The 144,179-nt window shown below is 44.1% G+C and overlaps 4 protein-coding genes across 5 annotated transcripts in view; 1 reads left to right on the top strand and 3 right to left on the bottom strand.

Annotated features, from left to right (window-relative positions):
• The window catches only part of LOC129089723 (progesterone receptor-like), an 8,464-nt gene extending 1,264 nt beyond the window's left edge, over positions 1–7,200 (top strand). The window contains exons 2-9 of the mRNA XM_054597068.1: positions 703–839; positions 1,082–1,198; positions 1,632–1,760; positions 1,876–2,082; positions 2,774–2,918; positions 3,946–4,076; positions 4,243–4,394; positions 6,267–7,200. Of these exons, the coding sequence (XP_054453043.1) occupies positions 703–839; positions 1,082–1,198; positions 1,632–1,760; positions 1,876–2,082; positions 2,774–2,918; positions 3,946–4,076; positions 4,243–4,394; positions 6,267–6,431 (1,183 nt within the window). The 3' untranslated portion in view covers positions 6,432–7,200. The remainder of the gene's footprint in view (positions 1–702; positions 840–1,081; positions 1,199–1,631; positions 1,761–1,875; positions 2,083–2,773; positions 2,919–3,945; positions 4,077–4,242; positions 4,395–6,266) is intronic.
• A 35,628-nt stretch (positions 7,201–42,828) lies between these two features.
• Positions 42,829–102,675, bottom strand: efnb1 (ephrin-B1). Its single transcript, XM_054597775.1, has 5 exons — positions 101,450–102,675; positions 76,845–77,122; positions 52,589–52,681; positions 46,210–46,326; positions 42,829–43,464 (listed from the first exon to the last, which is right to left on the bottom strand). The coding sequence occupies exons 1-5, from the start codon at positions 101,563–101,565 to the stop codon at positions 43,073–43,075; spliced, it is 996 nt and encodes a 331-aa protein (XP_054453750.1). The 5' UTR covers positions 101,566–102,675; the 3' UTR covers positions 42,829–43,072.
• Positions 102,676–114,144: 11,469 nt separating this feature from the next.
• On the bottom strand, positions 114,145–136,871 carry stag2b (stromal antigen 2b). Of its 2 annotated transcripts, none has more exons than XM_054597077.1 (34): positions 136,658–136,871; positions 134,774–134,901; positions 134,604–134,685; positions 134,268–134,411; positions 134,033–134,129; positions 133,783–133,859; positions 133,380–133,584; positions 132,169–132,320; positions 130,709–130,782; positions 130,480–130,603; positions 129,821–129,919; positions 129,547–129,626; positions 129,261–129,368; positions 128,574–128,685; positions 128,334–128,451; positions 128,132–128,235; positions 126,751–126,843; positions 126,551–126,640; positions 126,221–126,424; positions 125,607–125,677; positions 125,382–125,469; positions 125,175–125,255; positions 124,964–125,056; positions 124,386–124,560; positions 124,086–124,225; positions 123,817–123,918; positions 123,557–123,705; positions 122,083–122,211; positions 121,632–121,858; positions 120,591–120,810; positions 119,622–119,729; positions 119,400–119,526; positions 117,167–117,244; positions 114,145–116,074 (listed from the first exon to the last, which is right to left on the bottom strand). In XM_054597077.1, exons 2-34 carry the CDS (start codon positions 134,815–134,817, stop codon positions 116,051–116,053), a joined length of 3,819 nt encoding a protein of 1,272 aa, XP_054453052.1. In that variant the 5' UTR covers positions 134,818–134,901; positions 136,658–136,871; the 3' UTR covers positions 114,145–116,050. The 2 variants fall into 2 exon arrangements, with proteins under 2 accessions (XP_054453052.1, XP_054453053.1); XM_054597078.1 differs by lacking the exon at positions 136,658–136,871 and adding an exon at positions 136,242–136,424.
• Positions 136,872–139,185: 2,314 nt separating this feature from the next.
• The window catches only part of xiap (X-linked inhibitor of apoptosis), a 5,120-nt gene continuing 126 nt past the window's right edge, over positions 139,186–144,179 (bottom strand). Inside the window, exons 1-8 of the mRNA XM_054597701.1 lie at positions 144,174–144,179; positions 142,509–142,797; positions 141,846–142,413; positions 141,632–141,734; positions 141,416–141,494; positions 140,566–140,605; positions 140,217–140,393; positions 139,186–140,077 (exon numbers count right to left, since the gene is read on the bottom strand). The exon at positions 144,174–144,179 is cut by the window's right edge and continues 126 nt beyond it. Coding sequence (XP_054453676.1) covers positions 139,884–140,077; positions 140,217–140,393; positions 140,566–140,605; positions 141,416–141,494; positions 141,632–141,734; positions 141,846–142,413; positions 142,509–142,748 — 1,401 coding nt within the window. The 5' untranslated portion in view covers positions 142,749–142,797; positions 144,174–144,179 and the 3' untranslated portion in view covers positions 139,186–139,883. The remainder of the gene's footprint in view (positions 140,078–140,216; positions 140,394–140,565; positions 140,606–141,415; positions 141,495–141,631; positions 141,735–141,845; positions 142,414–142,508; positions 142,798–144,173) is intronic.

A 144,179-nucleotide genomic window follows, 5' to 3' on the forward strand; every position in this document is an offset into this window, starting at 1 on the left:
ATTGTACGTGTTTCTTGATATTAATATAGAGGATTATTGCACAAGGCAAAAATAAATAAAATGCAGTAAACTTGATATTCTGTCTCATAATTTGCAATGCCAAAACCCAGTCCAGCTGCAGAGGCAGCTGTGTCTCAGCGTTAAACTATTCGTCAACCTAACAGCCCCATGTGCTTTCTGCGGCCTTGGCCAAGTTGTGTTTTAGCATCAAAGTTCACGCTATCCCCAACTTCCGCTAATACCACGTAATATATCAGCGTCACCATAAACAAGAGATAGTGCACCTGCTCTGTGCTTGGAATAGGAAGAGAAAAGTCCTGTTTCCACTTCTTGAAGTCTTTACTCTACAGTTCTTTAATCACATGTGTGTTTGTCTCTTAGGTCACCTCATTTGCTTTTGTATAGTCTGTCCTCTAACAGGGAAATCTCCTACTGTAATTGGATTGGATTTAGGGAATTAGTGCCCCACATGTCAAAACAGGCGGTCTGACTCCTTCTGAGGACAAAGTGACATATTGACCTGAATTTTCTTTGATTATTTCCTGTTGTTGCTGTCCGAGGTTAAACTGTATAACTGTGTAATATCTGTGCCCCTGTTTGGAATCCTTTAAAAACAGCCCCTTTATATATATATATATATATATATATATATATATATATATATATATATATATATATATTTGTGTCTGCGTGTGCGTCCAGGCATGAGGACTTGTTTCCAGGTGTGTACCTGTCAGACAGGAGAGTGTGCCAGGTGTGCGGAGATGATGCCTCCGGTTGTCACTATGGCGCCGTCACCTGTGGGAGCTGCAAAGTATTCTTTAAGAGGGCCGCTGCAGGTTGGTGACACACACAAACACAAACAAACGCGAGTGCACACACACACACACTCATACAATCACACACACAATTACTTATCAGCTGATTTAATTTCTTACGCCCACCTGTTCATGCAGGCAGGGCACAGTGACCTGACATTATATGAGCGAGTTACTCATTATCAGTAACTTGCCCACATGTCTTTGCTCTCTCATATCTCAACCCCACCCCCGGGTTTTTTTTTTGTTCTCGGTACCACCAGGTAAGCAGAACCATCTGTGCGCAAGCCGGAACGACTGCACCATCGACAAGTTGAGGAGGAAGAACTGCGCCTCGTGCCGTTTGAAGAGATGCTTCATGTCGGGAATGAGCCTTAAAGGTGAGGGACTGGCGATAAGATCGGAGTGAGAGGCCGAGAAAGGAAAGTATGTGTGGTGTGCATTTGGAAAAATGGGGTCAGGGCGGTTAGATACCTTACATGCATTGGATCAGAACATTCTAATCAAATGTTCTAGCTTAAATACAGTGTAACAAATCCATTTATGCAAAGGCCAAAAGAGCATTTTTTTGGGACATTGGCCACTGACGGGGACCTTTGCGATATGGTTATGATAAGGAACAGATCCACTGGCTGACAGTCATTTAAGTATTATCCCCATTGATATGATTAAGTTCCAGTTTCTTCCAGATTTTTTTTCCTTTATCTATTGTCTAATAAATCAGACTAAACCACTCTAAATGGATGCTTCTTATCTCCTTTTTTCGCCCCTCGTGTCTTCTACCCGTCTGTATCGTCTGCGGTGGGGTTCTAGGTCGCAGGATGAAGGGAGCTGGACAGATGAGGAGCGGAGAGGAGGAGCAAGGGCCCGGAGAGAGAGGCGAAAGGGCCGGGAAGAGGGACGTATTCTTGGATCCAGAAAGCGCAGCTGCCATGGCTCAAAGTGAGTATTGGTGTGCCATGAGTTCCAGTATCACGCTAACTCAATACTGCACATAGTCCGTAAAACATGTAATAATATTTTCTTTTTGTAATATTCCTCTGTGTATCTTGAGCAGCCTCCCAGGCCCTGGCTCAAGGCATCCCCCCGACCCTGCGCTCATGCCTCTCCCTGCTCAGCCTCCTGAAGGCCATCGAGCCGGCCGTGGTCAACGCGGGACACGACCACGCGCTGCCGGACAGCCCCGTGTCCTTACTCACCAGCCTCAATGAGCTGGGGGAGAGACAGCTGGTCACCGTGGTGCGTTGGGCCAAGGCGATACCAGGTAAACTAGTCTTGGGCCAAGGTGCGCGCCGCATGTAGGTGCCCAATTGTTTCAGGTTCAGGGTAACGCCAGACAAACCATGTGCACCGTGTTAGGCCGAGCAAAACACAACACGGTCAGACATTTCATTTTGAGCTAGGATAATCAGAATGTTGGCGGTTTGATCCCCGGCCCCTCCTGTCGGCACGTTGAAGCGTCCTTCAGCAAGACACTGAACCCCGAGTTGCTCCTCGGAGCGCTTCACATCAACCCACCGCTTCGAAATGCTTAGGATGGGTTGAATGCAGAAAGTCGAATTTCATTTATGTAACAACTGTGGTAAAGTTTTTAATGCAACTCAAAGTTCACAGTAATTTAGCAGAGCTCTAAGGCCACAAGGGACAGTCTAATGTTTGATCTAATATCTGTTGTCATTGTGCAAGGCCTCAACCTCTTGCTCCATAGATAACAGGCCATGCCAGGATTTTATGCGAGTTAAACTTCCCCAGTTTTAGCAGCCGTTCTGTTCTTATATTAACCACTAGAGGGGGATATGTTCACATTCAAACCAAGAGTAGTGGAACAATGTATCCAAAGCAGTTTGTTCTGTTGTTAGCCTGAAGTCTTCACAGCTATTTATCCCACTTGTGTTACTAAGTGTTATTTCACCCTGTTCAGGGGTGTGGTTAAAAAACAACAACATGTTTTTTAGGTTTCCGTGACATGCACGTAGACGACCAGATGTCAGTGATTCAGTTGTCATGGATGGGGGTGATGGTGTTCGCTTTAGGCTGGAGGTCCTACACTCTCACCAACAGCTCCTTGCTGTACTTCGCTCCAGACTTGGTCTTCAATGAGTAAGTCATCAAAAATACACACTTTACACATACAAGAGTGCCAATATTGAGTTTGAGTTTAACAAAGCGAAAAGAAGTTCACTGTTTCTCAAACAAAGAAAAGTCCAAAATAATCATGGTGACATCGGGTTTGTGTTGGAATATCATGAGATTTCACATGTCACCGTGTTCAGAAGGAAAGGCACAGTGGAATAGGAGCTTCAGAGGAAGATTTTTATTTTTTTTTTTAATCACACGATGAACGCTGTGTTTTTTGTTCGGCGAGACGGCAAACTAGTGTGTTCTGCTTGTACCGTTTCCTTTGTGTCTGACATACGTGGCCGCAGAGGGATCACCTCAGATCATTTATTCCGTTTCATCTTTCCATCATCACTCCCCAAGAACTGCTATGGTGTTCTTTTTCTTTCACTTTGACAAGTTTCGATTCACACCCCAACCTCCTCAAACCTCTTTAAAAAAAATGTTTCTGACACCTCACCTCATCTCTCACCTCATCAGTTCTTTAAAAAAAAAGTTTATGAAGCAAATTGGCCGCACTTGATAAACACAAATAACAATCCCACCTTATTATCAGTAAATTGTATTCAGTGTTGAAGGAGGGGTGTAGCTCTGAATGCTTAAGCCGGCGTCAGGCCTTCAGAGCAACTTTCACTCGGCTGGTGTTTCGCGCGACATTAGCAAAACACTCATTCCGTCTGCATTAGACCTCTGTCACTCTATTGGGCTGCCTCTGACCTGCACGGTAATGGATACGCCTGCCCTTGTTGCTGACCCTCATTTTTCTCTGCCTCTCTGTCATTCTCTTTTTCCATTATCCACCTCACTCATTTCTTCTCACCTCTGCTGCTTTTTCCTCTTTTTCACTCCTGTCCTGCCTCCATTAATTGTCTTGGTCCTTTCCGTATTTATCTCTCTGCCCGACCCCCTCATCCCTACGCACTCCTCCTTATGTCGCACCCGGTGCTCCTACTTCTCCCCTCAAGTTTTTTTTTTTTTTGTTTTTTTTGTCCCTTTCCTTCCTTCACAGCCAACGGATGCAAGTGTCCAGTATGTATGAACACTGTGTGAGGATGAAGCTGCTCTCCCAAAGGTTCTGCATGCTGAAGGTCACTCAGGAGGAGTTCCTCTGCATGAAGGCTCTGGTCCTCTTCAGCATCAGTGAGTCCTCTTGGGGGGGAAAAAAAACACATCTCAAATAATCAGTTGAATGTCAACTATGCAAGTGAAATACGACTATAAAAGAGTTCAGCCATACTTCAGAGAATTGATGGGATGGATAAAGTCAGGGAGAGTTATTGTTGTGTTCTGGCTTTTGTGCTCGCAGTGCCAGTGGAGGGCCTGAAGAACCAGCATTGTTTTGATGAACTGCGGACCTCCTACATCAAGGAGCTGGACCGCTTGGCCAGCCACTGCGGAGAGACCACCCGCACGCAGCGACTGTTCCAGCTCACACAGCTGCTGGACTCCCTCCAGTCGGTAATGGACACAATTTGCCTTTATTTTTGAAAAACGCTCCATGATGTGACTTTGTGAACTTTTATATAAATGGAATTTTAGTTAGCGTCACGGAACTTCTACTTCAGCAGGAAATAGTGCACACAAAAACTGAATTTGACTTAAAACAATACCGTGTTAACTCCTGAACTAACTAGGCCGCATCAAGATTTGTTTGTCATTTTATGGCTGGTTGACTCTAAATCGAGGCTATCAGTTATTACATAAAAAATGAAGCAGCGGCCTATTTCAGAACAGTTACAGAGGGACCTACACAAACTGTTATATCATCCTGACAACAGTAATTCCTTCTCAACCTGGGGTAAACCTCCCGTCTGGGCACAAATCCTCAGCCACACACCAGGGTCAAACGCATACCAAAGTGTCATGTGACTGCTTTAGCCTCACATGACACAAAAACGATGAGTCACCCTCTGAGAATAACTGTAGAGCCCCATAAATAAATTGACACACATTGTCCATGATGCACTGCAACATTAATCTGGTCACAGTCAATATTATTCAGTTGTGGTGGGCTGCATTCCCACACTAATCTACATGCTGTATATCACAACTGCAGATGCAAACATACTGATGTGCAACATGAAAGGACTAGGAAAGGAAATGCTGCTTTGAAAGTTATGCTTTAAACCTGCAAAATTTAAGGGTTAGGTCATCATTTTATTTCTCCAAATCAAAATCCAGATCTTACGAAATAAATTAAAGATTAACCAAGTTGTTTTAGAATGAGAGTAATAATAATTTACTCATCTGTTATTCATCTGTCTATCTCTGGGGACAATTTACATTTGTTAACAACTCATATGTCTGATGGTAAAGTGCTTTAACAAGCCTAAAGCTATGAAGAATTTCATGTAATATTTTGTTTATAGATATGTATGTTCACATGTGTACATATGACTAGTAAAAAACAATGTTAAAAATAATACATTTTTCTAAACTGCATTCAAAACTTAAATAAACCTGTTTTTAAATCTAAAAGCTCCCAGTCTATTTTATGTTGACTATATGTCTTCATATGTATTACCAAATAAACAAAGGGTCCAGAATGTTTTTTATCATCCATGTAAAGTATAATTATTAATTTTTTTGCACATCACCCTGCTTCATGCTCAGATGTAGCCAAGATAAACAAAGCATCATTTGAGACACATTTGTTTTTCCCAAAACAATGCTTACATGGATGTGAAATAATTTCTGAAATGCTGTTAATGGAGATATGAACGACATGATATGAATGACAATCCTTGGTAGGGATGCGACCACTAGAGGGTGTACTTGACTGCTTACCTCCTTATTGCTACTAGAACTTTTCATATTAATCGGTAAGAATAATAATAAAAGTGAAAAAAAAAACTTCAGTGACATCAGTGGTTGGGGCGTGGCCAGAGGAGCTGGAAAGTTTCTTCCCAAAGAGAGCCGAGCTGCATGAGTTTCAGCTGCACGTCTTTCACTGTGGATTTACTCTTAACGGCTCAGCTTTGTCAGTGTCCCACTCACATCTCAGATCTTTTAACGCCTTACGATCTGGAGGGCAGCCAGGGATCTGGCAGGGCCCTCTAGGCAGAAAACCAGAGTCGATCAAGACTTTACCTTTCGTCTTTACCCTGCCTGTGGGGCTTAGAGCGTCACAATGAGTGTCATCTTTTTAAATCGCCTCCTAAAGCTTGTGTCAAAAGACAGGCTTCAATGTCCTTTGCTGTTTCCTCTTTAATCCGAAGGCTTTGTTCTTTTTTATTTATTTTTTTATTTTTTACCCGAATGCTGCACAAACGTCATCGTTATATCTTTGTCGCTAATAACCTCTCTCTGTCCTTTTGCTTTTGTTCTCAGATCGTGAGGAAGTTGCACCAGTTCACCTACGATCTGTTCATCCAAGCTCAGTCCCTCCAGACGCGCGTCAACTTCCCGGAGATGATCTCCGAGATCGTCAGCGTCCATGTTCCCAAGATCCTCTCGGGCATGGTCAAGCCCATCCTTTTCCACAATACAGCCTAAAGCAGAGCTCCTGTGATTGTCCTATATGTCACTTGAGCTTTGGCATCTCTGGGAAACCTATAACTGCTTGAGAGCATTTTTATGATTTCACGAGGTCACCTTACAGGTGAACACACGAAGGGCATAAAGCACATTCTTCCAATCTATTTGCATCCACTCTGTTCTTCTTACTGCCTGCTATCTGTATCACACACACAACACATGTTTTCTGGAGCCGATTTTAAAACACTTCTTTTTTTTGCATGCATTCCTCCACACAGGCTCATGAAAAGCCGACCGCCTGGCATGTAGACGTCTTCATATTTAATTGACAACAGGCAATATTTTATTTCAGGAGGCAAGCCGGTAGTGAGAAAAAAACCATTTACCCACCTAGCTTGTGTGTCTGCAGTGGTATGACATTTGCACTAGCTTCTTAACAATGAATGTTATTGTGTGTACCTGAGATGAGCGAAGTTGATTGACAGTTAATAAAGGGTGGTGGCATGCATGCTAAGACGCGAAGCTGTCTCGCCTTTTCTTTTTTTTACTTTGCTTGTTTTTGAATGTCAAACATTATTCAAGTGGAATTTTTCAAAGATGGACATTTCATACTGTTGTAACTTTTCTACAGTTTCTTAAAAAGTGTTCCTTGCTAGAGCTTTGTTGTGTGTCATCATGCATTCATTGTAGCTTCTGACATTTTTGCTATAAGGAAAAAAAAGGTTCAGCCAAGAATCTGCTCATTTTGTTGCAACATGTAATGACTCATTGTGTAATAAAAAAACTGAGGCATGAGTGTGTATCCGTTTGTTAATAATGAGAGTCGATAGAAATGCACGCGGTCCAATTGCAGCACAAAGTGTGGTCTCTTTTGAGCTCATGCCTTCGTTGGTACAAATGTGTCTCTGCCTGATAGATTTATTTCGCTCTGCTATGCAGCCAAGTGGACAGAACATCGTTTAGAAAACATTAGACAGACAATTCTTGTCATTACGCACCCTAAGGATTATCCATACCCAAGACAAGTAATAGATCACAGCGGGGAATCTAGAACATGTCACAGTCAAACCAGGAGGCCTGGATTTATTTCATCCATGTATCCTGCAGGAAGCAGCCATGTCTGCAGACCTGACACCAGCAACTGCTGCCTGTGTTTTAATGCCATCTAGTGGCTGCTGTTGAATCTACATCAGTGGTAGAGTAGGACAACATCTGCTCGATCCATTGACATTTGCTTCGTAATGTAATTGGACACGGATTCACGCAATGTTTGAATGGGGTTACGGTTAAATGGTCAGAGTCACGAGAGGGTAGGTCATAGCAAAGGGGACAAGTCAATAAAGGGTGTGTTGTAATCTGAGGCATAATTAGATATTAAATATTGAAAATGTAATAGATAATTTGGAAGTAAAAAGTTCTAATTAAAATACAATTATAAAAAATCTATCAGATTTTTTTTTTAATTCATAGAAAAATAAAACCTCAGGAAAAAATATTTTCCTTATTTTCTTATTATTGTTTTTACAATATTTACAATGGGTGTACAGTAAGGCTAGAGAAAAAATGGCATATCTATGAGTGCTGGTTTATTTTTACATGGTGCATTTAAAAGCCCCAACGGTAAAATGCAGTCTGCCTGGGTAACCTCTGCCGCCATTTTAACTCCCATTTCCTGAACAACCTCTTTCAACAAGTATTTGTCCCTCTCATAAATGAATTGGAGCTGAACGAGGTTGGGCTTGAAGGACACACTGAAATATCACTTATTTCTAAATATATTCCCTGCTACACATGCCCCTGTGGCTTCTCCGTAAAAAGGAATGGCGTCTCGTAGGTTTGCAATGATCAAAAATGTATGTGTTGATGTCGACATTTGAACTTAGTTTGGATTCCATTTGATTTCTCTGTTTTCTCCGAGTCTGCTCTGCATCAATATTACATGCCTACTCTAGCAGAAGAGGGATTTTTTATTTATTTCTGTTGGGTAACGGCAACCGCAGAAAGCAAAAACACACTCGCCACAAACAACAAAAGTTGAAACTATTTCCTCATGTGGAGATTAAGCAAAGACTTAACAGGAGAGGTTCAACGTGACTCTGGATGTGCGAGAATGAAACAAAAAAGAAAAACAACTAAAATTTAAAAAAAAAAATGACGCCAAAGTAACTGAACACTTACAATATTCCCGCTCCCCTGGAAATGTGGTTGGCACAGGGCTCAATACGTCTTACAGGACCGTACATAAAACTCCAGTGATGATGTCTTTAACACCGGGTTAACGCAACTCACGGCTACAGTGACCGGAAAACAATTAGATCGCAAAGAGGTGGGTAAGATGACACCCCTGAATGGGTTGTTTCTGTGGCCTATCTAATGCAGGGCCATTCCTGCCCAAGCACCAGTCCATTAACAACCAATTAACTTCCTATTAATATTTTACCAGACAGGGCCTCTCTTCCTGACGTGTTTTTAAGGAGCTTTTCCCAGGAGTGTTTGAACATGAGCAGCTTTTAGCACAGCATAAAGAGGCCTGTGTAATGGGCTGGAGGAGGAGGAGAGGCAACCTGATAGCACTGAGAGCCGAGGAGGGGAGAGAGGAGAGGAGACAGACTCCTACAGCTGGCCAGCCCCAAGCCGAGCCCGAAGCAGGGACCCAAACACACACACACACACACACACACACACACACGCAGAGTTAGAATCCATGATTTTATGGCCACGACACGAGAACAGACATGAGTAACGACCTTGTGCAATTAGTCCAATTGTGGTTTCTTTGCCTTTATTTGAAAGATGACAGTAAAGGAATAGAGAGAGAGAGAGAGAGAGAGAGAGAGAGAGAGAGGGCTAAGACATGCAACAAAGGTCCAAAGGCAGTAATCGAACCCGGGACGTTGCAGTTATATTGCCTGACATGTAACCTTTTGGCTACTGAAACGCTCCAGGGTAAAATTGTGTTTTGATAGTTAAAGATTTTCCTGATTAGTTCTCTCTCGTTTGCTCAAAGTTGCAGCCGAGTAGCAGTTTTGCCTCCGGGTTCAATGTGAAATAAAGTCTTAAAACAGGAATATCCACCTTGCTCTTGATCTGCCCCGAGCTGTAGCTTTGTGCCGCATAAGGCTGTTTGGGTGGACATTTAGAACTAGTTTAGGGAAACTCCCTGCCTTGAGACAAAAAAGAATGCGAGAGAGAGGGAGAGGGGGAGGCAGAAAGAAAAAGAGAGAGAGGCCATTACGACTATAGCCTGAGGCTACTCCCAACGGATAAGGCATTTGTCTTCACTTGAAAGTATGATTTATTTTTCCACCAGTCAGAAGGGTTATGTTTGTCACCGCACACTGAAAGGACTTAAAAAAATATAGCAGCAGAGGCAGAAATGGAAAAAAAGAAGAAAGAAAAGGTCCACTGCTTTTCTAATGCACTCTGCCTGGTTTCAAAGACTTCTCCTTCTATGGTTACCTTGTTTGAGATCACTTTCAGCCTTCATTAACTTTAGTTAATCATACTGAACCTTGCGTCTAATTCATCAGCAGGAGGAGCATGTGTGTGTTGATGATTAAGAGAAAGAGGGAATGGTGGTGGGGGGGGAGATGTGGTTGTATCAGGTTCCCTCCACTGGGTGTAGATGTGGTCTTAGATTTCTCTCTGGGCTGCTGATTAAACCGTGTGTGTGTGTGTGTGTGTGTGTGTGTGTGTGTGTGTGTGTGTGTGTGTGTGTGTGTGTGTGTGTGTGTGTGTGTGTGTGTGTGCATGTGAGAGAGAGCTAGGAGAGCACTGAGGAGGAGAGGAACTTCAGCTTTAATTTCCCCCAGCTCCAGATATTACACCCCCGCGCTCCCTGTTTTTATTGGAACAGAGAGCAAAAAACACCAAGTGTTTATGAAGCATTAAAACAAGGTGGGGAACTCGAGTATGGAATTGTAAATCTATACATTTGGCTCCGTCTCTCCCAAGCAGGATTAATCCTCTTTATGGCGGATTTGCGTGTGTTTTATTTAATTTTTTTTAACCAAAGACTGGCGATTGTTGCGAGAAAATCATGTTTATCATCTGGAAAAAAATACTCCGTCGAAGGGGAGAAAAGAGTGAGAAATGGAGGCTGGACTTTGGAGAGAAAGGGGGCACATGCGAGGTAGGAGGAGTCATTTTTTTAAGGGTTGAAACACAGAAGGAAGGAATTATTCTGCATTACCCTAATGGCCATTTGAACAAACGGATGGGCGAGGAGACCGCATTACATTCTATTAACTCGGCTTTTGTTGTCAGTGAACTGTTAATGATGTACAAAGGGAGCTCGGCGCCGCTCTCCAGGACAATCCATGCTCTGTGCTTCTAATTATTCTCAGGGAAGTGCCGACGGACTTCATACCTGGAGACACATTAGCTGGCTCTAATTAGAGTAAATATTCTTCTGGTATAACACCGGCTCTGCTTCACCGATCCGACAGCGATTGGCCACCGTGTTTTTATTTTTTTTGCTTGCAGGGATGTTTCATGCATTCCTGGCCCTTCTCTGTATCTCATTCTCCTTCTGTTTTTTCCATCTTGATCATTGCCTTGCCTCTTCCTCACTCTTCCCTGCACTCAATTTACTCTCCTCTCCCTCATTCCTCTCCTATTTTTTTTTTGTGTGTGTGTCGCAGCAGTAGGACACCACTAGCTGTGACACAATCACAGTGTCTGCCCATGCTCCAGCCATCTCCCGAGTTCATTACATCTGCAAACAGTGTCCATGCCCTCCGCCCCTCGTAGCTCCCCGCGTCCCAGCCAAACGCGATGTGACAGCGCCGCCACAGCCCTCATTTACAGCCATCACAGGACAGATTTCCCCCCTTTTCCCGGGCTCCCGTCTGCGGCCTGATAGATGGCACCCCTGTTTTTCCCCGCGTGTGCACGTGGCAGTGTCCTCCATTCAGCTAAGCCTGTATGTGTCTGTGTGTCGGAGCAGGAGAAAGTTGCAACATTTGCTCTGTCAGTACTGATCCTTAAAACAATGTATTACAATACTACTTTGTTGTCTCCCTCTCACACACTGTGGTTTTATATTTGAATGCACTCTGCATACATCCCTCCGACACTCTGCTCCTACTTCCAGAGCGCTGCTCAGTTTTAAGTGCGTAGTTTGAGTAAGGCCTTCCATTTTTGTGGCCGCGCTTATTGGAGCACCCTTGGGGCACGCACATCTTCAGTTCGGGAAAAACTGCAGAGCACACACACACACACACACACACACACACACACACACACACACACACACACACACACACACACACACACACACACACACACACACACACACACACACACACACACACACACACATCTTTATGATATCTCGTCTCTTCTCTGCTCTCCTTTCGTCTAAATATTATACTTCAAGTTGTAGCCTCAGGCATCGGTTCCGTCTCATACTGGGAAGGTCAAAACACACACACACACACACACACATATATACCACACACACACACCCATAGATTTCAAATATCTCTATCTCTGAGGATCAGATTGTTTTACGGGGAAATCATGTCACGGGTCAAATGATTGAATTATTAATGTGAGCGGTGCAATAACAATCGGCTCTTGTCTATTGTGATTCCGACGTGATATTCACAGGCCCTCTCTCCACCTAACTTGATACTACCATGTTACGATCCAAATCCAATAATGCAGACTCGGCCAAAATAAAGCACCCCCCCCCTTCTATTGTTTCTTCAGTCGAAGAGAGTGTCTTCAGTCTGCAGCCTTTGCAGTGGAGAGTGTTACAGAGTCTGTAGAGCCATATCGACTGCTGTGCCACATTTCCAAGGACGAGGGATTACATTTTCATCAAACCAGTCATGGTAAAGTAACTAACAATCATAGGATTCCTTCACTATACACTGATCTATGAAAAGTGTGTGTGTATTTTGTGAATATATTCAGAATGTGTATGTGCATAATCTGGCATTCCTGACAAAAACTCTAATCTTTTGCTCCTTTTCACAGCGCCAAATATGGATTCTGAGCATAACTGCAAATCAACGGAGCAAATCTAAAGCGCATTCACGCCTCGCGTTATGGGAAATGAAAGCAGACAATTCCGTATTCCCACATCTGCATGTGTGAAGAGCCACACTCGGAGAGGTGCGAGTATTTTAACCGTGTTCAACACACGAGAGACTCGGTTGAAAGCGATGTGTTGCTTTGTGATGTTTGTCAGAGGAGTTCACCGCGACCAAAAGCAGTTCTCCTTCATTCCCTCGGGCCTGTTTTCTCACAGAGCCAGCGTGCAAATGCGTGTTGTTGTAAAGAAAAAAAATTATAACCCCGGTGATGGATTCTTGACCCGAGTATTTCGGGGTCTGTTTTGAGAATGACCGTAGAGCAGCAAGGGGGAGGGAAAGACACGTAAGGTCACCCCCCTTTTGGTGTTTTATCATCGGCCAGTGCCAGAAAACACAACTCTTTTTAGACATCCTGAACACAGCGCGCCGGACACATGGGCTGACAACTTCACTTAGGAGACCGAAATCAAACGGGCTTGTTAATGCAGCTGCTGAAAACAGCCCCATTAGGAGCAGTCACTCCTTTTTCTTTGTTTTTCCATCATTTGTACTTGCCTTTTTTCATCGGCCCTCCCTGTTGGGCCCGACTGGGGCAAAAAAAAAATGGGAAAAAAATGGAAAAAAAGAAATGAAACATGTTTGCTTAAACATTTAATGAAGACATTTCTCTTGCACTTAGCTTGGAATGGATATCATAGAGAATAAAAAGACGGGGGAAAAAAAGGTTGTAATAGGTTTTTCTGGGGGGGGTTCGTGTTCCTGAATGAAGGCGCTGCCATGTCTAGCTCCATCAAGCTTGTTTGCGTCATTATGCATTCTCATTACAGCTTAACAGAAGTTTCCCATCTGGAGAAGCAAAGTCCCTCTTAACAGTCCACTCTCCTCTCATTTCAAACCCCATAGACGTCCTCCGAGGCCTAAATGAGCTTGAAGACAAAAAGCGCCGTGTAGTATGCTTCGTTCTTTCTTTTTTTTTTTCAACTGCCTTTTCCCTCATTACGTTCCCCCCACTTTATGGGAAACAGAAAACAAAAGACGACATGTGTAATTACGGCATGACTAAAGCGTAAACATGCCTCATAGGACGAGGCTACGCTCTCGGCGGCGGGCTAATTGCAACTTTCCCCTACTCCTTTCAGTGCCTGAGTTATACGATAGCTCACAGTCAGACACGTGAACATGCATATGTGCTTACATGCAAGCAAACACCCACACACAGACGCATCCATGCTGCGTGTGCAGCCAGTTCAGTTTCACTTTCTGTCTCTCAGAAACGGGATGTTTCTTAATGCAGTTTATGGCCTTTTATTGAGAGAGATATGTGAAGTGATATTGCTGCTATTCTCTCAAGCATATCACTGCTATATAGTAATATACTCTGTACTTTGTTCAGGTAACAAAAAAAAAAAAGATTGACTCAAATCTTTATTTTTTTTCCAACAAACAGCTCCTTCGATTGCAGCAGGCTGTGTGTTAACACTACTGTAGGATACAGAACTTGCCAGCCACAGCCTTCAAGCCTCCTCCGGCAGTTAAAACCACAACACTGCAACCATGAATGGCATCCCGGCCTTGGTCTACACACACATCATTCCACACATTACTCCCCTTAGCTCTCCTTTTGATGTGTCAGAGAGAGAACTAGCCACTGTTCCACTGTTTTTTATTGCTCACACAGCAATGTGTGAGTATATATATATATATGTGTGTGAGTCTGTCTGTGTGTGTGTGTGTGTGTGTGTGTGTGTATGTGTGTGAGTGTCTGTGTGTGTGTGTGTGTGTGTGTGAGTGTAGGCCAGAGAGTGTTTGCTCTTCAAAGGCAGCAAAAGGGGGTGCACTACTTAAGGCCTATTAAACCTGGAGCTCTGTTCATTGTGGCCGGGAGAGCGAGCGCTGCGTGCTGAGGCAGACAAAACGGCGAAGGCATACCTTTGAACTGGAATCATGTGGGAGCTCACATTTTCACAAGTGCTGCAGAACTGAAAACAATGTTTTGGCGAGTCCCCTGATATATGTGTGTGTGTTTTTTTCTTTCTGCTAAGGGCCAGCTAACGGAGAATCTGTTCGGGCTTTGCCCTGACGGTGTGATATTACAAGCCCACAGTACATAATCCAACATACTGTGAGTTATTAAAATATGGCCATAGCAGCTCCCCGGGGCTATATAACTCACACATCTCTCTCTCTCTCTCTCTCTCTCACGCACACACACACTCTGGTGCGCATTCCTGTGGCACACACGCATGCACACTGTCCAATCCTCTCTCTCTCTCTCTCTGCCTCTCTAATGCAGGCGCCCAGACATGAACACGCAGTTTTATTTAAAGCTTGCAGCCAAGCTCATATCCCACAGTTGAAAAAGAGGTAAACTTCACCCACAAATCAATACTTTAATGGAGTTTTCAATCCTTCATTACACATCTCACACTGCAGTCGGTTGCACTGGAAGGTGAAGGGAAGCATGTCTCGGGGAAAAGACTTCCAGCGTCTACGTTACTCTATATCATCCGGGTACAGCGGATGAGCACAGCGGACGGCGTTTTCTCTCAGGTAGCAGGAAGGAAATGCGAAAAACAACGATCAATGCCACTGACTGCAGCTTATGTACGGGGTTGGGGTGGCTGAAAACAGAGAGGAATTATCATAACCTGCAGCGGTTGGTTTGTGCAAAGCAGAGTGCGCCTGGATTGATTTCCAAAATTCTCTCCAGATAAAAAGAAGCAAACTGAGTGCATGTCCTGTGGTAATGATGAATATGCCAGTATTGGATTCATTTATAGAGTGGGAGTGGAACACAATTGTTAGATCATCATTCAAACAACCTGCTTCTTTCAACTATGGTAGATGAGACTCCTAAGAGGATGCTGCTCTAGTCATCTGCATTATGTATGTGTGTGTGTTTGAACGCACAAGCGCCTTCTGCAGATTCACGCACGCTCACACAACTCTGGTGTTTTGTGCAGTCCCCGGGGCTCGGAGCAGGACAGGAGATTTATGTTCTCTGTCGTCCAGACACAGTTCTCCCGGCTAGCTCCAAGCTCATTAGGGCTCCTACATGGTCATACGTGCTACTCTAACAAGCTGTACCGAGCCCCCCTCTAAAGCCTGATGGATTCGGGAGTCGGAGTGCGTTCTCCCCCCCCCTGCCCTCCCCTCTTGCAAGAACCCGGAGGAGACGTCACAGCGCATGAAGCGTCGCAGGAACAACTTATCTCCAACGAGGCAGGAAGAGGACTACGGAGTCGCTCAGCCATCCATCATGGTTAGCTGCGTTTATTAGGCCTCGGTTTAATGATCCTCACACGGACGCGAAGACATTGAAATTGAAATGTTTGGTTTGTGCGGAAGTGAGGTGTGGGGAGCGCCGTTATCAGCGGGCGCGATGGCAACCCAAGCGAGAAAAGGGTATGTTTGCTAATCTCTCCGTTTACCTGATATGAGAATGGCTGTCGTTCTCCGTCGCTTACAGAGACTGGAGCAAATCCGAAGGCCGAATGAACAAACAGATGAGTCGTTTGTGAGCCGCTCTGCTTACAGGGTTTTTTATCAGTTATGCTCCTAATCCGCTTGATGATGCATCCGGAGTCTGTTTTCGCAACTCATGTCTGACTTATCGAGGCGTGCGCTTGTGTGTTTTTATGTGTTTACAGCTCTGTGCTTGTGCATGGAAAATGACAGCGATGAAAAAAAAAAGATTATTTGCTTTGTTAGACTACTACTCCTTGTGAAAGCTCGAGAAATGGTGATATCGCTGCCAATGAAGCTCATTTCATCGAAGTCTGCACCTTGGTATTTAATCATAAATATCCTGTAGCTGTTCCCTTACAACCCTCTCCACTCCTGAGGAATACATTATAATGATTTCTGTAATGAAGACATATTGCACATCGTCAGACTTAACCGTCAAGCCACTGATCAGAGGAATAACTGACCTAACCACAGCTAATGATCTACCATTGGCCTCGTTCGATACACTTCAGGGTGAAAGGCGACAGAGTTGCACACAGGTGAAGGTTGCAAAGAAGTTGCCAAACAGTGAGAAAAGAGAAGACGGGAGACTGGAGCACTGTAAGGCCAGACAGATGCTCCCGCGTTGCGCCACGCTGCCCATATCTCAAGCGTTGCCATCAAGAAGTGGCAAATAAAATGTCTGCAGTCAAATTTTACAGACCAGTAAAGTGTAACTTAATAAAGGCAGTGAAATGCCTTCTGTATTGACTGCTCGGGCAACAACAGATCCCAGAATGATGGAGGATGCCATTAACGGCATCATTAATGAGCCAGCCCGATGCCTTTGTGATCAAACGGTTTCCGTTTGGCGGTCTAACTTATCCCAGCTCACAGTGGGAAGTGAAAACAGTGGTGATAGCACCGGTACAGCCAGCAGCGCGCTCCTTCAAAAAGCCTCTCCTGATTAATAGCGCTGCAATTGTTCGCGCGCTAGGTCATCCACCTCAGCAGCTCTGGCAACAGCAAAGACTTTTGATGGTTCTTGGAAAGTGCCGTTTTATCATCGCACCAAGTACAAGCTTTTTAAAATGTAGGACAGGTCAATTCATTCAATCTAAAGCTGTTTGAGTTGGCATGCTGTATGGGTTTTTAAAAAGATATTTGGGGGCGATCTGGAGAGGGGTTTCACTTTTCTAACACAACATCCAAAGTAAACCGTTTCATTTCCAATGATACATAACCGGGCCGGCTGAGACAGAAAGCTCTGCCATTGTAAATTAATGAGCCTTGTGGAGGAGAAACAGAAAAAAGAAAAAAGAAAAAAGCATTCCTCACATTAGACAGAACCCCCAGCCCCAGCTTGACGCGGGCAAGCCCTGGCTGTGATATGGCCAGCCTCCATGCTTCATACAGGGCCAAGGCAAATGTAGGGCCGATACAGTTGGCCAGGTCTGTTGCAGTTCACCTCTTTGTTATCACGTGCCGCGGCCAATTGACTCCAATTTGTGCGTTGCTCATCACTGCAATGCACATACGAGGGGGGGTGAGAGCAGACGAGAGTATTTCATTTAGGGAAATAACAACAGAGTCAAGCTGTGTCTTTTGGTTTTCATCCCGACACATTTCCACTGCTGAGTCGGGGTTTGTGCCTTTTCCCCTCTGATCCGGGAACACAGTCGGTCCCAATCTGAGCTGCTCGGTCTGGGGGACACCAGACCGGCCTGGCTCGGCGGACCCCCTTTGTGGAGACAGTGCTGGGTTTAATTATCCCCAGCTGTGCTTCATCTCCCTCCCCAGCTGGGCTCTTTGTCCCAGTGTCCTCTGCTTTCACACTGAAGTCAAGGTGAGACACGCAGACCAGTTTGCACACACACATTCTCACACACACACACACACACACACACACGCACGCACACACACACGCACACACACACACACACACACACACAGAGGCTGACATGCAGCCTCACAGAGAGGGTGAGCATGCGTGGTTGAATACAGGCAGTGGACACAATAGTATGACCACCTGTGCAATACAGCAGTTTTATTTAATCATCATGCAAACAAACATTAACAATGTGAAGATGTTTATTATTTTTATGCTTTCCATTTTGGTGCTGTTGTACTGGATTGCATTTTAGTATATATATAAATATATATATATACATATAAATAAACACATAGGGGGAACAAAATACTATGAACACCTTCCAGGATATTTAACATTTGTAGCATCCAGACACAGCAGCATCTTTCCAAGAATGCCAAGTGGGGACAATTATCTCTTCCCATACCTAAAATAAAGTGCCTTGTTCAAAAACAATTTCTGTGTCATTTGTTTCAGTCATTTGTGTTGCATTATACCTATAAACAATAAAAACCTTGTAGCAAAATCCTGTTAAATGGTAAACTTGCATTTATGTAGCATCGTTCTAGTCTTCTAATCACTCATTTTCATTGCTTACCAGTTCACACACATTCATACACTGATGGCACAGCCTACGTGAGCAATTTGGGGTTCAGTTTCTAACCCAAGGACAATCTCGACATGCGGATTGGAGGAGCCAATGATCAAACTGCCAATCTTCCGGTTGGAAAACGACCCGCTCTACCCCTTAGCCACAGCCACCACAATCAGCTGGGCTGTAGCTGCCAATGGGGACGCTGAGGTGATGGTGATATTTGTTCTGCACATATTAGCATCCTGGTGAACATTTTTTTAAACTCTTGGATATTTTATTTTTGTAATTTCTTATCTTTATTTTTAAAAGGATTCATCATTTCCACTCTGTATTACTTGCAGTTTGGCAAACGCTTTCAAAAACATCTGGGTATTTGGGAAACTAATTTACAGATAATGTGATTGGATATTTGACTAAATAAGTAAAAAACACAAAAATATTTAAACAAAATAATAATTCGGCACGCTGGTAAACATTATTTTTGTTGACAACGATCTCTTTGAAAGGGGGCGGATACCTTTGACTCTTGAACCCAGTGCTGCTAACATCCTGGCTACGACCCTGCTCAACAGCTCAAATATGTCCTTTCTTTACAAATGGTTGTGCTTATTGCCGATATACATGCATAGTCACACACCCATTTACAGTTGCTTAAAAACAGATGTTGACTGTTGAGATAACTGACTACCACTACGCCCCATGCTGCTTTTCGGAACGAGACAAATGCTTATGAAAGCCGTCCCGGCGTGACGCTTTTTGCATGACCATCGCTCCGGCGGTTTTGATTGAATCCCAATCTGACTGGGTTTGACTCGGCCCATCTGTGCGACTGTCCTTGGCCTCGGTTTAGGGTCCGGGGCGGAGGGGGCCGCGGAGTTATCACACTGAGAGGCTGTTAGGGTCATTACAACCCTCTGCTCCGATATTTCCACTTTTTTGATGGGAGCCAAATGTTGTGCTGGAATCCCTGTGTCCGTCTGTCTTTGTTCCCGTCTCTCACCATCCTGTCCGGGCCTATGCCAGCACAGCTGTGAGCGGCAGCGTGTAATAAAAGTCTAATGCGAGCAGCTGCTGGGGGTTTAAACTGTAATGAGATGGTGTGTGAGATTACCACACTTCGCTAGTCGCTGAGAGAAAGCCTGGCACCCCGACAACACTGTCCCACCCACCCCCACCCTCCCCAACGGTACAATTACACTTTAGATATGGCTAATAGAATATCCACACAATGCCTGTAAGCAAGAAGCATAATGAGCTTTAGCTTTAGCGTCTTCCATCTCTCTTCCTCTGTCTTCCCCGTCTCCCTCTCGCATGCCCACAGCTGCACGGAGAGCGTCCACCCCCAAGGAGTTGCTGTAAACTGCGAGGAGCTGATGTAGGAAACAGAGACAGCGGTTTCTAAAATCAAAGGCACGCCTAGTCCCAAGATTCCCACAGAGGGGGACCGCTTCTTTTTCTCTTTTCGGGGGGGGCTGATCGCTGGAAACACAACAGTTTGCCTGCTTACATCAGCCCTGCAAATAATTCAGTCCTTGAGTCATGAATAGTTGAAAGCCCTGTGTCAACTTCATTAGTCATCATGGGGGAGTTGGTGGTACAGGATGTATACATACCCACATGGTGCCCATACGTTCAATAGCAGGGTTACAATGGAGAGGAGGCTTGGTATGGAGTTGCTCCAGGCCTGCTGTGGAGCCTTTGTTAAGCGCCACTTTATCATGCTAAATCTTTTCCTTTTCACCCCCTCCCCTTTCTCATTATCTTGCTTATTCTCCATTATCATCTCCTTTTGTGTTGGAGTTTCATTTGTTTTACTCCTTCTTCTACTTCTTTTCTCCCTTTCTTCGCTTTCTGTCCCGCACTATTATCGGAGCTCGGTGCATGATCGGACGGATGTAGGAGCACAAAAGTCCTTGTTATGATTGCGGCACCTCCTCGGAGGTGCTCAGTAATGAAAGTTCAGGGTCTTCAGGGTGTGAGGCGGCTGTACCTGTCATAGCGGCGCTGCGGTAATGGGCCCTAAGGTGCCACCGGGCTCGTCGCGGTGGAGGAGGAATTCTTCAGAATGCGTGCAGCTCTTCATTACCTCATGCGGAGGAGCTAAAACTCTAGATTCACAGCTCTGTGGAGCTGGATATTGTGAATGTGACCCCAGGGAGCAAAGCGGTGGAATTTCAATACGCCACCCGGGTCAGTATTATTCCTCACCTGAATGCAGAGAGCCTCGCAGACAATTAGAGGAGAATTATAGAAGGCAAGGCGATGGGTAATTTGGAGAGTCCGTCTCGCCTCAGCCCTAGCCTTGGCCTTGCCAGCCGGCAGGGATATTTCACATTCTCACAGCAGGGGGGGGGGGGGGTGGGGGTGGGAGGTGGGGGGGGGGTTTGTAATGCCACCGGCAGGGAGAAAAGAAAACGGATGCTCTCAGAGAACTTAAATGGGAGCAAACTCAATTTCTTCAGGTATTTAGGAGATGTCGAGTGAGGCAGCTCAGGCCATTCAATTTATAAAACGTTATTGCTAAGTGTCTCCGTGTCAGGCCCATGTCTGCCTCCAGTCGCCGGCGCTGCATTTGCAGTACGCCTGTGTTTCGGTGCAGGTACATTTTTTTGGGTCTTTCGCAAATGACCTGTCACTGTTACACAGTGTAGCTGTTTTATCAACGCCGCCGCAGACAAGCCCCATCGCATTACGAATGCAAAGGACGATCAAGTCATTAAAGTAATATTTGAGTTTGGACCGCAGCTCGGCAGCCTTATCAGCGTACTCCGCCATCCCTTTCATTAGCCCACCTCGTCTTGTTATCATCATCGGCGGCAGATAGAGTCTGCTGGAGATAACAGTTGTCATTTAACCACACCACAGCCCTTGATTAAAGTGCTCTATTAAGTGACACCCCGTTATTACTCTGCCGCAGATCCATCTCTCCATCGCCACAGAAGTTTGGCTGATTACCAGACGACATGAAAAGAAATGGAAACTTGAGCAGAATTTTTGATCGGCGGAGTTGACGACACTAAATTACATAACATCTAAACAAATGACTCTGTTAATGCATCAGTCAGCTCGCTCCTGTTCCCCTTGTCATCTGCTTGTCATGCGATGCCACGGCGCCGCGGCCCACCGCTCAACGTGGAATGCCTATTGCCACATGGGATATCTCGGTAGTATCCCAGCTCTCTCTCCCTCAGAAACGTGTGTTCCAGCTGTTACCACTCTATGGAGTTGTGAGGTTATAATGAGCATGGAAGCAGCTGCTTCCTCCTACAGTAGAGGCCCCAGCCCCTCTAATCCTGATCATTAAGAAAGGGAAGGGTGTGGGGAGCGGCGGTGCACAGACTTGTGGGCCTCAGCACCCCAGGACACGCCGCGGAGACTTGGGTTACCCGACCGTTTTATTAGTTGGACCAGCAGGTATGGAACCTTATTGATCTGCCTGAAGTGGTAAAAGGGATTAAGTTATGCAAGACAGCTGGAGCAGAGACTACAAAGAAGTGCAGCGGTTCCTTTTTTTAATCCGTCATTGTCCAAACTCGAGCTTGGACGTTCAGAAAGAAAAAGAAAAAAAAAAAGTGATTTTCCTTCCATCAAAGTGTGAACTTGCTTTGCATTCTATGAAGACACGGCGGCCATGGTATTTCTGTACTCTCGCAGCCTTAACGTCGCCATGCATAAACTCAATCTAACCTGGAAAATATCAGATTATTAAATATTTATGTTCTGACCTTTTCTCAGTAATGATTTCATGATTTAATTTTCCCCTTTACCTTAAAACGCTGGGAGAATACAGAGCAGAGCACGAGGGGGAAATAGATGATCTATGGAGACGATGACATTTGCATTCAGCTTGTAAATATCAACAACGCTCAGGCAGATTATTCATAGGTCTGGGCTCGCCCGTTCCACCACTGTCTCCCAATAAGCCCTCAGACGTTGGCACAGACACATCCCCCTGTCTTTCAATTTCACTCTTTAATACTTTGAGCCGAAACAGTTGAGTGAGTGAAGTTTAAAATGGACCGATATCCAATACAAAGAGCTGTAACTCACAGACCACGAAACGCAGCGTCATTTAAACAAAATATATGCACGCACATAGCATGGAATGTACCCGTGTAAAGTTAATAGCGTTACATTTAGAATAACAAGCCCACTCAACCTTGTCACGGTTTAGACGACGTGAAACTGCACCCAGAGCTGTGACTCTAACAAGACTATGTCTTTGGAGCAATTTTATGTAGATTAGTTATATGCTAATTTGAGGCATGACCTCACTGTTTGCGGGGTAAAAATCTGTCTCCTTTTTGATCTGCATATTAATGCCCAAAGAATAGATGGAAGTTGAGACATGAAAAGGTTTAATGAAATCAGCAGGTAAAAAAGGCAGACTCATAATTAACCCGGCAAAGAAGGAGCCTTCCACAGGCAATGGCCAAAACTTAAATTCATAATTGGGACCCTTTAATGATATTCTGCAGCCTCTCCAGTGCATCTCCTGAAACAGTGATTAATCTTCCACAGTAATAAAAAAAAGTTTAAAAAAAAGTGGTGAGACGTGTTTAACTTCCTCCTGTGTATCATCCACAAGTGGCTTAACCAATACCAGCCCAGAATTATCTCAGCCAAGGTGATACATACACAAACTAGCAAAATTGCTAACTAAACTCATTTTTCAACAAGAAACACAAACGTAGGTGCAGTTCAGGGGTACAGGCCGTGGCTTTATGTGTGATGGTATGTCATTGCGTTTGCTCTACCTAACCTCTCCTGACACCTGGAGTCAGGGACCCCCCCCTCTAAATGTGTAATATTCAATCTTCCTGACAGCTCTACTAATGACCAGGAGGAACCAAAACAGAGGTAATAGGTGAGCCTCAAAATTGCTTTCAAATTATCCCCGATAATGATTCCCTTCCAAGTAATAAACTCTGTGGTGTGAGAGTGTGTGTGTGTGTGTGTGTGTGTGTGTGTGTGTGTGTGTGTGTGTGTGTGTGTGTGTGTGTGTGTGTGTGTGTGTGTGTGTGAGAGAGTGAGTGGCAGTGTGTTTACGTCGGGTGAATGTAGAATGGCAGGGCTAATTATCAGCACTATTAAAGGTAAGTACATCCAGCTGCATCCCGCACAAGTCCTAATGAAGGACAGCAGACAGGCTGGACTCTTTCATCTGTCATCTTTTGTTGGTCAATATCCAGAGGTGGAAGGAGTACTAGAATAGTGCACTCAAGCAAACGTACTGCTACTTTAAAGACATTTTACTCAGTTGTAGTAAAAAAAAAAAAAAAAAAAAAAAAAAAATTTAAATTAAAAAAGGTCAGTTAAATTTAAAATGTACTCTGTGTAACTTGAATTTTAACCGACAAACGGGCACTCTGCAGTCTGTATAACTAATTATCAATAATAAATATACAACAGCATTCCTCAGTGCAGCTTCACAAGAAATAAACAAAAAAGAGACAAAACTCAGACAATTGAACATCAATTTACGACAATAAACAAAACAAACTGTGGACACAAAGGCGCCTGCAACTTTTATATATAAATATAAATAAACAGCAGAATAAAAACATCACCAAAGCAGACATCATGTAAACACCATCAACTCCACCAACACACATCACGTAGCGCGCACACGCAGCCGCGTTGCCAGGCGACGGAGTGGTCATCAGCAGAGTTCAGCAGCGTGTGGTTGTGCTCTTTGTCCCTGTCTGAACGCCCTTTGTCCCAGTATACCCAGTCTGGCCTCTTTGTCCCAGTATACCCAGTCCACTCGGCCTCTTTGTCCCAGTATACCCAGTCCATTTGGCCTCTTTGTCCCAGTATACCCAGTCCACTCGGCCTCTTTGTCCCAGTATACCCAGTCCACTTGGCCTCTTTGTCCCAGTATACCCAGTCCACTCGGCCTCTTTGTCCCAGTATACCCAGTCCATTTGGCCTCTTTGTCCCAGTATACCCAGTCCATTTGGCCTCTTTGTCCCAGTATACCCAGTCCATTTGGCCTCTTTGTCCCAGTATACCCAGTCCACTCGGCCTCTTTGTCCCAGTATACCCAGTCCACTTGGCCTCTTTGTCCCAGTATACCCAGTCCACACGAACTTAGTGGGTGTGTCACGTAGCCTGTTCCAGGTGATGCATTAAATCAGTCATTTATTAAGATGATTTGAGATAGTGTTCACTATGCTGAGGTACAGTCATTCTTATTATAGCCACAACCTCTACATGATCAGTAATGTGATTGTGCTTGAAGTCGCCCTGAACCCAAACATTTATAAGGTATCATTTCCGGGTTGTCACCTCTCTGGACATGAAGCTCCGCCCCCCCGCTTCATCAGACACACCTGCAGCTTCTCTTCTGTTGCAGCAGCTGATTTATCTCATTTCTACTGTTCCATTCTCACACAGTTTATCAGGACTTTTGTCTTTTTTATTTTACATTTGTACAACTTTTTACACAATATACAAATTGTACAAATAGTAGTTACTCAAGCAAAAGTCAAATTGCCGATTTAGAAATACAGTGGATATAAAAAGTCTACACACCCCTGTTAAAATGCCAGGTTTTTTGTGATGTAAAAAAACGAGACAAAGATAAATCATGTCCGAACTTTTTCCACCTTTAATGTGAACTATAACGTGAACAATTCAATTGAAAAACAAACTTCTTTTAGGGGGAAAAATAAAAAATAAAAAACTTACAATAACCTGGTTGCATAAATATGAACACCCTTCAACTAATACTTTGTTGAAGCACCTTTTGATTTTATTACAGCACTCAGTTTTTTTGGGTAGGAGTCTATTAGCATGGCACATCTTGACTTGGCAATATTTGCCCACTCTTCTTTGCAAAAGAGCTCCAAATCTGTCAGATTGCGAGGGCATCTCCTGTTCACAGCCCTCTTCAGATCACCCCACAGATGTTGAGTTGGATTCAGGTCTGGGCTCTGGCTGGGCCATTCCAAAACTTTAATCTTCTTCTGGTGAAGCCATGCTTTTGTTGATTTGGATGTATGCTTGGGGTCGTTGTCGTGCTGAAAGGTGAAATTCCTCTTCAACTTCAGCTTTCTAACGGAAGCCTGAAGGTTTTGTGCCAAAATTGACTGGTATTTGGAACTGTTCATAATTCCCTCCACCCTGACTAAGGCCCCGGTTCCAGCTGAAGAAAAGCAGCCCTGAAGCATGATGCTGCCACCACCATGCTTCACTGTGGGTATGGTGTTATTTGGGTGATGTGCAGTGATGTTTTTGCGCCAAACATACCTTTTGGAATTATGGCCAAAAAGTTCAACCTTGGTTTCATCAGACCATAGCACATTTTCCCATATGCTTTTGAGAGACTTCATGTAAGTTTTGGCAAAATTTAGCCGGGCTTGGATGTTTTTCTTGGTAAGAAAAGGCTTCCGTCTTGCCACCCTACCCCATAGCCCAAACATATGAAGAATACGGGAGATTGTTGTCAGATGTAGTACACAGCCAGTACTTGCCAGAAATTCCTGCAGCTCCTTTAATGTTGCTGTAGGCCTCTTGGAAGCCTCCCTGACCAGTTTTCTTCTCGTCTTTTCATCAATTTTGGAGGGACGTTCAGTTCTTGGTAATGTCACTGTTGTGCCATATTTTCTCCACTTGATGATGACTGTCTTCACTGTGTTCCATGGTATATCTAATGCCTTGGAAATTCTTTTGTACCCTTCTCCTGACTGATACCTTTCAACAATGAGGTACCTCTGATGCTTTGGAAGCTCTCTGCAGACCATGGCTTTTGCTGTAAGATGCAACTAAGAAAATGTCAGGAAAATCCTACGAGAACAGCTGAACTTTATTTGGGATTAATCAGAGTCACTTTAAATGATGGCAGGTGTGTACTGACTACTATTTAACATGAGTTTGAATGTGATTGGTTAATTCTGAACACATCCACATCCCCAGTTATAAGAGGGTGTGCACACTTATGCAACCACATTATTTTACTTTTTTATTTTTATTTTTTTCCCCTAAAAGATTTCAGTTTGTTTTTCAATTGAATTGTTCACGTTATAGGTCACATTAATGGTGGAAAAAGTTCTGACATGATTTAACTTGGTCTCAAAAACATGGCAGGGGTGTAGACTTTTTATATCCACTGTATACTCCAAAAAGTCAAAAACTTTTTTACAGTGACCAGAGTAAATGTAATTCGTTCTTTCCAACCATGTTAAAATCGACGCTCCGGGGTGGCTTCTCCGGAGGTGTGTTCTCACAGCAGGGTTGGTATTATTATTCAGGCACTGAGAGTAAACCAACCAAAACAGAATTCACCCACTTTTCCATTTGTGGGAACAAACTTCCCTCAGGCTGATATGAATCTTTATGATGAACTTTCACAGTGCAAAAATAACTTAAGTATGATTAAATCTTTATTATTTTTTTCATCCCCATGATGATTTATCTTGTCAAGCCCCATTTGCAGTGAATTATGAACATAACAATCTGATTTTCCGTCTTAATCTGTTTTAGTAATATATGCAGTCCACTGTTCAGCTGGAGCTGTCAAGGAAGACGTCTGAAAAAGTTTCTTGCATGGTTGTCACATTGATATCTAAAACATCTGTTACTGTAAGAGAAAACTAAATGGCTTTGCCTCATTTATCCCATTTAATCAACCTTTTTCAAATATGTACCCACATAAATCATACTCCTTAGGAAGCATGTAGGAATATCTCCTTTTAAAAAAATAAATGTAAAAGGTGTTCAATTGTACAATTGAATGTACAGTGACCCAAAATAACAATATATAACATACTAAATAAATATGGCAGAATGTAAATTTACAGCACACATACAGTATTGTGTTTTATAAAGTGATTTTTTGTAGTTTTTCAGCATTGTTGGTGTGTATTGTGCTGACGTTTGTGTGGTATTGACTTTTCAACATGTCCTTCAACCTAAATCAGGTCTTGATGAGTGTTCCCTGATCTAGTCTCCCCATCGTCATTGTGCGTCTGGGTCTTTCAGAATCATAACAAATGACTGTTACAAAAATTACCTGTACGAGTGTTCTCTGATTTGTCACCTCCACGGTTTAGATTTGCTTTGGTCGGCACACAAATGAGGTCATCGTAAAAGACAACGGCATTGACTGCTAGTAGGAGATGGGAAATGGCGTCTTTCATTGCAAAGTAAGGTCATTTTGAAAATAAATTGCATTTTTAACAACCAAAGCGGTAGTTTTTTTTAACTTTTTGTTCATCAAATGGAATCAGGACCGGAGAGACCACCAGTGTGCCATACCAAAGATAAGAGCTAGAGAAAAGCAAGGCATGGCATTTCAGGTTCATTCTTTGTGTAATATTTCAAGTAGTTTCAAAAAAACTTTCCCACTTTTATGTCCTATTGCAAATAGTTTTGTTTGAAATATGTCATATTTAGCGTGTAGAGGGAGAATTTGCACGAGGTCAGTGTTTAACACATAGCAGCAGTGTACCACTGCAGAAAAACTGCAGAAAACTCCCCTAAATCTTTTTATACAGTATGTTGAATGCCAAACACTGCAGACATTGGCTAGTTTAATAGAGGCCACACTCCTGGATTACAGTTCAATGTATTTCAACACTTCACTGCTCTGCGCTCTATGCCAACGTGCAATATATCAGCCTCTATTTCTCCTCTAATGCATGTAACACAGCAATTTGTACATTTCTAATCAGTGCTTCTTAAATACATCACTGTCACCGTGCAACACGCCACCGACTTCTTTCATCTCTCAAATTACAACCATTGTAAGTGCTCTTAATTTCCCGTGCTGGTGAATTATGAATGATATGAAATATTTAAAAACCGGCGTAGAGCAACAGCAGAGAGTGTTTCATAATCAAGCTAAGTACGTGGTGGTCCATACTTAACTAAATGAGCCCAGAGTTGTGCACTGCGTAACTGTTTGACCTCTACGCAGTGCATTCATTTTCAGAACATATGTTGGCTATTTCGGCAGCTCTGGACTGTGAAACTGAGACAGGAGTAGAGGGGTCTGTCGTGCATGTGAGCATGATCTAACTGGCTGTGAATATGGGGGGGGGGGGGGGGGGGGGAATCAGCGGTTAGCGGTTGGAGAGGAATGACATGTTTGTGTGATCTGATGCAGATTTTTCTGAGGCGCTCTGAAGGAATAAAAGGCCTTTGGGCTATGAACTCCAAATCATTTCCAAACTTGCGTTCTCACACAAACACACAAAGCCATAGGTTTTTATGCCACCAATCCCCACCAGCATAAACACTCGTAAGGTTCAGCTGTTTTAGTGTGTATGATGTGAAATGACAAGGTGACTTGGTGTCCTGTAGGCCACCTGAGAGGTAGACCTCCGCGCGGGGACACAGCAATCTATTCTCCTCAGATCAGAGAGGAACTTATTCAAGCAGAGCAGCAGTTATTTCCACGCTCTGCTCTGCTCTGCTCCCATTCCCTTCCCCGTTTGCCTCCAAGTCAGCACCAGTTTGTAGTTCCTTCTGCGTGTGCATGTGTGCCAGTGTGCCAGTGTGTGTGTCTGCGAGGAATGCACGCTAGGCTAATTTCCACTGCGATGCACTGCAGTGTGCTACGAGCGTTCTCCAGGATATTGATGTGCTGCACATTAGGCAGCAGAGTGAATCGGCTCTGTGTGCTGTAAATATTCCATTGTCACTTTTATGTGTCTGTCAATGGCTTTGTCCGGGGTAATTCCGTCCACTGGTGTTTCTGTCCCCCATAGCTTTCCCCAGCCAAGCGTCTCGATGCACATTTGCACACACTTCATGCACACACATGCAGATATGACAGTGAGGGAAACGGAGAAAATGAGGAGAGGGGAGAGAAAGATAGGGAGGACACACACACACACACACACACACACACACACACACACACACACACACACACACACACACACACACACACACACACACACACACACACACACTTTGCCTCTGGTTTCTCTTGCCGTCACAGATGATCAGGCCCAGTTTTGGCTTTAGCTCAGCTTCGACCAACCCCTGGTCCTGGAGCCAAACTGTTAAAAGACATTAAGTCAGCACAGAGACGCGCCACTGCCTCCTCTCTCTGCTAACCACAGGACACTAAAAGTGTGTGTGTGTGTGTGTGCGTGTGTGCGTGTGTGATGGAAACAAGGGTGACTGCGGGCTAAGATCTGCACACATGTGTATCCTAATGAGTCTTTGCGTGTACCAGCGCATGTGTAGCCTTCTCCTCGGTGAGGTCAGGTATTGAGAGGGGGCAGAGTATTCGGAGCAGCCTTTCCGGTCTCTCTGGGTGCACCACATGCCTGTCGCAGCTCAGTGAGCAGACTGTGAAAAGCTTATGTAAATGACGAGCCGCTCAGATGTGAAATCAGCCCTGTATTAAATTGTTTTGTTCCACTTGTCAGAGCTGATTAGTCCAAAAGCTCTCCAAAAGCTGCACAGGTATTGTGTTGATTGTATTCATATAGGGGGAAAAAAATAAACCATAGATCACCTCGGGGAAGAGCATCTGTGTAGGTAGCAGGGTGCAATTGCTTTCTGAGGTGTGATCATTAGTCGGTTATCCCATGAGAAGATTAGTCGGGATGTTTTTGAAGATGCTGGATGGCCCTTCACACACGCACACTGATTGCCGTCCTCCCCCCCTCCCCATATGTATGCAGAACCCCTCCACCTGTCTATTCAAAGGAGGCCGTTCTCGCTCCATCACAAAGGACCGATCACAGGTCCCATTAGTCTAACCTTAGTCCACTTTATGTCTGACTGTCATAGGCCAGGAACTGCATGCCTTCCATCCCTCTGCTCTCACACGCACGTACACCTCCGGGACGCAGCACAGGTGGCACAGTGTCTTCTGTGATGGGATAGTGAGAGGTGGGAGGGGGGATTTGAGAGACAGGGTGAGGGAGGAGGGTGAAAAAGAGAACGCGAGGAAGCAAGTTCGGGAGATGTGTGGGCAGGGAGGAAGAGAGAGAGAGAGTGGGAGAGAGAGGCAGAGAGGAGATTGCAGCACGACGGCTGGAGGGCTCCCAGCATAAAGCAGGTCTTTGAAAAGGGCAGACAAAGAGAAAAGGTCTCGGCCAAATACCTGAAAGAATGTTGAGAGGAAAGAGGAGCGCGGCCAGAGGGAGATAAGGCAGTTAGCCGCACACTGAGGCAGCTCCTGTGTCATTGGATCAGGTTACTTTTGCGTGCGTGCATGTGTGTGTGTGTGTGTGTGTGTGTGTGTGTGTGTGTTTGCATGCGCTCATCTGTGCCCCTCGTCCATTTGAGCGCCGAGGTCGATGCCGACATTCCGGAGTGGTCTGTCTGCATTCACGGTCCAGTGAGGTCGCTGACAAAGCCGTGATGGGGCGAGGCTGCGTGTGGCGCCTCCAGGGCGAGCCCAGGTCGGTGCGACAAGACCGAGACCGCAGACCTGAGCCACAGCATCAGGCCGGAGTACAGGATAAAAGAGTGATAACAAAGTCTCAATATTTCTGTTAGACTCAAGAGAATTTTGGTTCCCATGCGTGGCTTTTTCAAGCTCTTCTCCTTGGCTTCAAAGCATCTAAGAGAGGAAGGCTTTGAAAGTGATTTTCAAGTCTGGGCTTTATCTGTGTGTGGGAAATCACCCTCTAGCTATTTTGTAAGCTTAGCTACCTTTGAATGGAATAACAGAGCCTTAGGATAAAGGGATCTACTGAGCTACCGTAGCAACACACCAAAATGAGGCTCAATCCGGCTTCTCCCTGTTTCGGTGTGGAAACGACAACAACTCTGTCAGGATATTAGAAGTGGATAATATGAGTATCGAAAACAAATCTAAGCAGTTATTAGCTGTGATTGAGGTCTGATAGCAATTAGTCTCGCTCCGGCACACAGACCGACTCCTGTCTAATGATGTCATTGACCTTGTCACCCCCCCAGAGGTCAAAGTGTCCATGTTAAACCATGCGTAATGGTTCCGTGTTTAGACTACAAGGGCCTGTCCGGCTAAATGGTGATGGATCGCTTCTTTTTGCTGCCGGTGGTGTGTGTTGCATCAGATGATACGGGTCTCAACATGATACGCAGTTGATTAAATCAATACTCCAAGGAAATGTGCGGTGGGCTCCATTTCAATCCAATAACACAGAGGCTTAAGCCGTGCACAAGCGCCCATATACACACACAAGCATACCCTTGAGGAGCGATTGCACGGTACACAAAATAAAAGGACAAGGACAATGTGTTTGTTTGCAATATGCTTCTGAAATGAGTTCATCAACAGCAAATGCACGCCTTTAAAGAGGCATCATGATCATCTGACACACGTGAAAGCAGAAATCTCCCCCCTATTGGCGTTGACAGACTAGATGATGGTGGTCATTTACTGCCCCAGGTTCCTAAATCATAAGGGAGGGATGGAAAAAATGACAGGCCAGCGGGCTCTTGCAAAAACCGAGCGGCATTTTTCTATTTTCCCCGGCTTGTTTATTAGATTTGTTTGTCGAAAGGAGGCCAGCTGCTGCTGGTGGAGAGGCGGCGGCTCTGGATGTAGAATAGTGGATATGAAGGAATTTCCAGCCATATGGCCACTGCCGTACGCGTTATGTCAGGGATTGTTAGCAGGACAGGTGCTGCCCTAAGGCTGTTTCGCATTAACAAATGCATGCACGCTGTTCATCACACTGTTTCGCACACAAGCACAAACACAGCACAGCGACACAGAGCTCTGGACAGGGGGAATAATTTGTGCTATTTTACTGCCTATCTGCTTTCTCTCTTTCTCCCTGTTTTTCTCCCTGTTTTTTTCTTTCTGCCTCACCCCAACAGTGACCTGTAGCAACCCCCAGTCTAATGACCGCCCCAGTTTGACACTCATTAAAGGTGGTCAATTAACCAGAGGTTCCCGGAGTCACTTTCATTAGGCGACTTGTGAAGGTCTATTTTAGTCTGGCTTTAAACAAAAGTGGGGGAAGACGGGACGGGTGCTGGGTACCTGGGGGTGGTTGTAGTTGTAGATGCAGCAGAGGGGGGAGGTCTTAAAAAACCTGCGAGAGGAAGAAGAAAGAACCTCTTGAGAGTCATTTGTTTTGTTTGTTATTTGTTTTGTTGAACTGGATTCTGTTGGTGTTTTATGGAAACAAACTCAAATGGTGAAAAGCAGCGAAATTGCTGAACAGAGCACAGAAAATTAGATCTCATGAGAGGGAAGATAAAAAACAGAGCCATCTGCTCTGAGGGCTGACTCTCTAAAGACGATCTGGTCTCATTTCAGTCCTTTGTATCACTCCTTTACAGTAAATCAAGGGAGAGGTTTTTTTCTTCTTATAGTTTAAGCTTGTGTGTGTGTGTGTGTGTGTGTGTGTGTGTGTGTGTGTGTGTGTGTGTGTGTGTGTGTGTGTGTGTGTGTGTGTGTGTGTGTGTGTGTGTGTGTGTGTGTGTGTGTGTGTGTGTGTGTATGTGTATGTGTATATATATACTTAAGGCTGCATGTGTGCAAATATAGCTGCGAGCACACCGAGGGGAATGTTTTTCCCATTGGGCATGCTTCCTGCTGCAACATATCTTAGTAAGTGTGTATCTGGTTTTAGGCAGAAAGCGTCTCCCCCGGTCCCAGGACTCCAGAGTCATCGGCCTGTGAAGGTCAAGTCTGATTCAGAAAGAGACAAGGCAGATTGGCATGGAAATGGAATCTGCTGTCTCCGTGCCAAACGTCCAGACTGACTGACTGCCCCTCAGCTTCTCATCACATCCAAGTCTATCCTCTCATCGCACCGTCCACTCCTCCTCCTCCTCCTCCTCCCACTCCTCTCGCCACCGCCTCTGCATACCAATATCAGAATAACACAAGGGAGATACAGCACTGAAAGGGGCCTGTTTAATAATCTCGATGTCAAACAATGTCTGCATGAACGGGAAACACGAATCCAGCTGTTAGTTGCAGCTAGGAACCATCTGCTTAAAGCAGAGTTGTCTCTTCACATTGGTTTAAAAAAAATTATAATTTTTTGCATATGGCAGATGTAGCCTGAAGCCATTTTTAAGCAGTTATTTTATAACGAAACAAGAAATGCACTTATTGAGCTAGTGAATTCATAAGCAGCCGCTGCTAAGAGATATTGCTCAAATGTTTATTATATCTTTATGAGAGAAGTCAAGTTAGATGAGTTTTATGAGGCCTAATATGTGTGTGTGTGCGCGTGTGTGTGTGTGTGTGTGTTCCGCTGTTGTATGTAATGAGCATGCGCTTTTGATATGAATGAGTGCAGTGAGGCGTGAGATGAGTATGTGCCTGCTGGTATGGAACAAGTCCTTGCACTTATTGTGTGTGTATGATTTTGTGACTGGAGTGAGTTTGTGTGTGTGTGTGTGTGTGTGTGTGTGTGTGTGTGTGTGTGTGTGTGTGTGTGTGTGTGTGTGTGTGTGTGTGTGTGTGTGTGTGTGTGTGTGTGTGTGTGTGTGTGTGTGCGTGTGCGTGCGTGCTTGCATGTGAGTTAGAGCGAGAGAGAGGGAGGGAGTGTTCATTGGGCTGAAATGGGTCCCTGCCCTTCATGAATATTCAGTTACCCCCCGAGTTCCCCTGATGTCTCACTGATGTCAGCTTGCGTGTGGGAAAAGTAGTTGCCCCGGTTACCATACTCCCCCAAAGCTGTTCTTACTGCTGCAAAAAAAAAGAAAAGTAAAATGTGGGACTGCATAGTGTAGTTCATTCCCTAAATGCAAAGCATGCTGGTCTGGGGCCAGTAATAAAAATACAGCTGAGGGAAATCTTCTTGATCTCATGTGGCACCCTCAAAACTAGGGCAGCACTTAGGTCACATGTTTAGGTCAGTCACCCTTCACTGGGGGATTCTCTAATGCATCCTGTCAACCGCTGTGCAGCCGCAGCATCGCATGGAACACAAAGGCATGTCTCCGCCCGCTCATGATGCCTCCCGACTGCTCCTCTCAGTTTTAATTTCTCAGCTGGGTATTTGCCGTGAATTTGCCCGTTAAGCTGTAAAGCTCCGTTATAAAAGGTCTGTTTTGCTCTCTTCACGCCCAGTGACATTGAGAGATCCTTCAGTGCCGCACTGAATGAGAGATCTTATTATTCTGACACTGTCATTGTCAAACAGGCTTGCAGACAGACACACAGGCATGTGCACACACTCAAACACACACTCACACACTCACAAACTCTCTCTATCCGTAAGCATCTCTGCCCCCACAGATGTTGCCTAGTATTTAGGTCAGTTAGTTTGCAGATGGGTGGTCAGCAACGCTTGTATTAGCTTGGGTTTCCAGGAATTGATACAATAGACCAGTCAGCTCTAAGCGGCCACCCTGGAGAAGCCGGAAGTGCAGCTCTTTATAATCATAACGGACAGTGTTCGCTTACGGATAGCAACAGCATTAAAGTCTGACTAACGATGTAGATAAAGATTAAGACCCTACTGATGAATGCTTCCACTGTAGCTATGGAGCTAATATTTCTCATATGAATGTGGAGCAATAAGCCTGCTGTATGTTCCTACTACCACTGAGAACATTATGATCAAGCACATTAACATTAAATGTTTCTGCACATTGTGGTTCTATTTAGGCATCACTGTTCTTTGGGCTATACATGCATTCACCACCAGTAAGCTTTTTAATCAATACTTAAAGGGAACATATGCTCATTTTCAAGTTCATACATTAAACATGGATACATGTTTTAATGTTCAAAAAACACATTATATTTCTAATTCCACTTCCACCTGCATTCACTGTCTGTCTGAAATGTTCCGTTTTAGTGCTTGTCTCTTTAAGGCCCCCTTACGAAAAAGTCTGCCTTGACTGGCTTATTAGGGCTTTATTTCACATTTTGTGGGTCGGTAGGTACTCCAGATAACTAAATGTACCTGCACAAGCACTGAAAAACAGCATTTGCAGATACAAAAAAGTTACTGACTTTATCACAAACATAAGTTTGTAAAATGTCTCCTTTAGGTTATTGGCTCATTGACACTTAGTTGAGGCTAAAACTGTATTACAGTACAAAACAGAAAGAGCATTATGTTAACATTATGCATGGTATGTATATATTTAATTTTTCAGTCTCAACCTTTTACTTTATGTTTTAGGGTTTTTGTTCTGTTTTGTATTCTGATTGAATATTCTTTAGTATTAATTACATTTTCTTTTTTGATTTCCTTTTCTTTGGATATTTTCATAAAAGTTGTAATTCTATATCCTCAGGGTTATGTTCGATATTCAAGAGGCTTTCAATTTATATTCACAAGTTTCTATTCAATAACTTCAGGTTTCATCTCAAAACGATTTAATTATATAAAGTTTTCAAATTTTAATTAACAGTAATATTTTCATGTTCTCAGACAGTGTTCACAGGTTTTTTACTTAACTTTTGTCAGATTTTCAGTCGGTAATTCCATGTAATAGTCAGCCAGTGACTGAGAAAGTTCATTTTGTTGTATTTTGAAATTGATTTAAGACTTTTATTTACTCCTTGGGCTCTGCCACACATACCTCCATCATTTTTTTCGTCCTTCACCAACCAACCAATCAGTCAGCCAAGGACAGGACACACGTCCTTGATATACACCGTAGCTTAAAAACAGGTAGAAAATAAAGTTAAGTAAACACCAATAATGCACAAAGTGAGACCATTACTGTAAAGTACCCACGTGTTTGCATTTGCCGGGTCGACTCTTTTGTAGTGTTAAACATCAAGAGCAGTTTGAGTGAACAGGGGGAAATGAGAGAGACAGAAGGAACCAAAGCTTCAAGGCATAATACTGTAATTGGAAAATTGTGCAAATGCGTTTTGGAGTCATGTTATATAAATGGCCAAGAGAGATAATGCCTGAGATTCGAGGCATGGCCTAATTGAGAGTAGGAGATGGAGGAGGAGAGGGGTGGTGATGCTGAGGGGGCGAATGAAGTGTGGGTTTTAAATTGGGTGAAGGAAATGTGGATGGAAATGTGATGTTTTCAAAGACGTGGGAGGGAGGGAGGGAGGGAGGGAGGGAATGAGCTGTTTCTCTTTAAAGGGGAGGAGGGAAAGGAAGAAAAGGGAATAATTCCCACTTTCTTCCTCGGTCCCCACACCTGTGACCCGGCGGCCAGCCGCAACAGCTATTTCTCCCGTGAGCGTGTGTGCGTTTTCCATGTGTGTAAGTCTCTTAGGTTCTCTCGCTCTCTGTATGATTGATGAGTCTCGGTCAGACCTGGATCCCTGCCATAGCCCAGGTCCGATCAGGCATGTTCTGGTCATAACAATGCCATCAATATGTGGCTGACGGCTGGGCGTGTGTGCCCGGGTGTAATGAAACATAAAAATGAAGCATACCATAACCCAAGACAAAAAAGATTTTTCCGTGGAATTCCCATTTCCTGCCCCTCTGAGGGATAAAAGAGGAACGTTGTTTAGATATAGTTCCCCCTCAATTGATTGGAATTTGAATCACATTAATTAGTCCTTTCATGAACGATCCATATGTAACTCTTTGACTAATGAACTCTCCTTTCATGGGTTTTTTCTTCCCCCAGTTTCCGCCTCTTTGCGCCGTCTCAGGTTTCGTCCGTAGCTCTGCGACTGACCAGAAAAATCTGCTTGATATTTGATGAGCAGCATTTGATGAAAGGCATTAGTGGGCCTGCATTATTTATGACCGGCGAGTGATGCATTAACTCATTAAATATGTATATGTACATTACATGAGAAAGAACATGTCCCATAGCATGTCATATTGATTCTGGTGTAAGTTACGAGTCTCCTGCACGATCCATATGAAAAAACATTAGGAGAGATGGCACACCGAATCGTTTAAGAGCTATATTGACGGACTCTTCCCCACGGATGCATTGTCACAGCTGAGAAGTTCCAGGGTTTGAACTTGCTTGCTTCAACTGATCAAGGGTAGTGTCTGCACATGCAGCAGATTTAGTGTGGGAGCCGAGGGTGTGAAATGACGTGAGGGGAAAACTAAGATGTGGTGCCAACTTACACCGGTAAAGGACTGATTCCAGTGTTATTGAATTTTTTCCCTCATCTGGTTAGCTATCACTTCAGATCTCCCCCTGAAAACTTTATTTTCCATCCATGGCTTCTGTTGAAGTGAAAATGACTAGTAGCAAACCAAATGATAAGTAAACTATGCTAATGCACAACTGGATGGTGATCATCTAAGGCAAAGAAAAAACCCAACAGTGCAATCTTAAACAAATTACTCAGCTCAAAATAACATTAATCTCTGCTTCCACACCTAAAAAGACCCTGTGTTCGTTTAGTTTACATCAGTTTGATAGTAATTACTACGGAGGCCACACGCTATGAATTTATATTATGCAATTTTTGTCAGCCCAAGAAGAAAGTTCATTTCACACATAAAAAATGCAAGTTCGCTCCGCTTGTATGCCTCAGAGGTGATGCTATGATAATCTCCAGTGATTTACTTTTTTTCCACATTATAAACTGTTAGAAAAACCAAACTAGAAAAAAAAGATGTTCTTTTTCACAATTAGTATTCACGGTCATGGATGAAAACGAGTGTAAGTTAAATTGTTCCCAAGCCGCCTCAAAACTGCTGGCAGATGTTGCTTTCCCAGGTGACTTGTTTCATCTATAAAGACATGCGACTCACCATGTTACACAATCTAAAAAATATTAATAAAAGCTTTGTGGGGGATGACACATCACACATGAGGGTGTTTTAGCTACAGTTTAAAACCGCACTGGTGTTTAAATATGCAAATGAAGTGGAGTCTCACAGCACAAAAGGAAAAAAAATGACAGTTAATGAGACAACCATTGATAAAAGTTGTAAGCTGCTGAAGAGGATGCATCAATATATGTATATATGTATACATAGCCACTGGACAACTGAATATAAGGCCAATATTGAATTTAATAAGGATCTAGAGGATGCATTTCCCCCAGAAATGAAGAGTAAGAATGCTTCAGTGCATGCTGTAACAGTAATATTTCCTTTTTTTTTGTGATGTTGACTCAGTTGTAGAACAACAGAAGAGCCCTTTGGCAAATGCACACACAGAGACTGAGAGAGACATACACAGTAAAACATGCAGTCACACACAGTGGCTCAGTGGGGGGAAGGTTTTAATAAACCCACAGTAACGTGGATCTATGGGGGCGTCTCGGGACGGAGCCAGGAAACCAGATGAACGTACCTGCCCCGGGGCGCAGAGCGAAACAGCGAGGATGGGGGTGGGAGCCAGTGAAGCCACAGGCACATTATGTCTCTCATTGCCCTGACTTTCTCTCTCAGTCTCTTCAATCGCCCACTCCGTCTCCGCTCACATCATCCGCCACACGAAAAGCCATGCCCACAAACACTGATGTGTTTGTCAGAGAAAATGCCCAATCACTTTAATAGCATTTCATGCCATCTCTGCTTTCACAGAGGACCTGGGAGTTTGCGGGCTGTAATTTCAGACAAACACAATGGAAATGCCGAGTGCAGCCAATCAGATTTAATCATGTATGAAGAGATGTAATTTTGGAGGACACCAGGGCAGAGCGGGTTGATACGGGTATTAGTTACTATGCAAAAAGGCGTGTCCATACTCCCCCGAATATGAATTTATGAAGCCTGCTTGTGATTTCAATCTGACTAATGTATCAGAACAAACCCATCTGTGCAGCACTGACCCCTGAGGTGAGGGTTTTGGGGGTTGGGGGGGGGGAGAGGACTGGGAGGGAGGTGCAGTGAGCGTGGGCGGTTGGTTTATGCTCCCACTATGATCCAAGGTGGTCAGTGAGACGGCGAATGAAATCTTTTGTCCACTTTTGTAGAGGCTTGGAGGAAGAAAACAAACAAAAACAAAAGAGGAAGACAGAAAGAACAACTCTCAAGAACAAGTTCCATGGGAAAAATTTTATTTATCAATATGCGGTAGTTTCCAAACTGGTGGAACAACATTTCCATTGTAGCTGGTGCCAATAGGTTACGCTGAGAAGCGGCAAAAGAAGTGAATGGCAAAAAAAAAAGAAATAAAATAACTCAACTTGACAGTTATGATTCAAACAAAGGGGACACAAATTCAACAGGTTTTGCTTACACATGCACAATTGAAAAATAATACTGTGGCTTTGAACAATAGCAGAAATCAACCTACGGTGAGGCTCAGATCATGAGCAACCAACATCCTTGTGCTAAATTAGGGAAGGGAGGGAGAGAGCAACTTTAAAACAAAGACCGCCTCAGAGATAATGAGTGGTGTAAACCGGATGATTTATGGCGAGCGCAGAGCGGTCACACTCTCATTCGTGGCCCCCTTTTTCTCCTCCGTCTCCCCCCTCTCGCTCTACGTCTCTCTCCGTCTAGCCCGATAGTCTTATTAAAACTGAGATAAAAGATTAATCTTCCTGGACCAAAATGTTTTTGTTACATCTAATAATGGAGTGGAGGGTGTAGGTAACTCAAAGGCAGTGGAATTACACAGTCTTCATATGCAGAGTTAAGTGCCGTCTCCAACAGGGAAGAGGCCTTATCATTCATAGTTTCAATGAACTATCCTTTTCAAAACAGCTCGGTGACAAAGCTGCAGTCCTGAACAGTTTCACTGAGCAACTAGACTCCTGTTAAATGGTGATGCAAAAACTCTGATACCCCAGTTGTTGTTGTTGTTTTTGTTTTAACACGTGTGGTAACAAAGACTTTTTGACAATACTGGACGCTGCAAAAAAAAAGACAGCTCATGAGTCCGTTGCAATATTCAGTTTAACTCTAAAAGAAAAAAGAAAATAAAAACATATTGCAAACAGAGACGAAAAAAATGCAAGGATTCATACAAAACACACTTTAAAAAGACAGCTATTTACAAACATCCTCCATTACAAAAATCTAATCTTAAATTCTTCTTATGAGCAGTGTTTGGGTGAAATTACATCTTAAAATGGGCTCTATCCATATATTTACATTACTCTGTTATCTCCTTTTAATTTTCTTTTTTTTTTCTCTCCCCAAAAAATTTGAAAAAACATTTAAGTGGTCACGAGAATGAATAAAAATGAGATATGGTGTGCGGTAATTTGGTAATGACTCCCTTGGCTGCCGTAGGTGAATGGATGCGCACCGATCCGAAACAAAAATATTTGATTTAAATGTGTTTCACAGAGGGCCACTGAGGGCTGCATGCTGAGTTAAAACACAGGACCACAAAAAGCACAAGCAGCTGTTTAGGTCGTTAACTCTGAGGTTAACGACACGCAAACGCCACCGGAGTCATCCCCCGAGTCTCCAAGCTGGGGCTGCCTTTTAACTCAGCCCTGTGTGTGTCCGTGGATGGCAATAGTATGTGGCAGTGGATGATGGGTGTCTCTGCAGGTGAATAAACAATCAGCAGGCTGGCCTGACCCTTTTTTGACTGGAGATAAACCTGGACCCGTCAGTCTCGGTGAGTCTGTGCGCACATGTGCGTCAAACGTCAGCTCGTGTCTGCGTGCTGAGGAATAGCTGTCCTTATCTGCTCCCCCTCTCCTCTCACACATCATTAACTTGGTGACTGCGGCACTCTGTACTTTTGGCAGCCGCACTGTTTGGGAGCACCTAGTTCCAGTGCCTCAAAAAACAAGTCACCTGCCTAGACCTCAGACGCATTCATACACACATACACACGTGCAGGGGGAAAAAAAAAGAAAACTGCAAATATAAGCACAAATAAGCGCTCACACTTAGAAGCACCTGCATGTGCACAGAGAGAGCCCTCCTCTCCTCCCCACCGCCTCGCCTAAAAGCGAGCGTGAGTGTGCACGCGTGCACACATCCGGCTGCAGTAAATCCTGTCTTGGTGTGCCTGCTGCCCTGGGCTGTGTGATAGCTGAGCTGCAGTGTCCTCGCTGGCTGAACACCTTGACTGAGGAATATTCTGCACAGCATTTTTATTCATAGCACAACTGGCGAGAGGATGGGAAAAATAAATGCTAAACTACCGCCACCCCCACCTCACCCATCACCCGCCCTCTTCCCCCCGTCCGCGCCGCCATCTCCCTCTCAGGTTAAAGCCAAGTCACAGGAACATTTTCTCCCTCATCCGCCGCCTCTCTCTCTCTCTCTCCCTCCCTCTCTCTCTCCTCCCCGGCTGGCGAGTGTGGGCACTGAGATGGCACATAGATTAGTCACACGCTGGCGACACCACTGACTGCGCACTCCACTGACTCATCCACAGATGGCAGCCAATTGGCATCCGGCAATACTGTATACCAATGTTCAGCCGACTTATATATAGGGCATCCTACCTATGTAGGCCAGCCAATCGGTGCCGAGCACAGACCCCACGCCCACCTCGCCCAGGCAGCAGGCACCACAATAACTGTTTGATGCTTACACCGGAGCACCAGAAGCAAGAACAAACAAATATCAACCTGCCTGCTGTCTTTAAAAAAACACCCCCACCCCCCACCCCCGAAAAAGCTCATCAGAGACAATAAAACCTTCAGTTAGTGCCAACTGGAGCAATGAGAGGGTTTTATAAGATTATGGGCTTGTCTGTCTGTCCTTGCGTCAGTCAGTCTGTCAGTCTGTCAGTCTGTCTTGTTGTTGAACCTTACCATACAGTAACTTAGTGTTCTACCCCTAAGCTAGTAAGTCTGCCCAGGACATGCCCAGACACACGCACAGAGAGAGAGCACACACCCTCAAATACAGATAAGTAGGTCATAAATACCAGAGTAATGGTAAAGCTCATATCAGATCAGTGGATAAGGGAGTTTTCAAAGACAAACACACCCACACACCTCTACGTCAACAGTCCGGGGTCAAGGTACGTTCTCAGGAAAAAAAGAAAAAGGAAAAAAGTGAGCGCGATGGATGACATGGGTGGTGAGAAGAGGATGGAGTAATAATGATGATCTATTCAACTCTATACATTGTGCACTTGTAGGAAAAGTCTAACAAAATACAACTGCTTTGTGAACTGAATCAGGGTTCGAGGAAAATCCTCCATCAAAAATAGTAAGTAAGGCAAACATCAGAGGTGTGAAGGGAGAGGAACACGTTATTTCACACGCTGTGTCTGATACCTGAGCTACCTGGAGAGTTTCCTGGCCCAGCACGGAGCCCTGACTAACACACGCACACACATGCACGCAGAGACAGACACACAGACACACACACACACACACACACACACACACACACACACACACACACACACACACACACACACACACACACACACACACACACACATACACACGTTTAATGCTTGCACACAAGCTGCAGGCTGAGTGGCGTCCGGGGCCTGTGTCTGCCTGTTCCTGGCTTGTGTGCTGGGATGGTGTGTTTAATTGGGTGTAGCACAGACTGTACTTCAGGGAACTGAGATAAGTTATATCCTGCCCGTTAAAGGGGACAGCAAAACCAGGAAGCTGAAGTTCCATCTGTTGGTTCACTCCAGCCCCGCCTCCCTCCTGTCGGGACACAGTGGGGAGATGTAGCAGGTGGGGAGGTGAGGGGGTGGTGGTGGTGGGGGGGGGGTGGGGGGGGGGTGGGGCAGGTGGGGATTGTCAGACAACCCAAAACAAACAGAATAAACCTCTCTCATCAGTCAGCTCGTAACCCCGCTGGTCACTGGTCAGTGCTCGTCTCTCCAGATTTGTGCAGCAGGTGGTAGAAATAATACTGGGCTTGAAGACGCATCAAGTCCCCAAAAATGCGAAGGAAAGTGTTCTTCCCAAGGACATAAATCAAGCGCTCCTCTCTTTCCCTCTCCCGAACCGTGTCGCTGGCTGTGTGTGTGGAGCGCGTCAGACTTTGTAGTAGATGTTGGCAGGGCTCTGCGGGGGCATCTCCTGGACGATGTAGACGGGGTGGCCATAGTCGCCGCTCACCTTCTCATAGTGAGGGCAGTAGTTGTTCTCTGTCCGCAGCGGAATGATGATGTCGCTGGGCTCCGTGCCAGCCGTGCCCCCGGGCATCTTGGGATTGGACAGCGTGCTGAGGGACAGCGCCGAGGGGCGGGGCTGCGAGTGGCCGTTTTTCCTGGAGCGCTTGCGCATCTTGATGAGCAGGATGACGAGGAGGAGGATGAGCACGAGGAAGATGATGCAGCCGGCCCCGATGGCGGAGAACACGGCCACTTTGGAGCCCAGGATGCCGTCCGAGTTTCCCGAGGAGCCAGACTGGTCCTGATTCATGTCTACAGAGAGGAATAAAAAGAGAGGGCTTAGGGACTGTGCATAAATCATTGGGGGGTTGGAAGGGGGGCAGAAGAGACCAAATAGGCACATCAAAAAGATGGCTTCCATGTGAGCCATAAAGGTCCGTTTTGCCATATGCAGAGGATATGGGGTGGGTGGGTGGGTGGTGGGGGGGGATGATGCAGTGCACAAGCCCTTTGGCACAGAGCTGCCTGTTCCTGGCCCCAATGAACTTACAAATATGCAACTTAACTGAATACTTAACTGTGGACTTTTACTTCGAAGGAAAACATTGCAGTAATACCTTCATCTGGCAGCGTAATGTTACTGATTACGCTGCAGATTCAGATTTGGCTCACAAAATATAACAACGCAAACACATTATTATTCATTAAACTATCCAGCATCACATTAGAATTAAAAGCTCCAACTTGAACAGATGTCACATCTAGGTACATTGTGCTGATAAGGCCTCTTTCGCTCTTCACTTGAGGAGAACGCTTTTACTGTGCTGTATTCATATTTCTTCTATTAATAGTTAATAGTTTTACTTCAGTAAAAAAAAAAAAGTTAGAGAAAGGATGAAAACTAAAGCAAGCCAGCCTCCATGTGACATTAGCAGGCTTCGTCCGGCATCCAGCCGCAAAAGAACAGTCGTAAATGTAAGTCAGACCCGCTGGGGACAAAATGCCGGACCTAAGAAACCCAAATCTCGGCCTCCGCTGCTACACAGAGGGCTGTGTGCTTGTTTATTCAAAGTTTATTAATACTGAACGTGTCACGTGTCCAAGTTGCACCAAATTCGACACTGCACTCCTTTGGGTCAACAGGAAAAACGGCCGCCAAGAGGGAATAGATCGGATGAACGGTTGTCGAGATATCCAGACAGACAGAGATCCGTTGCTTTATAGTTAGATACATTATTTTGAGATTTCTTTCTTTCAAACAGAAGGGGAGGGTAAGAGTCGGCGCCTCTGCCCAACCAAATCATTTTCATTCAGTCCCTCCAGAGACTGCGGAACAATCGGAGGATAATATAATTTCCAGTAAACCACTCCTGTCATGTGCAGATCTTGCTGCTCCGTGCCTAAATCAACTGTGATCACATCCCCGTTTGTTGTCTGCCCTACACGACTAACAGCCCCACTGATGTGATTTAATTGAATTAGCTCATTCAAAATAGACTCCTAATGAAATCTGTAGACATCACTCCACATGACAAAGATTCCCGCTCTGATAAGGCCGGGACTTGGCAACTTGTGTGACAGGTCGGGGGCCATGTTTGTACGGTGAAGGCCAAGTGAGATATGGAAAAAAATAAAATAAAATAATGAGGAGCATATCTGAACATCTGATTTTATTTTGTCCCTTTGTCTCTGGGGTTCAGGACAGGGGGGGGGGAGGAAGGAGGGGGTGGGAATGGGGGGGGGGGGGTCTGTGACTGGCTCCTCTAGTGACTGAAATCTGAGAGGAACCAAATCTGTTTTCCATGTATGCATGCAGCTGCTGCCAAAGAGCAGCACTCACCTCCTCCCACCACCACCACCAGCACCGCCTCTTTACTGTCCATGACCCCGCCTCTCCCCTCCAACCCCTCCAACCCCCCCCCAACAGGCACACAAAAGCCCTGTAGCTCCGGAGACTGCCATCCCCGCTAATGACTGTGTCTCCGCACTCGGCTGACCACTCCGCACTTAACCATTTACCGAGGGAGGGGATAACTGCGCCTTACGCCTTATCACGGCTAAATGACATCACTGGAAGCTACCGATCTCGGGCTTATCGCTGAAATCAGAGGCGCGAGGAATTTCGTACATTCTGGGCGCTGGGAGGGAGCCGGAGAGGGGGCTGTCAGACATTTCATTCCTGAAATATCAGCCCCTCAAACCGCACTGACACGTCCTTCAATCCGCCCTCCACTCCTTCACTTGACATAATCACTGATCTAACAATGGTAGACAGGTAAAAGCCCCGGTGTGGGGAAAAGTGACATTAGGAAATCTTTTTATGGAGCAACTAATGTCAAATAAGCAATTATTAAATGAGGGCAGCTTATCACATTGGGACAAGCAGAGCGGTCTGTACTTTGGGGGGAAGTTAGTTGCATATAAAAGTTGTGGAGTAAGTCAAAAAGTTGAGCAGTGGTCCCTTCTGTGGGAAGGAAGTTATGAAAGGTTCCGGTGAAAACAGGTAAAGGAGGAGGGAACAGAGCCTCAGAGGGGGCTGGAGTGACTCCTTCAATTATCTTGGCTTTTAATCTTCATTTATCTGCAATTCTAATGAGGTTTAAATAGAAATATAATAAAGAGGAATGCCTTTGAGTCTCCTTGGGTACAGCTCAAACTTTGTGTACAGTATGAATAAGAAAGGGATTCTGGGTGAGCTGCATTTGTTTTGGGCGTGGTTACTTATTGTTTTATTGACGACTGAATTTTGGTGAGTTTAATCCTTTTTCCTTATAACATTTGGTTTTACATCTTTTTTTTGCACTTTGACCCCCCCAGATATCAAAGGAATGCCTGAGGCATGAAAAAGCCATATGAGAGAATACTTACTGTGGGAGACTCAACTATGATTTTTATTTTCTCTTTTCAGGCTAAATGTGATAAATTATTTGAGGAAGCCTTGAAGCTGTGAATATTCCCTTTTTTTTTACACTTCAAAAACCTTTATTTTACTAAAATATTTGCACTCTACAAAGAGTCTGAGGCTGCAGTTTTGGGGTTTAGTGTCAATCAACTCACCAGTGTTTCCTGGCATCTCGGGCCCAATCCGACCCTGGTTAGGCGGACTGGGACTGGACTCCGGTATGGCGTTGTTCTCTGTAGCGTCCGGAGCCACGGGGTTTGCTGCGTTCGGGACTGTGGGAAACACAAAACACACAGAAACTCAGCCTTGGAAAGCTGCATGCGCTGAATTACAACGACTGTTTCCCCCTGCGTCGGCAAAGGATTCTTTTTTATTATCTTCTGATACATCTTTTAGACACAGAGAAGGTTATCTTTGCATGTGTTGAAAGCGTCTAAGAAGTGAAGATGAAAGCAGAAAAAAAGAGGAAGGACAAGTCAGCGAACGTCTGTGAAACACGCCAGTATCCCTGTCCTGTCGTAAAAAATGAGCTCACATCTACATCAGCAGCTCCTTCAGCAAACACTCAGACAGGCATTCCCAACACTGACACATTCATGAGAGCGTAGGGGCATGCACACACAAACCCACACACACACACAAGCCCACACCTAGAATATACTTACAATACACTTAGGCATGGCAGAATGAGGGTAAAGTAGTTATATATTAACTTTTTATTGTTTTACATTATTCATCACGTTAAAAGGCCATAATATGTCTTATTTATTGCTCTGGATTTAACTCTGCCTGGAAGAAGCCACACTTCTGAAAAGGAGAAAATGGGAGGACGGGAGGAGAAGTGGGGGGAGACGGGGAGAGGAGGTTGTATAAGCTCTGAGGGGAATGCAAAGGAAACAGACGGTTTATCTGTCTGTCTGTTGTGGTTTCAGAACACGCACTTTGAAGTCTCTGCGCGGTAAACACACTGGTGGGTCAGCGGCAGCGGTGGCGTTTTACGAGGGCAGGGCCGGCAGACGGAGGATAGTTACAAACTATTACCGTAGCCGGTCTGATGGATTCCACAGAACACTATCAGATGCACTATCTGCAACAGCCCCGAAGGCCTGCTCAGAGGGGCGTGTGTGAGAAACAGAGAGGAGGGAGTGTGTGGGGAGGCAATTTACATACGAGTCCCTCATGGCAAGTTTGTGTGGCATGTGTGTGACAGTGCATATGTGTGTGTGTGTGTGTCTGAATAGGGCCTGACAGTTTAGCAGTCTATTCTCTATTTCCCCCTCAGTTTGGCTGAGCCTCGAGAAGGGAAATGACTCGGGTATGGGAAGTCTGGAAGATATAAACGATAGAAAAGAGAGACAGAGAAGAAAAAAAAAAGGGGGGGGGGGGGGGGGATATGGAAAGAGGAAAGACAAAGAGGGAGATAAAATCGTGGGCAATAATGTTTTTTCTTTTTTTGGCAAACATAACCTCACTATTAACAAATTGATCTCTTCTATCTCTTCCACGTCCAGACCACCGCATTGCTCCGCACCGACTGCAGCAGCGGTGAACCTAGCCGTGAGCTGTTGTGCTCCGTCAATAATTGATGAGAAAAGACAGGAGTGAGAAGTGGGGAACATTCATGTATGGCAGCCGATGCGAGGGGACACAGTGATCTGATTCTCTCGTATAGCCCCAACACTGTGTGTCTACCACTGAGCATGTGCGGGGTAGCGTTCTAATGTTCTGACCCATTTTTCTCTGTGTGTGTGTGTGTGTGTGTGTGTGTGTGTGTGTGTGTGTGTGTGTGTGTGTGTGTGTGTACTGCTGACATTTCCCTTAGCTATGCAGACAGCAACTACCTCAGAACTGCCAAACCCGCCAGAAGGAGGGGAGAAGGCGGGGAGGGGGAACGGGGGGGGGAGAGGAGGAGTGAGAGTGAGAGTGAGGGAGACAATGATCGAGAGACCGAGAGAGAGAGAGAGAGAGATGGGGGGGGAGAGAGAGGTGCGTGCTAGGTGGTGAGTCAACATATTTCTAATGAGCGCGGTGACATGATGTGGTGGAGGGGAAAGAGAGCGCTGAACAGAGATGAATGTATAAAATATGGGCTCCTCTTGTTTCTCCTGCAATCAATTGTGCTTCCTCTTCACTTCGCATTTTCTATAGAGACAAAAGGCGGAACACGAGGCATTTAAAGCACAATTACATATTGACGTGTCAGGGCGCATAATTTCCCACAAAAGCGATGATTCAACGTGATTAGGCATGGGAGTGTCTCCACAAGAAAATACATTACGGAAGAATGTGCACACTGGCATGAGTCACCGAGATGTATTCCACAGAGCAAAGTGCAAAAGGGCGCAAGTGGACATATGGGAAGATCTCGGGGACTTGGCTGCAGGAAGTGTTGGCATTCAGCTGCCGAGGAGAAGGAAACGTAGCTTTAACACAATAGCATGTGGGGTCAGAGCCAAGCTGAGGCCCGGATGTTTTGTGTTAATTGAATCAACATCCAGTGTGGATGCAGAGGGTAGAGTCGAGGGCTGCAAAATAATAATTGGTTCTTTATCTTCAAAAGACTGGGGTTGTTTGACCAACAGGCCAAAAGACAAATATATTCAATTTATGGTTAAAGGGAACAGAGAAAAAGTAGAACGTTTCCACATTTCAGCTACAACCAGCAATTGTTTTTGCTCGATAAATTCCTAAAATGCTTAATTGGTAATAAAGAAAAGTTTGTCAACTAATCAAAGCATCCTTTTCGCACCAATAGAGTCAGTCAAATATATCACTCTTTCAGCCATATTGCTTTTTATGGTAACTACAGCTGGAATGATTTGTTGGTTAATGAGGAACTGCTGAGATGCTTTTCTTTATCATATATGATTGTAAACAGAACATCATTAAATGGTCAGATGAAAGTGGTGGAGGAAGTTTTACCAAAGCAAAAGTATCAATACTTAATTGTGAAAATACTCCATTAAAAGTAAAATTCCTTGATTGAAAACACTGCATAGATAAAACTATACAAGTATTAAAAGTAAACCTCCTCAATGTAGGAACCTGGCCCCTGTGAGTTATTATGGTTATTATATCATTGTATTGTTATGACCGATGCATTAATGTATTGACGTAAGTAGCCTTTTATCTTTGTAGCTTTGTTCTGAAGAATAGTACCAGTAATTGTACATTCCGTCACTTTCACATTAAAACAGCAGTTTAAATACGTCATCTTGGGCTCGGCGGTATTACATTGCATTTGTTTGTATTTAAGTTCATCGATAAGTGAATAAAATAATCGTCAATATTGTAATTTTAACTGAAAATAATTGTTAGAGCAACCTTAGACTCGCAAAATACTATCTTATTAAGTATATGTGTCTATTAAATGACATTTCAGTGGGATATAGGAGCTTGTCTTTTTACAATGCATCTTGAATGTAATTTTAATTGAAAAATGACTACTTCTGAGGATTATTATGACAAACAACACTTCCTAAAACTTATAAAATATATCTAAAAATAAGTTTTTCCCAGCTAATTCTAAGTAGTTATTTATTTTGAATGGCCTAAATGTTACATCTTATTTCAATACATCTTTATCATCTCTTTATATAAGCAAAAACAAATCTTGTATTCATTTTTCATTTTTTTTACTTATTACTGAAGAGCCCTTTTTTTCCCCAGTGTAATGTTAACTTCCCTAGAAGTCATACACAGCAGCTAAATCAAAGTTTCAGTGGACGCTCTAATTTCTAATGGCCCTTCCCCTAATAGTTACTGGGTTGGATGGGCACATTATGCATCAAATATTCCGCTCACAGAAATAGATTCAAAAGTAGTAGCAGCTGGGCCAGTAGCATCCTTTCAAACAAGGTTTTTAGGGCACAAAGATTTTTGAGTGACAGCTCGCTTCTGACCGTTTTTTTTTTTTTTTTAAATGAGCGCACGGCTGTGGCGAAGTTGAGGAACAGCCGGCAGCCACGGAATCAGACTCGAGCTGAGAGGGAACTTTCTTGGAACTTTCCTCGAATAAGACATTTCCGTTCAACTTCCATTAACGTGAGCTCAGGGATTTGTTTTTTCTCTCCTAGTTAATGGTGTATTGTAAAAGCCTGTGCTGCCCTGCATTCATGCGGCGATGGTGTTGCAATCCCGGCCTGTCGGATGCTCAAATTGACCTATATGGAAAGATAATGCCATGCCTGTCTGTTCCCAGAGATTGTTGCGGGTATTTTTTCACTGTATCTGCTGAATTTGTTGCAACGTGGACCTTGCTAGCATCAGCAGCTTGTTAGCTTCTATTCTCCCACATACTGCCAGGATCCGCTGCTGCCATCACAGTGGCCAACATTCAAATATCTGCACACAGATTTGCACACACACACTCTACAGATTTTTCAGCAAGTCTCGGTTTATTCTTGACATGTTGAGAACGAGCTTTTAAGCCGCAATCAGCTCATCGTGATGGGCAGATGTTCCTCTCATACGGCGGTTAGTGTCTGTTTCGGTCAAAACAACCTCGCGGAGGATGGGGGGGGAATGTTTAGAGAGTAACACATCTGTGTACTGTGCACTGTCACATTCAGGATATAGACGTCCACATATTGAGCAAAAACTGCGTCTCAAAGTGAAAAGTATGATGCGAACCAAATGTTGTGTCCAAGGATATCTAAACAAAGCGGGCTTGTTTACTCCCAGCATTTTTAGATGACTTACCCCGGCCGTGCACTTACATATGGATTTCAAACACATTTTCATTCTGTGATTACTTTATGAGAATCTGGAATAACAGCTGAGGGATATCAGAGGCCTTCTCACATTTTTAAGCATGATCATTTCTTATTTCGTTGGTCTAGGGTTTCTCTCGCCATTTGCACACACTGTTTATAAGTATGAAAATAATTGGTCAAAACCACTGTTTATGACAAGTAGAAGATGGGGAAGTGTGAATAAAATCGTGTATCACAGCATATGTAATGTTACAGCATGATATTGATTTACTACATATTCAACTGATTGTAGAAACCAGGTGGCAGACGTATACCTAACTATATACCTAATCTAATCAGTGCACTTCATCACATTGACGCAGAAACCCTGTAAATCCAATACTGCAGTCCATAAAGCAGTCCTGCTTATTGATTTGCAACATTGCTTTCAATGGCCTGACACAACCAGAGATATTAAAGCAATGGTTACCTCCATATGATAGTATATGGCAGAATCTTTTCTTATGGTAAATATAAACAAATTACTTTGAAACTGACAAAATAAATAATGTTTCGAATGTAATTTAAAGCTGGAACACTTAGTAATAATTAATTTGACCACCTTTTTAGCATCAGTAAACAGTATAACATTAATACTAAATGGTTTGTATTAGATACAGTAAAACACGATGATGTATTTGTACACTTATAGTGTGATAATGTGTTTTTGATCAACTTAACTCCTGGTGTTTAGACAGATAATGAATGACTAACGATATAATAATAATATTAAAAAAATAGGTCCCTCTGTATCAAATGATTGTGATTTATATTCATTAATTAAATAAACTGAAGTAATATTGCATACATTTCTTTGAATGAAGTCCTTTATAAATACAACATATTTGTATTCATTTTATTCAACAACTTCAAACAAACTCCTTCCATGTAGGCCACGATATGTAGGGATGTGTTTGTGTGTGTAATCACATATTATTAAATATGAATATTCTATGTTATCAATCATACATTAAATATTCATAAACCAGTTATGGATGGTTTGTATGGGTAATTATAACTGTTGAAATAGACATTAACAAACCCTTTAAATGTCCTAATTCCTTACAACCACATTCTACCGTGATATAAACTATTTAGTAAGTATATCCATACTGCGTATTAATGCTACGAAGTGAAGTGTTAAGTATTGCTATTTAAATTTTTTTAGATAAAGAAGCAAATGATGACACTACTCATTTCTCAAGGTATTTATATTGTGTTATGACCTATTTGGCATGTGTTTAAATTTCACTACTATATTTTTAAATAGTTGTTAATTTTCTGTTTGGATATATCAATCGCAAATGTTTACAAAATCACAGCTCAACTTTATAAAACCGTTAAATATTAATAAATTATTTTAGATAAAAATAAACCGCTTTCCATTGTTATGCATTTAACAAAACTCTCCATAAGTAGCAAACAAATCTTATATTTTGCTTGGAATCATTATTTGGACACCTGAATTTTTCTATAATGATAGAATGATATGATCATATTATCAAGATGTGACACCACTGGAAGTCAATAAATGGTTGTATTGAACTACCACCAAACCCAAAGTAATGCCTTGAAAGACGTCGTACCAAAAAAATCTATCAAAACAAGTCAAAAATACATTAACACAGTTCTTTCGAGCATGTCCTGACGGAGGCCGGTGGCAGACAAAGTCACACTAGGAGCCCGTGGCGATAGATGAAAATGTCACACCAAAGTCAAACACGGCTTTAAGGCAGCGTCGCCGTATTGTGTTCTACATGCGAGGTGAGCGCACACATACCTTGCCCGACTTTCATGATGACTTTCATGGCTCTGCTCTTGCACACGCCTCCCTCCCGGTTCTCCAGGCCCTCGACGCTACCGTTGGAGGTTGCTGGAGGGGGAGAGAAAGGAGATGAGGTGTGAGGAGAAAGGGAGAGGAAGGGGTGAAGGACAAGGAGAGGTGGGGGAAGAAAAGAGAAGCAGGAGGAGAGGAGAGAAGATGACACACTGGTTAATGAGCACGTCCATAACGCACAGAACTAATCAATATTTACGACAAGCACTGATTAGCTGTTCCAGTGATTAGCCGTTCTCACCCTCAATCAACCGCCAGCTCCTCTCGACGGTATCTCTCATTAACACAATAAAGTGAAGTCAAATGAATGGAACAACATTAGAAGTCTACTGAGGGAGGACCGTGGTCAGACCTGTGTGTGTGTGTGTGAGTGTTTTCTGTCTGTGCATACTTGAACGGTGAGACATGCCAGCCAGAGTTCCAGCTGCTTGCCAAGTCCTTCGAGCTGCTTACTCCCTCTGAGCCACATGTGTCATTACTTGCTGGTAGCGCCGAGAGCTAAATGCCTCCCTTAATGTTTGTGTGTGTGTCCCTTTCTATATTAGTGTTTGTGTGTGGGTGTGTGTACGTGTGTTTGTGTCGGCCTCCCTCCATTTGTTTTAAAGTGCGCGATCTGCCCGGACTTGAGCGAGGTTGTTTATTCAATGTCACATTCACTTCAGACACTGTGACACAATTGGCTGTCTATTTCAGGGCCCATGATAATGACCTAGGGAGACAGAGTGTGACTCTGACCTTAACACTGAGCGGCCAGCGCAAGGCGGTTGTGTGTGCTTGCATGCACACGCGCGCGCACGTGTGTGTGTGTGTGTGGCCGTGCGCCTGTGTGGGCGCATGCGATGGCAGCTCTAATTTTGGAATTCCCCGAACAATCTCCATCTCCGCTTAGTCTGCTGTTTCAACTTACTCCCTTCCTCTGAAATGCTTTTGTTTCTCTTCCTCGCATTATCCGCCTTGGTCTCTTTCTCTCTCTCTCTCTCTCTCTCTCTCTAAACCCTCTCTGCTTTTTCACTCTCTTCATTTGGTTTTTTATCTGCACTATCTGACTCTACCCCTCCCTTGCACCCCCCTCTTAACTCAATGACCATCTCCCTGGGTGATTGCTTCAGATGGCACCCTCATTATGATGAGATAGTCTTGGAGAGGGTGCTTATCTAATGATGACACAAAGAGAGGCAGACTCAGCTACAGACAGGGTGGGGGGTGGGGGAAGCATGGAGGGTAAATACTTACCCTCCCTGGTATGGTATGTCAATGTCTCTACATGCATTTCCCTGCTATAAACTCCAGAGGTGCTGAAATACCGGCTCTGTTGCCATGGAAAACGATCATCAGGTTGATTCATGCCTTGTCATTCCGAAGTATTATTAATGTTGACATTTTGTCGCCCTGTGGGATTTCAGCTTTGTACTCCTGGCGCAATTGGAGAAAGCTAAATAATGAATTGCACTAATATTATGTTACATTATCAGATCATACTCGGGCTCCGGATTACGAGGGGGAACCACAACATTTTGTTAGTGTGGCCGGAGTACGTGATAATTTGCGAGGAATGATTGCGATAACATTGTGACAGGAGCTCTTTGGCAAATCCCCCCCAGCTGTAGACTCAACACGGCTTGAGTGAGCCGGACACTGAAATATATACGATGGGGGCCAGGCCCTGCCGAGAGCAGAGCAGGAACAAAAAGATTTTACAATTTACGCGGGACATTAATGTGAATGAACACTCAAGGCTAAGTGAGTCTTGTGATTTATGTAAAGCCTATGCAGGGAGCATGTCTCTTTCCAAAGGGAACATTCAAAGACAGTGAGGTGAACATGCCTGCTTCCAGTCTTGGAGGCGCACTGTCTCACAGCCCCGAATGGCCCCAGACGCTGCCCCCGATGGCTGACCTCACCCTGCTGTTTTACTGCCCGATATATTCTTTCAATTTTAAAAAATTTCCAGGGCAAGGTTATGCAAAAAAAATGAGCTCTTTGAAGATCAAGCTGAAAAAGGCACAGGAATAATCTGAGTAAGAGTGAGCGTAATGCTTTGAATTTAATATCCACTCAGGGGGAGCAAATCTTCTCAGTGTTAACTTACTTCTGTCATCTAAATTAGCTGTTCCTTCAGGCTGGCTGAACAGGCTCGGCAGCTGATGTGGCATAATGTTGGCCCTCCGAGGTTTGTGTTTGGACAAACAACTGAAAGAGAGCTGGGTTTTATGGAGGGATGATCACTTTAAATGTTGTTTGTGCTCAGGCCGTTTTAGAACGTCAAATGATTCAAGGCATTTACTGTACCGATGGAAAGTCATAATCCGATTAACCGGGACCGATTCTAAATACATTTCCTTATGTCCTTACATCTTTCAAGCACTATTCAAGATGGAAATTGACTCCAGAAACAACTGGTGAGTCCATTAACCAATGCGCAGTGAAAAAAAAGGAAATCTTGCAGCACACACTCCTGTGTTTGTCATTCTATCTTGTGTGATATCACTGTAGTTACATTTATCATGTCAGCGTTCATTCAAAAACAATAACTGCCAGACTCGTTTCTCAAACTCCCTAACCGTTCTCCACAACAAGGACACACTGCCAGCTCTTTTTTTAATCTGAAAGCTCCTCTCCCTCTACGCTACTGACGTTAATCCAAATCTGGATTCCCAGATATTAAAAGGCTGACGGTCATCATCGGTGTTTTGGAAAGAGGAAACTAGGGAATTGGGTCTTCCTGTGTGTCGCGGCGGAGATAAAAACACAAGGGGATAAAGCAAACCGTAGGATGAAGAACAAAGAAAAACTCCCCCCTCTGCTGCTAATGATTTAGTGGAACAAACCGGTTCAGCGCGAGGAGTCCAGAATACCGACCGAGCTGGTCATTGCATGAAGGAATGTTGCTCTTTTTTAATAAAGCGGTCAGGCTCCAAAGCTGTTTTTTTGTATGATTTAAGGCCCTCTTTGTGGGTGTGGATCACTGGCCGCAGAGTGACTAGTGGGAGAACAAAAGATCTACAGCTGCTGAAGTCATAAGAGAAACCAGGTGCCAAATGTTGATGTTGGGAAATATCTACAGCACAAAATGTGTCAGCCAAGAGAAAAGCCTAACTGGGGAAAGAGCTGGCCTGCAACAAAGGCTCCCGTTCCAATGCTACACATGCATACCACTGCCGCTAGCGCATTAACATGCATATGTGAATGCACACAGATTTTTTACAAGGACGTTCGGGATGCGGGAGCGGAAGGGCGGCTCCCAAAGGTGCAAAGAGTGGGAGACGTGTGCGAGATGCGGGCGCTGACCGGCCGAGGCGACGCGAGCCGAGGCTAAAGTGTGACGTGAAGGTCTATATTTATTCTCAGGTCTGCTAAATGAGGTCACTCAGGTGGTCCTGCTGAATACACCCCCCACACACACACCCATTTCCATCATGAATCATCTGGCTGCTTATTATTCCTGTCCTGCCTAGGAGGGGCTGCTGGCTTACATACAGTGTGTACGTATATATGTGTGTGTGTGTGTGTGTGCGCGCATGCTCTCGTGCGCAACATCTGCCCCAAAGCACCGTACGAAGGGGGATAGATACAGCCCATGTGACAGACAGAGAGCAGGTTGTTTAATGAGAAAGTGGATGAGAGGTGACATTCATTGGCTACCTTTCGCACACCGCACCCCCCCTCCCCTCATTCTCCACAGCATTCAGACTTCCACTTAGACGAGCCGAGCCGAGCAGAGCAGGGGCCCGGGTAGTCACAGTAACCGCCGGCAGTAATAATGCCTACATTTTCAAATATAAAAAAAAAGGAAAAAAAAAAAAAAAAAAAAAGGAAAACTAAAAAAAGAAGAAAGGAGCTCAACACATAAACAGACACGACCACGATTCCGATCACTCACACTTAGCATCAAGAAAAAACAAGCAAACAGAGCCGGTCTCCTGTATCAAACAACAGTGTCACAGCAGAACCGGGGCTATTTTCTCAGACCTGCCAAATTCCAATCTCGGTATTTGTTTACATTAGCGCACCGGAGTCGAAGTGGGGAGAAGTAGCCTATTTGAACGAAATATTTCACTCCTGAATGAGCACAGAGAGGGTTAGATTAGGTTTATGGGCCTGATTCCAGAGATAACCCTCCCCAGCAGATCTGGCACGCATGCGAGCACGCCTCGTGCAAGCACACACACACACACACACACACACACACACACACACACACACACACACACACACACACACACACACACACACACACACACACACACACACACACACACACACACACACACTAACACACATGCAGAGTGAGGTTGGCAGACTGGAATAATACTGGGGGATCTAGATGTTTGCACTTTGAACCTTTTCTAATCCTCAGTATTAGGCCATGGCTAAAGCCTGATTACGGCAGAATGAAATGGATCTAAATAGATGTCCTCGCCCATCAGCCCTCCGTTTCTTTGTCCTAGGAATAGAAATGGAAATCAGTCATCAACCTCCAACCTCTGGCTCGCCGTCTCTCTCGTAGCCTCCTGCACGGGTTTGGCAAAGAAAACTCATGACTTTTCATATCATCTCAGACGAATCTGGGGCTTGGCTCGGCCAATGGTTGCTCCTCGTCATCTTTTCAATAATAAAACCTGGCAGACAATATAAAATAGTCACATCTTCGACTCCGGCGCTGCACATTTTTACAGGCTATTTTTTGCAAATCCAATATTAAATTTAGGTCAATGGCGCGCAGCTGATTTTCTCATCTACATGTTCAACAGAGTTGTTTTTTTCCCGCTTTTTCGGGTTTTTGCTAAGCATCGCCATGTAGCAGCTCTGAGATCAGCGCGTGCTGCCTGTTCCCGGGAGCTGCTTTCCTACGCGTACCATTAGCAGGTAGCAGTATTAGTGTCAAGGTTTGCGGTGGTTAGCGGCCCAGTGCACACAACTGTTGCTCAGCTCACTGCTTCAGTATACAGCCAGAGGGGGAGCTCCTCTCCTGCGTCCTGATTAGACTGCTCTCTCTCTCTCTCACACACACACACACACGAATACACGCACGGCCGCACACACATAAATACAACCCCAGTTTGAAAATGGTTGCAAAAAAATATATAGACATGTAAGCACTTGGCCCAACGGAAGCAAACACACACTGAAACACACACATGACACACATGACATGTGCAGGCACACACACAAATAGATATTCACACACACACACACACACACACACACACACACACACACACACACACACACACACACACACACACACACACACACACACACACACACACACACACACACACACACACACACACACACACACACACACACACACACACACATTGGCTGCCTGTGTAGCCAGAAGATCAGGCAGGACTTAAGAGCTCCTCCGGCACCAAAATTACAGGGTACCTCTAAATCCTTCCAGCAGAGAGCACTATGGAATAGCGGGGTGGGGGTGGGGTGGGGTGGGGGGCCTTGGGGAGGAGCGGTGGTACTGTGGAGGGGTGAGGGAGGAAGGTGAAGTGGAGAGAGAGAGGTGTGAGTGTGTGTGCGTGGGGGTTAGGTGTTTGGAGAGGGGATGGAAAGAGGAGTGAGGGGTGAGGGGTGAGGAGGGGCAGGAGAGGAAGCGGGAGATTCCTTTTTGAAGACAAGGGAGCGTACGATCCGGGGAGGGGGTGAGACCTGATCTGTCTGAAGTGTGCTTGCGTGCGAGTGTGTGTGTGTGTGAGTGTGCGCCGGTGCATGCGTGCATATGTCGGCGAGGGAATAGGCAAGGAGGTGATGAAGTGAGGAGTTGAGAGGAGGAGGAGGAGGAAAGCTCAGTTTGGAGAGAAGAAGAAGTGGGAGGTGATCTCTCTCTGTGAAGCGGAGGAAGCATATGCAAGTGTTGGATTGCGTGCGTCTATGTGTGTGTGTGTGTGTGTGTGTGTGTGTGTGTGTGTGTGTGTGTGTGTGTGTGTGTGTGTGTGTGTGTGTGTGTGTGTGTGGTGTGTGTCTGCCAGCCTGCTTCTCTCTTACTCACACTCACCATTACTTACACGCTCCCCTGACTCCCTCGATTTGTGTGTGTTTTGGCCCCTGTGCATCTGTGTACATTTGAGTATGTATGTGTGTGCGTGTGTCTACATTTATCTGTTTCATAGTGTGCGTGCATGCTTAGACAGATATGTGCATGAGCGTGACTTTGTATTCCCGCATGTATATTTACAAATGTTTGGAATTGTTTGAATGTTCCTTGGTGATTTTGTTGATTTTTCTTACTTGTGTGTGTGTGTGTGTGTGTGTGTGTGTGTGTGTGTGTGTGTGTGTGTGTGTGTGTGTGTGTGTGTATATGTGGTCCTTGTACATCAGTCAGTACAGTCCCAGATTACCGGGCCAAAGGTCAGGCATTACATACTTCCATGGCCGGCACCACGGGGCTCGTGCTTCAAGACTACTTATGACAGCTTTTAACCTCTGCAGAGGACCTGTCAGCAGCTCCCAAAGTGTCTCTGTATAAGTATGTGTGTGTATCCGAGAGTGTGTGTGTCTCTACAAGACTCACAGCCCGCAGACACAGAGAGCCTCTGCATCATTTAGATGAGGGTGTCTGTGTGTCACTTCTCCGGTGAATCCGGCGGACAGCATGGCTTTTACACCGTTGCACTTTCCCGTTCTCCATTTCCTAACCTTGCAAACCCAGTGCGCCCTTACGCGACATTGAAACTTCTCCCTAGTATCTGCCCACGCAAAGACAGAGGACAACACTGTTGTCCGTGCACACAAGAAAAAGCACACATACGCCCGCGCAAAAACAAAGAAAGGTGCACACACGGTGCAGGCCGTCTGTCGGATCAGTAGGAGATAAAGGACGCAGAATAACAGGAGGACCTTGGGGAGCGGAGCAAGTCATCTGTCTCAAACACGAACAGACTGAGCACACTCAGACATGACAGATGCAGGCACACTCATCTTAGAGTACATCACATCCTGAACCTCTCTCTCCTGCACTCCTGCCCCCCCCACCCCCACACTCGCCTCTTCCCTTCACACACAAACACGCACATCCGCACGAAATAAAGGCCTGCTCACGATGTGCACACACGCTTCTGAGCTGAAACCCCATAATCTGACAGGTGGGCACCGCAGGGAGTTCAGATCATAGAAGTTTTGAATGCGGTCGATTGGCACAATAAAGCAGCGTAACCTGAGGGATGGGGATTTACAGCGTATAATGCTATGAGCCGTTGCATATAGCATTAAAGTTATGAGAGGCAACGACAGCGGTGTCCAATATTAATTTTATAACCACGCTGGCTGCAGAAATCCAGCCCACCAGTACTCTGTTGTTGCTAATGTGGAACATTTTTAGATATTAGCTATTTCAACTTTAGCAGCTATTTCAGCTCTAATGTATTCTGTTGTGCGGAGAAGTTGCCAGAAGCCCACACAACCCTCCCTAATGACAGAGTAGCTAATTGGCTGTAATGGCTCTTTTCACCGATATCATCGAGCTGCAGCCGCAGAAAACCTCAGCAGTTTTAAACAAATCATGTGCAGGGGGAAAAACAGGAGGGAAAACAGCCTGGAGAAGTGGCCCGAAGCAGCTCTTTCCGCTTCAGATGACGGGCAGTTGTGTACATCTGAAAGCCCGGACTCGGCCATAAAAGGAAAAAAAACAAAACATTTCAGAGTAATGTGACCGTTAGTGTGCTTTGTTTGCAGTGAATATCACTGATCATTTATAAGATTATTACTGTTTTTAAACTGGCACAGCCCTTCAGGGCACACACACATTAACACCCTTGAATACACAATAACTAACAGGTGAACAAACATGCCCTCAGAGCGACACACAAAACACACAAACCACACAAACAGCCAGCGCGAGCCCACACACACACACACACACACACACACACACACACACACACACACACACACACACACACACACACACACACACACACACACTTGCCTCTGCCGTCTCAGACAGTGCATCATTTCACTAATAGCAGCTGAAATGTTGCGTGTTCAGAGAAATAAGCAGAGGGAAAACTGGGTCAGAGAGAAAAAAATGCCATTGCACCTTCCTATTGGTCAGAGCGAAAGGTTAGGAGAGATGTAACACATACACACACAAAGACACACGCACACACACACACGCTCAAGAGCTAAAGGTTAATATTGTTCATGTGGGAGTTGCAAGTTACTCTTTATCTCGTGCTTAGCTAATGTGTGTGTGTGTGTGTGTGCGCATGGGGCTTTATTGTGCGGCCGTGTGTGTAGCTAGCAATGAGTACACAGAGTTTATTCCTTTGTAAAGACAGGGAAGTACCGCGTTAGTGTTTCATTAATCCCATCATGGGCCCCGGTGTTTCCCTTACCACAGGAATATGATGGGCTCTGTTCTCAACCTACTCTTCCACTAATGGATTCATGTTCTTGATTTAATCTATAGCAGCGACTTGTCTAATCCGCCATCGTTTGCCACGTTATCTGAGCTTCTGTCAAGCTGACGTACAGCTTCCTGCTGCTATTTCAAATTAAAAGCCTTCGGTCATGTCCGGGGGTTCAGACCATTACAGGAAGTCAAACACAAAGAAATGGAGCATATTATTCAATTTTCACTCTCCATTAACCGTCCATTATACTGGGGAGTTTGGGGTGGGGTGGGGGGTGGGGGGAGAATGCCATGACAAATGGTGGAGAGAAAAAAACGAGACAAGTGTCAACATTAAGAGTAACTGCCCTGAAATGAACTGCTAAGAAGTGGCTGCATGAAATATGTCCAAACATTTCTAAATAAGAGAGACATAATGAGTACATTGGATGTTTGGGTTGGATAGCATATATATAATAAAAGCCAAAAATAAATTATTGAATTATCTATAGAAGCCAGAAAACATCTAATGCAGGGGGTGTCAAACTCATTTGAGTTCATGACCCAATTTGATCTCAAGTGGGGCGGACCAGTAAAACCATTGCATAACAACTTATATAGTCAGTCTGCATGTGCATAACAACTTATATAGTCAGTCTACATGTGCATAACAACTTATATAGTCAGTCTACATGTGCATAACAACTTATATAGTCAGTCTACATGTGCATAACAACTTATATAGTCAGTCTACATGTGCATAACAACTTATATAGTCAGTCTACATGTGCATAACAACTTATATAGTCAGTCTACATGTGCATAACAACTTATATAGTCAGTCTACATGTGCATAATAACTTATATAGTCAGTCTACATGTGCATAACAACTTATATAGTCAGTCTACATGTGCATAACAACTTATATAGTCATTACATGTCCATTACAATTTACAGATTACAATGAATCTATAAGCACTGATCCTTTAGTCACATTGATTTTGGAAATGCACAACAATGTAGTATTTCACTTCTAGACATTCTTTTAATTTTCATTTATTAGCACCTCTGTGTAGAAAGGCTAACATCACCACACCAACTGAAGTGGAAGCAGGTTAAGGTTTCCACTGATATTGTTTTTAAGATAGAAGTCTGATATGGATTTATTTGTACTGCTGATATTTTACACAATGTTGAATATCGTTAAATATGAACACAATAAGTATTCATTGTTGTTTTCAGATAATGGTCTTCGGGTCAGGATGGAAAAGACCCTTCTTAGCCTTTTGGCATCAATGTTAGGTGTATAGGAATAGCATTCAATTTAAAAATAGGCATCAAGGACTTCTCTGCGAGTTCCACACTTTGCAAAGTCATCCAATAGGTTCAATAGGTCATCCTCACAGGTTTGTTAGGTTACTTAAAGGTCTTAGGTCTTAAATGTTTACATTTGGCTTGATGATAGGGATAATATCCATAACATCTTAATACCCCATTATTGTGTCCATTACAATGCCCTTGCATTGATCCTACAGCCTATTATAAATCCCAGCAGGTATTTCCTCTAAACAGTAACATCCACATTAGTGGGTGGTATTGCTATTGTCAGGTTACACGTGTGTAATCAGCTGACAGATGCACACACAAGGTCTTAGTGAGCTTGTCCCTCAGCAGGAGGCTCATTGAAGTTTTGGTCTTGCTTCATTTGCACTGATAATCACACGAGGTGAACCATGGTTCACTCGCTAAATCCCAGCAGATGATAAAACTGATCCACCCCGGGTTCTCTCTGGCCTTTGTGGTCGCCTACAAAGGTCGTGTGGGACTGTGGACTCCGGTAGAGGAGTCGCCCTCAATGATCCAAAAAAGCCCCACGGGCCACAAATCAGCCCGGCACTGCCTGATAAAAGAAGCGCTGGGATGGATCGGAATGTGGCGGGTGATAGCGTTGGCATGTCAAAGGCCATGAGACTCCAAAGATCCAGACTGACTAAAGAGCTAATCTGTGAGCAAACTCCCCTCTGAGGGAAACCAGAGGCGGCAAAGCCCTGGAACAAGTTAACGAACACCAAAGGAAGGAGGACGAAACGTCCTCAGAGAATCGGCCGCTCGTGCTGGTGCATGTTAATAAAAATGGGCTCGCAGGGGCCGCGTGTGCGCTTCTGTCTGCATGCAAATGCGTGGAGATGTCTAAGTGCGTCTACAGGTGTGTACGGCTTCGTCTATGTGTGTGTGTGTGTGTGTGTGTGTGTGCATGTGTGTGTGGAGCTCCTACACTGTGTCCATTCATCCTTTTGTGGGGAGAGGAGCTTCGATTCACTGACCTTTTCAATCTGGCCTCCAGAAGAGAGTTATGACAGCTGAAGCAGCCTTGTGTTCCTTGGCACAATAACTCTCATCAAAGATGGGGCACAAACAAACAAACAATAACTCTTACCACAGGCTCAGAGGCTTCCAGATCGCAAATAGGCAATGCGAGACAAAGCCCAATGAGGTATTCTAAGTAAGAGGGAAAGGCACAGCGATGCAGTGTGCCAGGAGGGACAACAGTGCTGTGGCTCAGGTGAGAAAACTGGCCTCAGGGTAATGAAGCTGTCCAGGAGACGAGCAGGTTAGAGGAACACAAAAAGAGTTGGGAATACAACTAATGATGCTCGCCATGTACAATTTAAAAAAAAAAATTTATGGGTTCATTATTTAGGCCGTCACGTTGCCGCAGTGGGAAATGGCTAACACAATCACAAGGCGATGCTTCCAAATAGGTTGTTTTGTCCGAGTGACGCTCTCAAGCCTAAAGATATTCAATTTTTGCTTGATAACCGAGTGAATCGTGTAACTGATGAATGCACGGCAAGAGAGAGAGAGAGAGAGAGAGAGAGAGAGAGAGAGAGAGAGATGTCAGAGACAGAGAGTGTACTTGTTATTTAGGAGAGCGTCGATGTCAGCCCATCTGTTGTCCGCAAAAACAAAATCTGCAAGCGGCAGAACAAAGACAGAGATGGAGAGCGAGAGGAGAGAGGACAGCGCATGTGTGTGTGGGCGAGCGTGTGTCCCTGCGAGCGTGCACGCGTGTTTGTGCGTGTTTGTGTGTGTGTGTGTGTGTGTGTGTGTGAGCCTGTAGCCCGGAGGGTTTGTAATCTCCTGTACCTGCTAACATAGAGGTGACTGAGCAAAGCTGACTGCTGCCAACATGGGACCCGAATCAGGGGCGTCTGTGATGCACGAAGACGCTCACACGCACACACGTGAGACATTTGGATGCACGAAGTGGCAGGCAGACAGACGGATATATAATAGATAGAGGGGCTGATGTAGCTGGTGTGTAAAGAGCCAGAGCTGCGAGCGCGGCTCCAAACCACAGCGAGGCTCCTCCAGCTCTGAGGGCCAGGCTGCAACACAAGACGCAGGAAAAGAAACACACTCTTCCCTCCCTTTCCCCTGCTATTCGCCAAAACCCCAATCAGAGAGCACAGCAGACCACAGAGAAAACGCTGCTGATTACATCCTAATACACACAGAGCCGGCAGCTGACGCACATATACAAACACATACAAACACACTCACACACACACACACACACACACACACACACACACACACACACACACACACACACACACACACACACACACACACACACACACACACACACACACACACATACTGATTACATCCTCTCTGGTGCTCCTCTCTCCTCATCCCCCGGTATCAGTTACACGGTAAAGCCACGCTGATCGAGGATCAGTATTTTTTGGCCCAGGCCGGTGGAAGAGTTCGGAGGCTTAACCTCCAGTCCGAGAGCAGTGGGGGAGAAACCGAGGCTCCTGAGGCCCCACGGTGCCCCCAGCACAAATAAACAGCTACAATACCAAAAAAAAAAAAGAAGAAATGTCTGGCAGACTCGAAACAATTTCCTGAAGAATCTGTCACTGTGCAGGAGGGATGGGGAGAGGAGGAAGGGGGGGTGGGTGGTGGTGGTGGTGGTGGTGGGGGGAGGGGGTGAGATCTAAGGAGGAGAGAAAATAGGTGGAATGGCACAGGCGGAGGGAGAGACAGATTAAGTTGCAGAAGCAAAAGGGAGAGAGAGGAACGGAAAGAGAAAAATAAATTGAACCTGTGGGTTTGGAATGGGGTGTGGGGGTGGGGGTAAAGAAAAAAATTGTTCCACTGCCGTCTGCGAAATCATCAGCTCGCCGAGAGAGGCGGCGCGGCCCGAACGCAAACACATCACGTATTTATTTGAAGACATGGAGCTTTCTTTTTTTTTTTTTTCGTCGTCTCATCCATCCATCGCGATACACAGGCACAAACTCTGACAACACACGCCTTTCTCACCCGTGGGACGGCCGCCCGGGGAATATCTTTCGCTCAGCTAAGCTAAATTCTTTTGAATGTGCATTAACAAATGCACAACGCATACAGCAGCTTCTATGACGCAAGCAATTCTGTGCCAAGAGAGAATTATAGATTTTTTTGGTGTGAGCATCTATTTGCATGCTATAGCGAGCTTATGAGTGTATATATATATATATATATATATATATATATATATATATATTTATATATGTATATATAAATATACATATATAAACACACACACACACACACACACACACACACACACACACACACACACACACACACACACACACACACACACACAGTGTCTTTGAATTTGCTTATGTGGCTTTGTGCTTATTTATGCCTATGTTGTGTGTGCGCACACACGCCTCCTGTGTGTTTGTCTGCTCCCGTTACTGTGTTTGTGGGCCTGTGGTCGTGCTGGAATGGAACACGGACATTTTGCCACCGAGCTGAATTCACAGAAACGGGCTTGGTCCCGGCCTACAGAGCAGTATTTAGACTCTGTATTTATGCGTCTGACGACCACAGCAAACTCTATCACCGCCACGTGATTCATGTTTTGTTTGCTTTGCTCGGCACTGATTCCATTCCATCAAGAAGCTCTTTTTTTTTCTCCTTCTTTTTTATTCTCCCCTCTCCGCAGAAATGTTCACGCCATCCCCAGTCAGAGTTTCATCAGCCGCCCCTCATCGTAGCTGACCAAGCATGCAGTGGTTTCCACAGCGAGGATGCGACATTAAAACTAACAGCCTCTATAATTATACATCCATATTTCTCCGATGAGTTTGTGTAAACAGGCCCGGGCTCCAGCTCGGAGGAGGCGGACTTCTTGGCAGGCCCCGGCTGAGGGTGCCAACTGAATGGCTGTCGGAAAACAAAGCCATTTCAGAGTGCGCCTTGGAAAAGAGAAACCACTGTTCTGGGGATGGTGGAGAGGGAGATCGAGCTCCATCTGACAGACAGAGAGCTGTGATTTGAGCTTAGCTATTGGCCGGAGAAGAAAGACGCCGAGAATATGTGTTGTTGGCAAAGCAGAGGGCAAGCAACCTCAGACATCTCTGACAGAGAGGCAAATATGCAATTGCAGAGTGTTTTAGATTACAGGCTGTCATTGTTTTATCCTGCTCTTATGTTTTTTTTGAAAAGCGATACACCATCGTCCAATTCAATTATGCCTTTTCGGACAATGACGCTCATGTTCTCGCGTCCTATGTTCACTTCTCCCAATCACCACGGGCTCCCAACATGCATCTTTCCAGCAGTCTTAAGATGTCTCCTCTCCCTTTGCCTATAGCTATTTCAGGGTTGCAAAAACCACAGAGATGTTTTTCTGCGTTGCGGACGGAATTAAAGAAAACAAGGAAGCTACTTTCAACAGCTGAAAGACGTTCACAAGAAGAAAAAGAGTAATTCTGCAAATGAGTTTGTGTCGAGCTGAGGGGATGGAGAAGGAAGAAATCAACAGTGTTGTTGTTTCGCAGAGTTAGCTCTGCGGTCTCTTGTGGTCTGTGTTGTTGAGAGGAGATCTGAGCTATCAGTTAACAAAAATGACTTCAACACAGACTTCCCACAGCACCTACACACACACACACACACACACACACAACTTCCGTACATGAGGGCAGGATAATGGAAGGCCAGCAGGATGGAGCGAGGGAGGACGTAGTGGGAGAGAGAGAGTGGGAGAGAGAGAGAGAGAGAGAGAGAGAGAGAGAGAGAGGGAGAACTCACACGCAGGATAAAATATTCTAATAAGATAAGCATGGAGCACAGCCGAGGAGGGATGAGTGTCTGCATTTGAAGATGCACGGAGCGGACTAATTGAGATGAATACATGAATATATCAGCTTCATCTGGCAGCGACGGGGTTCAGGCGTAACCAATGGTAACCATTCACTTGTACGGCCACGTGAGCAGCCCTCCCCTCTCAAAGAAAGTCCTCGTGTGTCCCCCACCACCACCACCACCACTACCCAAACCCACCCTCCGTCTCCCAACAACAACCCACCCCCCCCCCATCCCTCTAAACAAACTCCTCTGTAATAAACGAAAGGCAATAACCAGCGACAATAACGCTGTGCCTGCTAACCCTCTCTGAATGAAATATCCAAAGGAGAGGTAGCAGAGGCAGCCTGGATAGATTTGCAAAGCAAGCAGAAAGTCATATATTACACTGGCACTCCAATAAACACTGGGTTATATTCACTCACAGGAGAGGGGGGGGGGGGGGCTAAATCTCCTTATCCCAGGCCGTGCTGCTTCACCAATGCTAACCCGACCTGTTAGCAGGGTTTACCTTGAAAATGAAATCCGTTAAGTCTTACTGATCAGCTGCTTAAAACTCTAATCGCCGACATCAATGACAGCTACTCCAAAGTCGAGTCCACAACCCAAACAAAAAGTCTTGCTGCGCCACGATAATTTACTTATTGAAAAACAAGACAAAAACAGGAACTAGATGATCGCCAACACCGCACATGCACAATTTAACAGTATGAATGAGGTGTCACATTTTTTTTTTTTTTTTTTTTAACAGTATGATCTATAAAAATGCTAAAACTGATTATTTTCAACCAGTTTTTCGAGCTGTATAAACCATCACATTTAAAATAGGACTGATAGAAATGTTTGCCAAATACGCAAATTGTTATTTTAAGTTCTGGGAGCGAAGCTGCTAAATATGCAACAAAACAATAAGTCCTTTGTTCTGACTCCAGCATCGACGCAAAAGGAAAATCCTGCACTGTGTCTCTTGCTTGTAATTAAAATATTTCAGTGTCATTTTACGGAGGGAGGTTACCAGATGTTAACAGTTATTGCTTCACAGCAAAATGAAAATTATTTGACTGCGCGTTAGAAACGTTTGAATTATTCACATCTCTATAATCTGACAATCAGAATGTCTTTGTCCTGTTAAAACGCGGCGCTGACAAATGCAACTGTTTTTTTTGTTTTGTTTTTTCGAGTGGCTGTGATTTGATTATGGTAATTTTATGTTAGCTCTAAAAGATGACATTTAACACCTTTGTTTTTCTAATCAGATTACAGTTATTGCACTGCAACAAATTGAGCTATAAGCCTGGTGGTGTTTATATTTATTTGACTGTGCACAAGCCTTCGTTTGTGTGTGTTTGTGCGTGTGTGTGACCTAGAGCTCACTTGCATTACTACTGCGAGTATCTACGTGGGAGCGCGCATGTGCACATATGTTGGAGCATTTACATGCTCGCAAATGTAGGGCAGGGGAGGATCTTATGATCCGCTGCGGGGCCAGGGATTTCAACTTTGACCTTCAACTCTCCAAAGGGCAAATAAATGCACTGTTAAGCAAAAAAAGGTAGTTTCCCTGGGGTTTTTTATTTGTATGGAGGGATGCATTATGTGTTGGTTGCTGAGCGAATAGATAACAACGATACAGAAGATAGCCCACGCAAAAGAGCCTGAGCGTTAGTGATATGCAACATGCCTCCTAACCTTAAACCTGTCAGGTGCGAGCGCTGAAGATGGATCATCCCACAGCGTCAAATGCAGTTTGTTAGATATATTATTAGGTATTGTTTTTTCCCAAACTAGGTCAGCACCGATGTTTAAACGAGTCAGGAAATAAATAGACATTACCAATTTATCCTTAAATTATAAAGTGCTTATCAGTCGCTCTGTGTTTCCAGTTAAATAAAAATAATGCAGGAAGCGACAAAATTGTAAACAAATTCTCTGTTTGCTGCAAGCGTGCGTCCCTTTTGCGTTTCACTGAGGCAATCTTTAGGAGGTGCGATAGTATAAATGTGCTCCACTGCGGCAGTGTTCTGGAGGGGAAGTCGGTGTGTGACGGAGTCCACGATGGTACACTGAGATGGAGAGTGACAGCTGTCAGGAGGGATCAGGCTTACCCTGCCCGATGTGCTGGAAATCAAGGGGAGAAGAGGAGTGCACCGACGACAGGCTGCCTCTGTTTACTGCCTCGTGGCCTTACCCTTATATAGAACAACAGAGACTCACCGGCCCAGCAACCCACTGAAAACATATCACAGAGCAGTCATGGTACATTATTTCAATGAAGACCAAATGGGAAAGAAAATGGAGCGTTTTTTTTTTTGCTCCACTCGGGGAGAATATAAAGACTGTCTGTAAATATATACGTGTGTGTGAGGGCAAGTATGCTATTCCTTTCTTTCTCTCATTCCCGCTCCGTTGCTCATTTTCTCCATTTATTTCTTCCTCCTCAAAAGCCTAAAATCACTTCTTTCCTGACTCCAACCCCTAAACACAGCACGGCCATTTTACTCACAAACAGCTCATTCCATTTCCTGTGTTTAGACAACGCAGTGAAATACAACCAGTTTGTGCGCTCCTACACCAGGGGGGCGGGAAGGTGTATGTATATGTATATGTATGTGTGTGTGTGTGTGTGTGTGTACATAGGGGGTGGTGGGGGGTTGCTGACAGACAGCACAAGCTGGTGCTGGTCTGGGGTTTAGATCAGTCCAGGGTTATCATTACTGACCCCCTGCTGTGTTTCCGTGACCCCTTGTCCGTGAGTTTTGACCTTTCACCCCCCCACGACTCCTGTCAGAAGCTGGGTTTGGATAGACGGGACCGAGTGGACGTGGATCCCCTGCGGTTACACCAAGGCACGGGACACACACACGCAACAAAAATACACACACACACACCATTTGTTGCTTACTTTACCCCACACCTTTTGCTGCTTATTCTACCTCATGGAAAGAGCAGAAGTGGGAGCGGGGAGGGGGCCGGGATGATCAAGGGAAAGACAAACGGAGCCGTGGAGTCAGAGTGGTGGGGGACTGGGGGGGGGGGGGGGGGGGATGAGGGGCGTGTGGGGATTGATGAGAAAAAACTGTTGCGAGATTCAGTGGAATGTCCACTCCCTGTGCGTCTTCTTCTTGTCTCAAACGAGTGTCTGCCACGTTTGACCGTTAATCAGGCCAGATAAGCCGGGTCTTTATAGGCCGAGCAGATTTACGCCGCTCTGCTGGACGGCTGGGCCGCATTCCCGGCAGAGACGGTGGGATAACGCACTCACATCTTCTAGGTGGGGATAAGCTGGCCTAAAGGGGCCTTAACAAACACACACACACACACACACACACACACACACACATGAACAGAAGTCTACTATACAGGAAAAGCAGGAAAGGTGTGTTAAGCGCAGGTGCTCGCTGTCCCTTTCTTGCTCTCACAAGCATTACACACATACGGCAACCACGCATTGTCCAAATGATAGATGAAGTGTGTTGTGGTGAATGCGCATGCTGCGGCGGAATAAATAAAAGGAAGCTCTCCGTGTTGCAAAGGACAACAACATTAACATAATACCAAGGCAAATAGTACATCCCATTACTGCTGGCGCGAGAACGTTACAGTATACGAGCCTAATGATGATCCACCATCATGCTGGATCCGGCACGGCCAGCCTCCCTTGTGACAGATTTAAAACTGGCTCTAGTTATTAGTTCACAGTCTGAGAGTTAAGTATTCTTAACACTCACACACATCAGCCAGACGGGTGTTATGCGGCGGGGACATAAGAGAGCGCTGTCCAAAAGCAAATTCAACCGCAAGTAAAGTTAATGTTTTGTCTTTGATGTCGGATCATACTGTAGCCCACGCACATGTCACTAATAGAGTTAACTAAAATATTTATGATGTAATCAGGAGACAATATGTGGAGCAGCAGCCCCACTAACAGCCGGGCTAGGAAAACTTTGAGCAGACGCCGAAAATGCCCAAGGTGTATTCCAAAGACATGTGGGTGTAATAAAGCTCAAAGAAGTATTTCTTAAAAGTCCACATGATGTGTTGCCACAGGAGCGGCCCCCGAAAAACTGTCGCTTGATAACATCACAAGCTTTATGCTTCCCCGCATTCTGGCTTTGAGGGCGAGTTCACAAATATCGATTGAACTGCTCCAGATCAAAGGGAAAACATATGCGTGGTTAAGTTTAGTATGGATTTGTTTTCCTTTAGAGGGATTGCATAAAGAACCTATTCTTTTGAGAATAAAACATAAAGTAGCTTGTTTTTATTTTCTCAACATAACAAATTAATAACGTTACACCTTCTGAAGGATTCAAACACTTAGATATACATAAGATAAGGTATAAACATAAATCCTCCATATTCAGGGGGAATAAAAATAATATAATTGCACTTTAACAGTGTAATGCTTCATGAGACTGGATGAGTTGTGGATCCGTTTATTTCTTATGGCCTGCAGACAACGAATCTCTGATCATTTCATTGATACAGATGGGAATCAATTACAGATGTGGCAGAACTCCAAACCGACAGTATCTTCAGACCAGATCAACCCCACCACATGTAATCAAGTCATTCCAGGAAATGTAGGAAATGATGGACTGAAGTAATAATTAGATAAGGCCAGAGCAACGGCTAAAATAACACAGTCTTTTGTATTATGTACTGAGCCCCAGCTTCTGCAGCTAATGAGCTAACAAGATGGAGAAAGAGTGTCTAGGTCGGTCGTCATACCCCTCAGATGAACTGTAGCTTTGTAACTGCTCACTCATTATTTACAAATCCCATTAAAATACCAAAACTAACAGTTTGTTAGTTTGTCTCTGAATACTCCCTGACTTCCCCAAGGCCCCATTAGCCCTGTTGTTATTGCTTAATACGTCTTTAAAACTGATCAGACAATATAAAACAAAGTCATTTCCTGAAAAAGCTTGGCACTGTAGCTTTTGGCAAACAGAAGTAGTGCATTCTTTTGGGACTATTTTCAGTTGCGGATTCATACACGTTTTGTGAGTTTACAGCACCTGGACAATATACTGTATAAGTGGGATTGACTCAGATTGATTATATAAAATAACATGTCATCCAGTGTGACTTATTGATGAGTTTTTAATAGTTTTTGGACACAATGGAGCTTTGTGGCTCAGAGGTATAAGCTATCTATATTAGTTTTTGGCAAAGTGTGTTAGTAGGATATATTCATTGATGCTTTTGGCCTTTCCATGGGATTTTAATGACAATTAGAAAATATAGACTATCATCAGCCTTATCCTTTAGAGCGAAATATCCCAGAGGATTTCACTGGGTGTCAGCATGTAATCAATGGCCCCTTATGGTTCCATCAACTGGTGTTGTGATGACTGCATTGTTTGATACATTATGTATGAATCAATTCACAGTAGTATATATTATAGACTTTATATTTAAAAAAAAGTGTTTCCTTGGTGACCAGCCACAATGTGGAACACAAGTCAGTTCAGTTGTAGAAATCTAGAATCCTGATGATTCTACTCCGGAGCTTATAAGACTCTTCACCTAGAGTACTCTGCTCACCGTGATTGACTACTCTTGAGTCTGTCGTTGAACTTACACTTGTGAAATTGAACCTGTCGCTTGACTGTTTGATTTGTTCTGTGTTGTGATATACAGCAAATAAAATATCAATGGAGTTTCTTGAAGGAAGTAGAGGAATCTACAGACCCGTCAGGGTATGTGAGAGTTTTTTGTCTTTACTGGAGTTGGACTTTAAACATTTTTCAGATGTGTCTTAAAGAAGTGACTAAAACTTAAAGTACCATATCTTATTCCCTTCACAGGTGCTGTTTGATACGCACATATATGAGGGGGCTCTGCAGGAATATGAGCAGTTACAAGTCTCAGGTAAGACTTACTAATCATCAAAGCTCGCACTAATATAATATGCAAGGTAAATTATGATTAACTATGTCTTGCCATGCTTAAAGATGACTTATCTCCTTTATGCTTTTTTAGATTGCACTGATGATGGAACTCCTAAGGCTTCAGCAGAAAAAACAGATCCCATCTCAGGTGACTGCTGAAGACATGAGCTACCTCCTTTTGGAGGAGAGCAAAAATACTCTGAGAGAACGGTGAGTTACTGAGACGCATACAGACTATCCAACACTACACCTTGAACTATGGCTCATGTTACACTAATATTACTCTAAAAATGTAGAGCGTAAAAAGAAGAAGAGTAAAAATAAATTATTCTGTTTCTATTTAAAGCCTTTGGGAGTTTGAACTGGAGGATTTTGATGAGGAGGATGCCAAGCCTCTGCTGACGCTGGTAAGACAAGAACCCTGAGGAGAAGACTTGGAATAGTTGGGAGGGAATTGTTATATTACTTTTTCCTCTAAGCATGTCAAAACTGAACTTCATCTTTAATTCCTTGTTTCAGTTATGGGCAGTAAATGTCAGCAATAAAATGAGGGACGTTGAGTTTGAAGCCCAAATGCTCCTCAACTCCCCAAAGGCCTCACCTCCTAATTTTCAGTGAGTTGTATTTGACCCATATTTATCAAGTTACATTAGTGCTTTTAACATCTATGTGATATTCTGATTGGTTTTTAAAAACTAATTTTAATGACTGTAACCCACAGACATCCTAAACTCCTCATCATGGCTGCGGACTACGCCAAAATCTTAAGAAACGAGGCGATGGAGGCTCCCAGCTCCAAAGAACTCTGTCCGGAAGAGGGGGCGTTAGAAGTTGTTCCCAGAGTCCTGCAGGGCTTCTGGGTGCTTCCACCTCGTCCCCTCTTAAATATGCCTTCCCAGAAACTCAGCAAACTGTCTGTTGGGGTTACAAAGGCCGTTTTGGACCAAGTTTCTGAATCTCTCACCAATGTGAAGCGTCAGGCCACCTTCTCCCGCTCCATGAGGGATGACATGGTCCTGTCTATCCTGACAAAGATCAGACAGACACATCCACACGAAATCCTGATGGACAGGATCAAGAGCTTCGCACCAGTGCTGCTGAGTGAAAGTGTTGATGTTGCAGTTGGACAGATTTGTAGTACGTTTGAGCCCCAGAGCCAAAAAGTACCGACTTGTCTGACACCAGCTGTTGAACCTCCTGCCAACACTCCAGTCCAGGAAGATTTAAACCTGGCTGTAACTGAGGAGCCGCTAACACCCAGTCCACAGACAAACTCTGCTGTGGTGGCACCTCCATCGATTTCTCCAACACCCCCTGAGGAACCTCCATCTATTACTGACTTTCAGGACAGGGAGGATGTAAATGATGAACCCTGCTTGGAGAATGACCAAGCACCCACCAGAGAACCAGATTCTGCTGTGGTGGCACCTCCACCAGCTTCTACTACACCCCCTGCAGAACCTCCATCTATTGAATTTCAAACTCTGGAGGTTGGAAATGAAAAACCCTGCTTGGAGATTTACCCAGAACCCACCAGAGAACCAAACTCTGCTGCTGTTTCTGCTTCTCCAACAACCCGTGCTGAACCTCTGTCTATAACCAATGTTCAGGCCAGGGAGGATGAAAACCTAGAGCCCACAGTAGAACCAGACTCTGCTGTGACTTCGGCTGCACTGACCCCTCCTGCTGAACCTGTGATCATTGCTGCAGTGCAGGAGGACTTGACCCCCAGCCTGGATGACACAGAGCAGCCAACCTCAAGACCAGAGACAAACTCTGCTGAGGTGGCACCTTCACCAGCTTTCACATCACACCCTGCTGAACCTCCATCTATTATTGAAGTTCATGGAGGGGCAAGTGGAGATGAGTCCATCTCCACTTGCCCCTCCTGCTGAACCTGTGATAATTGTTGCAGTGCAGGATGACTTGACTGCCAGCCTTAATCCAGAAACAAACTCTGCTGAGGTGGCACCTCCACCAGCTTCTCCAACACCCCCATCTGAACCTCCATCTATTATTGAAGTTCATGACAGGGAGGATATAAATGCTGCTGTTCTTGCTTTTCTGACGCCCCCTGTTGAACCTTCATTCATTATTGACGGTGAGGCCAGGGAGAATATAAATGATAAACCCTGCTTGGGGATTGACTCAGAAACCACCAGAGAACCAGACCCTGCTGTGTGACCATCTCCACTGACCCCTCCTTCTGAACGTATGATAGTTGCTGCATTACTGGACAACTTGACCACCAGGCTGACTGAAACAGATCAGCCAACCTCAAGTTCAGAGACAAACTCTGCTAAAGTGTCTCCTCCAGCAGCTCCTCCGACATCCCCTACTGAAGCTTCTTGCATTACTGATGTCCAGGACAGGGAGGATGTAAATGAAAAGCCAATCCTTGAGGATGGGCCTAAACCCAACAGAGAACCAGCCTCTGCTGCTGTTCCAGCTTCACCTCCTCTTGAACCAGTGGTTATTGTTACAGTGTCAGAAGACGACATGAACAAACCATTTTACTGCTGTATGACTGATGTCTTTGAATATTAAATATACTTAATGTACATACTAGTGACGAATACATAATAAATGAATAATAATTGTGTCAAATTGTTTAGATGCTCTACAGTTTAAAGTGTGAACATAGTTGTATAATTTTGAATATATTTTCATTCCCAGTTAAATGCTCAGGCGTGAATTAAACATTTTGTGTTGTAGTTTTTTTGTTGTTATCGTTTCTCTTCTTTAACACCATCTACTTGTGCAAATCAACAAATGCTGGTTCAGGATATACTTTTAACTGCAAAACTATGATTCAAATCGTTACCAACAATATAACCCGCAATAAGTTAGTAATAATAAATTAAACCCAGAGACAGACTGTGTCTAAGTATCCAAAGGGAAGTGTGCACAATGCCTCGATGCTTAAACCTATTAACGTCCTTGTCTTCAGTAAAAACAGTGACATTACATACAAGCTAGCTTCATTTAAAATGTTGCTTGAGTAAAAGTCTGGAAGTTATATCACCAAAATGTACATCAGTATCAATAAGTGAAACTATTCAATGTGCAGATAGGCCTCTTTTATAATCTTGCACCTTAATCAAAAGAATTGTACTTCACTTTGGATTTTCTACCATACCATATCATCTGTTACTAACTGAAGGGAAAATGAGAATTTTCCTGAAATAAAAGCTACTTTGTCATCACAATAAATACTCAATAATTATTAATTTATTGTTGGAAACTTAGGTCTCCATTAATGTTGAACTGTTTGATTCCTGTGTCCTGATGACACCCACTCTGGGTTACTAAAATGATGGTGCCCCAACTGAACAATGTCTCTGTTTCTAAAAAAACAGAATAACTAATTACATAGTTGTTTTCAAGAAACTTCTTGGACATTATTAGGAAATGATTCTGAAAGTCTTGTAAAGCAAAGGTTTAGATGCTCTTACAATAATCTAGAATTTTCCATTTGTAGAATTAAAAATGGAGAAACAAGCACCTCAAAACTGTATTTAAGTAAAGTAGCACCTGAGGAAATGTCAGTCAAGATTGTAGGTTTGCATCCTGAACTCTACCTTTCTTAATCGCCAACAACCACTGCATCACAAGCAAGGCACGTACGCTCCGATTGTTGCTGTGGAGCTGCTGCAGAGGCCATTAAAATACAGTTTTACCAGGAAACTCCCAGGTGTGACTGTGTGTAACCAAGTGTGAAGCAGATTATTACTCTTCGCTTCTCTGCTTAAATGGAGGTTGAAAAGCTAAATATCAACAATAAATCATCTTTGAAGACAAACTCACAGGTGATGTAGTAGTTGACGTTCTTCTTGAACTCCAGGCCCATGTAGTTGGGGCTGAACTCCTGGAACTTGATGGTGAACTTGATGTCCTTCTCAGGCTTGTTACAGTTGACCAGGACGTTGGGGTCGAGGACTGTGCTGCAGCTCTCAGCCTGCTCCCTCTTCACCAGGTACAGCTTGTAGAACTCATAGTCTCTGCCTTGGTCCCCTTTGGGACAGATGATGTCCAGCTTGTCCCCGATGTCTGGGTAGATCACAAGGCCCTGTCCAGCCACAAACCTGACGGGCGAGAAAAAGACAAAGCAGACAAATTATCACTAACACATAATAAAAGGTAGTCTGGAAAACCCAGCCACATAACTCAACAACAGTTTATACAATCTTAATACTTTGAGCTATCGGAGTTATGGGTTTAGATTTGTCTGGCTTGGGCTTTTAGGCAGAGCATGGTTAATTCACACACGCACACGCACACGCACACGCACACACACAAAAAACACTACATGTAGCAGCTTGACATTGTTCAGCGACGGTCGACAGAGCGTTTCACACAAATCCTCTAGAGTTTTCTTTTTCATACTTGGATCCAAATCAAAGCATACCAAAAGTTTGCAAGCAGGGGGAAACAAGATGGCCAAACACAAAATGGCTGCCGCAGAAATGGCTGCAGATGGGATTACACCCAAAGAATGCAGCGGGTTCTTTTTTTTCATATTTGTGGACTTCCATATAAGACCCGTGCGTCAACATAATATCTATGCTGCCTCTACTTCAGAGGTCCGAGTTTCTGGAGGAAAACAGTTTTCTGGGGGTCAGCCGGAAGGTTTCGGGCTTCCTAGTTCATTTTCCCTCTGCCGTGATCATCTAGTGGAGGATTAAGATAATCCATCTGGCCTTACTGTACCTCTCCACCTCCCTCTCTGCTGCCAACTCAATCAGATCAGCTCTTGTTCTCCTTTATTCACTAAAGGTGGGGAACAGGAGGAGACCCAGTGTGTGTGTGTGTGTGTGTGTGTGTGTGTGTGTGTGTGTGTGTGTGTGTGTGTAAGTGTGTGTGAAGGGAGGGAGGCGGGGGCAAGGGGTACACCGAGTACTTGCAGTGTGTTTGGGCAGTGGTGTGTATGTTTTTTAGCATGCCTGCATGTGTGTGTGTGTGTGTGTGTGTGTGCGTGTGTGAGTGAGAGAGTCGGTCAGCAAAATGGGCTGAGTTTGCGGTCTGATGGGGGGGAGCAGACGGGCTGAATCATTGTTCTGGACTTGTTTGAGGCTTAAAATGTCAACATGGTTCAGCTCTGCTGTCCCAGTTAGCCAGGCATTAACCCAGACAGCCGGACTGACCACGGGTGTGTTCATGTATGTGTGTGTGTGTGTGTGTGTGTGTGTGTGTGTGTGTGTGTGTGTGTGTGTGTGTGTGTGTGTGTGTGTGTGTGTGTGTGTCGTGGTCGCAGACAGCGAGCACAGCAGCGGGGCTATCTGCTAGATCTGCCCATGCCAGCGGATTTAAGCAGGATTTAGCAGCGCGCAATGCATTTGTTGTTCTTTCTGATCCCTCACGTTTTAACAAGACATCAGGGGCTGGGCCTCCCCCTATCTCTCTCTAACCCCTCTCTCTCTCTCTCTCTCTCTCTCTGTCTGTCTCTCCCTTCTTTTTCTCTCAGAGAGTAATCTCACCTTATCTACAGCCCCTCATTTCATCATCACACACATCATTTCACCACTAAATAACCGACTCTTCAGACAGGCCCGGGGAAGGGGAGGACTCCTGAAAGAGACTGATAGAGGAGTGTGTAAGTGCAGGCGGCGGGTAGAGGGGTGGGGGGGGAGCAGCGTATGATCACCATCCCTCCTCCTCTGATGTCAAACACAGGCAAACGTCCAGCCATTGTAAGTTACGATCATTTAAAAAAAAAAAAAAAAAAAAAAAAGTCCCATTTTCTGAAGAGATAACCCCCATGAAAATGAACGTGATTGGATTAAGGCCTTTTCCACATTCATGGGCATTCTTCTCGGACAGGCGCATTACCAAATAAACGAATTCATTCACAAAAGACTTAAATGCAACATGGAATTTGCAAAACGGTTCAAAATCCAACCCCATCGACCCCCACTTATTTTTGTGGGCTGCCCATGAATGATGTCATGAAAGCATGTGCGTGTAGGACCTCTCTCACACGAGGCTTGGGAGCGGGTGAGACGTTAATTCCACGCCATTGTCTGGTGCTCATGGGGTTGAGGGGGAGAGGGGGAGAGGGGGTCACACTAATTCAAGGGCCGATAAGAGAGAGAGAACGCGGGGTGTGCTTTGTCCTACCTCCCTAACAATTTGCTGGTTTTCAACATGCAGCATCACCCTGCATGTGTGTGTGTGTGTGTGTGTGTGTGTGTGTGTGTGTGTGTGTGTGTGTGTGTGTGTGTGTGTGTGTGTGTCAGTGTACATATGTTTTCCTGCGTGTGTGTGTGTGGGGTGTGGGGTACACGTGCGTGTGTCTATGAAGACACGGACACAATCAGCCTCTAATTGGATCTACAAGATGCATCAGTGAGGCATAAACAAGTTTCCATGGCAACGTTAGTCTTTGTTGCTGACCACCCCCTCTCCTCCCCACATCTCAGCACCCCCCACCCCCTCCATTTCTGCTCCCCAATCTCATTCCCTCTCGCTTTATCCTCCCCTCTCATTCACCTCCTCAACATTTCCCTCATTCTGTTTTTCTCTCATCTCGCTCTCCATCCTCCCCCTCTCTCTCTCTCTCTCTCTCCTTACACTCACACAAAAAAACACCTACAGAAAAACAAGTGAGAACCAGTGGGGTGGGGGGATAAGACCCGGCAAACATCACAATTAGACTTTGATTTGTTTCACTCAACAAGTAGGTATTTTGTTATTTTCTTCGCAGGGAAATTGCTGTCAGCTTTTTTTTTTTTTTCTCCAAAATGATCAGTTTCAAAACAATGAAAATGTCTTAATCCCTTGAATAAAACAATCTGCCTCGCTCCCTGCTTCTCAGTTTTACAACCCCTTTATTCCATTATCAAAGCGAGCGGCAACAATTTAGATGAATAATTAAGATTTCCAAAAATCTTAATATCTTAATATCCCTGAAGGATTTAATCACAAGCCGGCCCCTGTCATTGATTCAATTTTCCGAGCAGGCCTCCTGGTTGGCGGTTAGATAGCTATCCTAAGTGAATTCTCCGCTTCTGTTTCCCAGCCTTTGTTAACTGTCTGCTATAATGAGGCGCTGGCTGCTGTGGAGGTCTGGAAGCGCCATCGCAGATGGGAAAGAAGCAACATAAAAGAAATAGGGCAGCAATTAGTGTTTAGCCCAGTTTAAAAGCCCTCCACTTGGCAAGCTGCGGCCCAGCTCCAGTCCAGGATGTGAAACTAAACTGGTGGGCTGGGACTTTGTCTTCCGTTTGTCTCTCTGTTGGCTTAATCAGCGCCACTCCGGTGCTACACACAGCCACACGCAATGGAGAGGAGGAGACGAGTGACTGAAGATTATTGTACTTTTGAGGAGGTCGAAAGGGAAAAAGAGGTGGGGGAAAAGGGGAGGTTGAATTGCATCTTCCATTCATGTCGTCTGGAGACTTTTTAGAAGACCTGTTGATGAAAGAGGCCTCGAGTGCACAGAGGAAGAGCGGCGCGGACGCAAACGACGTTTCTGGGAAATGACCCCGAACGTGAGGGAACCTTTATTCCCCTCGTGTCAAACGAGGTGGATCTGCCTGAAACCAAGCACAACAAAAAGAATCGTTTTCAAAAACAGCCCAACGCGATTGGTTTTGTTTCATCTGGACGGCTCCGCGGCGCGCTCAATCCTGTAAAGAGCTTATACAAACAGGCCTACGCTACAGCACAGCGGAGGGAGAACAGAAAACAACCAGGCGGAGGGGAAAAGAGACGAGGGGAGAAACCACCCCCCTCCTCGTCTCTCTTTTTACATTCCACTGGTGAATATGAGCACATGATCTCACATATGCTACAGCCCCCACCACCCTACCACTACCACCACCACCACCACCACCACCACTCCACACACACACACACACACACACACACACATGGATGTGAGCGCCCACAAAAGCTCTGTGGGGTGCATCCTGGACCTTCCCAGCCCAACTTCCCAGCCACCCCTATTCAAGCGCCCTGCCCTCACCGACTTTCATATAAAACGCCGCCTACACTAAGGCCCACTCAAAGCCCCTTACAGAGCCTCAACCCCCCCCCCCCCGCATGTTCTCCACCCCCGTCCAGTCAACTCAGGCCTCGGGCCCCGAGCATTGCCCTGGCAGGCAGCCTCGGCCGCTGAATGAAAGGACCCGAGACACAGGAACTGCGAGAGAAAAGAAGGCAGGGACGGCTCATATCAACAGAATGGTTTTCGAATTGATTTGTTCCTCCTGAGCGGCGGCGCGAACATGCCGTACATATCAATCAAAAAACGTTATTCTCGACTACCTACACAGGGCAATCCATCTCCGCCAAGGGGAACACACCAACGGACCTGATTCAGGTACCGCCTCTTGTTTCCTGGGTCTAGTTTTTCTGCAGCCCAACATTCGATATCCCTCCGGCATTTAAATCACACGAGCGACATGTGTGTCACGCAAAAAAGAAACGCACTCCACACACAATCATCGCCACAACAGGTTGGTACTCTATTCCCCTCGCTAGCATCGTGGTAATTATCACGGCAGGAGAAGTGTTCCCTCACCAATTATCATCTCTCTCTTACATTATCCAACAGAATCAACGTGGCTGCTTCCCCACCATTATTACAGATGACACGCTACACACAGCCGCCATATTTACAGCCGCTTCAAACAATATCCAATATAGGCTCGCAGTTCCGGTGGATTCTCTGGATTCTTATGAAACATTACAGTAATTCCCCCACATGACAGGGTAAGGTTCGCAATAAACACAAAGCGCCGTTATGCGAAGACTATTGTAGTCCAGCTCTTGTGTGTAACACACCTAGCGGCGGAGATTTAGAGCGGATTCACTTGCCCAAGGCGGTCAACGTTTTGTGTAATCACAGGGTGCAGATGCATCCCGTTCTCGTTCAAGTCAATCAATATCAAATAATTGTCTGCAAGCAGGGGCTGTTTCTGCCTTAAACCGCTTTCAGATCCATCAAGATAGAGCCGCGAGCTGGATCGGCCTCACAATGGAAACATTCACTCGGCTGCTTCTGAAATGGCTTCGCTCTTGATGTGTGGTTAAGATCCAGTGAGCGCTGTTGACACAGCGTGATCACTTCATACTTGGGAGAAAAGGCACGAACCGCCAAACTGTCAGTATGTGTGTAAAAAGCTCCAGAGGAATTCGCCAAATCCATGATGCCGTCAAATCGCGTGAGCTGTCGGCTGTGTGACAAACTGATCAGAAACCGGTTTGAAGCGACTTCCTACTGGCTTGAGGGCGACGCCACGGGAAGGTGAGCTGGTCACGGGTCCGCGGCCGTAGCCGGCGGCTCGACCCCAGGGCTTGTATACAAAGCTGGCTTCTGTCGGGCCGTCGTGGGGGCAGATGTTCTTAGGGTGGCCTGTCTATAAACACACACACATAAACACACGCCCCGCAGTGTACACACACCGATTTCCTCACATGTCAAACACGGTAAACAAGTCGCCTCAATGCCGGCGTAGGCCACACACACACACACACACACACACACACACACACACACACACAGCGAGACACACGAACAAACACAAGGATCCTGAAATTAAGCAAAACAAGGCCCATCTGGCTCCAGAACTGTTTAGCAAAGCAGGAAGGATTTGACCCTTATTATAGAGAAGCAGGACAAACTCGCCCATCGGGTACGTGGTATTGGATAAACTATAAACTTCGGTCCAAGTTGCATTTACACTCCGGTGGGCCAGACTTGGCAACTGTGGCTTGCTGAAAAGCAAAAAAGCAGAGTATTTTCCACTCCGTGCTGTCCCCCATTAGAGGGACATAAATGAAGATGTCAGAGGCAAAAGAGAGAGAGAAACCGAATATCCTGAATTCCACCCTGCCGAGAGCTGCTTTTGTACGTGTGAACACAGGCACTCTCTCTCTTTCTTTCTCTCACACTCACACTCACACACACACACACACACACACACACACACACACACACACACACAGACAAATGCGCACTAGCTTTGGTTAGCTCAGTCAACAGGCTGGCATGCAGAGCAAATCAGATTCAGCGTGACTCATAACAGTTGCACACGGGCGAGCTTCACAACACACACACGGACATACAGAGATGGTTGAGACACGCCGCTCATGTTCACCAAACAAGCTCGGTGTGCTCGCCCTCCATCACTGTCACGTGAGCGGCTAGCATCACACCATCGGCGGACCGTGGTGTAGCTCACAAGATGACGCCCAGATGGCCCTTGCCACAAGTGGGGGTCGAAGTGGACGTCAGCGCGAGGCAAACAGGCTGGAGAGGACTGTCGAGCGAGAGGAGTGTCAGAAGTCATTAGGGAGGAGAAAGAGCATAATCTGTTTCTTCTTATGGCCTCTGTGGTTTTCCCCGTCGATGCCGAGCCCATCCCTCTCTAAGAGCAGGGAGAGTTAAGCGCTGCATGGGTGTATGCGGTCGTGATTGAACGTCATCCACGGTATCACTGACAGCGGGAGAAGGCCCAGGCTGTTGCTCTCTGCCTCTCCACTTATTCATCCCGGATCCCAGGGACTGAGCTCTTCCAGCTGGAGGGCTTGGGTGGTGGTGGTGGTGGTGGTGGTGGTGGTGGGGGGGTGAGGAGAAGAGAGGAGAAAAAAAGAAAGGGGGAAAAAAGAGGGAGAAGGGAAGATTTGGCTCGGCTAGGCGAGAGAGCTTGGGTCAGTTTCAGCCCGAGTTTAGCCCCTCATTCTGGGGGTGCTCTGTGACCCAAACACACACAAACCTCTCTCCTCCTTCACCAGTTCCTTTCCTGGCTTCGACACACACACACACACACACACACACACACACACACACACACACACACACACACACACACACACACACACACACACACACACACACACACACACACACACACACACACACACACAGACACACACACACACACACAGCCAGCCAGCTGCCTCCCATCGCTGAGGAGCAGCCACAGATGGGCTCTGCATGCTCCGTAAAGATCTCTCCACAGGCCCAGTCTACAGTCGCTGCCAAACCCGCCTGGCCCGAGCCCACTGTATGCGTGACTGTGTTTGTGTGACTGTGTGTGCAGATATATACGTGTGTACACATGCTTCAGTGGGTGTGTGGTGGTGGGCTGGACAGTCCTAGAGAGAAAGAGAGAGAAGGAGAGAGAAAGAGAGAGAGAGGAATCCCCCCAGGACCCAGAGCTGCAGAGCAGAGACCCGAGAGCTGGACCAGGATGCGGGGTTGTAATCAGGGCCGAGCAGAGCAGGAGGGGAGAGAGAGCAGGAGAACCTCCCGGACGAACAATAGCATCTCTCACACTCGCCCGATTGTGCTTCACTCCCCGCTTGGGGGAGAGCGGAGGAGAAACTAGAGAGACATGGAATCGCGGCCATTATCAAACCCGAGCAGCTTGCCCGGGTTTGTTACCCAGCAGCCATTTTCTGCTCTGGAATATCTCCGACCCCATCAGATTATAAGACCTCAGAACAGCATTTCTCAGTAAAAACAGTCCTTTAGTGGTTCTACTCAATCAGCACATCACATGTGCTAATAAACACACGAGCACGCACACACCGCACACAACGCTCCACTTTTTTCTTTTTTTTTGGCTTAGTTGGAGCCAGTCATGGTTAAATTCAATTTTCAACAATTGCCTTCCTATCTCGGCATGGTTAAAAATGACTCGAGGGAGTTTTAAACTGCATAATGAAGCAAAGTGAAAAGCTCATTGAGGATGAGAGTCCAGGGTTGCAGCTAAAGTTAGCAAATTTTTGCAAACTCGTGCTCAGCTCCGGTTGCCCCGCTCAGCTCAGCAGTATTTTGGCACCGACCCGTCCAGGGAATCCAATCAGCGAGTGATCGGCCACAAGACGGCTCCCAAACAAACCTGACATCCATTGCTAATGAGGTTTTTCTATTTGACATTTTGTGAAACGCACTTATTCGCTTTCTTGCCTCGAGTTAGATGAGAGGACTGATAATGCTGACATATCTGTACAGTGAATATGAAGCTGGAGCCAGCCGGCGGTTAGCTTAGCTTAAAGACTAAAAAAAAAACAAGGGGAAAGGGCTCGCCTGGCTCTGCAGGAAGGTAACAAAATCTGACCGGCACCACCCAGTAACACTGCTATGTGTCAGTTTAACACTTCGGGTTTTGTACTGATTAAACAAACGGGATACAACATGTGAATATGTGAGCTTTACAGGCGCTGGTAGGCAGAATTTGTTACTTTTGGACAGAGCCAGGCTGCCTTTCCCCTTATCTCTACCATTTAAGCTAAGCTAAGCTAACTGACTGCTGGCTTAAGCTTCATATTTATCACAAAGATATACAAATTGTATCTCTAACAGCCAGATAGAAAGCAAACAGGTATATTTTAATATTTCTTAATAGAAATAATCAATAATAATAATAATAATCAATATAGTACGAGTCTGTATGTTGTTAACAGGTGTTAATGTGACACAGCTACAGAGAGTCTGGGACGCTGGAGAGAATGCAAAGCCTTCCTGGTAGAACAAAGGGCCGACATGAGCGCAGAAAGCAAATCAATCAATCTCTGCCAGAACGCGTCTGGCTTTGACAGCGCGGTTCTGAACCCAGAAGTAAAAGATAGCACGCAGCAAAGTTCAATACTTTCATTGTTCATCTGTCAGTGGGAGAGACAATCGCGGCGGAGAGGGAGGGGAAAATACTAACACAATATTTATCTTGCGTCCCCTTCCCTCCTGACTCTTTTTTAATGTATTCCTGCCATTGTGAGCAGTGCTGGGAGATGGATGGGTTAGAGGAGTCCGGTAGGTGATATGTGTCTGCTACAAGCACAGTGCAGACAGTCACACATTTCCCCCCTGTCTCCAATCCCGAGAAAGAAACGGCAATAATTCAGTCCCCAACAAACAGCGCCAGGGTGGTTTTTTTTCTTTTTTTGTGGTATTACAATTGTCGTCGGTTGGTGGTTTTTCATCTGCATTGTTCTCGAAACTGCTTCCCTGGGAAACTGGGAAAGTCAAACAGCTGACGAGATGTCACCTCATGAACTCTCTCCTCAGTTTCACACACTCCCAAAGAGCCACGTCGGCGATCTGACACACACTCTCCCTCTCAAGCATTCTCTTTTTTCTCTTTACACACACACATACACAATTCTAAGGATCTCTCATCAACTGCTTGTCAAGCTTGACAACGCACAGCGCTGTCTAAACAGGCCGTGAGCCGCAGCTCCCTGCACATGCAACTGACTGTTGCCTTTCGAGGCTGGTGACATTTGATCGTATCGACACGTGAGCCCTGCGATGGCTTCTGGCCCTTCCCTTTCTTTCAACTGTGGTGGTTAAAAAAACTCACAGTAAATCTAGCAAAGCAACTTCTGTCGAGTGCGAACGCATTCCTTATTTTAACTTCTTTTTTTTTTCATTTAGCCCACAGCGGTGAGAGCTCCAGAAAGAGCGTGTGTGGCGCTGTAAAACGTCTACACAGTGGTTACCCTGAAGCGATACCTGTTCGCTGTGCATGTCCGTACCTGGGCCTCACACATGCCTGTTGTGACTGGTCATGCGGTGCTATAAGGGGAACGTGTATGACCTGAGGAATTATCCTCTGTTCCAACAAGGACGTATGCATGCATGAGCGCACATTCTCGCATGTGCCTGTACAGTACACACACACACACACACACACACACACACATACATTCTTTAAAAGCCAACAGTAGCGAAAGAAGAGAAGATAGGCCTCTCTGTGTGCGACTGACAGAGTGAATTACACGGTGAGCTAAAACACTAGCTTCCTGTCTCGCACAACAGCGCTGGATGGCTTTCAGATGGATTTGGCCGAATCTTGTACAAACGAATGAGTCAATAATGGGGTAATGGCCAATCGTTGGGGGAGAACAATTCGCGAGTGATTTGCGGTGAAAGTGTGTGTTTAGGGCACTTTGCACCACAATCTGTCACCCAGCCATAACAAAGGGCGCGCTGCCAGTGGGCTCCATTTGCATGGCGTGACAGCGGCACCGCATTGAGATATGTGAAGATGTAGGAGCCCTTAATATGCGACTCCATATACCTCATCGCGGACAGGTGGGGGGGGACAGGTGGGGGGGGAGGAATCCCGCTAATGAAAAGCTGATAATTCTGTCTCCGACGATTCAGGAAGCCACGAAGACAAATTTGTGTTATGAGCAAACGTACAAGACATTTTAATCCTTTAGCACTTTGCCTCCGATATTTATGTCCGTCGCCCGTGCTCTCATTATCATAAAGCGTGTTTAATATTTCTCAGCTGCGCGAGGAAGCGACACACTACAGATGATTGAGTGCGCTGGATTTAGTGGCCCTCTCTGTCCCCCTTTCTCTTTCCTTACAGCTGTGTCCACGTACTTCAGGACGTACTTCAGGACGTACACACATGACGGAGTCGACCAGGAGAGACAGAGAGAGAGAGAGAGAGAGAGAGAGAGAGAGAGGGCAACAGGGAGAAGAAGAAGGGAGAACAGGGGGAGGAGGGAGGGGAGGGCACTGTGCAAGCACTGAGGACACGGTGCCAACCAGAGAGGCCCACCGTGCCTCAGTCCCATCTCTCCAGCTGAGGGCTTTGATTCGCCTGATTGTCTCCAATATTGAGACACACAATAAACACAACACTTGGCGGCCATTTGCAATTCTAATCAGCCCCTTCTTCAACAGGCCCGGACAACCCAGCTACGGCCCTTTGGGATATCACTCATCTGACTGCAAAGTAATGACACAATCATCGCCATGGCTACGCTCCGAAACGCGTCCCATGAGCAGGCAGCGCGGAGAGGATATTAATACACAGGAGTGCTTGGAGGACTAAATGAATTAGCTAGGAGATTAGCTAGATGCCAGGTTAATGAATGTGCCATGAATGCAACTTTCTCCCGTCAAGCATTTTGGGGAGTGTTCACACCCCCCACCCCCCACCCCCCCCCCTAAAACACTAGCGGCAAGTAGGCGAGCCAGCAGGTCCACACCTGCTTCTGCGGGGCGTGCTGCAACAGGATTTCAATAAACCATCTTCTTACAACAGGAAATTCTGACTATGTAAACTTGGGCTGATTGTTTCTGGATAAGGCAGCAAAGTTGCAAGTTTCCACCATCTGATTTCAACACGCAGTTGAGTGACAATGCAGGACGTGATATGATCGTTATCCGACAAAGAGAGTCAATTTTTGTTAGACTATTTGAACTAGTTTGTTTTCCGGATGTTAAGAATCTTAAATCGGTGTACTTTAAGACGTTCAGGATCAGTCTTAAGCTTTACCTTCAACAAACTCTCCCAAAATCATACATCTGTGAACAATCAAAGCCCATCTGCTGGCTGTTCCTGTGCCGTTTTCGTTGACTTGACAACATGATGGTAATGGATGCTTGCAGATAAATGAGTGCAAAGTGACATGCAATCATCCACGTTTTAGAGGCCTTGATGCATCTGCTTTAACAGTCACCCGGAAGATGAGAAACACAACATTTATTTCAGAGAATAACAGGCGCATCTCGTGAAACGGGATATTTGACTTGCAAATCGTTTCTGATGATTCATAACGGCTGCCGTGCTCGTCTGCCTTCGTTTATTTATTTTTTTAAAGAAAGCACGAGGGCAAGCCCCCCGCGCATTCGTCCAACAGTGTGTGTGTGTGTGTGTGTCGCCGCACGCTGAGGCATGTGAATGACAGCCTGTCAGTGAAAGAGATGTCATTATCTGGCTGATGGCTGTGTGAGCCGTGACCGGGGGCAGGGTCACATCACTAGCGGGGAGCCGACGCTCCGGACAGGAAACATTACTTTCTGATTTCCCACTAGAGGGGAAACACTCTTGTCACAATCTGCAATGCCACTGTTCGACCTCCTGTGGAGGTTATTGCAATACGTGCGACAAAGCAAGCGTGTGAGCGCAGAACACTCATGACCGTAGCATGGAAGATACTTATCTCCAAAACCTTTCCTTTTAGAAGAGCCATTTCTTTAAAATAACATAGTGGGGGATTTTTTTTCTTTGTTCAAAAGGCCTTGAAGAGAAGAGCAAACCTCTCCCCTCCTTGTCCTTAGCCTTTGACTTTTTCTGTGTAACAACAATGCGGGGGTTTTAGTTCGGTGTCCTGCAGTCGATCTGTTAGGGAGCTGATAAGAGAAGCTGATGGATAGGTTTAATCAGCCGAGCCCAGGGATCAAGACCACGGGACAGATCAATCAAACGCTGTGTGGTTTATAAAAGAACCAGCTTTTATCCGTGTCACAGGGGTCTCTGCCTGCACTTTTTTTTTTTTTTTTTTCCAGTGGTATCTGAGGTACATGTGTTGAAAAGGTGCACTAATGTGCCAAAAAAATAAATGCACCGTAAAAAAAAAAAAAGGTGCGGTAAAAACAAGAAAGGCACATCTGCAATCACTACACAGAGACTGTTAAACTCCACAAAGCATAAAGCTGAAAGTCCCCGGACTCTAACATAGTAAACACCTCCTGACATAAACTGAAATAAAAAACCCAACTAAACCCCTACTGGAACATAAAAACGGAACCGAAAATAAACCACCGCGCTATAACCAAAAAGGAAACACAGCAGAAAGACGAAAAAAGAGCTGCAAACTAACGACACCAAACAAACAATAGATCTCCATATAAGAGAGCGTCGGGAGCTTTTATGTCTGGGAACGCGTTGTTTTTAACAACACGGCTGCGTTCTGTGTCTTAAAAGCAGCCTCTTATCACAGAATTTGACTGACAAGTCTATTCTCTGCTTACAATCTGGGCTCATGATTGTAAAAGACAGCGAACACATGTCCCATCCGATCCGAGACAAATTAGTTGCTCTTTCTTTCTCCCCCCCCTCCTTTCGGATGGGAGATCTTATCCAGGCGGACATGCTTAAGTTGTCAGTGGGTTTCTAAAACCCATATTGAACAGCATATTGACTGATGCAATCGGCGAGACACACATCATTAGGCTCATTAACGGCGGATGTAAAAGGGGCGGACGGCCTAACTGGTGTAGCAGGAGTCTGTGTCTCCTCTGATAACACTCGCCTTTAACAAGCAGAGCGCAGGCAAGATGCAGCCGCTCGGTATTAAAACGAATTGTGTGTGTGTGTGTGTGTGTGTGTGTGATATGCGTGCTAATAAATAGCTTGTTTGACATGACGCTACTCTCATTCACACAGTTTGCTCTGTGATAACCGGGGCGGATTGTGGCCTCGTAAAGGCGCTCCATGTGTTGTTTTAGGAAGCCATTACAAACTGGGCCGTCTCCATTACAAGAGCTATCTGATCATTATTACCGCCATCTGCAAGGCACACTCGAACCTTAGCCCTGCCAACCACAGCTGCACACACATCCACACCACCTTCCACTGCGATACATATGCATGTGCGTGTGTGTGTGTGTGTGTGTGCATCTAAACGTGACTAAGCGGCTGTTCCCTCGTCACATTGCTGCTTTGGGGTCGACACGTTTTAGTCCGGCCTGCTTCAGCAAAACTGAGCGGGGAGCGCGGTGGAAAAAAAAAAAGAAGGCGGCCGACTTGCAAGTCTCTCGGCGAGGCCGCAAAAAAAACCCGGACACCCGTGCAATGCAATCGCAATCTACCAACCAGAACTGCCCGCGCCCTTCAAAGGCTCATCACAGGACGCACATCTAATGCAGAGAGAAGGCCGATTAAAAGCCTCAGCCAGACACGGGGCTTTGAAGCGACTGCTGCAGCCCCCTCCAATGAGGAGCCAAATCATTTCCCTTCCCTTCGCCACTCCATTGTGCGAGAGGTGCACCAGGCGGCTCTATTCGGCGGCCGCATGTGGGGCGCCTTCAAGGATCACGCCACTCCATTCCAGAGCAGGGCCACTACAGGAAATGAGACTATCCCGGATGCACAAGGGGGCTTCTCTGCAATGAATATATTCATGCATTCATGTATATTTCAAATAAGAATTTGACTCAGCCAGCATAATGCACATGCAAGGTTTCCGACTTTCAAATCCTTGACATGCGCGAGGTGCAACAATCAGAGGTGTATAAATAAATCAGAAAATGCAGCAAACAGAGCGACTAAAAGCAGCAACACAGGCCCGGGCCCTGGCGCGCAGAAGAAGAAGAAGAAGAAGAAGAAAAAAGGACTCGCAGAGGTTCGTCTGCAGAAAGAAAAAAGCTTTCATCTCGGAGACAGAAGAGGAGAAGAGAGGAGTGATGTGGCGGAGGTTTTTCGGGCTGTCATGTTTCACAATGGGGTACTTGAGAGACAGGATGATGGGAGTAGCTAAAAGTAGCCAAAGTTTTTCTCAGTGCAAGGGGGGGGGTTAAGAAATTGGAAGATGAGATGGCAGAGCACGCAAGAGAGCGCCACACATTAAGATCAGCGAGTTAAAATCACAGCGTGCGATATTATATTACGGAGCCTTAAGAGGAAGAAACTACCAGGGTTACTCATTAAACCGAGTCAACGCAACGCCTTTCGGTCTTATCCTCTGCATAGTTCATAAAGCAGTCGGGGAGAGGCTGGAGGATATTGTGTTTGCTTTAGCGGACCTTCGCTCCCATTTCCAATATCGGAGAGATGAGAGGCTTCCATGGTCGAGCACATCATGGGGGAGAATAAACACACGTCTGATGGGAAACATGTGTGTGGGAGATGAAACGGCCTCCCTCATATGAATGGGATGAAATATAGACCTGCGTCCTGCTGCGCTCCAATCACGGCAGTAAGAACTCGGCGTGGAGGGGAAACGGCAGACCCCCGACAGACTCTCTCACTCAACACACACACACACACACACATATACACACCCTCACACACAGACACAAGCTGCCAATATGGCCATTCTGGAGCGGATTCATGTGGAGGCCAGCGTCTGACAGTGACATCTCCATTCACTCTTGAATTCTTTCTCTTCCCAACATGCATGGAGACACACACACACACACACACACCAAACACACACACACAGACACACACACAGAGAGCCAGAGGCCATGGGAGGAGGAGCGGCGGTGGGGCATAAAAAAAGCCTTTCTCCCTGCCGTGGGTCTCTGTGGGGTTTAGCGTGGCATTATGGGAAGATTAGACTTTAGAGTGCTCTATATCTGATGTCATTGTTGGGTTTTTTACGTTGCCTGCATGACTTGTGGAACTCGGACTCTTGATGGCAGGCACATTTCTCTCCCAAACCAAATGCTCAGTTGTGATTGATTGCAAGTTCCTATTGTATCTGTCTGGAATGGCTCTATTGGAAGAGGAATTAGTTGGACAAAAAAACTAAAGAAAAAAAACCGCTCCACATCTGACTCCATCAATCAAGTCGGCAATCAAAATAATTCAATTAAGAGACTTAAATCCCGCTGGCTTACGAGTCCCTGCGCCAATGGCCCAGAGACAAACTCAATTTACTGACAATCCATACATGATAGCATTAACTCCACTTTTAGGCTCAAATCTTTTTCCATTACTTACATTTTCTGAATATCAAGGGAAATGCAAAAGGAAATAGCCGAGTTCTGCTGTTTACTTAGGGAGAGGACTACTCGGAAAAGATTAAATAAACAAGAGCAACTTTAGATACATAATAAAATTGCAGACAGGCCGGCCAGACAGCTAAACTAATTTGCAAGTTGTTTAGAAGGGCTCCATTTGCAAAACACAGAAACTTTAGAAATGCTTTTTTTTTTTCCTCATAGATCTGGTAAATGGCCGCACATCAGAGATGCAGGACTAGCGGAGAGACTGGGAGAGGGAGGTTACTGAATATGTGTGTAATTGTCTTTTCCCCCCCGTTTCCGAGGTGTGAAAGGGAATGCAGGGTTGCGCTGGGGTGTCCCAGGGAGAGGCGATTGAAGCGTCAGTCACAGCTGCCACACAGAGCCCCGGCGCGCAGCAAATCCCAGGACCGGCCCTCGTGGGCGGAGGGGCCAGGGCCGGGCCTGGGAGCAGCGGGAGTCCCACAGGCCTTTTCTTCCAGCTCCTCTCACCAGCACAAGGGGGAACCGGGATCATGCTGGGAGTTTGCTTAGAAAAGGCTGAGCCAAGACTTGGCAGAATGGGTTAACGGAGGCGTGCATACACACACACTGGTATGCACACACACACACACACACACACACACACACACACATAAACTCCAATGCTTTTTTGGGGTTGTCCGTCTTGCCTGAGGGCATGGTGGGAAAAAAAAGATGAAGTAGGGGAGAGAAAAAAAATCTGAGATAAATCAAACTTCCAGTTAACATCTGAAAATGTGGGACACACGTTTAAAAGAGACACACACACACACACACACACACACACACACACACACACACACACACACACACACACACCACACACACACACATAGTGTAATAAAGGGAATTCTCAAACAAGATTACAGCAGAAATGAGTGTTTTTTTTGCTTGATGCCTGGGGAGCCTAATAGTGGTAAAGTCCTGAGGATTATACACTGTGCCATTTCCACGCTGGCCCTAATAGTCTCCATGTCCTGCCCCTGTATGCCATAGATGGATTATGATGCTTTATAATTAACGTGGGGGAGGGGGGATGTTACAGACCGCCCATCTGCCACACTGACACACTTACAGGGGGTGTCCCTTGGGGAAATGGGAGGCCGCTACCACACTATTCCATTACTTTATCATTCTATTATCCTAGCACTCCATTCAATTACACTGTCACTCCATTAGTGTACCCATAACAGTGAACAAAGCGCTTCATGATGATCATTAATGATATGTTCAGAGCTGGTTGGGTATGGTCATGCCTCATCCAGTGTCTACTTGTAAGATAATATCTGTTACAAAAGTAAAGTTCCACTTAAGGAGCCATTCGGGTAAGTGGTTCAATAATATGATTTTTTTAAATTAAATTATATTATATTATATTATATTAATCTTGAGTGACATTATTTTTGGAACAGAAAATAATATTTTTTGTGGCACGTAAAAGTTAATTTACCTCAAAAGTTTGCCTCCATTTTGACAAAAATAAGTTCACCGCATGTCATGGTCTTCCTCAGCAGATAAGATAAGAGGTAAGATAATCCTTTATTGGTAGATAGAGTATGCTTCATGAGAGGCCCCAAAAAAAGCTAAAGAAAATGACTATCAAAGTTAGTAAATTAACCTAAAGTAAGGATCTGGTTGGGTTTTTGTTTGTCTGTTAGTTTTTGGTTTACAATACTTTTAGAAATTTTGTAGATTAGAGGTGGTTAAAAGCTAAAGAAGAAAAAGGTTAATTTACTAGTAAAGCTTGTAAATGGACCTTTTTTTTCCTTTGTCAAATATATTTTTAGTAATTTTTTTTTTAGGTGGTTGAAAGCTCCAGAAAAGTAATATTAACTACTAAAAGGTAGAAAGTGGACCTCGAGTTGAGATTATTTTAAATTTAAATAAATATGTATTTTCCTTTTTTACTTTGAAGATGTTGTTGAAAAGTCCTAGTAAGCTAGAAAATCAATCCAGTCACTTTTAAGAGGAGGTCTTCTATACTTATTTAGATACATTTGAAAGCTCCAGAAAAGGCTAGTAAAATGACTAGCAAAGCTAGTAAGTGGTCCTTGAGCTAAAACTATTTTGTCTAATACACTTTATGTAATTTTGAAGAAGCAATTGAAAGCTCAAGAGAAAGCCAGTGAAATTACTTGTATATTACTTGTATAGCTAGTAAGTAGACTTTTAATTAGTTTTTTTCTGAAATTATGCTCTTCAGCTCTTAGGAAATTAATAAATAATTCTGTACTATAGCATTATAATTTTATAACCTTTTTTTAATTTATTTATTAATAAACGTTCACTCCTAGTCCCACCTCTAAGTCCTGGCACATTAAATTCAATCCTTCTCCTAAAATTCTTTCGAGTGCCACAAACTGGGGGAAACAGATCCCTCGCTGCCTGTATGCCGGTGACATCTCATGACGTCTTGTACTGCAGCTGGCTGTTAAGGTTGCCTGCCCCGCTGTTTGGGCCCGGCGACTGATGAGGTCCGCCTCCCCAGCACAGAGGGGTTCTCTGAGAAAGAGTTAAGTCTATGAGGTCAGTCCAGAGGAGGAGGTTACGAGTTCCTGAGTCGGAGCCGCAGGGGTAATGGTTTTAGAGATGGCTGTCACACAGATCCGTTCCACTGTCCCACACCGCCGCTGATCTCCACCAATTCAAGTCCGCTTGCTTTTCAAATCGCTCAACTCTCTCTCTCTCTCCGCGTCCCCCTTTCTTCTTTCCTCCCTCTCTTTCCCCCTCGCACTGACACATGGAAGTAATCTGGGAGCTCCACGCTGGACTGAAAGGATGTGCGGTTGAGCCCAGGGCTGCATTTCAACGCTCTACATTAGCTTCCTTTCCTCCCCTGTTTAATCCCCTTATTTTCAACTGCTCTTATGCAAAAGAAGTAAGATGGCAAACAAAAGGCAGACTTTTCCCCGCTTTTGCCCAACTTTTCCCCCCCTCCCCACTTCCTGTACCTCTGCATCCCTACCATTTTTTTTTTTTATTTAAATTTTTTTAATTTTTCTTTTACTTGATTCAGCTAAAGCGCGGGGCGAGAACGACGCGAAAGAAAAATCTGAAGGGAAGCTTTCCAGCAGCCTGTGCCTCTGCTTGGCAGAGCTGGAGCTGATGGGAACTTCCTGGTTGCTGCCAGCCAGGCCTCCGTCTAATGAAGCCGGGTCGCTAGCCGCCTGTAAGGCTGCCACTGTTCAGCCACTCCACACTCGTCCACCGCTCGGCCCTCAACACTTTCACAGGGGCACACTGGCACGCTTCTAACACTTCCTTAATGCTCCTCTGTGGCTGGACAAAGAACAATGGCACACCGACATGCACTCTCAAGCACTCATTCACCACCATAAGCTTATACTTGTCCCTTTCATACGAGACTGTGTGTGCTTCAATTGTAGCATGAGCAAATAAATTGGATAAAAATTAACAGAGCTCTTTTTTTGCTAAATAATTGCACTTGGAATTATTGCACCACATAAAGTCCAGATATCAATTACTTGTGTTTGTTTTGGCCCACGTCACTTTTATTACCAAAGCTATGATGTTGAGAAGGCCAAAAGTTTGTAATACTTTTCTGTGACTCACAGCAGACAACCTAAGCCTAATGTCCGTCACACCCATATGAGCAGTCGAGTAGTTTCAATCTCTGGTTGTCAAAATGAAGATAAATTTGAGTTCATTGTCTTTTCAAGGGCGTAAACTAACAATGACTTCCTTTATTGATTTATAGGTCTATTGCTTTATTGGTTAACTGATGAATCATTTAGTCAAATATCATTTAGTCAAATATCATGCAAGGAAAATTCTAAAGTAGTCTTTCTGTTGTGGCATCTCCCTGGTTGTATTAACCAGATTGTTTCATCAACGTGATGAGGTATCTCATCAGGTATCTCATCAGGTATCCACCTGGCGGGTTTTTAATTCCCAAGATAAACCTAAAGAACTTTCCAGACATTCCTGTCTGGCAAGTTTAGCCACAAACAGGGCGGTCACAAACTGTTTCACAACCGAGTTTCTATAAATTACAAATGTATCACAATATTTTGATATTGTGATACATTAATTACATACAGTAATGAAATAGTTTTTATCAATATTGTCCTTGCCCGGGGTCGATAATCAAATTTGATTGTTTTTGATCAACTAACTGATAAATTGAATTATCTTTCCAGCTGGTCTGCCAACTGACTGATTACATTCAGCTGTTGCCCCAGTTGGGAATCAGTCACTATGATATGTCTTGAAAGAAATCCAACTGTAGCTCTGGGTCATGGGGGACAGTTGCGATCACAAACATACACACGAGAAAAAAACTAAAAAACAAACAAAAAAATTAGTTGCAAATGCCCCCGAAGCCGGGGAACGAAAGCCGTTCCCCGGCTGCTCGAATATACAGAAAATGAACGCGTCAATAATACACACAGAAAGCAGAATGATCAGTTTTCAGTGATGTGGCAGTCAAAACCACCAGCGGATAAAGTGAGTCCATCTGGAGCGAAAAAAACATGATGGAAAAAAACTGCATTTTTCCCCCTGAAAATAATCTAAACCCCTCGGCCGGGCCCAGGTTCCTCGCGACGCTAACCAAACGAAGAATCTGTCGTTACGCGCCGCTGAAACAACAGACATGTCGACACAGAAGTGCACACACGTAAAAGCAAACGCAGCTGTCCTCGGAGTGAGACACAGGGTGCCTTTACAGCACCGAGGGCCAGTTGCTCTCCAGAAGTATTTCTCATTGGTCAGCCCCATCGCTCTTTCTCTCTGAGTGGGGCTCAGGCTCTGAGTCCTCTCTGTGTGTAATGAGATCTTTATCAGAGGGAAACACGATCAGAGTCTAAAGGGGGAGAAGGAGGGGGAGGGGGGGGGGGGACTCTGGGAAGCAGGGGGAGAGAGAAGGTGTATCGGTAGGGGTAAAAGGGGGCAAGCAGCGGGGAAGAAACAAAAACAGGCCCCTGACCCCTCTCAGTGGTGACCCACGCTGCAGCGAGCGGCAGGAGAAGAGGAACGTTCCACCGGGCCGCTCTGCAAAGAGCCGAATACTGTTCCTGTTCTTAGTCCCCAAAGTTTCAACAGACTCCTCTCGTTCGACAGGTTGCGGCAGTTTCAAGTTATTCGCAGCAGCGGTTTGTTTTCTTTAAAAAAAAGCTCCTAGAGAAATCCTTGTTACATATTCAAATGTCAGCTCAGCGAAGCGTTTCTTAACACACCACTTTGCAGAGTCAAAGGTCGCTCCGTGTACGAGAACAGAACCTTTTAAAAAAAAAAAAAGAAATTGCTCTGATTGGATCTGGCTCTAAAAACAAAGATAAGGGAGACGTTTGTTTTTTCCCTAATTACTTCGCAGTAAAAACGTTTCTTTAGTTTTAGCCCCAATTACCTTATCGTAAAAAGCTAATTGTGAAAACAAAACTTGAACTTTAATTAGGCCTTCTGTGCACCCTTTCTCCTAATAGCTGCCGAATATAATTATGGTTGGTTTGAAAATGTATTTCACTTGCCACCTCATCATTTTAAACTTGTTGTTTTATTTTCCCCCTCTTAAGAAATGTTCTCTTTCACGACAGAATAAAAATAAATAAACATGTTTTGCTAAATATCACAGTGGTATTCAAATCCAACTTAATCATCGTCAAACTCCCTGAACCTTTAAAGCATGCACGCACATTATGAACCGAACCAGCCAAGATTTAAGCTGAGAGCCAGGCAGCTGAGGTCAGCGGACAGCAAAATAAGATGAGTAAGTAAAGACCCGCAGCAACAGAGGCTTGAGCCGACTTTCATCAACACAAACGCCTCTCTCTCTCCACCGTTATGCTATTTTGTGCTCTTTTGTGGGCTTCAAACGCAACACAGGGGCCAAGAAATGTCTGCAAACTGTTTCCATGCCTCTGCGAAACGGCCAGGAGTTCAAAACCAGTGCAGCAGACTCCCGGCCAGATCCGTGGCCTGTGTGTGTTTTCAGAGGTGTGTGCGAGCACGGTTTTTTTTTCCACCTCCCTCCCATCATTTTGTTTGTCTCCTGAGCTGCTGCAAACAGGCCGCGGTGGTTTTCAGATCATGGGGTAAATATTAGCAAAGGAGGGTTAGAGGACGTGCAGGAACCACTCATAGCAACCTTGTCAGATTAGCTTTAAATTGGCATCAACTGGAGAATTCCTGAGCACACTGTGTGAGTGTGTGTGTGAGGTGTGTGTGTGTGTGTGTGTGTGTGTGTGTGTGTGTGTGTGTGTGTGTGTGTGTGTGTGTGTGTGTGTGTGTGTGTGTGTGTGTGTGTGTGCGAGTGTAGTATGCAGTGCTTGCTTCAGCCAAACCGACGGGACGTGATCAGTCATAACAAAGTGACATTTTCAGGGCGTAATCCCACTCAGCTAAATGAGAACTAATCCGATTTTGCTCTGATCAAATGTTAGACGCTTCTTTACCGGCCGAGGACGTTGACACATCCAGCCTCCTTCTGCTCGGCTGCTCCTCCACCCGAACACCCCACCCTTATCGCCGCCCCCTTTACCCTCCTCGCCATTTTCACTCATCCGGCTTCAAATTAAATATCAAAAAGGTCCGATACATCCTGCAGCAAAACAAAAAAATTCAGGGATGTTTCTTCTTCTTCTTCTTCTTCATCTTCTTGCCTCATCTTTCCAGACGGCGCTACGGTGATGATATATGTTGCCTGTTCAAGCACGCTGGGAGGAAATCAATTAAGCAAACCCCGGTTATTGATAATGGAGGAGCGGGAGTGATAGCATCCTCACATGGAAATCCATAACAACAGCCGCACATAGGCCTCAAAACACACACATATAAAAGGCACCATAGTGGTTCAAACCCTGCTGGTTTCCCCACACTTTGTGTCATAACTCATGGCCTGTAGGGAGCCACTGGTATTGTTATATTCGGTGTGTACGTGGCACAGTGTGCAAGAAGAGGACCAGATTAATTTATTAGCTGAGGCAGCAGTGCTCCCCAAAGTGAGAACAGGAAGTAAGACATCATAAATCTAGATAAGTCACCAGATAGTGTACTGTACATTTCTATAGGCCTCTCTCTCTCTCTCTCTCTCGCCCTCCCTGTGAGTGTGTTATCACTATGGAGTAATATAGGAGGAGGCAGAGAGATGGAGTTTAAAACAACAAACAGTGAAGACAGATGCTGATTGTTGCACAAGTATTCCCCTTTTTCTTTTTTTTTCTTTTTTCTTTTATTGCCTCTCAGACGCCGCTGCTGACAGATACATTTCAGGAGAAAAACAGGTTTGTCTTTTGTTATTGCAAAGCCTGCACACAGCGCGATAATTGTCTTTTGTTTTCTAAGCGTGGAGCAGCGGGATAATTAGGTTGCGAGGAACACTTTGCAGAGTGCATTATTGTTCCACTGTGAACTTTATGAAATAGCAGTTGGGGGGTGGGGGGATTTAACAAGGTGGAACACATGGAGAAATGATCTTCCCAGTCTCTAAACTGGCGTGGTAACCTTCGAAGACATACCCAGCAGGTGACATCATCAATCAATAAATGTCTCCCTGCTTTTTTTTACATTTTTTTTGCATTTTTTTGCATTTGCCTGCCCATGACTGACACAAAGTGAGGTTTTTTTTTTTTTTTTGGTGTCAGATCTGTGTCTGATGATGCTCATTGTTCCACTACCTCTGCAGCCATATAGGCAAATAAAAGCTGATGGGCCGTAGTAGTCTCACCATTAGGACCGGGCCACACACACACACACACACACACACACACACACACACACACACACACACACACACACACACACACACACACACACACACACTCCAGTGAACATGGCAGCAATATTCAAACCTACTGACTGCACAACGAGCTCCTATGACACCTGACATTTGGGGGATAAATCATGGATTCACTTGAATGAGTAAGTTCTAGTTATAAGCTGGTCGAGCTACTCTCCATTTCCCCTCGGTGCAGCGAGCTCAAATGAAGGTCAGCTCCTCGGCTCGGCACCGTACAGAAATACAGGAGAGAGAGGTTGTTTTTTTTCCCCTCCTACATTTAGTTTATTTTCCCCTTATGAATGCCTTCCAACACCATGCAAATGTGGGAGTCAAGTCTTAAGTGGGTGATAATTGTTACCAGAGCGTATTTTATTATCAGCAGTCTGGGCTCACTTTGCTTGTTTCGATGGGAATAAAATGAATCTTTAGGAGTGGAAGAAAAAAAAAAAGAAATATGTCTGGCTTCAACTGCTTTGCTTTTGAGAAACTTGCTCCAGCAAAATTTAGGTCTGGATCCAAGCCAGGAAAAAAAAGAGAAAATTGTTGTCATTTCTTTCAAGCATTTCTTCTTCTGATATGTGAAACCATTTCAGCACACACAATTGTGGGTGAACTTAAAGTCAAACTCGGGAGAGTTGGGACTCAGTGTGGCCCCTCACGAGAAGGCAAGCAGCCCATGTTCAGGGCCCCCTTGAGAGGAGAAACCTCCTGGATCCAGGTAACTGGACCACACCTTGACACACTTGGCATGCTTTTCACGACTTTTGTCATCCATTCAGCTAATTGCATAAATTACAAAGAAATTACAGGGAAGAAGTGGACAAACTCACACAACTCTGAGGAAGGCCTATAAAGTGAAGTGTCCAAGCGCACTTTGTCCCCTGTAAGGGAATAAACAGGGGCGTGTAATATTGCCATAAATGACTATAATGACCATCTATTACAGCGGGGGCCTACTGTATATGGTAGGAGCCTGCACCTACTGTGTTTCTTTAGTGTTGGGAAATAAATCAAGACGAAACTGCTCGGCGCAGAAATGACAATTACAACCAAAAGCATCATGTTACCTTTTAACAGAGCATTTAGAAACACACAGCTCGCACACAATGGCAACTTTTCCCGTAATGTCAAGACGTCCATTACGCACACACCCAGAGAGTTTGGCATGCTGGTACCAAAGGAAAAAAAATGAAATACGAGACTTACTTGGAATTCTGCGAGCTCCAGATTATAGTCTCCAGCGATTTGGCCGAGGTTAACGCCGACCTGCACATTAAAATAAAGATCCAGAGGTAATACTTCCAACAACCGAGTCCCGCCATTCTTGATCGGTCAGCGTACGGACAAGCGAGCCGAGAAAACTCAGGAGCGTCGGACGCGGTGCGCCTGGCAGCCTCTATCTGCGGTTCGCCCGGTGGGAAGGTGAGCAGCGATCAGTCGGGAGCATGTGAGGTCGTTATCGGATACATGTCCTTCTGTCCGACCCTTTTTTTGGGGGGGGGAAATAAAAAATAAAAAATCTGTTACAGACACTACGGTGTGTCCTCGACTGAACTGTCCGCAGAGACTGGCGATGAAAAGCCCCCCCGGTGCTGGGTCGGATCTGGGGAGGGCGAGCAGAGCAGAACCCGAGTGTCCTGGTTGACCTGTGGCTGAGACACAGAACCGATAAAAGAAAAACAACAACAAAAAAACCAGAGAAAACAGCCCTTCTGACGTGTCGATGAGACGGATCCAACCAATCTGTGTTGATTTATTATTTATTTTTGTTGGAGAGATAGGATTTAGCGATGCGGCTGCCGATGGAGCGCTGCCCCGGGTCTGTGTGGAGGCTGCCCCGGGTCTGTGTGGAGGCTGCTCCGGGTCTGTGTGGAGGCTGCTCCGGGTCTGTGTGGAGGCTGCCCCGGGTCTGTGTGGAGGCTGCGCCGGGTCTGTGTGGAGGCTGCTCCGGGTCTGTGTGGAGGCTGCCCCGGGTCTGTGTGGAGGCTGCCCCGGTGGTGTCCGTACCTGTCGCCGTTTATAGACCTACAGATGGCCACGTTCATCCATCAGTCACAACTCCGCAGCACGCCGGGAATCCCGAGGTCCACTTCATTCCAGTGTTATCTTTCGCTCCTCCTCCTCCTCCTCTTTCTCTCTCTCCTCTATTCTTCTCCTGCGAACGAATTGAGTTTCTATTGTAAGTACTCCTCTCTCTCTCTCTCTCTCTCTCTCTCTCTCTCTCTCTCTCTCTCTCTCTCTGTCTCTCTGTCTCTCTCTCTCTAGTCCGCCTGGGACATGCTGCGTGGCCGGTGCGTAAAAGACACTGCACGTCCTTCCTCGTGTATTTTCTCGCTGCTCGGGCACAGGGGAGGGGAGGGAGAAAAAGTGCCGAGGGGGAGGTCAGACCTGTCTGTCAGTCCGCTCCGTGGCTCCTGAATCCGCTCACCAACATTTCCACGCCGGCGTATTGAATATATATATATATATATATATATATACACACATATATACATATATATATATATATATCTTGTAGCGTTAACACACTTCTCCGGTGCTCCGGTGAGTGCAGCGGCTCGAGCTCGACTGTAACCCGAGCCGGAGAGCAGCTCTGCTGGGGGACGGCCCACCGTGCGAGCCGCGGCCAATCACAGCGCTCTGTCCGGACTTGGATGCGGGGGGGGGGGGGGGGGCATTCATGGGGACGTGGAGGGAGGGAGGGAGGGGTGATGAGGCAGCTAGGGGAGGGTGGCTGTTATTGGGTTGACCCCCACCACCCCCCACCACCACCACCACCACCTCCACCCTGGCCCGGGCAATCGACCCAAATTGTATTGGACTTTGGGGTTAGTCGTCATACTGAAAGCTGTGGTGATCGAAACTAGCGTGACAGGCTGTTGGGAGCTTGTGTGTAAAAGTGCCTAATGGATATAAAAAAAAAAAAAAACTTTGTCCCCTTTAAACCCAGGACGTGCTTGTCCCTGGAGATCCTGTAATAAACATTTATGCCATAACATTCATATAATATAGGCCTATGAAAACCGTCCCATAGGGATTTATAAATATGTACGTGGTAGGCAGGATTGAGTGAATTTGTAATATTTCCTCTCTATAAATGTAATTGCAGTGCATAACCTCTCTTTATTTAAATAATCTTCAGAATGTAATGTATAGGCTTACAGTATCTGTTATTTAGGCCCTTTCCTTTTCTGCTCTGTGAAAGGAATGATGATTAATGGTCTCTTTGGATCTCTTTCTAGTTGTCCCCTTTTGGGATAATGAACTGCATGAGAACTTAGTCTCCAGTGTCAATAGACAATAGACGGTCGGTAGCCTATAGTCATTGGGCCATTCATTCATTGAGGAAGAAATGCTTGACACATAATTGATCATGTCCATGTCTGTGCCCCCTTTGTGTGCCTATGTGTGTGAAAGAGAGAGGGAGGGGGGAAGAAGGAGAGTTTCTCTTAATTTTGGTGCATTTATTCAATCAATGCCGCCCCCTAATGGTTGTGATGAAATCGATTCATGGAACACAGGAGGTTGGATTCAATATAATTGGAGGGGAGAGATAAGAGACATTAATACATGTGTTATGGTTCCTGATGTCATTTTCTTTTATTACATCCTGTTGTGCCTGGACAGCCCATACATCTTTGTGAAACAATGATCTCAATATCAGCATCAAACCCAAATGGCTCTAATTATCTGAGAGTATTTATATGTGTGTGTGTGAGAGGCAGTGATCACATGGGGGCCGCAGAAGTTGGAGTGTCCTGGCTGCGTCAGAGTGGGGATTTCTGGCTCAGCTTCACCTATTTGCATGGAGAAGAGAAAGAAGTTTGCAGAGGTCACAAAGTTGTTCTTTATGCTTCAAGAGCTGCTGGAGTGTTGCCATTGCTGCATCCTCAGAAGCCTGCCTAAAAGCCGTTCGGAGTGTTGTCATAGTAACAGCAAACACAGGCCAGTTGCCACAGAGCTGGCATGTCCCGTCTGATGGCAGGGGACGTCTGGGATACCTGATACCTCAGGGGCCAATCAGATGGTCACAGATAGACCCCGATCTGCTGCGAGCCAATGAGACGCCTCCTGTGTACAACTTTTGACGGGTGTCACAGCTGAAGGGCCGAAGCTGAGGGGCCAATAGGAAGCAGGATGATGATGGTGGACATACCGTGCTGTTTGTTGTAAGAGTTCGATCAATCCACAGCCTGGAAGCAGCAGAATCCAAAACACATTATTAGTCAGGCACAATACAATATAGACTTTTGCCTACAGAAGCGAAATCAAAACTAATCTTACACAACAGTACACATGGCAGAGGACAAATACTTAATCATATAAAGCACAAGAGGATTAGGGAGATATCGGACCATCCACGCCATTCTACATTAACATAAAAGCTCTACACAGAGAAGCACATGTAAGGACAAAGGAGAGTATTGAGCATAGCTTTCATTTTCTGTCACACACACAGAAGGCAATTTGATTTATTCCCCCCTCTTCAGACAGCCACCTATGAGATAGTGGCATTTCCAAGGAATGAGGTCATCATGTTAATGTGTATAGGTGGCTGTGATTAGTTCCTCTATAAATAGCCAGAATGTACTTTGATACCACAGAAGCTCATACACTGACGCTCTACAGACTCAAAATGGAGTCAAGCAGCAAATAAAGATTTCTCATTAATGATAATCACCAAAGGAATTTGCATTTCATCCTGAAGGGGACATGAATGTGTGCATCTAATGTTATTGGCATACATCCGATAGTTTTTCAGACACTTCCCTTCAAATTTAGACACAAATATCAACTTCATGGAGCAAAAATCACAATAGTTGTATAGATTGATCCTCTTGGAGCCAATACGCATATCTGTACAAAATGTTGTGCCATTCCATTTAATGTAGTAGATGTTGATATATATCACAAAACAAGTGAAACTTTGACCAGCCTGTGGCACACCAGAAAATGTAAGAGAATAACCAAAGTCAGGAGGATTCACCCTCTGGGGACCATGAATATCTATACCAAATGTAATGTCAATCAATCCAAAAAGTGTCCAGATATTTCACCAAAAAGCAGGAATGTCAACCTCATGGGGGGGCTAGTGGAAAAATCAGGGGATCAATAAAAGTCAGGCAGGTTCATCCTCTTGGGACCACGAATATCGGCACCAAATTTCATAGCAATCCAACAGTTGAGACATTTCACTTCGGACCAAAGTTGTGGACCAACAGACCGACTTTCAACTAACATTGCTAAAAATATTAGATTTATAATTATATAAAAGAAAGAAAAGCAGGAAATACTCTCATTTAGAAAGAATACCTGACTAAAAAGATCATCAATTAGTAAAAATGGTAACAGATTAATATTTTCCTAACTGTCCACTGATTTGTTTTTAGCTCTAAAATGGAGATCAGTCAGTGATTCTCTGTAGGTTTGGGTTTTCCCCTCTCTTAGACTCCAAGATGAACTCTGCTACAGAGGACATTGGTTCCTTCCCAATCTGCTATTTACACTTCGCAAACACTGAAACCATGACATCATCATTCCTGGGTGAAGCCGCTGCGGTCCTGCAGTCAACTCAGCAACCTCACAGTGAAAATAAATCACAGTTAAAGTGGCCTCCTCTTGCTTTTAATCTGCCCCTTAATGAAGTCTGGCCCATTTCCCCTCTGGTGCGCTCCATGACACGGCTGTGATCTACGGGTCAGGCCTGGAGACCAGAGGGCTGTGGCCTCCGTGGAGCTGTGGGACATGTGGCTTCGGCCGGGGCTCTGGGTCCAGGTATGAGCGGAGCCCCTTTGGCATGCACCGGGGTCAAGTGGTTAACCCTCGTTATCTGGAGAGGACGAGGAACATGTGACTCGGATGTTTCCAGCGGTAATCGATATCGAACAGCCATTAACCACTGAGACAACACGTCCACACAAAGGCAGACACACACACACACACACACACACACACACACACACACACACACACACACACACACACACACACACACACACACACACACACACACACACACACACACACACACACACACACACACACACACACAGACACACAGACACACATAAGAGCACTGAGCAGCTGGTTTCCCGTCCGTCTCACGCATAGTTAAGTGTCCACTAAAGGAAACATAGATGCAAACAACATGGACTCACTCCAAACACTGGGCCGGGATGAAACAGTGGGAAAGCTCTGTTAACGTAAACTAAGACTATTTTCAGGGCCTGACACTTGAAAAAGTTTGTCGTATGAGCTATTCCTGCTGCTTTGACTGTAACAGCAGCAAGGCCCAAACACAGCAGCTGGGGCGTCCGCAGGCTTACATTTCCTGTTTGTGGTGCGCTTGATTGCCGTCCAGACGTCTTCCTCGTCTCCCTTCTCTTTCTATGCTTCACTCCACCTCCTCTCATTTACTCATCTCAACCCATCATGACTGACAGGAAGGGCGCTGATTACAGACAAATAACAATCTGCGCTAAACATGTCCTCCTCGATTTAACATCCCAGCAGGAGATGTAAGCAAAGCCTCTTCTCTTCCCTTCTCTTCCCTTCTCTCCTCTCTCCTCTCCTATTTTCGGCTCTCACATCAGTAATTAGGTCTGATAACAAGCCACGACAATAGATGTTTCGTGTAACCATCTTTGTCTACATATAAACATCTGGGGATCTTGATAACAATCCTGATTAGTGGCTGGTGGTGATCCTCCTATCTTAACTCACCACAGTTCCCCGAGTCAGACCCCCATTTTTCAGCCTCTCAGAGTGGGATTAGAATTTGAAAAGAGAAATTGTTCTTTGATGCTCAATATCAAAGCGCGCAACAGTTTCCCCACGAAAAAAAGAATGAAGGTAGAAAGTTAGGACACGCACGCAGACACACAGAAACACTTGCACACATTATTAACTTGCTGTGATCATTTGTTGGCGTAAACTGCATTTTGTAGGCCTGTCGCCCGGAGGGTTTAGAGAAGGAGCTAAATTGATGTGGAGAATATGCCAAATGCTTGCCTGTGGGGGTGGGGGGTGGGGTGGTGGTGGGGTGTTCTGTCCCTGTCCATTCTAATAGAATTACAAGCCTCCGATAGATGAGTCTTTTCTCCAAGGCTACTTGTCTGTCAAACATTAGGTCACACTCAGCTTCCAGACTGGGTGGGGAGGACGGGGCAGCGAGAAAGAGAGAGAAGAGAGGGTGGGGGTGGTGGGATGGGGTGGTGGGATGGGGTGGGATGGGGGTTGGGGGGGGTAGAAAGGGGCTCAAGGCATGGAGGAGGAGAAAAAACGTCTGGAGAGGTGCCCCGCTCCCTGCCAACAAAATGAGGGCAACAAAAGTGAAAAAAAGGGGTTAGGGAGAGAGAGAGAGAGAGAGGGAGGAATGAGAGAAAAAAGAGAGGGCGGGAGCTGGTGAAAAGAGAGTGAAATGAGTGAGGGGTGAGGGGGGGGTTAAAGAAAGTAGGAGTGAGAGTGAGGAGGGCACAAAGGGGTGCATTTCAAAATCCGCTCTAATTAAGGCCCGCGTGATGGACAGGACCTGCGGACGTGCCTTTCTTTTCTCTCTGAGTGTGTGAGGGGACGGTGTGGTGGTGGGAGGGGCCCGGGGCCTCTAGTAGAGATGTCTACTGCCAGCAGCCTGAATGGGACAAAGACCTGAATAGAAAACTTCAAAGCGACCTCTGTGAGCTCCCCCCCCCCCCCCCACCACCACCCCATCCCTCTTCTTCACAGTCCGCGGTTGTGTGATGGTCAACAAGCTCCTGTTCAAGTGGTGTGTGTGCGTGCGTGTGTGTGTGTGTCTGTGTGTGTGTGTGTCTGTGTGTGTGTGTGTGTGTGTGTGTGTGTGTGTGTGTGTGTGTGTGTGTGTGTGTGTGTGTGTTTGCACGGCATGTGTGATTCTGTTTTCCAGCCTGTTATTTTCTGACTGCTACATGCATTTCTTGGCAGCTATGCGTGCGGTGTGGATTTCAAAGTGTGTCTTTCTGTGCCTGTGTGTGTTTTTGTCTTGTGCGAAGATGTTTTTGTGTGTGTGTGTGTGTGTGTGTGTGTTTGCTTCTAAGGGCAGACTGCAGGATGCAGATATAATTGGAGCAGGGGATCTGACTCATTGCTCTCCCCCTCTGAACTGAGCGCTGGCTCTCTTTTGGCGGGATTGGAACCGAAACAAGAAGCCCACAGATCTGACACGTTGAAGGAAATTATTGCCGCTAAATGACGCAGAGGGATCTCAAGTCCTTACAGATTTTGGCCCTCGTTATGATCTTGCGGTGTGCGCCATTTTAATTCTATTTGGCTCCGACTCAGGGCTTCTAATGATCTTCCACTTATCACCTCTCTCTCCACAGTAGATACTCCTCAAAGTGGCTCTCCAGGCTCAGCTAATAGCCTCGCACGACTCCACTGAGTTGGAATCCTTCTGGGGCCCCTGAGAAAAACAGGAAGGCCCAGGGTGACGGCCAGGGCAGGCAGAAAGATAAGATTTGTGAGTGTGTGTGTGTTTTGGCCTGTGTGCAATCCTGTGTGTGTGTGTGTGTGTGTGTGTGTGTGTGTGTGTGTGTGTGTGTGTGTGTGTGTGTGTGTGTGTGTGTGTGTGTGTGTGTGTGTTTGCATGCCTCACAAAAGGTATCTGTCCTGTCTGAGCCCACTTGCAACAGTCAAGTGTCGGGTCAGGCTCCAAAGTCCGCTGGATCAACTTGTCATTGTTGCCGCTTGGTGTCACTGACATGTCCTCAGTGACATCATCACTCGGGGACACTGGACGGATGATTCACCTCTCTTGGATGCCCATCCGATGAGCCATTTAGAGTCCCAGAGAGCTAATACAGAGTACAGAATGAGGTAGCCCCAAATACCTCATCAGCGTAGGCCGCCGCAGCTTTGATGACAGATATATATTTTAAGAGGAAGAACAGAAGCCCTGTATGCAAAATGACTGTGAGAGAAACATCCTCCGAAATCCTGCCCTTTTATTTCAAATACAGCAGTCGCTCTGATCTGTTCCTGGGAAAATATACACGCTTGCAATCGGAACCATAGAAATTCACATTGAGATAACCTTATCTGCAGATAGAATGTTATCTGTCATCCTGATTATGTCATATGTTTTCAGCTGAGCGTGAGTCTGCAGCTATAAATAAAGAGACCATAAAAATCCCGAGGGGGAGGTCTGTAGTGAGTAATGCCCACACACACACACACACACACACACACACACACACACACACACACACACACACACACACACACACACACACACACACACACACACACACACACACACACACACACACACACACACACACACATAAAGCTGTAATTGTGACACGCCTTTAAAACAATAGACCCAAGAATAATCACGGCTAATGTAAACACATGCATACAGAGCAGAAAGGAAGCGTTGCACTCCAGTGCGCACTGTTGCCCAAGCAGACCTATGGCAACATAAACACACACACACACACACACACACACACACACACACACACACACACACACACACACACACACACACACACACACACACACACACACACACACACACTTTAAACCCATGGAGACATACTGCTAAATCTGAGGATGTCCTTGTTAGTAAGAAGCCGAGGGTACACGAGTGCTCTCAGCCGCATCATCAAAGCTTCAGCAATTACTCCCATGCTCCCTCACTCTGGCATAAATCTGCTCTTATCTCGGCTCGCTGCAGGATCAGGGAATATCAACTCCAGCATCTGCTCCATCTACAAACCCAGCCACTAAAAGCACAACAAAGTGGCTCTGCAGGCATAAATAAAAGAAGGAGGGGCACCGGAAGAAGCGAGGTGGGGGGGTACGGAGAGAGGCGAAAGATAGGCAGACGGGGTGTGTGTTCCGGCTTGTCTTATTTGCCCTGAGCATTTTTTGGGCTACGCTCACACTGCAGTCTGTCAATCAGCCAGTCAAAAGAAAAACTTTACTCAAAGCAGCTCTGCGGCGGCTCAGAGGAAATTCTTCACGGGGGAAATTAAGACATATGGAATGAGGGAAGGTCACCAGCTCGGGTTGGGGTGAAAGGTCAGAGCTGAAGGTTTAGTGGTCAGGGGCCGATATGAAGCTAACAGCGACATGTCATATTTATTGGAGGGATTAAGATAATCACTGACTGTTTGTCAAAGGGCCTATGCACTCTAGAGAAGTTCGGATTAAGGCGGCACAGATACTTTGTTTTGTTCTTCTTTACATTATTAACCCAGTTTGTGCAGAGAAGTCAGCACATTCCAGGTCTGTTATCGAGAGCAAAGTTGCTCACACCTGTATGAGGCAAACGGCGATGACAGATGAACAGGTCTGCCAACTATTTTTAGGAGGATGTTTGTTTCCCTCACGGCCGGACTGAAGCAACATCTTTCATCCCGACCTCTTTATCGCAGCTGTGACCCTGACCTTCCTCCTCCACCTCCCCGTTCTGTCTCCTGTACCTCCCTGTCCTCTCTGCATTTCCTCCTTCCTCTCTCCGTCCCGTCCACTCCCATTCAGCCCCGGGGTCAACCACTCCCCTGCTCTACAAATACTGGCAGGTACTTTTGTTTTTGGTATTTTTTTTGTTCTGCGATGTGCACTATAGATACTACTCAAATTTACAACCATTGGAGGCCGCTCATATCAAAGCCCCTCAGCACGCCAGTCGTGAATCAGAGACCCGATGTTACAAGTTACATGTTATGAGGAAATACCTCGGCTCCAGGTGCTGGCTCGGGGGTCAGGAGTGAGAGGTGAAGGGTCGCACGCCACCCTTAGGGTTCCCTGACCTCACATGACTGATGAATAGTGTGCTAACGAGGACCAGCTCCCTCCGGCTGCGTCTGCACTCTCTCTCCTCGTCTTTGACTACCTCAAAAAAAAAAAGTGTTTTGCCTCATCTGGCAGCACAAGAGTAGTAATAGTTCTACCTGCTGAACCTTTTAAAGTACCCCACCATCTGTCGTCTCCCTTGGATTTATAATTATCATCATATCACATTCAAACTAGGCACTGTCGCACTCTTACATAACCTAACCCCTATCTACCGGCGCATGCAATACTTAAGAATAGATTGAATAAATTATTATTGGGTGAGGTGTTAAGTCCTGGACGGCTATGGAAGTGCTCTCTTTCTAATGAGGCTCTGCTACATCATCGCTGGCTTGTATCCAAGCAGCAGGGAGGTGAGAAAGCTAATGACAGGCACATGCACGCCCAGCTCCCGCCTGCAGAAACACACACCCTCCAGCATGCATGCACAAACGGACATGGCGCGGACATACATGCACATACATACATTTTAAGCGGCGCACATCCGCATCCCTGGGCCCATTTGCACGGTCATATCGTCGAGCCAATTAAAGAGATGAGTCTTATTAGCAGAGGTGCTCTGGCCCTCGTTAATCACCGGGGTTTCCTGGCAGGGGCTGGTGACATGCAGAGCTCTCTGTCATCTTTATTAGACCTGTCTCATCACGCCCTTATAAGACACTCATCCAAAACTTTACAGAGACTCATGATTTAGCAGAGTCGGCTTGGCCCAGAAATGTGTTCAGTCATCTGCGGGTCACCTTTGAATGAGCTTCAAGGGATTTTTTTTTTTTTTTTTTTTTTGAAAATGGGAGAAATGTAGGCCTTGTCTGGCGCAGTGCTGCCTCACAGGCATGCATGTTTTTTCTCAGAGTTTCCCCCCCCTAATTGAAGAAAACACAAATTTGTTTTAAGTTTCTTGCAAGAGGGAGAGGGAGAGGGGGGGGACTATTGTTTTGCTTGCAGCAGAGCTCAGGCGAAAGTGGCTCCAGATCGGCGAGGTGAGGCGAGGTGAGGTGAGGAGAGAAGGTGCCAGAGAATCCAATTCCGGGGTCACACTGGGTAAATATCACCCTGCTCCCGGCTGAAAACTTCCCCTTGTTTTCTCGCCTCACAGGGTCGAACACCCCGCCGCAGACCTCTGGACCACCTGCAGCTCTGCCGATGACAGATTTCCTCCACACGCCGGACCATCCCGGGCCTCGGTGTCAAAGGGGGACTAATCCTCCTGCTTCTGTCCTCCAAGTACAATGGCCCTGTCACTCGTTCACTCATTCAGCATACCTTTAGCCGCTCTGCTGTGTGTCAATACGCAGAAAAAAAACAAAAAAAACGACAGGAGGCAGACAGTGGGTTCCCACGGCGCTCTATTCATAGCTCTCCGCTGGAATCTCTGACCTGTTCTGGCCTGTCTCATGAAAACCTGCTCCTCATAATGAAGGGCATTGATCCCTTTTCCTCATTTCACATTCACCTTGACATCTCTGTTACGGCCCACGGAGCGTCTCCTCTTAATCCGGGGAGAGATTCTTTTCCCCTTTATTTGGCTACGGGATATGTCATTGGGTGCACTGCACATTGTTGGAGATGGCACAGAAATGTCAAGGATGGGGTGAATTGCAGTGGACCATGAGGCACTAGGAGATGAGACTAGGGCGTTTTGAGCGTCAGTGGCCTGGAAGTCGGTGTGTGTGTGTGTGTGTGTGTGTGTGTCAGTGCGCAGGCGTGCGTCCGTGTGCCTAATCTGAGGCGGGTCCTGGCAAAAGGTTTTCCAGGGTCAGCCGCTTTCCTCTGCCCATCCAAATTGAGGAGATTACAAGCAATGCTCTCATTGAGGATTAATCTGTGGAATTAAAATTCTAGGAGTTTATCCTCTTGCAGAGTACTGGAAAAAGTCTCATCATCCATGCACAACAGCTCCTCTGAGAGTTAATCAATTATGCAAAAGAGTTATATATAGGGATCATACATGTACAGCATATTATAAAGTTGGCATGAAATGCTTTTCAGATCGTGTTGGATTAGTTTCCCCAGTGTGAACCACAATTCCCAGTCCTCCTTGACCCTCTTTAGAGGTCTCACCACCAGCTAAACCGATCGGGCCTGTGGAGGCCTTCGGGTTATCAGGAGTAAATACAAGCCGGAAGCACCGCGGCTCTGATTTAAACAGCCCTGACCTCGGAAACTTAAAACTCGGCCCGAGCACATGCAACGCTGTGGAAAGGAATCGCAGACAAAAGCAGACAGAAACACATAATCATTTTGGCACAGAAGCGTGGGATGTGGACATGATGCACCTCATCAGGAAACTGGTTTGACAACAAATACACCAGATCTAAAACTTCTTGCTGCTTCCTGTAACACGACACTAAACAGCGTGTTACAAAAAATAGGGGTACAGCTCAGAAGACAACTATGCAGTAGTCCTGAGGTAAAGGCTTCATGCACTTCACTGTCTTGATAGCAGACATGTGACGAGCAGGCTGACGTAGTGATAGAGGGGCCTCTTCATGTCTCACACAGGCCGGACATGAAGGGGAGCTATCTTCTATGTGCCATTTTAATACGCCCGCATTGATCTGAGCTCCTCTTTATTAATCATGCACTTAACACAGAAGTCTCTGCTGCTTTCATCCTTTCTTTCCAAACCTCTCGTCCCCACTTTTATCATTAAGGCTCTTTGTCTGAGCAGAACAAGACATTACTCTCGCTTCATCGGGCCCTTTTGATAGTCGACATAAATGTAGGAGCCGTCACATACAGCGAGATGTGTGCGTTTAGGATGACGAGCCCTGGAAATACATATTCATAGTATTAGGCACACATATTTTAAAGAGTGCCAGCATGTACAGTAAGAGCACTGCCATTGTGGGGAGATCAGAGGTCTGCCTTAGATTATACTGCCCCCTTGTGTTAGTAGAGTGAATATTTAAAAGTGAAGTGCCACCAAAACTAAACTATATTTTACCCCGAACTGCATAAATGCGCAAAGAAAAAAGAAAAAAAAATCAAGTCAATAGTTGGACTGTGCAGCCCGAGCTGAATAACCCCAGTTTTAATTATAGAAAGTTCATTGTGGTCAAAAGTAAAAAAGTACCACAGATGAAATGTGTTGATTTTTATTCAAAAGTTACTGTCTCCAGACAAGTACAAATCAGAAAACAGAGTGACTGGGATGGGATAATAGACAACAACTTAGAGTGTAGGCAAGAGTGCAGAAAAAAAATTTAAAAACACAGAAATGGCCAAAAGGAAGAAAAAAAAAAAAAGTAAATTTTGTATATATACACATGATCTAATAAGAATTTATACCAATGTAGTGGTAAGTAACAAACAATAAACAGTACTTTTTCCTTAAAAGAATTTTCTTTTTTACTTACATAAAATAATTAGGCAAAACACATATAGGCTGTTCATCTACTTTATCACATTACATCTGACCACCTCATGTTTCATGTTCTAAGAAGCCAATTATCCACCTTTAAACATGACTGATCCTCTGACATGGAAGATTACTGTGAGAGAAGGTGACCTTCACGAGCATGTTTAAGGCTTAAGCATGGAATGACTACAAAATAAAAACCTCAGTAGACAAAACATTTCATTAAAACTTGTGTGACAAATATATGTCAAAATCTAAGCTTTGTCTAGCTGCCACAGCGCTGCTGAATAAACGTTCATCTTCAGTATCGTCTGAATGACTACCTTTCACTTTTAACATTTGAAATCTTTTAAGTATTTTGTGAGAGGACTTTTAAATGTTGAGAAAACCTTAAAGCTGAATTTCACAAGTCTTTTCATTAGTTTTATCCAAACTAATTTACATGTAGGAAAAAAGGTAGAAACCCGAAGACATTATCAAGACAAAAAGAAAACAAAAAAAAAAGGAAACGTAAAAATACAAATTTAAAAATCTTCCTTGATGCATGGCTTTACATGCTTTTTTTTCTTTTTTAGTTTTACTTACATTTCTCAAACTTTTGTGACTGAAGGTTGAAAAGTCAAAAATAAGAAAACCAAAAGCACATATATAAAATCAGCACCGATTCATATATAACTTTTATTTAAAATGTAGAGGTACCCATTTCAACATTATGCTGCTGGATTTTAAAGAGAAAAAAGATGTGTAATTCATTGACTGAGCTGCTGTCTGCCAGAGCCCACACAGTGGCACTACTGGGAGAAAGAAAAATCTGCTCATTGTTGGAAGGGGGGGGGGGGGGGGGGAGAGAGAGACACACATTTCTCTAGTAGATGGTGCTTAAGGAGTGGTCCAAATCTTGGGGTAAGCTCTAGGACTTACTGCTTAACAGTGTGGAGCGCTCAGTGGACTCTGGGAATCTTCACAGCATAAAGGGGATCATGACTGATTCTAGGTGAACACCTCGACATCTTAACCACCAGTGGTTATCAGGACCTCAAATCAGGCCCAACAACAGGGAGAAGAAACTAAAGAGATAGAGGGAGAAAACCAAAAAAGAGAGCACAGAAACAAAGACCTCCATCCACTTGGCTAACACAGTACAAGCAAGCTACTACAGTCTGTTTATAAATTACTACTTCACACCTGGTAACTTACTACAATTGTAAAAAGGGTTAGACATAAACAAAAAAATGTATCTTAAGTTAAACACACCATTTCATCCCCGTTAAAAAAAAAAAAAAAAAAAAAAGAAGGAAAGAAAAGGAAAGAGGAAAAAAAAAAAAGCTATCATGGATTTTTCTTCAGACATGTCTCATTTCTAATAAGGTTTGGAAGTGGCCTGTTACACTATTTCAGAACAGGAAGAGCTTACCCAAGATTATAAAAGTAAATATTTGAAACAATGTCCTCTCTGAGCAAGCAACACTGAGTGTGGGTTGTCATTGGTCCACGTGGAGTACAAGCCAGACTTTTTTTTTGTTTGTTTTTGCTTTTTCTTACAGAAAACACTTTTGTTTTCGCATCTAAAATTCTCTTTAAATACAAAGCGCCTCTTCTTTTATCCTCAAAATCATCTGGATATTAGCTTAAAACATGGACACCCCAAGGACCTAGAGGAAACCAAAACAGGGAGAAAAGAAACGTTAGTAACCAGTTATTAAGTTTAAAAATAACAAGAAATTGATAGGCATGTGACATGCCAGTATTAAAAAGACAACATAAAATGAACCGCTCTGCCCTGTAGTATGGAAATTACATGAATAAGGATCCAAGTCTAACAAACCCAAGTGTTTGGTGTCAATTAACATCCAGTCCAGTAGGCAATTTTGACTGTTCGTTTAAAAACCGACAAAACAAAATGCAACAATGCTTCGCCTGAGGCCAGCTCACAGCAAAATGTTGTGCAACAAATACCTTCTGGTTTCAACATTTTTGATATCACACCGAACTGACTCCATTTGACAAGTAATTTCGAAGAGGGAAAATAATGGATCTGAGGGCAGACCTGTTCTGTGCGGAGTCGTGTCAAGAGCCAAAAGCTGAGCAGTTAAGTGCTTTGTACATTGTTCAGGAAAAGCTTGATAGAACAAAACGCTTTGTGTTTGGCAAAGAGAAGACTGTTTTCTGCCGAGATATATTTTTTGTGACAATGAAATTGTTCAAAGTTGACATAACAAAAACGCCCACACATTTTTTTTTTCCATGGGTCTGTGCTGAGGCAGTGTCTGAGAAACCCTACGTGTCAAAGCCCAGTGTAAGAACAAGCCCCAAGACAAATCCACAGGGTTTGTTAAGGTTGAGAAACAGGAATTTAAAGTTGGTAGTACATTCTGAAATAAATCACATTTGGCGTGTTTACAGATGTAAAAATGGTGGCTGTGTGACCAATAAGAAATGTTGTGTTTGGCTGCAGAGCAAACAGGCTGGTTAGCTGAACTTGTCTTAATGTTTTGCACAGCCTCATTCAGAGCCCCAAATATAACATGCTTGCAAGTGGTCCATGTAATGTGATTGATTGAAAGCCATCTATTCTCGATTTACTTCTAAAGAGTTCTACTAATTCTAGTGCAGCTCCGTGTGCTTTTTGCTTGAGGAAACCACAAGTTGCGTCAGCTCTCACTTGGCCTCACAAGCTTCTCCAGCTGGCCATGGCACAAACACACTTCTGGTGATAGAAGTGATAGAATGCAGATGCTCCTTACCGATTCGTCCATGATAGAAGCAGGGTCAAAGTAGTCGGGCTTGAGCTCAGACCTTTCACGACGGTTCTTTGAGGGCGGCTGGAGAGAGAGAGAGAGAGAGAGAGAGAGAGAGAGAGAGAGACTGCGTTTAGAGCTGATTATCCAACAACTTCTCCTGCAGTAACAGCTGCATGAGCAGACAACCAGTGAGTATTTGAACATCATTGCCTGTACTAAAAAGTAGGACTGAAGAATACTGGAATGGATAAAAAGAACAACATTGTGATATTATGGCTTTTTGCAATATGGGTTGCAATTTAAAAAAATGATGATAGCAATAATTTAGGTCCTACGGCTCAGTTTCGGGCATGGGATTGGCTAAAGTCTAAAGAGCAGGAAAATACACCAAGCATCCATTCTCATCCACATCATCTGTTTAACTGGCCGAACTTTCAAGAATCCAACCTCTCTTATCCATACACAGAGCTTATTATTAAGCTTTTTCATGTTGGGTGGCCACCCTCATGAAAATTTGAAGGTTTTGGACCTATAAGTATGCAATTTCACCATTTTCGATCAGTTCTTCTGAAAATGTAAAATCATATTCTGTATATAAAAAGAGCAGATTCAGAAAACTTTAAATAATATTTCATTAATTATGTTTATACACAAAAAAGAATTCAAATGTTTTACAAAAAAGGAGCTGCTAGTAATAATAATTATTATTCTTTTTATTTTCCAGTTCTCTCGGCTCTAGCACATGTCAACCTGCTGACAGTAAGGGCTGCTGAGTTGCCTCAGTTGATTGTATTTACATAATGAGTATGTTACTGATTTTAATTTGCTTGTTTTTAAGTTTGCCTTAAACACATTCACTCTGAAAAACTAAACCTGAGGATGAACGATTGTCATCATTGTTTTGATTTCCCACAGTAGACACCGTTATGGGAGTGAGCTGGGCTGGGCTATTGATTGGCTGGACAGTTTTCTGACAACATCGTCTGATTGAACAGAAGCCCGGCGCTCTTCCAGCGATTTTTCCTTTTTTTTTTTTTAAACACAATCACAATCAAGACTGAATAGTGGGTTTGAAGTCATAGCTTGCATGTGTACAGTTAGGCTAGTCTACAGAATAGACTACCCCCCCCCGTCCCCCATGTTTTTTCTTATTGGGTTCGCACGATTCATATGGGTTGTGTTTTTGAGTCAGAAAAATCCAATCCCCCGAAATTTGGAAGGAATTTATCATACATACAACAAATAGAGTGAATTTAGAAAAAAATAGGGCAATTTCCTTGTTGATTGATTCAATATGACTTTTGAGTCCCTTCTCATAGAATGCACCACTATCATAAGCAACCAAAATTGTTGTTTGTCTTGGATAAAATTTAGTTCTGGCTTTACACTCATCATATATGGCTCTGTGGTGTTCGGGTAAATGGTCAAATAAATTAGTCATGTAGCATCGTGGTGTAGCGACAGTTGCAAGGCAATGTAGAGAGTCTCTCATTATCTTTTCAAAAAACAGATGTGTTCTTCCCCGCAGTCAACAATTCTCTTTTGTCTTCTGTGCTCATTTTGATGTTGCATGCAAAGATCAAAACAAGCGGCTTGTTATTGATTTTTGCATGCTAAACAAATCAGTCTTTCCTTAGAATAACCGACTGGTTATTCCCAAGGCAGAGAATGTATGCAAAACCAGAAACCAGAAAAAATTGTAATGATCGTTTGACATGCAGTCAGGTTCTCTGAGCAGCTAGCTCTCAGCTGACGCCGGGGGATAACGAACCAACCAGGCTTACTGAAGAGTTCAAGGCTTTTGGTGTTTTGAGGTTCTTAAATGTTTTAGCTCCAAGTTTCTCAGAATTACATTGTATCCAGTGTTGTGACTGTAAAATAATCAGACCACGATGAGTCTCCAGATGCAACATCTGGCCTTTATGTCCTATGACCAGATGTTACATAGTAGAAACAAGCGACTTATGTTCCCTCCTATTGGCAATTTTGGTGGGTGTCTAATTTAGTTTTTAAATGCCTGTTTGATGTTCAGTAAGGCATGTGGCTGAGGGAGAACCTAGAGGACACTGACGGTGTTAAGGATGAAACTGTTAAGTTTGGAAGAGGCAACAAAGTACAAGAAGATTTAATCAGTCACTCACAGCACCTGCAACTCGTTAAATTATCACAACTAGCATAGAGGACTTTATAAACACTGTGACTCATGAGTTAAAATTCAGGTGAATGTGGATCTTACCAGATCAATGTCCATGGTGTCAAAGTCCATGCCTTCATTGAGGTCGTCCATACGACCCTCAGATGACATCATCACATCCTCCACAATCGGCTCTTCGTCTTCCTCCATAAGCCCAGTACCGCGACGACTGCAAAGATAAAGCATTAAACAGTTATGGAATCATACATTTAATGAGATTTTCACAGGCAACTCGACATACAAGTGTGTGAGAGTGAGTCTTACATAGCCTGCTGCAGATTGGTCCTGAGCTTGGCGTAGTTCATGGCTCTTTCCTGCTGCTGGCGTGCCTCTTCCTGCTGTCTCTGAGCCAGCATCCACGTCACCTGGGAACTAAAGACACAAGGGCACTCTAATTAGCACATTTTTAATGCAGGTATTTGCTGATTTAACTGGGGATATCACAAGCATGTCAGACACAACTATATGTATGGCCCACTGGCCGGGTGCCTATGAAAAGTCAGGTTGGATAACTAACCCAATCAGTCACTGTCCCAGTAGGACCAACACTTGGCAGGCTGTTAAGTACACACATTTTACAGCGTTTACCCTAAAAAATTAATAGCACACAAATGGGAAATTTCATCCAACCCTTTCCTAATTCCTTTTGGCTCATATTCTCATCCTCTGATCCTATTCTAAGGGAATACGTGATCCACTGCACAGTATGATGTGCCTGGATACATTTATAAAATCTTTTTGTAAGAGTTGTGAGGAAGCAAGGAATTTACAGATAATTAAATAAAAGAAAATGACCATGAAAGAGTTTCTGAAATGGTGGGGCAGCACAGCAAATTAAAGAGGAGAAAAGGTAATGTTGGACTGTGGAATGTAAGTTTATGCCATGGCACATTATTACATGAAAGTTTGATGGTGTGCACCGTGGAGCTGAAAGATTGATTTAAATATTCACATTAATTATGCCCCCTGAGGGAACTGGTTTTTATATGCAGAAATATAAAGCAATAGTCAACACTAATGACCTGGAACCAGAACTGTTATGGGTCCAAACGACATTCATGTCAAATGTTTGTCTAAAGAGGTTTGATTTCTTTTAATGGTCTAACCAACTAAAAGTGATTTTCTATTTGATTTTGCACTGAAATCCATCACAAAACTACAACAAAAACTAAACTGAACTGTGACCTGATGGCACTGTTATACCTCAGGAGTGCAACAGTGAGGCATACATACTTGTAGTCCATGGGTGTTTGATGGTGCTGAGGCGTCTGTTGATGATGTTGTGGGAGTTGGATGGGTGGCTGCTGGTCGTGGGGAAGTGGGTAGACCCCCATGAAGCTGTCATCACGACCCCTCTTGGGGTCCCGCATGGCAGTTGAAGTGAGGTGGGGGGATGGCAGCATGACTGGGGTCTGCATGCTCTGCTGCCACACCTCGCTGCTGCTGCTCTCCTCTGGAAAAGGAAGGTCCAAAGTGTTAGAAAATCCTGGAACAAACGCACTGTAATCTGAGTACTGGTCGAAGGTCAACGTTATCATCATGTGTTCAAATGTAACCATTTTGTTTTTCAAAATGTTGTTTTCAAATTGGGAATGGAGATTATAATATATTCTTGACAGGGGGCACAACCCTAATAAATTACAAGCCAAGGAAATAACTTATACATTATTAGAACAGCTGATTAATTTTGACCGTATTATAATATGAGTTTACCCACCGAACACTGCATTTTGCTGCCTTGTAAATTAAATTAATTTATACATTTAATATTCTAAAGACCTCCCTGGTCATGAGCAGGTCTTCAGCAAGCACACAGACATTCAGCTTAATGACCCTGTGTGATTGGTAAGGAGCAGTTTTACTCTTCTGACTCTCTCCCACCATCTGCTGTTTAATCTCCTCACCCATCAGCTGATCCCGGCTGGTAGAAATGCATTTGGGTTAATCTGGGCTCCAACTCTGCTTTTGTAACATCATTGCTGGTCTATAATATATGTGGCTCTGATGAAGACCTATTTTCAGTGTGTTTGTGTTGGTAGGTGTTGGAGGTGGAACGGTACACAAAACTCTAGGTTTGGAAGTACCTCGGTTTTGGGATCAAAGTTTTTAGTGAGGGAAATTTAAAGCCTAAAAACAAATAGACTTATTTTTTCATTCATTTAAAAAATGTAAACATTCAACAGTAATTGACTAAAGCCTACTTTTTTCTGAAGTGAAAAAAGGCAAGAAAAAAACCCCAGCTTTATTTATCCCATTATTAATGACTTGCAGTACCCTCTGGCAGCTTCCTCTTGGCCGCTGATGTTCCAGCTGTAACAGCAGGAGGCTTGATCTTCTTGGAGCGGATGGAGGAGCCTCTGCTGGAGTAGCCACTCATCACCGACATGGTATCGTCATCACCACCCGCCTGCAGTGAATTCCTGTAGGAGATGAGGGGGAGCCAGCAGTCCTCTCGCTGCAGTGCCATCTGGAACGTCATGAAGCGCTCCAGGTACATGTGGCTGAGGAGAAGCAGGAGGTCACACAGACAAGATGAAAAAAAAACTCATGAGTCTATAGACACAACCAGGTGCACATTCCAACTGGAGGGTAGAAAAACAAAAAAGTCTCATATCAACCATGCATCAGAGACACCAGTTGCACCAGTTGTCACAAACACCTGTTACACTCAAGCCTCCCATCCGTCAGCTGAGCAGAAGAAAAAAAGACAAAAAAAACAACTTACACAGTCCTCTTGTCTTGTTTCATAAGCTTGGAGGAGAACTCGCTGAGGATGTCCAAGAAAGCCAGGTTAAGGGGAGGGCCTCCTTCTCCCTGGGTACTTGGATCCTTAAATGCAAACTCGATACCATCCCTGACCGATGCAAAGAGACGGAGAGGAAGAATTAAACACTTATTATCGAAAAAAGAAAACATAAAAAGGTTGATCCAAAGTGTTGTAATATTCACTCAAATTCAATTTAACTGATGAAAAATTTGACAAGGAAAGAGATGCATTTATAAATTTGAACCAGGGACACTGGACATGTGGTACATGTTTTAAAGCTTTAGACCACCGGCGTGCCTGATTAAAATACTTTCACTGTTTTCTTTAATAAAAGCTGTCATAACTTTGAGACTATTTTTTCAAACATTCGTAAACAGCATGATTTTTTTAGCGGGGCAGAAAAGCACGTCAACACTTACAATGGAACCACAAATCCCCAAAACCACAGTTGTTCCAAATCTTACAGTGCACCATTAAACAATTCAAGATATCCGATTCTTAACACAAGACACGTCTTCTTTTCTATAGTTTCGTTTCAACTCTAGGCATATGCATCACTGTCTATTCCACTGGACTACACTCCGTAGTCATGCCTCATTGTAATGCTGCACTACATTGCTTTGAGAGTTTTAACATTTTACATACTAGATGGTAAGAAAGCAGAATCTTCAGCCTGTCTTTTATTACTTTAACTCCTGTCGCACATCTGGCATATCCCATTACACAGTGCACCCAGATGTTGCACAAGTGTAGGGGATATCCAAGATAGCATAGCAAATGGGCATACATCGGATTTCCTGGAACCTTCCTGAGATTATAATACAATAATCCACATGAGAAAAAAGTACAATGTTATGGGAGTTGGGTATTTACAAATGCGGAGGATTGTGTGCCTTTTATACAATAAATTCTCCATTGCCTCTGAAAAGCAACATGTATCCTTTAAAAAAGGTCTAAATTGCATGAAGATTTTCTTAGTGTGTCACTGCACCAGTAAATGTTGACATACACTGGTGGGAAATACTTGATGTAGCGACAGAAATTTAGGATCACACTTTTTGTTACATAAAAAGAACACAGAGCTCCTCTGCTTGAGTTACTTACATGCAACAGAACAGTTTTGTGTTTAGATAAGATAAGATAATCCTTTATTAGTCCCGCAGCGGGGAAATTTGCAAATTTTATAGCACTGCTGATGTGTGTTTGAACAGCCTGATGTGTTTTTTATACGAAGAAGGACATTAGTGCATTGGAATGGGCAAGACTGCAACATTCTATCACTTAAGCCTCTCCATAACCCAGAGGAAAAAAATGTAATGGAAGGAAGAAACTGTATTCAAGGAGTCATTTGTCCAACATGACAGCTCCCAGATGCAAGGCCAAAGATGTAATACGAGCAATGCAATGCGACAACAGCAGAATGAAGCCTTACTTGTGCAGCATAGCGATAGCATCCCGGGTTTTGACTTGGTCGAGACCGAAGGTTAGGGAGAAACGACGGGCCAACTCTTTGATTCCACAGAATGAAGAGGAGGAGCGATCGAACCCGTGACCCAGTTCGGACAGCATTTCATGGAAAAGCTAGCAGGAAGAGATACGTGAAACATCAGATAAACAATCTCTTAAAATGCGACAAAGGAAGGTCATAACTACTGAATATATTATTGACTGAGCAAAAGTGTGTATACTAACCTGCTGCAGACTGAGAATGAGTGTCTTGGCACATTGAATCTTGTCGATTTGCCGAGTCTTACTCATTGTCTCCTTGATGATGTCACCATAATCATTGTAATACTGCAAAGAAAAAAACAAAACAATACTAGGACGTTAAGAATTACCTTGTATACATAAGCTGATGTTCATGTCCAATAGTAAGACAGACAGTGCATTAACTCTTACAACAGCAGATGTGTTGCTCCTGCACAGCCCACTTTATTGAAGGGTTAAAGAGTTTGACTTACTCTCATGTACTGTTTAAAGATGTCAGCTCCAGTCTTCATGTCTACCACGCAGTAAATGATCAGTTTACAGTAGGCAGCGAGGAGGTTTCTCCTCTTGTGCAGAGCTTCAATCTTTACTGCCTCATCGTCCTGTTGCCCATCTGAGATGATTGGAGAAAAAAAAAATATATATATATAAAAAGGATAGCTAGATAGTTCCACAAGCTACAAATTGGCCAATTTCAAAAGCATCCTTTCATACTGGAGCGGAGCAGAGCAGAAAGTAAATGAGCTGCTGCAACAGAACATTCGCATTTGTACCTGTGCTATTTGTGTCATCGTCCTGGTCTATGAAGACGTGGTTCAGGATAAAGGAGAGCAATTCAGCCTGCAGCGAGTCCTCCGGGGAATAAACCAGAGGCTCCAGGTGTTCCCTGCCTCCGGACACCATCTGGTGGCTGAAGATGAGCAGGAGGTCACACAGGATGGTGAATGCCTGAAGGATGAAAAGGGACAAACAGTTCAAACTTAGTGTGCATACACTACAAATACAAAAGCAGTCCTTGCAGATGAGGTTTTTAAAACAAGATTTCTGAGTGTAATTATGAAACCTTTATGGATCTGGGAAAATCTGACTGTTGTGAGCCACATATGGCTCCAATAACAAGTTGTATAAAGGACCTGCATATAAATCATTTCTTGCAATAACACCCTTCTTACCAGCACTTTGTAGCCAAAACACCCAAAGCAGCAACAATGAACGGAAGCCAAACCACCTCTGAAGAGTTGTTGATGATCCCCATTTTATACTCCATGTTCTTGTCGTGCTTTGCTTTTAAGTATTTGTTATTACCACTGCTGCTACATATGTAGATTTGTTGTGCACGTGTCTGTGTCACCTGTTCTTTGACCGCTGTGTTGACATTGGTGAGGTAGCGCTGACACATCATACAGAATGCCCTCATCTGCTTCCTCAGGGTCACCATGTCATCCTAATTAAAAAAAACAAAAAACAGGCAGAATGTTTTTTAGCATCACACATACATCTATCCAATTCTCCTCAAAACAGTGCAGAATAGGGACGGTGCAGTTGGCTTTAGGGGACCTCACCTTCCTGGAGCTGCCCTCAGATGACTTGGCCAGGTTCCACAGGATCACATAGTGGGTACACTGCAGAGAGTGGATGACTATCTGCTCATTAGAAAAGAAAAACAATCCCAGATAGGTTAATATTAATATTCATTACATTTCACGAAAAAATGACATGTCGAATTCATATAACTTTACTTGGTGGTGTGTGTGTGTATATTTAATTACCTGCTCAGGCATGTCTCCATTCTCTATGCCCGTGTTGAGCAGCTTGAAGTTGCTGGTAAACAGATCCCACCCCGACAGGTCATGTGCACTGCAACAGATTTGAGAAAGTTTCAGACACATGTACACAGAATCACGGGTAAATGATTGTTTTGTAGCGTGCACAGGAGACGGGAAAGGGGAAAATGTGTGAGGAAACGGTTACTCGAGGAAGAAATAATTTCGTACTTGTGAAAAGCTGTGATCCTCTTTAGAGTTGACAAAACCTGATAAGCATCATCTTCATCTGCCTCTTCACCCTGGAAAGAAATATTTTGCAACCATGTTAACATTTTTGAAATCAAGACGTTTATTCATTCGTTACAGACTGAGCCATTTAGAACGGATACAAGTTACCAGATTCTTCTGATAAAATTTAAATATATATCTGAAGAGCTTCCTCACAGTATTTTGTAAGGTTTTCTCAAAATGTTGCACATAAACAGTATGACATCCCTGGATATTCTGATTGTTTAGAAAAAATATAGCTGAACACAAACACAAAAGACACACTGCATCCCTTGCACACCATTTGAAAGGAAATTATATCATCACAGTTTGAGACTCAAATTATTATTTGCAGGTGAATCAAAGTTCTTAATATACAGTGACAATTCCAGTGCTTATGTTAGGAGACAGCAACAATAAAGACCTAGGCAACAATACATAACAGAAAACAAACATGGCAGAGACAATGGAAGAGTTGTTGGGTGTAAGAGGATAAGGCCTTCTTTAACAAAAAAAGCAATGGGTAAAAACATGCACATTTAGTAGTGCTGACGTGTGCGTCCTGTCACTCCTACCTCTTGTAGAAAATCCTCCAGTAGTCTGTTGAACTTGTCCACCAGCTCATCCAGCAGCTGGGAGCGGGCAATGTCCACCCTGTTAAAGATCGTGAACTCCTCATTGCAGAGGGAATGGTAAGTCTTGGAGCAGACCTCCAAAACTTCAGTGTCTGTGTGCTTCTCCACGATTTCCCTGATCTGACGCAGCAGGGATTCCAGGTGCTGGATTAGAGAGAGAGACACATCATGTGTTAGAACAGTCAGTGAGGAAGGTAATTATCACCATATTAAATAAACTGTTTGCATGTTTTTCCCAATTTGATTGGTGTTGTCTGATAAGCGTCTTACCTTCTCTAGACGTCCTGTAGTATAAATTTCCAGGTCAAAGAACTGAGGCAGCTGCAACAAGTTGGTCACCTTCTCTGCATCCATAGCGTACTGTAGAACAAACATTCAACATAATATTTTTGTGATTTATGAATACAGAGCTGAAGCAAACAGCTCTTCAGAGGAGTATTTGTTGAGAACATAGAATGGCAGTAACAAACCTTGGCCAGTAGAGGGGGCAAAGCCACAGCATACAGCTCAGTCATTCTGGTTCTGTCGTCCATCTGAGTCTTCCTCTCTTTTGCCGTCATCACCTGATCATAGATACAGAAAGTTAGATGCTTGTCCTCGCAACTTGTTGGCCTACATGTAAACGAAAGTTTACTCTTGTTAAGTTTACTTTTCGACCAGGCTATTTAATGTTAATTTCAAGTTAATGCCAGGCTTTGTCACTTTTCTGCAGGTGTCTGTAGCTCCAGTTTACCTGGTGCATCTTCCCAGTGGCAGGTTATAGATTTAGTTTTTGGGATAGCTTTCCTGTGTTCAACCGAGAACTGGGGCCTGTACTTCAGAGCAGATTCAACACACCCAGGATATCTTTTGGTTATCTGGTTTAAGTGACCCCAACAACCACGATCCCGCTAAACGGTCCTACGAAGCTGGTTATCAACTTTGTAAATGAACCGAGGGTTTACTCAATCTGGATATGAGCTTGTTCACAAATGAAGGCGTTGTTTGCAGCATATGATATAGCACAAACACGGACAAGTCTGCGGTCAGCAAAGCAGTGCATTTTACAAAAGTAAAAAAAACAACTAAACTATCTGACAAATACCTAGAAGTTATACACATAATTCAGGCTGAAAAGAAAACAGTTTAAACTGCCACTATCTAACAATCTGTTAACCGAACTTTGACTGGTCAGTAGGCAGTGCTTTTAAAAACGAGTTGATCACTTAGATCAAACATAGCCCATTAGCAGAGCGTTCAAATATAAAGTTAATGCGAAAGCTCCGACAGTTAAAACCAATAAGAAATAAAAAGTGTTTGTTCAGCAGTATTGCATCTGGATTGTAAGGTCTATTAGATTGTGTGATGAATTCAAGATTAATGTTGGTGTTAAGTTGTAATGTCAGATTTCATGTAAATCCAACTGTACATCAAACTTCTACTGGTAGCAGAATATTTAGAAATATTTTACAGGTTTTGTTATCTCAAACCTGAAATCAAGCACAAAACATTGCAGTATATTCACCAATATCAACCTATTCCAAAATTGAACGTATTTTTCTAATGCACTCACAAAACTAAAATCAACCATTCCTAGAAAACAATACTTTCATCTTTGAAAACTTTAGTTACTAACATTCACAACGGTGGGATCACAGTTATTTAAAAGACATCAACTGTGCCAGTGTGGTTTTAGGGATTTGTTTGAACTGTCTTTGGGCTCAGCTGCACTGACCCAGCTCTGAAGTTAAGCAAGTGATCAATGTTCAAGACAATTGTCATAATGGCGAACCCAGTGTCAAGCCCATGTTGGAAAAAAAACAACTGAATTATCATGTAACCAATCTTTTAAAGGGTGTTAGCCAGACTTACCCTTTTCCCTGTGCCTCTTCCAACAGGTGGGTGGCATTCAGCAGCCTGGCGTACAGTGCACAGCATGATTTCAATCAAGGCTGTCTCTTGTCTGTCTGTAAGAGCTGCAAAAAAACACAAAACAATCAGCATGATCTGCATCAAATTTTTGCCCTGAACCAGAATACAAGTGATGAAGGTTTGCAAGAAACCAGTTCCATACCTTCCTCTCCTGGCAATGGGTCATCTAGCAGTAAGCTGATCATACACTCCCAGTCCTTCAGTAACTCTGGACCGCATTCCCAGAGAGAGTCCACTAGGTAGGCCGCATGCTCATGGAGCTAAGGAGAGAAATGTTCACACACATGAAGGACAGATGGATCAATTGCTTACATTCTGTCGATCAAGACAGAAACTGAAGCCCTGAATGTGACAGTAAAAGTCAAGTAGCCTCATAACATACCTCACTCTCCAGGAAGAAGAAGACAGTGGTCTTAATGAGGTTGGCGTTGGGGCTTTGTCTGCCTCTCCTCTTTGGGGCACCCTCCTCCTCTGGTTCCCGCTGGCTAAACAATCTTTGGGAGTATCAATTATTAGTTTGGTATCACACAAAAGCAACCCTCGCATTATGCGTCAACTGCATTTCTAAGGAGAGGCAAGGCACCTGCACATTTAAATTGCACAAACTAAGCTGAGAACTGACTGACTTGTAAAAAGAAACCAGGCATTGAGCACCTTAACAGTCTTGACAATTGTAGTTAGATGTAAGGGGTTTTTCCCTCTCTGGTTGAAAGTTTTATCTTTGACCACAACCCACATCACTGATAGATGTGGTTAGATGTGTGCTCTGTTGAACCTATAACCACACCCAACAGTGATGTCACCAGCGTCCACCTGCAGTTCACTACAGCAAGGTGAAACCACTGGCAGTCAATTAAGACTAGATTATCAGGGGGTGAGTTACTCTTTCAAAAATTCTCACTTATCTTTAAAGTTCCACTAAACTGTGTTAAATCCCTTGCATCTTTCTCCTCCATCCCCAACCTGGCTCTACATTAATATTCTTGGACTCATTCTATGCTTCACTGTTCAGCCATAAACACAGATTTGACTCCTGTTCAGTGATAAGTTTGATGCATGTCTGACTTACTTCTTGAAGAGGAATTCCCCAGCAGCAATGGCGACCGGCCTGTGGGCTGAGTAGACCAAGTGATAGACACTCTCACAGTCCTCGGGGGTCAACACCTCATCCGTACTACTGCAGAGACAAACACAAAAAGTCAGTCAACTAAAGCTCCAAAGTAGTCGTCGGCGGCAAACATATTCTTGAAACGTCTTGCCCCCCCGAGTACGGCCCACTGATACGTGGGAAAAACTTGGACGTTGGGACCACAATAAATCAAATACAATAAAGAACAAAAAGTACAGCCACTTACTTCAAGACGAGAGTGAGTAATTTAATCGCTTGCACTGCAACATCATACTCTTTGTCAAGAGTCATGGAGACAATACGGTCCTGTGGAAAGAGAGAGACGACAGATATGAGTCATTTGGCTAAAAGGACTCATTAGATTGGTGAGCGAAATTCTGTCAGGTCAATCACAAATATATTTATCCACAAGCATGAACCCAGTGTTTGTTGATGTGTAAGAGTGTGAAACAATAAAGTTGGAGCTGTTGTGTTGCAGTTGTCCAGCAGGTGGTGCTGACCTTGAAGCGACTGGTGAAGAGCTCCAGTCTTGCATTTAGTTCTCTGTTGTAGTAGAGACCCTGCAGGGCTGTCAGACACTTCAGACGTACCTCACCTTGCTGGAATAGAGAATTAGAAAACAGTCATATACCCGATGCATGGACCAGTTGTTCTCCTGTGTCTTCAAAACTAACTGAAATAAACAACCGTAAACACTGGAGGACATTAATAACCAAGACTTGCCTGTTTTTCTATTTTATTGCCTATTAGACCTGAGCTGTAAAACCAATGCTGCAAAAACAGCAGGCTTCAATCCTGTGTTCTGGATTGTGGTTGCTACAATTAGTTTACAATTAAGTTATTGATTGTGCCTTTTACAGCCAGGCACGCCCAAAAAGGTGTTGTCACTTATTCCGGCTGATTAGACATCTGCTCAGTCGGCTGTTGTGCACAGCTAAATTGAGAATTATGGGACGTTACCAATCGTCACTTAATAATAAAAGAATAAAGTTATGCAATAAAAACAGCTGAAACAAAACTAACAGGAGAGTCGAGGAGATGTAAATAAATCAAAGTGTGTGTTTGTCCACAGAGTCCTGAACAGAGGTTTGATCAGGAAAATAAAGTGAGGACATCTTGGTGGACCACGAGTGTGTAAAGAAACGTTCCTGTGACCCACCTTATCATGCATCGTCCATCCCACATACTTCAGATAGCTGTCGTTGAGGAAGGCATCGCTATAGAGTTTCATCCAAACTCCAATCTCTTCTATACAGATTGCCCTGATTTCTGCTATCGCATCCCTGTAAGAACATAAAATCGTTTTTTAAGAAGTTTTCTCTAACGGCATCTTCAAACAGTGATGATATAGATGAATAGAATAGATTAGGCATTAGGTGAAGCCATACCGATATCGATGAACAAACACTCCTTTGAATATTGCATTCATCATATTTTCAATCTCATCCTGATTTTCTTGGAGCTGAAATGAAGAGCAGAATAAAAAAAACACATGAACTAATTAGTTTGGTCAAACATAAATCCTGACGGAATAGGATGCTACATCAAGAGGTGACCAGGGGGCATCGTTAACTTAACAAGAAGAGTGACAACAAACTATGTCACCATGCTGCGGTGTAGCTGCACACTGAACTAACAGATGGATGCCCGATGGGACCTGCTGTGATACAAGTCATTAAACTAACAATCCCAGCTGAATAACACCCAGCACCAACACAGTCACTGCGGGTCCATCACCTACAGAGGTGTTGCGATTCTAAAAGAAGAAACTGCTTAATGGTCACAAGCTAAAGTCATTCACAATGATTTACTCTTATGCTTATTACTGTGACTTGTTAGCTTGGTTGCAGGGATTGTTAATTTGCCTGATAAATGTCATGTAGGGAGAGGTAACCTGCATAATGCTGATATGATGTAGGACCCTGTTCAGGCTTTTGTAAAATTAGATTATGACTGCTAACAGTTAATTCTAAACACAATTATTAACCTTCAGTAAAATTAACAATAGGGGGATGTTTAGAGGGCTTCCTGCTGAACATTAGAACTATTAAACTCTGTTATCGGGCTCAGTACCGGATTATAAAAACCCACAATTCATACACAGGCGTTCCATCTTATTAGCGCTTTTCTGCATATAAGAAGACGGGATGTGCTGTAAAATCACAAATGAAACAACCCACTCCTATTTTCATATTACAGCCACTTTTCAAGACTGAAAAATACTTCTTCCAAAATAACAAGCTAAACTGACGTAGTGGATGTTGAGGCTGCCTTATTTATTGTTAACTAGGGGTGGGAATTTAACTGGCAGTCAAGCCAACTGGTCTTAATGAAACACACTGAAAAAAAGACAAAAGCATTGAAAAGTGGTTGAAAAAAATGTCTTTGTAAAACCGGTAATGGCATAAATACGATTCCTGCCTACACGAGAATAATAGAAATGGGCACAATTTACTGGCCGATATAAAAGCAGAACCCTCTGCAGTGTTGTTACTAGCGCTCTGTACTCAGCAGTGGAGAACACACTCTCTGCTTCGACACTAGTGCCAGTGAAACGCATTGTTTTCCACAACTCTGTACAGGCTGTTATATTACATAAACAAAGACCAGCGCATACATACCACAGTGAGCGCACAATAAATAAGAAAAAAAGGTCTGTTGTTGGGACTTTCTGACAAAGTAACCACTGAACAACTGCTCAAGACCACCTGCATCTGGGTGGAATTTGCTAAACCAGTTAGAATTTGAATCTTTAAATGGGCATATCTAAATGCAAACAGGTATGTGCTAAGGTAAAAGGTATTTTAAAAACAAAAAAGGCAGCAAATTGCCATGTGGCCACTCTTACCTCTTTGCGTTTCTGCAGAAGCAACTCCAGCCTGTCATTAGCCCGTTTGGCCATGATCTTATTCCTCTCCGCCTCATACTGGCGCTGAGTGTTGTCCATGTTGATGCTCAGGTTTAGAGCTACATTCACCAGGGCTGTCATCAGCTTCATGGCTGCCAAAAACAAAAGTTACATCAAGAAGTGAGAAGAATCCACATATAACAATAACGAATAATGACGTAATAATGACTGGCTTACAACACAAGTGTGTGACTTTACCTGACTTGACATTTTGTTACTGTCTATAGTGTCATGGATGTGCAACATTAACTAACCCCGTGAAAAAAACATTATCTGTTGCACACCAAGGTGCCCAAATATTAAAGACGGTTTACATTAAAAATGATTTGTAATTGTTACCCTTTTATATAACAAATAAAACCTTGGATGGGACTAAGTTGGAAATCATACAAAGTAAACAAACTCCATCCAGGAATAATATAAATCTGTCTACTTGTAGCTTCATCCATCATTGTATTGCCTAGGAGCAGTTAGAAATAATTATTACACACATTGCAACCATCTAAAATAGCTCTGCAGGAACTGACACCAAGTCTAGTGATGGCATCAAAACATAAGCGCAACAAAAGCAATTTGCAGTTGAACACTGACAGGTAAGGACACAGATGGTTTCCCTGAAAGAACATTACAGGAATGTTTTGTGGTCACACCGCCTACCTTGTATATTACATCTGTTGTTGAAAAATGTATAACGCTGCTGCATAAATAATATTGGCTGCATGTTATTCATGCCTCTCTGGCTTTTGTAGAGCACATGATCTGCTCCGTCGGGAGCCTTTGACACTTCATTTAAGCTGTTAAATCTGCTTTGTTATTTGTACACAAGCAGAGCCAATGATAAAGGTGTAGGTTATCCAATTTTACAAGGAGGTCTTTAAGAAAAAAGACCTGTCTGTGTGCGCGTTGAGGGTTGTGGCTTTATCAATTATATTCATTATATCCGTATCTTACAACACTACTGCCAAAAGTATGGTACCGTGTGCCCAGGACCCTCCTAACGGATACTTTTCCCACACAGCTATCGACTGTGGGCTTAAAGAACACGCCAATTACTGCTGACATTCAAATGTGTGTGTGTGTGTGTCTCTCACACACACACGCACACGCACACACACACACACACACACACACACACACACAGTTAATCTTACCTGCCAGTGTTGAGGTGTGTCTGAAGGCTCGGACTTGAGAATCTGATAGTCCGGTGAGAAGGGAGATGACTGTGTCCATCATGTACTCATCATAGATGATACTGTATTGACACTGGCGCACAAGCACCGAAATGAATTCACAAAAGCTTGACTTGAACTTTTTCCATTGGGGTCCTGCTATGGTTAGAGGGTAGTCACCACTGTCCTACAGAGGCCACAGAGGGAAGAACGTTAGTAAATACAATGATTTAACACAACTGCAGTTGGTTGGCATCTCTATACTGCAAAAAGAAAGCCAGTTCTATTGCCTTTGGCAAATAAAATACTACCAAATTTGATGTGAATCTTAAAAAGAGATTGATAGTGAATATGGTAATGATCATATTGGAAAACAAGAAGTTACCTCATCAAATTCCTCTGTCATTCGCCTGATGATCTCAGAGTTCTGCATGTTGCGGAACATTTCTCCACTGACCACACCTGATGAATACAGAGGTGGTTGGACAAAGACAATTTACTAAACGGTCAAGTAGACCAAGTCGGGGGGAGGGTAGTCCAGATATGCCGGAGTGGTTCTTTAGGTCACACAGATTCAAAATGTTTTCCTAAATACATTTAAAAAGGAGTGAGATACCTTAAACAGACACACATACCTTTACATCCCGAGCACTGGATGAAGAAATTGATGAGGTCTAGTAGCGCAACATCTCTGTCATGTTTGTAAGACTCAATCCAGTCATCGACCACGGACTGTAAGAAATGAGGGATAGATTTAATATAATGAAAAATTCAGAAGTAAATTAAGAATGCCCACAATTAGCTATTTCACATCACTGAAGATACATTTTCTTTACAGTGTGGCGATCTCAAATATCTTGCCGTTCATACCTGCATTGCACTTCTGCCCAGCTTCACCACCTCAAACAGCATCATGTTTTCCATGCCGTTCTCTTGGTGGTGGCCATTTATCCGGCCTGCTCCCTTCCCTCCTTTGCCTTTCTCCCCTGCTGCTTTCTTCCCCTTCTTTCCACCCTGGAGCAGAATAGAAGACCATGACAAATTGTTAAGAGTAAGAATCATTGCAGAGAAGACCAAGCTAATTGTATAGGCTTTGTCACAAATATCTATAACTAATAGACATAATACTGTGTTATTTGATCATAACAAAAGGTTTTTGTTCCTGATCCAGGCCAAAAACCTTAGAGCCATTTGTGCTTGATATACCTTTCCTTTAGCTGAGGTTGTACTCCTTCCATCGAGATCCTCAGAGAAGTCTGTGTCTGAAGAGAATCGGGTGTCTGTGTCCCTGGTGGACATAAGCAAAGATTAGATTGAAAATTCATATCAACCTCAACCTTCACAGTAAAATTAAAAAAGTTGAAGAAAGCACTTACTGAGTAAAGGAGAACTCTGATGGTATTTCTGGTGCTGCTATCATTTCTGTAACATCTTCTGGATAACTTCAATTTAAGACTGGCTTGAGATCCTCAGAAATTGCAAGACAGGAGTGGTTGCATGTGACCTATAATATGACAGAGACATTTAGAGAGAGAGATACACTTTAAGACCTTTTTCTCAATTAAACACAGCAGAAAAAAATTCTACAAACGCAAATATGCACATGTTAGCAGAAATCCCATCCTCTGTAGTGAGCAAGTGTTTCTTTGATGCCTTTGAGAGAGAAAAAAAAAACGGTTTCACATGGTAACAGTGGGCGTACTTTAATGCGCCTGTCACGCTCAGCTGTCGAGCCATTGGCTCCCTCTCTTTCTCTGCTCCCTTGGCTTACAGACGTCACGCAACGAACATTGGAGTCTCTTCCTCAATGGCCAAATATGGCACTGCCTTATCCGCCCCATGCATATCTCAACCAATCAAAAGACAGTATCAACATCAACAAGATACTGCAGGCCACAGGGGGGGGGGAAACACAACTATTGCATGGTTGTGATTGTTGTAAATTTGTGGCACAAACATCAAAACTCAAAAATAGGATTGTGACATTGTCCATAACACGGAAATGCATGTAAATGTCTTTTTTGGGGGGGAGTAAAGGACAATAAAAGCATTTTCTTAGTCCTGAAAAGCTCAACTTTAACTACACCCCCACACACACACACACACACACACACACACTGGTGCGTAGCTGCCTCTCTGGCAAAAAAAAAAAAAGAAGTGTGTCAACCCTACTGCTGCTAGTGAGTAGTTAGAAGACTTTGAAAGCAGCAGTCAGGTTCAAAGGAGGTGTGATGTTACTCACGGGGATCTCTTATCACAACACCCACACTGAGACGTTGGTGGGTGTCTCTCCATGTACTGGTGAGTACATGGAGGAGACTCTGGTTTTATGGGTGTAGACTGAGAAAGTGGCGCCAAATTGATCAGTGTCACAAATGTTTTTAGTGCAGATCAACACACACACGCACGCACACACACACCGGGTCCTCCTCCTGCTCCTCGCCGGCGCGGCCACGCTCTCCTCCGGCTCCTGTCAAAAATTGACACCGGTGCTCGCGCCCCTCTAAGCTCGCGATTTTTTTTTTTTTTTTTTTTTTTTTTTTTTTTTTTTGGGGGAAATGCGACCCCCCCCCACCAGCACGTGCGCTTCTCTCTGACCTCGAGGCATCACGAGCTTCACCCCCCCCCCCCCCCCCCATGAACCCGTCTTGGAGCGAAACAAACACAAACAACGCAGCGCTACTGAGCTAGCATCATGCTAACACAAGCTAGCTCCTCACCACAAACTACTCCCAGGTGTGTGTGTTACTGTGTGTTCATGTGTGTTACTGTGTGTTGTGTGTGTGTGTTACTGTGTGTGTTAATGTGTGTGTGTGTGTCGTAAACACACCAACACGTCTTTACCTCCTTTAAAGCATGCTATGCTAACAGCTAGCCATGCTAACGTTACCTAAAAAAAAAAAAAAAAAAAAACACACACAGACACACACACGTCGTCCATCTTGCCTCTCGGGAGTCCCAGCAGCATAAAGCAACTAACACTTTGTTTACAAACACATAAAGTTGTCCTGGACAACAACACGTCCGTGTCGCCGTGTTAGAGTAGATATACCTCCTCTCTCTCTCTCTCTCTCTCCTCTCTCTCTCTCCCCCTAAAACAACCCCGCGGCTCGTTAGCCTGCTAGCTTAAAACTAGCAGCGAGCTAGCGAGGCGTCCGCGCGCACGGCTCGTCCGGAGCTAGCCCGGCGAGCGCGAGCTAGCGAAATACAAATCAACTAACTTCCACATCGCGCGCTCCGCCATTTTACGGATAACTTACCGCGGTGCGGCGCGCGGCGGCGGCGGCTCGTAACTTTTCCTGCTCACACACGGCCTGCGTCCCGACCCCGCTGCGATCCTGCGAAGAAGAAAGAGTTTAAAAGTCGCGGTCAGAGGCGGTTTCGGACGTTCTCTCTCCCCGCTCGCTCCGTAGTTCGGTTTGTTGTTTCGACGACCTGGGAGGAGGAAACCTGGAGCAGAGCTGCCATCTAGCGGCCGCGGAGGAGGCGTCCGGCCCGGGGGGGCGCTGCTGCCCTCTGGTGGCCGCGGGGGAACTACACCCGCCCTCCTATTTATGTTAATGAGATAATAATACTGTAACTATAATAATGTAAACATATAATAATTATAAATTCTGTCTGTATTTGTAAGATATATATTTTTTTTTATATTTCTTACTTACTTATTTTAAATACTATTATTTAAAATACTTTATTTTTACGTTTGTTTTTTCTAATATGAACCTTGTTTGCACTATATATTTATGCTGCTGTAATCCTGTAAATTTCCCTGCTGCGGGACTAATAAAGGATTATCTTATTTTATCTTATACAGTTTGTCTTCTGTTCCCTCTTTAAGTCTTGTTGATTTGTAAAATGTTATTTATGTTCAGCACTTGTAATGAGATAATAATACTGTAACTATAATAATGTAAACATATAATAATTATAAATTCTGTCTGTATTTGTAAGATATATATATTTTTTTATATAAGATATATATCTTAACTATGTTGGTTAAATACTGACTTAAATCTGTCTTAGTCTCATTGATTTTTGAACAAGGGTAGAAGAAAATATATTATAATGTGTTTATAAGATATATATCTTTTTTTTTTTTTTTTTTTAGTTATTGTGGAATTTTTTTTCTTACTTACTTATTTTAAATACTATTATTTAAAATACTTTATTTTTACGTTTGTTTTTTCTAATATGAACCTTGTTTGCACTATATATTTATGCTGCTGTTATCCTGTACATTTCCCCTTATTTTCCTGTAAATTTATTTAAGTTATTGTGGATTTTTTTTCTTACTTACTTATTTAAAATAATTTTAAATATATATTATTAAAAATAAATTTTTTTACGTTTGTTTTTTCTACTATGAACCTTGTTTGCAATATATATTTATGCTGCTGTAATCCTGTAAATTTCCCTGCTGCGGGACTAATAAAGGATTGTCTTATTTTATCTTATACAGTTTGTCTTCTGTTCCCTCTTTAAGTCTTGTTGATTTGTAAAATGTTATTTATGTTCAGCACTTGTAATGAGATAATAATACTATAACTATAATAATATAAAAATATAATAATTATAAATTCTGTCTGTATTTATAAGATATTTATTTTTATTTTTTTTTTAAGTTATTGTGGAATTTTACGTTTGTTTTTTCTACGATGAACCTTGTTTGCAATATATATTTATGCTGCTGTTATCCTGTAAATTTCCCCTTCTTTTCCTGTAAATTTCCTTTAAGTTATTGTGGATTTACTTATTTAAAATAATTTAAAATATATATTATTTAAAATACTTTTTTTTACGTTTGTCTTTTCTACTATGAACGTTGTTTGCAATATATATTTATGCTGCTGTAATCCTGTAAATTTCCCCGCGAAAAAAAATTAAAAATAAATAAAGAAAAACCATTTAATGAGAAGGTGTGTCCAAACTTTTGACTGGTACTGTATTTCTTTTTTTTAATTATTGTGGATTTTTTTTTCTTGCTTACTTACTTATTTAAAATACTTGTTTGTGTTTTTCTACTATTTACCTTGTTTGCACTATATCTATGCTGCTGTAATCCTGTAAATTTCCCCGCTGCGGGACTAATAAAGGATTGTCTTATTTTATCTTATACAGTTTGTCTTCTGTTCCCTCTTTAAGTCTTGTTGATTTGTAAAATGTTATTTATGTTCAGCGCTTGTAATGAGATAATAATACTATAACTATAATTGTTCAATCTGTGTTTATAAGATATATATCTTTTTCTTTTTTCTTACTTACTTATTTAAAATACTTGTTTGTTCTTTCTACTATGTACCTTGTTTGCAATATATATTTATGCTGCTGTAATCCTGTAAATTTCCCCGCTGCGGGACTAATAAAGGATTATCTTATTTTATCTTATCTTAGATAACCTGTCCATAACATGAATGAATGAATCCCCTGTGTCATAGGGAATTTAATTCATCCATGTATATTTTGACTTCACCACCTTAGACCACATCTATATAAAGGGAAATATGTAGAGAAGTCATCTAGATATTGCTGCTCCCAAAGTATCACAGCAGAGAAAAATGAGTGTTTTATAGCTTATAAAATGTTATATAGTCATTAAAACTGAATTAACTCCTGTGGAAAATTCACACTCCCAGTTTAACAAAGTTAAGCAAACCCTTTCTAAGTGGTTTAGCTGGTCTCCTCTTTACACCAAATCCAACCAGTTGCAGTTTGACATTGCACTGAGTAGTGGTAATCAAAGAAAAACATTTTTAAATCCAAACATTACAATTTATTCAATCTTGATGATACAACAGATTGCATGATGGAATGGTAAAATAATTTCACACCACACTGATTACTTGCAGGCCATGGTTGTAGGCTCTATATTAGAGTTGATTTTGTCAGTTAAAAATGATTTTTAATGGATTAATGATCTACCTTTAAACATTGCCATACAGAGCAGCACACATTGAGAAAATTAAAGTCCCCAAGTACGCAAGACTAAATAGATGATTGAGACACATAAGTGTATGAAACCAAATTATATCCAGTTCAACTGCCATGTCCAAAATAAATCAACAAAATGAGACACAAGTACATGAACCTAGAGAAAGGCACCTCTGGCAAGAAAGAGTGTTATATAATGGTAATTCATTTTAAACTGTATTTACAAGTTTCAGTACCTATTAAAGGCCAATAAAAATCAACACCAGTTATTTATAATATCATCCAATCATATATAAAGATAAAGAGGTTTTTATTGTCATTGTAGTGATACAACTAAATTCCGTAGCCCTCAGCCATATTAACATCTATTTACCATCTCGATGATTGTGAAAATATAGTTGTCTTGTGAGGATTACTCATTCTTTCATTCTCATTCACATACAAACAAAATTATTATATATTATATATCACAGGCTATCTACATTTTTATATTAAAATACAATATTATGAAGACAGTGAGAAAACAGCATTGACGTTTGGCAAGAGTCTGAGATTCCCTTAGGCGATATATGTCTGGATCTTCTGTGTTATGGCTCCACAGCAGATTGGACACTTGACGAGCGACTCTGAACACTTCTTACAGGTGACCAGATGACCACATGGAATGAAGACGATACAGATATCTCTGTCCATACATATTTTGCACTGTTTCTCCCTTTGCAGCTCTCGCAGTTTCTCCATTGGGTCCTTATCTGGAAGAAAGATAGGGGTGGGGGATAAAGGTCAAAATGTGTTTCCTCATCACTGCTGCTCAGGATTTGTTTTTTCGGTTGTCAACAACGGTATTTGTTTATGCTATGACCGAGGTTCGGCATGCAGCGGGTGCAGTACCTTGCTCCAGTGAGTTGGCAGCCTCGCTCTGTGTGTTGTTAAGATCCTCCATAAGTGCTTCCACGGTGGAGTAGCCGGAGCCGGTCTTGCTGATTTTCTCCAAGATGGTCTTTTCCACCACACCGGGCTCCAGACCCATCTCTATGGCCTTCTGAGCCATGGGAGACTGCAGCACCTCTGAACACAGAGAGAAAAAACAAGAAATACTTCTTTATTCAGTCACCTTATTTTAATTAGTTACCTGTACATTTTTTCAGTACGTCGTAATTTATTTAAGTACAGGAGATGTTTTAAACTATTCTTAAATCCTCAAATAAGGATAGTCAAATAAAACAAAGTTAATGTTTACCATTCACATGACCAGAAAATCCATTCTGCTGACTTGAAGTCTGAAAACAAACATGGTCATAGTTATTTTCTGAATAATGCAAGAAAAAGAAAAGCCTCAGTGACATTGGTTCAGTAACAACATATTTGATTAAAGACAACATTTTTCACATAACCAAAGAATGTATACTTGTTCAGAGACCAAACAGAAAAAACTAAATCTTGTTTTGGGGATTTTTTGGGGATGTTTTGGGGATGTTTTGGGTGAGCATCACTGCAGTTAATGGATAAGTTAACACTTTTGAAGTGGGTCTCAAAACAACATCTACATGCCAATATCTACGTGGACCTATGGCTGTCCATACTGGCAGCAAAGACATCCCCTCTTAAAATGATTTTAATGTAACATTTTGTACTAAAAAACACTGTAATTTGGAAGATATCTACAGTACCTGCTATGTCTAATTCAGATTGATGAAGCATCACTTAGCTCAAAATGAACTTAAGCACCAACAATGCTTTGAAAAGAACACTCAGGCATGTGAGCATTGCTTTAGGACAGAGTATTATCCTTTAAATGGCTGGAAGAAATTTAATTCAGGTTTAGACATATTATGGATTTAAATATTTTGGATACAAGGTAGCACCATTCTGAGTACTACTATTTCCTTTTATCCTAACACACTGTAAAACAAAATGTTGACATTCGAGTGAAGCATATCATCGGCCAGGAATTAGGCGTTCACTGGGTTTCGCTAAGTGCTTATCCTGAATAGAGGAAATACAGTTTCTTGTTTACATTACAAAAATATTTGGCAGACTCAACAGAAACCCAGTTACTAAAAATGCATGTAAAAGCACTGGATGCTTACAGCTCTATTTCGTCGTGGGTCTTGTAGCTGGATAGTGTTGACAAATTCTTGTCCTTTTTCTGCTAACAGGAAGCTGCATCTGTTTAAAAAAAACAAACGTGTAATTTTATTATAACAAAATCAAATGCTGCAGCAAAAAGATAAAAAAAGGTGTATTATATATATATATATATATATATATATGTTAAGAAAGGGGACTTTCATGGCTGTTCTTACCCAGGGTAGTGTTTGGCATGTTCTTCCCAAGGGTCTTCTTCAGGCTGCCAGCCTTTCAGACCTCCGCCACAGCGGAAACACAACACCCTGTCTCCTCCTGTCCCTGCAAGGACACACACACACGATTCAATCTTGCTTGCACTCATAGCTATGATCAAATACCTGAGAAAACAATGAGCAACTCAAAGTTCACTCAAAGGTGTCTGTGCTGTACCTGCGCTGTAGAAGCCAGCTCTGGCAAGCCTCTCGTGGTCAATAGGATGCAGGACACCTGAAAAGCTGCTAAGCCTCTCCTCAAAACTCCCCATATTGACACGAGTGTATGCATGTGGCCTGCTGCCGCTCTCCTCCTCCATTGTTCCCCACTGGGATGGGACGTTGCCCACATCGTGACCAAGGATGAAGAAGCAGTTGGGGAAATGTTTGGTATGCTCTGCCCAGGCGGTGTCCCCGTCTTCCCAACCGCCCAGCATGCCACCACAGCAGAAACACTGCACCCGGTCCTCAAGGCCGAGGTAGTAGAGGCCGGCTTGGGCCAGATCCCGGGGTCTCACAGGAGAAGTAGAGGGCCAAGAAGAGAGGGTCTGAAGCCGGGCCTCCTCACTCCTCATGTGAGGGGCCATCGGGTAGGTTGACTCATCGACCACCTCTCCTGTTCTCAATCGATATAGCATGTCTTCTGCTTCTTCGTTGTATGTGGAACCGTTGGTCAGTCTATTGTCACGACTCAGGTTGTAATTGGTGCGGTGGATGCAGCTGAGAAACCTGCATGATGGGGAAACCTGTAATAACGGGGAAAGTACAATTAAGCAACTTAGAACAGGATGAAAACAAAGAAAAGTTAATCCTTTGTGATTTTCATTACTATTCCAACTACCTCTTTATGCCTCTCCACAGGTGTGTCTCCCCTGCACCAGTTTTCCACAGTCTCCTCGCAGCTAAAACAGCAGACCCGATCGCCATGGCCAGTGAAGTAGAAGCCGGCCCGGGCCAAGTTTTCTGCTGGTACCTGCTGGGCCAGACTGGAGCCAAGGAATGAGTCCAGGCGACTGTTGATCTGGGAAAAATCAGCCATGTGATCTGTCTCCAAATTGCTGTCTTGTCTAAGATCAGACATGATTGAACCAGGCAGGAAACTGCTGAGTTGAACGTGATGGACAGAATGACTGTAGACAAAAAAGAAAACAAAAAATATGTATAAGTATATACATTTTGATGTAAAGCACCTCTTGCTTGTTTGAATAAGTAAATAAAGCAGCAAACAGCCTACAATACACATAATATACATATATTTAAAAAAAATGAAAAAAATCCACATGGTTAAAAAGTTTCCACAATTCTGTGGTAGAATAGGTTTCGGTCTCGCAGCAGGAAGCCGATCAGCACATTTATGCTCTCTGATGGTCACTGCGCCTTTAAGAGAAGCAGCCAGCCTGAAATCACATGGAGGCATTGGATATTCCATGTGAGGGATGGGCACCAAAGACTTAGGATTGCCTACTAGCTCAGTACACTGCACTACACGAGTACTGTTAAGGGTGTATCCCTGGGCGGCCCAACAACAGACACTATGCTGAATGACAACCTGAAATAACAACACCGAAAGGATGATATAGGACAGTCTGTATGTAGGAAATACAATTAAAAGGATCATCTTTATTGAGGCGTGGCATAGTAAACAAAAGGTACATGGTGTGCTTTAGTTACGAATCAAATTATGTTGCAACACACCATGGGAAGCATACCACACCTTAAACATATTACTTCAGACAGATAAACTTTTTATGTTTTCCTCAATGGAATACTTTAACATATACTACGGTTTTTCTCTCTTTAAGAGCTAAAAGTGCAGTATTTTGAACTGTAGATTGTCCTGAACGCCTCTAGCAGGCTCAAGCCCATCATAGGGTACACAAAGCAATGCGAGCACTGTAATGTGTGTGTAGTGTGTGAGTGTGTGTGTATATATATATATATATATATATATATATATATATAAATAAACTTTAATGTATATATATATATACTGTAATATACTATAAAACATGTTTTCCCAGCAGCAGTATTTGAACCTAATAGGACAAGAAATGGAAGCTTACACTTAAACCCCACAGCAAAAAGCACCCTGAGCCTACTTGTGACCACACTATCAGTACTAATCGAAGATTGTATATTTGCTTATTTGGGTTGAGCAGCTTTCTGAACTTTGACCTTCGTGACGTCACTGGCCCCGTGAATTTCCAGAAAGGCCTCGCGGCTTTGCGTTAAACAACAGCCATACAACAGTCCCATAGTTCTGGGAGTAACACACACACACACACACACACACACACACACACACACACACACACACACACACACACACACACACACACACACACACACACACACACACACACACACACACACACACACACACACACACACACACACACACACACACTGCACGTTAGCTAAGTTAGCTTGGCTATGCTATTCTCCATGACGTAAGGTCTCTAGAAAGTTCCTCGATAAATGATCATTGCAAAACTTCCTACATTACCTCACA

Source organism: Anoplopoma fimbria, chromosome 4 (genome assembly GCF_027596085.1).
Source record: "Anoplopoma fimbria isolate UVic2021 breed Golden Eagle Sablefish chromosome 4, Afim_UVic_2022, whole genome shotgun sequence".
NCBI lineage: Eukaryota > Metazoa > Chordata > Actinopteri > Perciformes > Anoplopomatidae > Anoplopoma > Anoplopoma fimbria.

Excerpts from the sequence above, each read along its gene's own strand:
- efnb1 (XM_054597775.1), bottom strand. The coding sequence starts at position 101,565 with ATGGCGGGACTCGGTTGTTGGAAGTATTACCTCTGGATCTTTATTTTA. Across the intron at positions 46,327-52,588 it reads CATCATGAAAGTCGGGCAAG|TCCCGAACGCAGCAAACCCC; the intron begins GTATGTGTGCGC and ends TGTTTCCCACAG. Across the intron at positions 43,465-46,209 it reads CGAGATGCCAGGAAACACTG|ACATGAATCAGGACCAGTCT; the intron begins GTGAGTTGATTG and ends TCCTCTCTGTAG.
- stag2b (XM_054597077.1), bottom strand. The coding sequence starts at position 134,817 with ATGATAGCAGCACCAGAAATACCATCAGAGTTCTCCTTTACTCA. Across the intron at positions 134,686-134,773 it reads TCAGAGTTCTCCTTTACTCA|GGACACAGACACCCGATTCT; the intron begins GTAAGTGCTTTC and ends TATGTCCACCAG. Across the intron at positions 120,811-121,631 it reads CAAGAGGAAGCTGCCAGAGG|AGGAGAGCAGCAGCAGCGAG; the intron begins GTACTGCAAGTC and ends TTCCTTTTCCAG.